We start from the raw sequence: 144,179 nt of genomic DNA, 5'->3' as shown, positions 1-144,179 counted from the left end.
ACATGCAAATACACATGGCTTCATTTTGCTCTGGCTCATCTAATGTCACAATAGTCCAATTTAGCATTTGGACTAAATTGCTCAGAAAGGGAAAGGAGGTAAAGAAAAAAGGGAGAGGGAAGGGTAGCAGAATTAGAAAATTGTGAATTTCTCATTTGGGAATTTTCTTCCCTGAAGATTCTCATCAGACTTTGAAATTATTGTAGAGGAATCATCGGTTACAATATTGTGCTTTTAATGGTAATTTTATTGCAGTCCTTGAGAAATTTAAATTGGTGGTCAACTTTTGGTTTTTGATACTCATTTCTATCAAGAACCTGTGAAGATTAGGAGTTAGTTTAAAAATCAGGTGATCTTCAGTATATAGTATTAGTGATATGCTAGAGATCAATATCACTATGTCTATATATTGATGTATTTATATCAATTTCTATCTCTATTTATCCATAAAATTCACACATACGGCAAAAAGATAACAGAGTTGCATGCTTATAGAGACAGAATATACAATGAAAAATAACTGGGAGGGGGACAAACAAATTTCTTTATAAAAGATACCTCGCAAAGGACTGAGGACTGAAGTGACCAGGGTGTTAACCTTCTTGTTTTACTTATTTCCTCCCTGTTTTATGTTAATGTTCATTTATGTTAACTCTGTATTATTTTGTAATCTGAAAAGTAACTGAAATTAAATATTTAAAAATATGCAGACAACATTCATTGAAAGTGATTCATACACAAAAAGATATAATCATACAGGAATATGGAAGAATATTCAAATCTTCTGTTGAGTTTAAAAGAAAAATATTTTCAAAACGGTTCATATGTGTTAATGGAACAAATATTTAGAAGTATATATATAAATGTTAATCCAAAACAGCTGATGGCATTGATAATGATAGATAGTTCCTTCTTGGTGAGTTTCAACATGTTTTTAGATTGTTCCCATGAGTATTCTTATACTTCAAAAGTAATTGAACTTAAAGCAGAATATTCCATTTCGTGGCCCCTTCCATTATCTTCCAGACAACACACACACACACACACACACACACACACACACACACACACACACAGTGCAAACATACACACAGAGCCTTATCTTCAGGTGAAAGTTGAATTTTCTATGGGATGGAAAGTGCTGTCTATGTACCTTGTGTCTCTAATTACCTGTATGCTGAGAGTGTGTTTCTCTTCTTTGATTTTTAGACCACAGACAATGTCTAGTTATGAGATGTAACAAATATGCATTTTCCCAGTTTCTCAGAAAAGAGAGTGAGAATACACTAAAATTATTTTTAATAGACTATGATATACTGCATGGTATTATTTTCATATATGCATTCAATGGAATACTAATTGAACTATTATAAAGGAGATAGAATTAAATGTACTGACATCGAAAGATGTCATGCAATGTGAAAAAGGCAAATTGCAGAATGGCAATGTTATGTTAATGATCCAATTTCTAGGGAAAAACATACAGTGAATGTTAGAACATTATGTTATGATCCTATTTAGTTACATAAGCACCCCCTCCCCCTGGTCTTCAGCTGAGAGTGGTAGGAAGTTCTTTGTGTCCATAAAGCCTAAATATGCACATGTTGGCAGTATGACTTACTTCCCTATGTCGGCCATCTTGCCCCTATCTATGCAGGCTTCTCTGGCTTTGATACTTATCTGTATATTCTACTTTTTGAAAGAAATTGGGAAGGAGAGAGGGAGGGTGGGAGGGAGAAAAAGAAAAAGAGAGAGAGAACTTGAGCTTAGATTATAACACAGTCTAAATTCCAAGTCCAGGAGGGAGTGATGAATGTTGGAGAGAGCACACCTGCCTGCTGTGGAGACAGAAAGACCTGAAATTCTATTTTGGTCACCTCATTCCAAGCTGTTTGATCTTTGGCATGTGCCCAACAGTGCCTGACTTCTCAATCCCTGTCCAACACTGTACTTTGTCATTCTTTGCTTCTTTGCCTATTAAATGGTGAGTGGGTGGAGGTATTGGAATACAATCTAATTGCTGTTCATCTTTGCATTTGACTGAGTATTCAGCAGTGTGGCTACCTTTTTACATATTTACATATTTTACATATTTATTGGATATTTTTATGTCTTTGCTTTCCCTTTGCAATTTGTGTCTTCCCCACATGCACATATATATATATATATATATATGTATACACATATATATTCACGCATTGCTTAACAATGGGGATATGTTCTGAGAAATGCACTGTTTGGTAATTTTATCATTGTGCCAACATCATAGAATGTACTTGCAACAACCTAGATGGTATACTTACTACACATCTAGGCTATTGCCCCTAGGTTAAAAACCCAAATGTTACTGTAGCTAGTACTGTAGGCAACTGTAAGTATTTGTGTATTTAAACATAGGCAAGTTACAGTGAAAATAAAGTATTTATAATTTTATAGGACCACTGTACATCATTGATCAAAACATCATCATGTAACACATAACTGTACATATGTCTGTATGTGTACGTGCATAATAAAATTCAAGCAATAGTAGAGACCCATACCTCTAGTCTGAAACTGAATGCATCAAGGACCTGTATGCAGTTCCCTGGGATAACTTGGGCTTCTTTGATCTTATCTTCCAACCTTCCTGTTTCTTCATAATGCCACTTGCTAAAAACTCATGTTAGTACCAACATTTTGAAATAATTGTAGCTCTATAAAATATTTGTATATGATATATTTGATTTGCCTTCATGATATTTCTGTTATGGGATATTTGTTAGTATGAATCTGTCTATTTTTCCAGATGAATTAGCATGCTGTTTTGTGTTCTTTCATCAACTCCTTAAAGCAGGTGTTAATATTTTTAGCATTTAGAGGAGATTGATTTCAGGCATCATAGCATAAAGAGCTCCACTGACCCATTTCTTAGTGAAAATGGTGAAGAGAAAACAATCATTTATATCCTGTGGAATTTATAGTATGCAGCTAAAGCAAGGCTTAGATGGAAATTTACAGCTGTAAATGCCTTTATTAAAACAAAGAAAAAGTCTTCAAATTAATAATCTGTCTAAACAAGAACAAAACTAAACCTAAAGCAAGCAGAAGGAAGGAAATAATAAAGATTGTAGTAGGAATTAACAAAATAGAGAACAGAAAAATAGGAAAACAATCAATTAAACCAAAACTCAATTATTTGAAAAGATTCACAAAATTGACAAACCTTTAGCTAGTCTGACTGAGAAAAAACAGTAAAGACTCAATTTACTAGAATCAGAAATGAAAGTGGGCATATGACTTTACAAAATAAAAAGAATTAAAGTAAAATGTTATGAGAAATTGTATGCCAACAAATCAGGTAGCCTAGCTAAAATGGACAAACTCCTAGAAATATACAAACTACCAAAAAAGACATAAGAAGAAATAGACAATCTAAATATACCTGAAACAAGTAATGAGATTAAATCAGTAAACAAAATGAAACAAAACAACTACCCACAAGGAAGTGTTCAAGCCCAGATACTTTCACTGCTGAATTCTACCAAACATTCAAAAATGAATATCAATTCTTCACAAACTCTCCCCAAAAAGAACAGAACAACTCAGGTGTCCATCAATACATGGATAATTAAAATGTGGTATATTCATACAATATTATTTGGTGATAAAAAGCAATGAAGTACTGGTGTATGTTATGATATTAATGAATCTTGAAACTATACTGCTAAGTGAAAGAAGCCAGTTTTTTTTAAAGCAATCCCAATTCTGTATGATGCCATTCATATTAAAGTCCAGAATATGGAAATCTGTAAAGACAAAAAATAGATAAGTCGTTGTTTAGGGCTGGATGATGGGACCGGGGATATGTGGAGGATAGCTAAATGATATGGGGTTTCTTTTTGAGTTGGTATAAATGTTCTAAAATTGAATTTCATGATGGCTGAACACTATCTGTAAATAAACTAAAAACCAGTGAAATTTACACTTCAAATGGGTGAATTTTATGTTATATGAATTATATCTCAGTAAAGCTGTTAAAACCATCATATGGCAGATAAGGAAACTACAATTATGACAGTCTCAACGGCCTCTGCTCTTCAATTTCGTATAATAGAGGTAGAGCTGCAAATCAAACCCACATCTGTCCTTTGGAGTGGCACTCATTTGAAAAACTCAACCTTAAAACAACCCTACAATGTTGCCTTTCTGGAAAATCACAGAGGTTAGAATGTGGTCTTGATATTGTTCTCTTTATTAAGAGACTGTTGAATATCTTCAGTTAGTTTGGCTACAGGTATAAATCTGGCCCATACTGGCCCTTCTGTTGTTAATCCAGTGGGGAATGTAGTGACTTCTTTTTTTAGATTCCCTAGAACCGTTCATAGAAGAGTCCTCTTGCTTTGCTTATTAATCCCAGCAAGAAATGTGTCATATGGCATCTCTGTCTCCTAAACCAATTGACCGCAGTGTGACAGGAGCTATTTTTACCTGTGTACTGTGATAATGTGTCTGTCAAGTTCTTCCTCCCTGAGATTTTATTTTATTTTTAATCTTAACATGATATATATTTAAGATACTTAACTCATAGCCTCATTATCAATTAGCAGTGTGGAGGTTTTAGTATTGCCTGAGGAATGCAAATCCCCAAATGTGACAGGCTCAAATTTATCTTCTTGTGGAGATTAGAGTACAGAGCACATTATTCAAATTTGTTTCTATTGTGAGGAAGCATTTTCCTCTCCTGCCATCTTCATGTGAATTTCTTTAAATATTGATCTGCATTCTTTCGTCCTGACAGTGCCTTAGTATCTGGTTTGCCTTCCCCTAAACCTGGGAGACTCATCTTCACTAAGTTATCATCTCCTAATGTTATTCCAATTTGACCATGAATTATTGAGCTTCCCACCTATGCAGACTTACCTTGCCTCATGACAGACCTTGGGATAGTTGTGACTACACCATCTCTACATGGGATGCTGTATAAGAGGAAAATAGACATAAATTTCTGAGCTTCTGTTTTCTTTTTTAATTTCATCTTCTAACAGCTTAATTGACATTTCATTCAATTATTCATGCAACCATTCATACACAGTATTGTGAGGCACGTAAGAAACAGGGATATGGTTTGAGGTTCTGCCTCTGAAGAAGTACAGTTGGGAGAAGTATCATAAAAATATGTTAATCTTGTGAACCAGCTGAAAATCTTTCCCTGATGACTGGATTCATTGTTTTGTCTTAGAAGGAAATTTTTTTAGCTGAAGCAAGAATTAATGGGAATCACTGAATGCTAGCATCAGAAATCAGGAGTCCCAAGTGACACCATTTTTATGAGTTTATGGTTTTGTCTTCCTGGTATGGAATTCAGAACCTGACAAACACTTTATTATAGTACACAGGGTTTACAAAAGGTATACACAAATGTGTCACATATGAATTTATTCTCTCGTTACTTAATTATTGGTTTCACAAAATGGCACCTGGGGAGTGGATATGGATTTGGAGTGTGTGGCCTATGAGATCACTTTTAGCACCAGCATGTGTTATTGCCAGTTCTAAGGTTTTCATGGGATGGGAAAGCAAACAATGTCTATGTTGGATAGAATTTTTTTTTTTACCACCATATACTGTATCTCTAGTCCACTGTTTAAAAAGCTTTGCCCTCTAGTGTATTTCCTTGGTTGCCTTCTCATATTCTTTCTGTGTGTCTCTCTTGAATTGGGCTAGGGTATATGTAGCTGAGTTAGTACTTATGGCTCTGATTCTGTGAATGAATTTTCACTTCCTAGTTGCTATAGTAGGCTGACATCAGCCAGAAGAACTTGTTTCTATGGCAACTAAGACCACTTGTTCTGGGATGACTCTTTTATATTTGCAAGGAAGCAGATACATTTAGCAGGTATGTTCACAGGCAAACTGTGTGGGATACTTGCATCAACATCAAACTTATTTGTTTTCTATCATTGATGGTGTGTTGAGGGAAGGGGAGTTTGTTAGGCATAAATTGGCTTAATTTCTCCTGTTGTATGAGATTATGGCAATCCATGCTGAGGAAAGACTGCTGTCTGATTCACTAGCCTTTACTTCCACTTCCTAGTTTCTATGTCATAAAATAACTACTATAGTGGGAGGGCCATATGGTGAATGAGTTCTTTAAAAAAGAGGTTTGCAAACATTCTAATCATCCACCACTGTGAAGGAAAATGTGCTTGAAGTTAACTTCAAATAATGTATCCATATTTATAACATAGGAAAATAGCCCCTGCAATCATCAATCATGTATTCAAATTCCTTATAATAAATACTTTGTGTATATATGTTTGTGTCTATACATACATTATAAGGAAATAATATTGTACAATATGAAACAAAAATTTGAATAAGAAATGAGATATACATGAATATCAGTGAAAGTTATATTATTTTATTTGTGGACCCCCCCCCAACAGATCATATTGTGAATTTCCTGAGTTAGCCCACATTCTATTTTAGAAACCACTGCTCTAAAGAACATATTTGGCTGGGCGCAGTGGCTCATGCCTGTAATCCCAGCATTTTGGAAGGCCGAGGCCAGCAGATCACTTGAGCCCAGGAGTTCAAGACCAGCCTGGGTAATATAGTGAAACCCCATTTCTACAAAAAATACAAAAAAAAATTGGCTGGGCATGGCGGCACATGCCTGTAGTCTCAGCTATTCAGGAGGCTGATGTGGGAGGATCACTTGAGCCCAGGAGGTTGAGGCTACAATGAGTTGTGATCACACCACTGCATTACTGCCTGGGCAACAGAGTGAGATCTTGTCTCAAAAAAAAAAAAAAGAGCATAATGGGTTTAGTTACACCACTATCTAAGTCTGTAAATGACCGCCTTAGCATAAAATAATAAGCCCTTAATTATGTATGTGATTTGTGTGGTTTCATTTTTGGTAGTGGATATTGTTGATGTCACAGTTGTTTCATTTTTATTATGTTTCAAAAGTATGATAGTTTTCTAATGTATCAACTTCAACTTGGCTAGGATAAACTATGGTGATAGAATAGAGGGCAGTGGCTGTCTTGTAGCCCACAAACACCTTTTCCCAGTTATTCAATCAAGCACTAATGTGGGTGCTGCTCTGAAGGGATTTTGCAGATACAATTAAAGTCTCTTAATCAGTTGACTACAAGTAAGGTAGATTCACCTGGCAGTCCTGACTTAATCAGTGGAAGGCCTTAAAAGAAGATTTAGCCATTTCCTGAGTCAGACTCCAAAGAACAGCTGAGTCTACAAGTGTTCAACCATCACTGCATATTCCTTTCCTGATACCCTGTTAACAACTACGTCAGCCCATGCCCATGGAATTCTTTTCTGCATGTGATCTTCCCTTCCTGCCACTTGTTCTATGAATTTCAGATTTGCTTAGCCAGCCCTCATAATCACATATTCCATTTCTTTTTAATAAATACTCCTTATGTTTGCCTGTCTCTATCATTTATTTATTGTACTGGTTCTGCATCTATGACTGAAACTTGAGAGAAAGAATGGCATAGTATCTGAAGCACATATTGAGGTTTTTCTTTGAAATATACATGCTTTAGGAAGAATCAGGTGGTAGGAATATTTGAAACTCTCATCTCCACATTCCATATTCTGCTTTGGTAGAGTAAACCAACAAGTATCTGAGACAGATCTCAATCAATATAGAAGTTTATTTTGCCAAGGTTAAGGACATGCACCCAGGAGACAGGTCTGTGCCTTTCTCCAAAGATGATTTTGCGGGCTTCAATATTTAGAAGAGAAAAGCAAGCTAGAGGGAAAACAGGAAGAGTATGGTCACATTACTGAATCCACGTGTTACAAGAGAAAAGGAACAGGAAAGGGAATAGTCAATTATATATTGGTCTCATGCTCAGTAAGTCAGCATTTTATATAAGATTAACATAGAGTAGCTACCTGTAGAGATATTTAAGTTTTTGCTCATAGCTATCTGTTTAGGAACAAAAGGAAAGGAGGCTTCCTGCATGACTCGGCTTTCAGCTTAATTTTTTTTTTCTTTTGGCATAGTGAAATTAGAGTCCCAACTTTTTATTTTCCTTTCACATTTCTCTCTCTTTTCTTTTTTTAAATTTTTCAGAGAAAGCATTTTAGAAGAAAATGAGTCTCTGGTCTTGGGTTTTGTCTGATCTCTTGTAGCTAGGACAGTTTATTCCTAGATGACTAGTTCCCACATTGTTAGGAAAACTCATTTTTAGATGGTTGTGAAGTCACATGACCTATGAAGAAAAAATAGGGGGAGGAAGAGAGAAAGAAAATAACACACAAACAAAAAACAAGAGAACACTCCTGCAAAACAGATATAGGTCATATTACTCTGAATTTCATACATCAGTATACACGTATGAAAGTAGTTCATGTATGTAAATAGGTTGCTGTTATTTTCTTCTGAAGTTTAAGTTGCCTAGCTTCAGTTCACAGGGCTTTAAGAAAGCACAGCTTAATTTTTAGTAATTTTAAATCTAGAAAACTGGGAAAAAAGAAGAGAAAAAATTGAAAATATTATTTTGAAGACATAGAAAATATTTTAGAATTCAGTCCAAATTTTAGAAGATAATAAAAATTGAAAAACATTTGGCAAGGCTACAATCTAGTAAGAGATTTACTCTAGTTTATTTTGAAATATATGTTTTTTCTCTTTCTAGTCTCCAAGTTTTACCAAAGACAAATCATGGAAGGAACAATTTGTTTGCAAAATAAGTTTTAGTTTTATTGTATTTGGCCTGATTACTTGCATAAAGTGCAGCAAGAATAATTATTTGCCATATAGGCTCTTTTTAAAAATTGGCTTTGATGGCACTTTGTTCCATAAAGAATCTTAGATTAGACCTTTAAAATCCTTGACCCCAGCCACGGATTTAAATGCACCTGTAAATACTTGTATGAGTTGGGTGAATTCCTCACCTTTGTAGGTCCCGAGATAACTTGAGGTTTCTGGGCTTGTCAGAAAATGATGTTCTTTACTTACCACAGGTCAGGAACCCTGTGTATGGACTGAGTAGACAAGGTCTGAGGCCAGTTTTTCCAAAGGGCTTTAGTTAGCTCCATAAATCAACTTTGATTCTTTAAAGCAGTCTGTTTATATTTGAGAGCATGCCATTCCAGTCAAAGCCTTGGTAAAATAATCAGTGTTTTCAATGGTGTCCTGTTATACAAGAAAAACAGATTCTCATTGCACTTACACAAATAACTATATTGCCATAATTTAAGAATACTCACAAATATTTTCCAAATCCTGGAGAAATCAGGTAGAAAGAAATTTGCCCCAAGTTTTCCTCAGAGGAGTAAACTTTACTCCATTACTAAAAGCTGTAAATAGATCAAAAGAAAAAAAAATTGACTCTGAAAAACAAAACAGAAAGAATCAACATTTTAAGCAAAACAAATTATAGAAAGTTTATTTTTCTTTTATTAGTTCAGTCCATGCTATTAACTCTTGTTTTGCCTGATATTGGGTCAGCAATCCTCATGAATACATCAGCTCTCCGTGAGAGCCCTGGAAATTTTTATTTCTATTCCACTGGCACAATCTCTAAAGTTATCAAAGCCTATATTTAAGAGTACTCCTCAGAGTTCTATTGCTGATTATAAATTGCTCTATAAAAGAGTCAAAGTAAAATAACAATTGTGGATGACAAAAGTCTTAGAATAGCCATGGTTAAAGACACAATTAACGAGGAAATTTGGTTACTTCTGTGGCATACAACAATTTTACGTAATAATAATTACTACTGATAACATATACTAAGACATATCAGAATCACAGGACTCTCATACAATTTTGGAATGCATATAATAATGCCTTTTATAAATATAATCCAAAGAAGGTTAAACACCATTCCATATTTGACAATACTTCCTATATGATTTTATTATACCAAATAAGTTGAATATGTCTCTTTTGGACTTCAGGGGACCTAACATCAAACAACTAATGAGGACTGAATTTACAATTTTATTTGAGAAAGTTTCTCAAATATAAAAAGCTTAAAACACTTGATATCATAAAATAGGCTCACAGTTAATTGTAAACTAAGTCATTTATTTAGCCAAAGTGATAACTCAAAGATTTTTTTTAAAGGCAAAAAAACCTTCATTCTTTGAGAGAGGAGACTTAACCTCCCAAATAATAAGCCCCAATAAAGACAGCATGAGGTCAATTAAATCTGTCTCTCAAATCTTATTAACAAATCTATTACATTTTATTTATCCTGACCACAAGACATAATTTCCCTAAACCTTTTCATAATCTTATAAATTTTTTTTTATTAAAGACTAGGTTAATGCTCCAAGAAAAGCTTGTTAATTTGACATAGGGGCCCAGACACTGGTCTTGGATCAGTGTGCCTTTGATATTAATGGTTAACTCATAGAGAAACTGAACTAAATGTATCTCTCAAAATTGGCTCTTACAATCTCACACGATAGTCCCTGGGCTTAGAGGAGTTGGAATAATTTTAATTTCTGGCCCTGTGTCTCACGAATTCAGTTTATTTTGATTGTCATCTTCTACCAGGTCTGAAGACGAGGCTTTAACTGCTGTCAATGTTTATGATTTAGCAGGACTTGGTGTCCCTTTTAGACCCGGGAGTCAAAGCCCTGCAACTTAATGGCACAAGGACTTTGAAAGCAATGCAGAAAGTTATATAGATGTAATAACCTTAATTTTAAAAAGTAATCTCAGTTTTTCTATGTAAATCAAAACTTAATAACAATGGCACAGGAATTATTTCAATAAAACTTAAAGTCTGTTTGTTAGGCCAGTTACCAAAAGTCAAAAGAAAAGACCTTCTGCAGTGTGACTGCTTTTCCCTAGCGGGAGTTTATTTAGATAATCTGCAGGTTAAAACTAATGAAAAGAGTACTTGAATTGAATTAATTAGACACAGGAAGAGTTTTTTTTTTTTTTTAACTGAGGTGGGGTCAGGCTCTGTCACCCAGGCTGGAGTGCAGTGGCATAATCTCAGGTCACTGCAACCTCTGCCTCCTGGGCTTAAGCTATCCTCCCACCTCAGCCTCCTGGGTAGCTGGGACTTCAGATGCCTGTCACCACATTCGGCTAATTTTTGTATTTTTCGTAGAAATGGCATTTCGCTGTGTTGTCCAGGCTGGTCTCGAACTATTGAGCTCAAGTAATCCACCCTCCTCCGCCTCCCAAAGCGCTGGAATTACAGGCATGAGCCAGCCACTGCGCTCAGCCCAAGATTCTTTCTCAATTAAAATTATTTTCCTTTTAACCTTTCTCACCAAAAATACCTCTTTATACTTACACATTTCTTTACATTGCTCTTATTTACTGCTTCCTTTTACCCTGTTTCAGAAATCGCCTTTAAGTGTTCTTTGAATTAGACAAAAATTATTTTTCCTTAAATATAAACTTTTTTTAGAAAAATGTTTTCCTATAACAAAATCTTTAAAGATAAATTGGAAATAACCCAGACATTTAATGGATATCTATTATTTAATTTTATATGACTTTTGATTCTAACTTATATAGTACTTTTATTTACAACCATTTCTTCCATTGCCCTAATTAATTTTTTAAATAGCTTACCTAGATTACTTGTGAAAACTGTGATAGTCATCATTTAAAATTACTTCCCTGTTAACCATTTTTATAGCCTGTGAATTTCAGGTGTTTACCTAAGTAAGAACCTTATGGTTAAATAAATGTTATTTTTTTTGGCCAACAACTCAGGATTTAGCTGTTTTTGTTAAATGCACAATATTAAATGCCTTATTTATCAAAAAATTACACAACCAAAGGTAATTCTTTTGGGAGTTGCAAGCATTATAACCCTCATGCCAAATTTTGACACCTTATAATACCTAGCAGCGATAAATATTAAACCGCTTGACCAATAAATTTAAACAAAATGTATGTTGACGATTCTGAAGACATTTCTAATTTTATTTTACTAATAATTTTAAAACCAGCTTATTTATTAAGGGTTTACTTAACTCGTGAACTTGAATACACGCTCGAGCTTAAACTTTCTATTTTTATGATAAAGTATTTTATTTAAGCACTTTATTTTCCTTCAAGCCAATCAGTTAGAGCTCTTTTATATACTTTTGATAGTGAAACGTTATATACTTGACACATAAATTCATAGATGTATTAGACACACAGATAGTAGATCTTATAGATTCATAAGACCTCTTTTTTCCCTATTTTAGACTTCCGATTTCTTGATAACCTGTTTCATTACCCTAGGCAAGTGTCAGCTACATAGCCCTAAAATTGTATATCAAAGGAACAACTCAGGTGAAAATCAGATAGGGAAATTTACATCTCAAAGTGGCCAGGAGAGAGAGATAGAGACAGAGAGAGAGAGATTAAGATAGAGACAGAGAGGGATTAAGAGAGAGAGAGAGAGAGTCTGGTATGCTAGAGGGTGATTAAAAATGCATGCCATGTCAAACATAAAGTTATAGAAATCTATCACAGGATTTTATAAGGAGGTCAATTTTATTCAGACAGGTAGTTTTAAATTTAGTAGCTATCTTTTAACTGAATTTCTGAGCTCTGGGCAGAGCCTACACTGAATCCTGTGTCTCCAAAAAGAAAAAAATGTCATAGGACTTGGCCACATAATACTGTTACAATGCACTTAGTTACAAACATATTTCTCTAAGTATCTAAACCACACCCTTTTTTATCTTACACACTCGAGTAGCGTTTGTTCTAATAGCTATTTCAGTTAAAAAAAAATCAGGTAACACAATACACAAGTAAGCAGTTTAAGATCTGAGAGGAACTTGTCTCTACACTCTTGGGGTTCCGTAAGGAGAAACAGAAGTTTCTTACCAAAAAGGGAGCCTGGTGCCTTCTCTGTTTTCTTTAAGGAATCTCAGTCTGTTAGAAATTATTTTAGGTCTCTTATGCAGCAGAGGGTGGCAAGAGAAAGGAGAAACAGGCAAAAGTAAATGGAGAAAACTAAATTCAGTTGATGGAAAAGAAAGAAATCTTGTTCTCAGAAATCAAGATCCTGTGAGAGAAAAAAAAAACCAAAAAGACCTTACACATACACATACACACACACACACACACACACACCCCTTGGATATTAGCTTTTAATAAAGCTGACTTTTAACCATTGAGCTCTGAAAAAAATCCTTTTAAATCTCACCATATTTTAGCTGGGACAAATTGCTATTTCAAAAGTAACACAAATATTAAACTGGAAGGGACTTGATTTAGCAATCAAACCCAGGCTATTGTGGTGAACAAAAAAGGGGGCAGAACCTTAGCTACTGAACTACAGGGTGGATGACAACCATTGCTCTTTCATTTTGGCTTGGCTGGCAAAAAGTGCCAAGCTATGTAAATAAAACCCCTCAGGGTAGTCAAAAGTTTTTTTTTTTCCTTTTTCTTGTCATTTTATCTTTTTCCTTTTTTTTTTCCAGTTGCAGGAATTTAGCCAATTCAGAGTCCTTGTTCCCCATAATTTTGAACTTTAGATTTGATCAAGTCAGGTAGAATTGGTCAAAACCCAATGGGAGAAAGACTGAAACAGTAACAAAAACAGAAACAAACAAATAAGCAAAAAAAAAAAAAAAAAAAAAAGCCAGTTAAGCAAAACAAACAGCTACACATTTTATATAATTACTCAGCACTCTAATGGTAAGGAGAAATTAAGACCAGCTGGTTGTTAATCTTAACTTTAGTCATTAAAAAGAATTTCCAAGACAAAACCCCAATTTAGATACTTACCTAGGAACTGGGGCCCAGGCTGAAGATTTCTTTGTACCATCCTAGAAGAAGGAAAATACTCAAACTTGCCTTCCCTGTTGGAAGTGAGTAAAACTCTAGAAAAGGAGATGTACAGCAAAATAAACCTAGATCTCAGCCAAATTTTGGGATATCAGGGATTCTCTGGAGTGGGGAGCTCCCAGGCCTCAGCAAATCATCCTATTGGTTTGAGCAATAAAGACAGCTCAAGCTGTCTAGAGGTCAAGCCCAAGCTGTCAGGTCAGAAGCACTTCCACTCAGAATCCCTCCCTTTGTGGTTACCAATTTGTAAACCATAAAGTATCTGAGACAGATCTTAATCAATTTAGAAGTTTATTTTGCCAAGGTTAAGGACATGCACCTGGGAGACAGGTCTGTGCCTTTCCCCAAAGATGATTCTCAGGGCTTCAGTGTTTAAAGGGGAAAAGCAGGCTGGAGGGGAAAAAGGGAGAGTACGGTCACATTACTGAATCCACATGCTGCAAGAGAAAAGGAGCAAGTAAGGAAGGAGTCAATTATGTTCTGGTCTCATGCTCAGTAAACTGGCATTTTACATAAAATAAGGTGAACACAGAGTAGCTACCTGTGGAGATATTTAACTTTTTATTTGTAGCTATCTGCTTAGGAACAAAAGGAAAGGCGGCTTCTTGTATGACTCAGCTTTTAGCTTAATTCTTTTCTTTTGGCACAGTGAAATTAGGGTCCCAAGTTTTCATTTTCCTTTGACAGTATTCTGAGGCAGAGGTTCTACCAACCCTTTTTCTCCTTTACTTCCTGTTAGACTGACTAGGACAACAAAGGGAGACAGGAAATCTGAAGGAGGGAGAACAAAGTTGCTTCTTCTTCTCTCTGCTTCCTGTTTCTTTTTGTCACCCTCACAAAAGACGTCTACCTGGGCAGGGCCATGTGGATTTAGTAGGAACAGGAGGGCCAATTTCATAGTTTCTCTCTAAATATGAAGAACTATTGTTATTATGGTGGCTTTCACTTCAGAAGGACTCCTCCTTCAAGAACCTGAGACTTCAGTACCAGTTAAGCAACTCCCCTGATTTAAATGTAAATGTTCCAATTCGGTAGGGGCTCTTTCTCCAAGCTATTTCAGTGCCATCTCTAACTGGGCAGCCCATTTTATCAGAGGTCTGGGTCCAAGTCTTACCCAAATATCCTAATTGCTTTCCCAGGCCTTGGATTGGTAGTTATTTCTGGCACTCTGAACACCTATTTTAACCAATTTCCTGTTGTAAATTCTATTTAAATATCTTCTGTGGACTTGGTTTTTTAATATTTTCCTTTTTCAGTAATTCCATTGTAGTGCACCTATGTGTGATTTCTTTGCATGCATTCTGCTTGGGATTTGTAGCATGACTTGATGTATGGCTTTATATCTTTTATTATTTTTACAATATTCTTTGCTATTTTCGTGTTCACTATTTATTTTATCCATTCTTCGGCTTCTCTCCTTCTGGAACTGCAATTACGCATCTCATAGCCCTTTTCACCATGTCCCATCTCTCTTCATCTCTTGATCTCTCTCCTCTTTTTAAGACATAATTTACGTATCCTAAAATTAATTATCTTAGTTGTACAATGCTGTGATTTTTACTATATTCACATAGTTGTGCAAACATGACCACTATCTAATGTCAAAAATATTTTATCACTCCAAAACAAAGCCTTGTAATACATTTGAAGTCCCTTCCCTCTCCCATTCCTAGCCCCACAGTAATTACAACACTGTATGAGTTTACCCAGAATACTGGACATTTCATATAAACTGAATTACACAATATTTGGTATTTTGTAATTGGATTCTCTCACTTAGTATATTGTTTACAAGGTTCATCCATGTTTTATCATACATCAGTACTTTACTCTTTTTCATTGCTGAATAATATTCCATCATATGAATTGACCACATTTCGTTTAGCCATTCATCAGTTGGTGAACCTTTGAGAGGTTTCCAATATTGGACTATTATAAATAATGCTGCTATTTTCATTCCTGTACAGGTTTTTATGTGGACATATGTTCTTATTTCTCTGAGATATGTAACTAAAAGTTGAATTTCTGAGTCATAGGATAACTCAATGTTTAACTATTTGAGAAACTGCCAAAGAATTTCCAATATTTCTGCATAATTTTACAGTCTTATCTGTGATGTATGAAACTTTCATTTTCTTCACATCGTCACCAACACTTGTTATTGGCTATTTTTTTTATTATACCCAATCTAGTGGTTGTAAATTACTATCTCATTGCAGTTTGGGTTGTCATATACCTAATGACTAATGATGTTAGAAGTTATATCCTGTGCTTATCAGCCATTCATATATCTTCTTTGGATAAACGCCAATTCAAATATTTAGCCCATTTCAAAAATTAGCTTGTTTGTCTTCTTAGTATTTACGTTTTCTCTTGTCATTGTTATAACAGTTATAATTGAATTTGTGAAATTCAGTGGGAAAACAAGAACAAACTAAACATAAAGCAAGCAGAAAGGAAATAAAGATTCGAATGGGCATAAACAGAGAATAGAAGAAAAAGAGATAATCAATGAATCAAAATTTAGTTCTTTGAAAAGATCAACAAAATTGACAAAGCTTTAGGTATACTGACCAAGAAAAAGAGATATTAAATTCAAACCACTAAAATCATGAATAAGAAAGGGGGCACTACTAATAAAAAAAACCTACAGAAATAAAAATAATTACAAAGAAATTCTATAAACAATTTATGTCAATAAATTGGTTATCCTAGAGCAAATGAGAAATTTCCTAGAAAGACACAAAATACTAAAAACTACTCAATAATAAATAGAAAATCTGAGAATACTTGTAATAATTAAAGTGACTGAATTAGTAATTTTTAAATCCCTTTAAAAATAACCCAGCCCTTGATGGCTTCCTGGTGAACTCTCCAATATTTGAAAAACAAAATAATACAAATTCTTCACAAAATCTCTCAAAAAATACAAGAGGAAGGAATACTTCCCAACTCATTCTGTGAGGCCAGGATTATCCTAATACCAAAACCAGACAAAGATATCACACATAAGGAAAAGTACAGATTAATGTCTCTTAAGAAGACAGATGAAAGAAATCCTTAACAAAATGCTAGCAAACCTAACCCAACACATGAAAAGGATTTCATATCATGACTAAATTAGATTTATCCCAGGAATGCAAGGTTTGTTTAACACATGAATATCAATTACAGTCACACATCACTTAGCAGCAGGGATATGTTCTGAGAAACACATCATTAGGCGATTTTGTTGTGCCAACATCCTACACTGTACTTACACAAACCTAAATGGTATAGCCTACTACACACCTAGGCTATATGGTATAGCCTATTATTCCTAGGCTACAAACCAGTATAGCATGTTACTGTACTGAATGCTGTAGGCAATTAAAACACAATGGTAAGTATTTGTGTATTTAAACATGTCTAAACCTAGAAAAGATACAGTAAAAATATTATCTTAAAGATAAAAAATGGTACACCTATATAAGGAACTTGCCATGAATGGAGCTTGCAGGACTAGAAGTTGCTCTGGGTGAGTCAGTAAGTGAGTGGTGAATGAATGTGAAGTCCTAGGTCATTACTGTACATTATTGTAAACTTTATAAACACTGTATACTTAGGCTACACTAAGTATATTTAAAAATATTTGTCTTTCTTCAATGATAATTTAACCTTAGCTTATCATAACATTTTTTACTTTATGAGCTTTCAATTTTTAAAACTTTTGACTCTTTTGTAATAACACTTAGCTTAAAACACAGACATATTTTACAGTTGTACAAAAATATTTTCTTTCTTTATAGCCTTATTCTATAAGCTTTTTTTCTATGTTTAAGATTTTTAAAAAAGTTTTTAAACTTTTCTTTTAGAAACTAAGACGTAAACACACACATTAGCCTAGGCCTACACAGGGTCAGACTCATCAATATGATCGTCTTTTACCTGTACATCTTGTACCACTGGAAAGTCTTCAGGAGCAATACACATGGATCTGTCATGTCTTATGATAATGATACTTTCTTCTGGAATACCTCCTGAAGGACCTGTCTGAGGCTGTTTTACAGTTACCTATTTTCTTAAGTAGAAGGAGTATACTCTAAACAATAAAAAGTATAGTACAGTAAATATGTAAACCAATGACATATATTTATTGTAATTATCAAGTACTAAGTACTGTACCTAATTGTATGTGCTATACTTTTATACTGACTAGCAGTACAGTAGGTTTATTTGCACCAGCATCAACACAAACACATAAACAATGCATTTTTCTACAAAGTTATGACGGGTATGACATCCTAGTTTGACGGGTATGACATACTAGGTAATAGGAAATATTTTAGCTCCATTATAATCTTATGGAAACATTGTAATATCTGTAGTCTGACATTGAACAAAACATTGTTATGCAGCACATGACTGTAATGTAATACACCGTGTAAATAGAATAAAATACAAAAAATGCACATGAACTCAATAGACCAAGAAAAAGCATTTGAAAACTCCAACAGCCTTTTTTGATAAAAGCCCTCAAGAAACTAGGAATAAAAGAAAATGTTCTCAACCCTTACATTTGTAGTCACTGAATTGTTAATAGGAGTGCCAGGACAATTCAATGGGAGAAAAGGGTGGTCTTTTCAACAAGTAGTGTTGGCACAACTGGGTATCTGCATGTAAAACAATAGATTTAGAACTGTACCTGACAGCATATACGAATTAACTAAAACTGAATCACAGACATGAACATAACAGCTAAAACCATAACATCCTTAGAATAAAACCTATGAGTAAATCTTCACGACTGGGAGTGAGGCAATGCCTTCTTAGATATGACCCCAGAAGCATAATCAAAGAAAATGGATAAATTGGACTTCATCAAAATTAAAAACTTTTGTTGGCTAAATTACACCACCAAGAAAGTGAAAAGATAACTCACAAAAAATTTACATAGGAATAAATATTCATGACTGTGGGTGAGGCAAAGGCTTTTTAGATATGACACCAGAAGCCTCACTAAAGAAAAAAGATAAATTGGACTTCATCAAAATTAAAACTTTTGATTGTTAAATTACACCATCAAAAAATGAAAAGATAGTTTACTGAGAATGATGATTTCCAATTTCATCAAGAACAAAAAGCCAAACACCGCATATTCTCACTCATAGGTGGGAATTGAACAATGAGATCACATGGACACAGGAAGGGGAATATCACACTCTGGGGACTGTTGTGGGGTGGGGGGAGGGGGGGAGGGATAGCATTGGGAGATATACCTAATGCTAGATGACGAGTTAGTGGGTGCAGCGCACCAGCATGGCACATGTATACATATGTAACTAACCTGCACAATGTGCACGTGTACCCTAAAACTTAAAGTATAATAAAAAAAATTTAAAAAAAAATGAAAAGACAGCTCACAAACTGAGAAAATATTTTCTAAGTTTGTATCTGATATGGTGCTTCTGTCAGAATATAAGAAGAACTTTTGTAGTCCAACAATAAAGAGACCAATAACACAATGAAAAAAATGGGCAAATAATTTGAATGGATATTTCTTCAAAGAAGATATATAAATGGCCAATAAGCACATGAAAAGCAGCTCAACATCATTAGTCATTAGGAAATGCCAATTAATATCATAAGATACTACTTCAAACTTACGACAATAGCTAAAATAAATATGATAAACACTAAATGTGTTGTACAGGATGTGGAGAAAATTGAAGCTTCATGTGTTGTAGTTGGGATTGTAAAATTGTGCAGACTTGGAAACTCTTTGGCAGTTTCTCAGAAAGTTACACATTGAGTTACTCTATGACTCAAAAATTTAACTCCTAGTTACATATCCCAGAAAAATAAAAACATATGTCCTCATAAAACTTGTGCAGGAATGAAAAGAGCAGCATTATTTATAATAGCCCCAAATTGGAAACCTCCCAAAGGTCCACCAGTTGTTGAAATGGATAAATGTAATGTGGTCAATTCATATAATAGAATATTATTCAGCAATGGAAATGAATAAAGTACTGATATATGCTACAACATGAATGAACCTTGAAAACAATATACTATCTGAAAGAAGCTAGACACGGGACCATATATTGTATAATTCCATATATGTGAAATACCCATAAAAGGCAAATTTAGAAAGACAGGAAGTTAGTTATTTCCTGGCTGGGGACAAGGAGAATGGGGGCTAACAGAAAATATGCATGTGGAATCATATTGGAGTGATGAAAATATTCTAAAACTGATTTATGGTGATGTCTTGGTCCATTTTGTGTTGCTATAACAATACCTGAGATTGGGTAATTTATATAGAAAAGAGGCTTATTTAGCTCATGGTTTCACAGGCTGGAAAATTCAGGAAGCACAGTGCTGGCACCTGCTTGGCTTCTGATGAGGGCTTTTATGCTACATCACATCATGTTGGAGAAGATCAAAGGGGAAGTGGACAAACGTGAAGAGCTAAAACCCAAGGGGCATCCTGGCTTTACAACAACCCACTCTTATGCGAACTAATCTATTACCACAGGGACTAGTCCAGTGTCACCAGAGCAAGAACTCACTCACTACTGGAAGAATGGCACCAAGCCACCCATGAAGGTGGAGCCCCTGTGATCCAATCACTTCGCATTAGGCTCCACTTGCCAACACCATCACATTGGGGATCGCATTTCAAGCTGAGTTTTGGTGGGGACAAAAAACCAATTCTGAACCATAGCAGGTGAAGATCGTACAACTTGGTAAATTTACTACAAATTATTGAAATATACACTTTAAAATAGTGAATTACATAATAAACAAAACATGTATCAATAATAATAATACTTAAAAAGATCTCCATACATAGAAAACTCCCAATCCAGATGGCTTCACTGGTGAATTCAGTGGTATTCTGGTATGTGTTTAGCAAACTTTTCCTCTGGGTTGGTTGCAGGGGGTCGATGTTCAGAAGAAGCTCTATTTTTAGCATTTCTTAGCGTTTGTCAATTTCTGTGGTATAAAATCTCGCACTGTGGCTGATTTCAAGCTATCAACCTGATGTCACTGAAAGCAGAGTTGGGAAGGTATTCTAACACTATCTTTCAAGAGCTAGTATTATTAGCTGGCTCTCAGCCCACCACTTGGTAAATTCTACCAAATATTCTGGTTGAATTATCTTCCAATTTCCTTTGTCATATCTTCTTTTACGTGTGGGTTGTTTTGAATAGTGTTGCTCAGCTTACTTCCAAATATTTGGGAATTTTCTAGAGATCATGTTATCATTAACTTCTAATTTAATTATATTGTGATGGAAGAACATACTTTGTGTTTTGGATATTTGAAATTTATTAGGTCTTGTTTTATGGCTCAGCATATAAAAGTTTAAGTAAAAAGCCCATATGCACTTGAAAAAAAAGTGTTAGGCAGTGTTCTAGAGATATAAATTAGGTCAATTAATTTGATAGAGTCCTCCATTTCTTCAGCATTCTTACTGCTAATTCTAACACATGTCACCTAATGATTCGTTTCTATTGGGTTTTAATTTTCCTACTTATGAATTACACTTTTCTGTTTGGCATACCTAGAAAATTTTATTATATACTGGATATTCTGGTTAACACATTGTAGAAGACGGGGAACAGCCTCTTTTATGTTTCTTTTTCTTACTGTTTTTACCTTTTTTTACATTAGTTATACAGTATTAATCATACATAGCTCAGCTACTAACACCTGGGTCCAGGACTGTTCATAAGGATTGTAAGATTCATTACTGCAAGGACATTGGTCTCCCCAAGTTGATCTAAAGATTAAACCCAAACCAAATCCTTATCCCTGTAGGTTTTGTTTGTGAGTGTGTATATGTGTGAAAAGTGGCAAACATTTGAAATGTGTTAGTAACGTTGTACAACTTTCTGAGATAATGGACGTATTCTATATTTGTGCTGCTTATGACAGTAGTCAATATCTGGCTATTAAGCACTTGAAATGTGGCTAAAGTGGCTGAGAAACTGAATTCTAAAATTGGATTTATTTTTAATTATTTTAAATTTAAATTTAAATAGTGATTCATTGCTAGTCACCACCATATTGGACAGTGCATGTCTATGAAAATGCAGAATGGCAAACATACAGAAGTAATCTTGAAAAAGGAGGACATAGATTGCTGCCCTTCAAACTTATTTATGAAACTATAAGAATTAAAGTATGGAGTACATATATATGCATACACACACTGACTCATCACAAAGAGCATAAAATGTATGTGTATACAGTTATATACATAGGAGTCACATGATCCATGATAAATGTGACACTGAAGTATAATGTGGAAAGAATGGCCTTTTCAAGAACTGATGTTAGTCAGTTGAATATCTATTTGAAAAAGAAAGTTAATCTTGTGTGACTCCTTTTCAAACTATGAACAAAAATCAATTGGGGCCGGGCATGGTGGCTCATGCCTGTAATCCCAGCACTTTGGGAGGCCGAGGCGGGCGGATCACTTCAGCTCAGGAGTTCAAGACCAGCCTGGCCAACATGGTGAAACCCTGTCTCTACCAAAAATACAAAAATTAGCTGGGTGTGGTGGCATGTCTGTAGTACCAGCTACGTGGGAAGCTGAAGCAGGAGAATCACTTGAACCCAGAAGGCAGAGGCTGCTGTGAGCTGAGATCGCACCACTGCACTCCAGCCTGGGTGACAGAGTGAGACTCCATCTCAAAACAAAACAAAACAAAAATCAGTTGGAGAAGATTTCCGAATATAAATGTGAAAGTTAAAAAAAAGTTTAAAGAGAATGCAGGGAATATCTTCATGACTTTGTAGTAAGCAACAATTTTCTTATCAGGACACACCAAAAGAGAAAAAAGTACTAACAATAAAGACACAAGGGGGATCTCTCCAGGCAAATGACTGAATAGAAACAGCTGCGGTCTGCAGCTCCCAGTGAGATCTACACAGAAGTCGGGTGATTTCAGCATTTCCGACTGAGGTGCCCAGTTCATCTCACTGGGACTGGTTGGACAATGGGTGCAGCCCACGGAGGGCGAGACGAAGCAGGCTGGGGCATTGCTTCACCCAGGAAGTGCAAGGGGTTGGAGAATTTTCTCCCAACCCAATGGAAGCCCTTAGAGACTGAGCCTGAGGAACTGTGCACTCCAGTCCAGATACTGTGCTTTTCCCATGGTCTTCACAACCTGCAGACCAGGGGATCCCCTCTGGTGCCTACCCCACCAGGGCCCTGGGTTTCAAGCACAAACCTGAGCGGCCATTTGGGCAGACACTGAACTAGCTGCAAGACGTTTTTTTGTTTTTTTGTTTTTTTTATTCCGTACCCCAGTGGCTCCTGGAACGCCAGTGAGACTGAAGCATTCACTCCCCTGGAAAGGGGTGCTGAAGCCAGGGAGCCAAGTGGTCTGGTTTAGGCAGGTCCCACCCCCATGGAGTCCAGCAAACTAAGATCCACTGGCTTGAAATTCTCACTGCCAGCACAGCAGCAATCTGAGATCCACCTGGGATGCTCCAGCTTGGTGGGGGGAGGGGCGTCTGCCATTGCTGAAGCTTGATTAGGTGGTTTTACCCTCACAGAGTAAACGAAACCGCTGGGAAGTTTGAACTGGGCGGAGCCCACTGCAGCTAAGCAAGGCCTCCATGGCCAGACTGTCAGATTTCTTCTCTCTGGGCAAGGCATCTCTGAAAAAAAAGAAAAAGGCAACAGCCCCAGTCAGGGACTTACAGATAAAAACCCCATCTCCCTGGGACAGAGCACCTGGGGTAAGGGATGGCTGTGGGTGGAGCTTCAGCAGACTTAAACCTCCCTGCCTGACAGTTCTGAAGAGAGCAGTGGACCTCCCAGCACAGCTTCTGAGCTCTGCTAAGGGTCAGACTGCCTCCACTAGTTGGTCCCTGACCCCCATGTATCCTGACTGGGAGACACCTCCCAGTAGGGGCTGACAGACACCTTATACAGGAGAGCTCTGGCAGGTACCCCTGTGGGATGAAGCTTCCAGAGGAAAGAGCAGGCAGCAATTGGCAGCAATCTTTGCTGTCCTGCAGCCTCCACAGGTGATACTAAGGCCAGCGGTCTGGAGTGGACCTCCAGCAAACTCCAGCAGACCTGCAGCAGACGGGCCTGAATGTTAGAAGGAAAGCTAACAAACAGAAAGGAATAGCACATCCACTCAAAGACCCCATGCGAAGGTCATCAACATCAAAGACCAAAGGTAAATAGATCCACAAAGATGGAGAGAAACCAGCACAAAAATGCTGAAAATTCCAAAAACCAGAACACCTCTTCTCCTCCAAAGGATCACAACTTCTTGCCAGCAAGGGAGCAAAACTGGATGGAGAATGAGTTTGACGAATTGACAGAAGTAGACTTCAGAAGGTGGGTAATAACAAACTCCTCCGTGCTAAAGGAGCATGTTCTAACCCAATGCAAGGAAAGTAAGAACCTTGAAAAAAGGTTAGACGAATTGCTAACTGGAGTAACTGGTTTAGAGAAGAACATAAATGACCTTATGGAGCTGAAAAACTTAGCATGAGAACTTCATGAAGCATACACAAGTATTGATAGCTGAATCGATCAAGCAGAACAAATGCTATCAGATATTGAAGATCAACTTAATGAAATAAAGCAAGAAGACAAGATTACAGAAAAAAGAATAAAAAGGAATGAACAAACCTCCAAGAAATATGAGACTATCTGAAAAGACCAAATTTTTTTGATTTGATTGGTGTACCTGAAAGTGACGGGGAGAATGGAACCAAGATGGAAAACACTCTTCAGGATATTATCCAGGAGAACTTCTCCAACCTAGCAAAACAGGACAACATTCAAATTTAGGAAATGTAGAGAACACCACAAAGATACTCTTTGAGAAGAGCAACCCCAAGACACATGATCATCAGATTCACCAAGGTTGAAAAGAAGGAAAAAATGTTAAGGGCATCCAGAGAGAAAGGGTGGGTTACTCACAAAGGGAAGCCCATCAGACTAACAGCAGATCTCTCTGCAGAAACTCTACAAGCTAGAAGAGAGTGGGGGCCAATATTCAACATTCTTAAAGAAAAGAATTTTCAACCCAGAATTTCATATCCAGCCAAACTAAGTTTCATAAGCAAAGGAGAAATAAAATCCTTTACAAACAAGCAAATGCTGAGAGATTTTGTCACCACCAGGCCTGCCTTACAAGAGATCCTGAAGGAAGCACTAAACATGGAAAGGAACAACTGGTACCAGCCACTGCAAAAACATACCAAATTGTAAACACCATCGACATTATGAAGAAACTGCAACAACTAATGGGCAAAATAACCAGCTAGCATCATAATGACAGGATCACATTCACACATAACAATATTAACCTTAAGTGTAAATGGGCTAAATGCTCCAATTAAAAGACACAGACTGGCAAATTAGATAAAGAGTCAAGACCCATCAGTATGCTGTATTCAGGAGACCCATCTCATGTGCAAAGACACACATAGGCTTAAAATAAAGGGATGGAGGAATATTTACCGAGCAAATGGAAAGCAAAAAAAAAAAAAAAAAAAAAAAAAGCAGGAGTTGCAATCCTAATCTCTGATAAAACAGACTTTAAATCAACAAAGATCAAAAGAGACAAAGAAGACCATTACATAATGGTAAAGGGATCAATTCAACAAGAAGAGCTAACTATCCTAAATATATATGCACCCGACGCAGGAGCACCCAGATTCATAAAACAACTTCTTAGAGAACTACAAAGAGACTTAGACTCCCACACAATAATAATGGGAGACTTTAACACCCCACTGTCAATATTAGACAGATCAATGAGACAGAAAATTAAGAAGGATATTCAGGACTTGAACACAGCTCTGGACCAAGCCGACCTAATAGACATCTACAGAACTCTCCACCTAAAATCAACAGAATATGCATTCTTCTCAGCACCTCATTGCACTTATTCTAAAATTGACCACATAATTGGAAGTCAAACACTCCTCAGCAAATGCAAAAGAAGGGAAATCATAACAAACAGTCTCTCAGACCACAGTGCAATCAAATTAGAACTCAGGATTAAGAAACTCACTCAAAACCACACAACTACATGGAAACTGAACAACCTGCTCCTGAATAACTACTGGGTAAATAACAAAATGAAGGCAGAAATAAAGATGTTATTTGAAACCAATAAGAATGAAGACACAATGTACCAGAATCTCTGGGACACATTTAAAGCAGTTTGTAGAGGGAAATGTATAGCACTAAATGCCCACAAGAGAAAGCAGGAAAGATCTAAAATTGACACCCTAACATCACAATTAAAAGAACTAGAGAAGCAAGAGCAAACAAATTCAAAAGCTAGCAGAAGACAAGAAATAACTAAGATCAGAGCAGAACTGATGGAGATAGAGACACAAAAAACCCTTCAAAAAATCAGTGAATCCAGGAGCTGGCTTTTTGAAAAGATCAACAAAATAGATAGACAGCTAGCAAGAATAATAAAGAAAAAAAGAGAGAAGAATCAAATAGATGCTATAAAAAAAGATAAAGGGGATATCCCACCAATCCCACAGAAATACAAGCTACCGTAAGACAATACTATAAATGAGAAGTGAAGCCAGCTGGAGTTCCTGGGTCGAGTGACAACTTGGAGAACTTTTCTGTCTAGCTACAGGATTGTAAACACACCAATCAGCAATCTGTTTCTAGATAAAGGATTGTAAATGCAACAATCAGCACTCTGTAAAAACGCACCAATCAGTACTCTGTGTCTAGCTAAAGGATTGTAAATGCACCAATCAGCACTCTGTAAAAATGCTCCAATCAGTGCTCTGTGTCTAGCTAAATGATTGTAAATGCACCAATCAGCACTCTGTAAAATGGACCAATCAGCACTCTGTAAAATGGACCAATCAGCACTCTGCAAAATGGACCAATCAGCAGGACGTGGGCAGGGACAAATAAGGGAATAAAAGCTGGCCACTCCAGCCAGCAGCGGCAACCCACTCAGGTCCCCTTCCATGCTGTGGAAGCTTTGTTTCTTCATTCTTCACAATAAATCTTGCTGCTGCTCACTCTTTGGGTCCACACCACCTGGAAGAGCTGTGACACTCACTGCAAGGGTCTGCGGCTTCATTCCTGAAGTCAGTGAGAACACGAACGCACCAGGAGGAACAAACAACTCCAGACGCGCCACCTTTAAGAGCAGTAACACTCACTGCGAGGTCCATGGCTTCATTCTTGAAGTGAGACCAAGAACCCACTGGAAGGAATAAATTCTGGACACATAAACACCTCTATGCAAATAAACTAGAAAATCTAGAAGAAATGGATAAATTCCTCGACACACACACCCTCCCAAATCTAAACCAAGAAGAAGTCCAATCCCTGAATAGACCAATAACAAGTTCTGAAATTGAGGCAGCAATTAATAGCCTACCAACCAAAAAAAGTCCAGGACCAGATGGATTCACAGCTGAATTCTACCAGAGGTACAAAGAGGAGCTGGTACCATTCCTTCTGAAACTATTCCAAACAACAGAAAAAGAGGGAATCCTCCCTAACTCATTTTATGAGGCCAGCATCATGCTGATACCAAAACCTGGCAGAGACACAACAAAAAAAGAAAATTTCAGGCCAATATCCCTGATGAACATCAGTGCAAAAATCCTCAATAAAATACTGGCAAACTGAATCCAGCAGCACATCAAAAAGCTTATCCACCATGATCAAGTCGGCTTCATCCCTGGGATGCAAGGCTGGTTCAACATATGCAAATCAATAAATGTAATCCATCACATAAACAGAGCCAATGATAAAAACCACATGATTATCTCAATAGATGCATAAAGGGCCTTCAACAAAATTCAATACCGCTTCTGCTAAAAACTCTCAACAAACTAGGTATCGAAGGAACGTATCTAAAAATAATAAACGCTATTTATGACAAACCCACAGCCAATATCATACTGAATGGGCAAAAACTGGAAGCATTCCCTTTGCAAACAGGTAGAAGACAAGGATGCCCTCTCTCACTACTCCTGCTATTCAACATAGTATTGGAAGCTCTGGCCAGGGCAATCAGGCAAAAGAAAGAAACAAAGCATATTCAAATAGGAAGAGAGGAAGTCAAATTGTCTCTGCTTGCAGATGACATGATTCTACATTTAGAAAACCCCATCGTCTCAGCCCAAAATCTCTTAAGCTGATAAGCAACTTCAGCAAAATCTCAGGATACAAAATCAATGTGCAAAAATCACAAGCACTCCTATACACCAATAACAGACAAACAGCCAAATCATGAGTGAACTCCCATTCTCAATTGCTACTAAAGAGAATAAAATAGCTAGGAATACAACTTACAAGGGTTACGAAGGACCTCTTCAAGGAGAACTACAAACCACTGCTCAAGGAAATAAGAGAGGACACAAACAAATGGAAAAACATTCCATGCTCATGGATAGGAAGAATCAATATCATTAAAATGGCCTTACTGCCCAAAGTAATTTATAGATTCAATGTTATCCCCATCAAGCTACCACTGACTTTCTTCACAGAATTGGAAAAAACTACTTTAAACTTCATATGGAACCAAAAAAAGAGCCCACATAGCCAAGACAATCCTAAGCAAAAAGAACAAAGCTGGAGGCATCACACTACTTGATTTCAAACTATACTGCAAGGCTACAGTAGCCAAAACAGCATAGTACTGGTACCAAAACAGATATATAGACCAATGGAACAGAACGGAGGCCTCAGAAATAATACCACACATCTACAACCATCCGATCTTTGACAAACCTAACACACACAAGCAATGGGGAAAAGATTCCCTATTTAATAAATGGTGTTGGGAAAACTGACTAGCCATATGCAGAAAACTGAAACTGGACCCTTTCCGTACACCTTATACAAAAATCAACTCAAGATGGATTAAAGACTTAAATGTAAGACCTAAAACCATAAAAATCCTAGAAAAAATCCTAGGCAATACCATTCAGGACATAAGTGTGGGCAAAGACTTCATCTCTAAAACACCGAAAGCAATGGCAACAAAAGCCAAAATTGACAAATGGGATCTAATTAAACTAAAGAGCTTCTGCACAGCAAAAGAAACTATCATCAAAGTGAACAGACAACCTACAGAATGAGAGAAAATTTTTGCAATCTATCCATCTGATAAATGGCTAATATCCGGAATCTACAAAGAACTTAAACAAATTTACAAGAAAAAAACCAAACAACCACATTAAAAAGTGGGCAAAGGATATGAACAGACACTTCTCAAAAGAAGACATTTATGCAGCCAAAAAACACATGAAAAAATGCCCATCATCACTGGCCATCAGAGAAATGCAAATCGAAACCACAATGAGATACCATCTCACACCATTTATAATGGCAATCATTAAAAAGTCAGGAAACAACAGGTGCTGGAGAGGATGTGGAGAAATAGGAACACTTTTACACATTTGGTGGGACTGTAAACTAGTTCAACCATTGTGGAAGACAGTGTGGTGATTCCTCAAGGATCTAGAACCAGAAATACCATTTGACCCAGCCATCCCATTACTGGGTATATACCCAAAGGATTATAAATCATTCTACTATAAAGACACATGCACACATATGTTTATTGTGGCACTATTCACAATAGCAAAGACTTGGAACCAACCCAAATGCCCATCAATGGTAGATTGTATAAAGAAAATGTGGCACATATACACTATGGAATACTATGCAGCCATAAAAAGAATAAGTTCATGTCCTTTGCAGAGACATGGATGAAGCTGGAAACCATCATTCTCAGCAAACGATCACAAGAAAAGAAAACCAAACACCGCATGTTCTCACTCATAAGTGAGAGCTGAACAATGAGAACACATGGACACAGCGAGGGGAACATCACACACCGTGGCTTGTTGTGGGGTGGGGGGCTAGGGGAGGGATAGCATTAGGAGAAATACCTAATATAAGTGACGGGTTGATGGGTGCAGCAAACCACCATGGCACGTGTATACACATGTAACAAAACTGCATGCTCTGCACATGTACCCCAGAACTTAAAGTATAATAAAGAAAGAAAGAAAGAAAGAAAGAAAGAAAGAAAGAAAGAAAGAAAGAAAGAAAAGGGAGGGAGGGAGGGAAGGAGGGAGAAAGACATACAACTTAAGAACATTTGCTCATCAAAACGCACCATTAAGAAAGAGAAAAGGCAGTCCATTGATGAGAGTATTTATTTGAAATAAATGTACTTACCACAGAATTTGTATGCAGAATATATGAAGAATTTCTACAAATCCATAAGAAAAGGCAGGCAACCCAGTGGAAAATGGGAAAAGATAAACACGCCATTCAGAAAAAATGGCTAATATAAATGACTAATGAACAAAAAAAGGATTCTCAACTTCATTATTCATCAGGATCAGGGAAATGAAAATTAATGCCATATGGTAATACTTTTACTCTCACACCTGAATAGATAAAATGAAAAATGATAGAAATATCATTTCTTTCTGAAGACATGAGCAACTGGAATTGTCAAAAACTGCTAGTGGAAGTGGAAATTGATACAACTACCTTGGAAATTTACATGGCAATATCTAATATGTATGAATTTATGCATAACCTATAATACAGCAAATTTTACTTCTAGGTATTTATCCAACAGAAGTATATGCATATGTTCACCAGAACACATGTATAAGACTGTTCATAGCATTACTATTTATACTAGGCAACAATTTAAAAACTTCCCCATTTACAAAAAGTAAAATGATTAAATAAATTGTGTTGTATTCACATAATAAAATAGCACACAGCAATGAAAATGAACAGTCTATAACTACTCACAAAAACGGATGAATCTTACAAAAGAAATCAGTTACAAAATAGTATTATATGACTCTTTTTATATAAAGCTCAAAAATAGACAGAACTAATCTATGATGATACAAGTCAGGTAAGTGTTCATTCTCAGGAGGCTTAATAATTTGAAGCAGCCATCAGTGGGGAGTCTGGTATGTGGCAATGTTCTGTTTTTCATTCTGAGAGCTATTACATAGATGTGTTCACACTGCAAAAATTCATAGAATTTTATGCTTATGGCTTGTTCACTTTTTTCCTGTAGATTATACTTCAGTAAAAATTAATAAAACAGAAATGAAAATAACAGACTCATCGACCCTAGGCCCTTGTAAAATCCAGAAGTCTTCTATACAGCTGTGCTTAAAGAGAGCCTCATCTGCAGCAGCAAGGAAGACTGTGCTGAAAATCAGGGCTGGGAGCTAATTGTAAGGGGGGTAGAGATTCAAAATGGCACTGGATATATAACTTGAAGAGGTCTCCTATGTCAAAATCAGGGACCTCATGAAAAACAGTAACCGTAAGACTTGGATTAGGGAGATTTGCATGGAAGAGCCTGAGAATCTTGAACTACCAGATTCCCCTTAATCTTTCAGATCAGCAGCAGTTCCCCTACACCTGCCCCTCTGACTTGCTAGAGGAGAGCAACCTCCTCAGACTTGGAGACCCTGAAAATACATTACCAACACAGGAGATTTACATAAGGGCACATTCAACATCTGCACTCTCATTGCAACCAAACCAATTAGCATTATAGGCAGAGCTGGGAAGTAAAGTCCCTGCTCTTGGAGGAAAGATGTTACAACCAAAAGAAATGGAAAACCTGGCTCAAATATACTGGCACAAACCCTGGGAACATATGTGGGAGTAGATCTTGAGGCTTTGAATGGGAATCAGGGAGAATAAAGGAGCATTACTGACATGACATGACACCCAGCAGAACCATTATATGATTACTCACTCCTAGAAGAAAATGACTGGCTGGTTAACTGCTTGCTATAGAAAGGTGCTAAACCCTTGGCTCTGGTTGCTCAGCTGTGGTGCAACCCAGTGTTCATAGCCCACCTGCTCTTTCCAGGTTGCATAGTGGAAGTTGGAGACAGGTAAATTGGTGCTACCAGGCTGATATTCCTGCTGTTTGATGTGCTGTAAATAATAAATTGTTTTGCTCTGAGCCATTAAATGTTGTTGTCTTCTTTTGGCACTTGTGGAGTGTGGCAAACTGATATGCTTGCTTACTTAATCATTTCCTTTGGAGTCTAGCTACTCCATGCCATCCTATATGAATGAGTTTCTGCAAGGATTGGCATAGGAAGCAAGGTGCCAATATAGACAATGACTTTTTGAAAGAGAAAAGGCAGGGGACCTATGGGACAATTCAGGGATGTAAGGAAGCTCCCTGGGAGATAGGAGGGATTATGTCTGCCCAAATAGTAAATTAAGGGGAAGGTAAATGGTCTGCTTTTTGAACATGAGGTGAGTTGATGAATAGACACTGAGTGTAAGAGGTCAGATTACAATAAACTATTCAAAAGGCATCCTCTTCTACAGAGTAGGGGACAAAGGAAACACCTCTGATTCCTGTCAAAGAGAAAAGCACAACTTTCCCCCATTTGAAAACCACGATTACTATTCCTGTAACTGCAATATAACCCCATGCAGAGTAGTAAGATGCACCCAAGAGGCAAAGGAGGGAAACCTGATAAAACTTCTGTCCAAAGAGTGGGGTGCTGTTAGAGATTCAGTTGGTGCATCTCGTGCTGAAAGAAGAACGGTTATGCTTTACAGAGTGAATGGTAGCAAGCAGGCCTTCTCACATATGATTCATACAGACTCTTCAGTCAGGGCAGAATCATGTCACAAACCATGGCTTTGCTGGTTTCAATTTCTATTTCAATGACGATATTATGTTGAACCTGGGGAGAATACCAAGGAGGAAGTTGTTCAAAACATGATGGTTGTAGCTGCTCCAGAATGACTGTACCATGGGCAGAATGCTAATTTTGATAACGAGCCTTTCATCCAGAGAATGCCTGATAAGTGTTTATTCTCTGCCTCCCTAAAGTGAAAGTGGATGACTAACTTTGTTGTTAGTACCTCGAGACCCTGTGCAGGTGGCTATGATTGTAGGTTGAAAAATGCCTAAGAGAAAGACAGACCCATCCTCATCTAAGCAAAATTTCTGTAATCTGAGATAAAATAAAGAACGGTGAGAAAAAGAATAAATCCCCTACAAAGGAACCTAGCCATAAGTCAATATAGATTTGGCTGTAAAACAGAGTTTCTCAAAGAAGAGATTAATGGGTTGAGCACTGAAGCAACTGGGTCAAGATAGGAGCTATAGGCATAGGGAGAAGGGGCACAAACAGGCAGTTGTTTATCCGGTTGAAACTTAAAGTGCCTCAGTGGGGACAGATTTCTCCATGGAGATCAATATCTCTTTATAGGAGGAAGTAAGAAGCCATTTCTAGTTAGCTGGATAGAAATGTTGGTAGTCTGGGTACCCCATTTGTGGGTTCCGTCTTTATAGGAGGAAGTAAGAAGCCAGTTGGCTACCATAGAATGATAGTCAACTGGCTTCTCACTTCCTCATTATTATCCTATAGTAGCCAACTGGCTATCATTCCTTCAGCACTTCCACTGCTGGACCCTAAGCCCATGTATCGTGATCTGAAGAAGGGGGACTAAGCATGAGGTCAAGGTCTTTCTGTCCCCAGTGGGGCCCAGAGGTCATATGCCTCTGCAAGGGTACAATGTGGCATGGGGTAAAGGTAGGAGATGAGATATTTTGTGGCTTGTTTGGATACCAGTGCTTAAATAACTCTCTTATCAGATTCTGTTGAGGGACAAGTGCTACCAGTGAATTGGCTGAATTTGGCGATGTAGTGAAACAGAAAAGGGGATTAACTGTAACCATCTGGGTGTGGTCACTTAGACTCCCACTACTGCTGTTACTCTTACTGCTTGATGTATAATTGCTATTGCTGTTTTACATGCATTTACTGTGAGTACTCATAGAGTCTAAGAAGGGGGATTCTCCCACTTGTGAAAAAGAGCATCTTGCAATATGCTGATAGTGAGAAGATTACACCAAAACCACCAACTAGACTTCCAGTTCTCTCTTGTATTACACTACACAAATAATATAGAATTCCAGGAGATGAGAAAGTAATCAAGGCCTTAATGAAGGACTTAAAGACAGTAGGAGTGTTGAAAGCTTTTATATCTTGACAATGGCCCTGAGTGTCTAGTGAAACAGGTGAATGGGAGGTGGAGGCTTATTGCCAACTGAATTTAGCCATTGTCCCTGTAGCTCCCACACAATTACTATGCTATATCTGGAGAAGCTATATTTTCTTGATGTTTGCCATCAGTGAGCATGCAGATGTATGGAATAAGTTCTTTTTCCTTTCTTGGATAACTTGATTCCAATATATTGATGATATTGTGCTGGTAAGCCCCAGTAAAGAACAAGTGGTAATGGCTGTTTGCTGACTTGCATGAAAGCCAAGGGGTGGCTCATTACTCCTAATAAAATATAGAGACCAACCACCCAAGTCAAATTATTGAGAGCCATGTGGGCTAAGGCTCAAATATCAATCTCTAAGATATAAAAGGGAAAGTTACTTGCATTTTGACTCACCACTACCTAAAAAGAAGCCCAGAAGTTAATTTGACTGTTTGGATATTCGAGACATTATGTGCCTCATCCAGACAGTTTCTTACACCTTATGTATGTGTTGAGCAGAAAATCTAGAAAATTTAACTGGTTATGGTAATAACAGGTAGGCTAGGGCAGTGACATGGGCCTGTAAAACCCCAAGGGTCCCTTGTAACTACAAGTATCTGCTACTGATGACTATGCTGTGTTGAGCTTCTACCAAAGAGAGACTGCTTCCACCTGTATGTGCCCGTCGAGTTCCCTGACCAGGCCACCCATCACACTCCATTTGGGAAATAACTAACTGGCCTTCTAATGGGAAGTTGTGGAGAATGAGAACCTTATTCTGGAATGCCAGGTAACATTTTGCCCAGACACCTCCATCTTGGGTTTGTTCATTCAGATGCTTACAATAAAGTCAGAAAGGCCCAACAGTCTTCTTTTATTAAATGGAAATATTGTATTTAAGAGAGAGGCAGATCTGGTCCCACAACTGTGTCCTCCATATACAAAAAGGTTACATACCTTTAGAGGCTTTTGAACCTCCCCTTGCTCATTCACAAGGGAAGCCTTTTGCTATCTGGTGATCACACTTCCAAATCCCCAAGGATGATTGACCTTGGATTACTGATGGCTTAGCTGAAGTAAAAGCTAATGGTCTCACTGGGTATTGGCAGTAATTAAGCCCCAAGGACAGCCCTGGAAGACCTCCTGCAGTGAGGGCCAGTCAGCACAATCGGCTGATTTGAATACTGCCATCCTTGTCCTATATAATACTCATAGAGAAATGACATATTGTATTTTCACTGACACTTGGGTTAGTGTCAGTGAAAACAGCTCAGCTGTCTGTTTGAATTCATGGAGAATGACTACTGGTATATAAAAGGCACCCCTCTATTGGGCCAGGAACTCTGGAAAGCTATATCTGCAGCCAGACAGAACATTTATGTAATCCATGTGAATGCCAAAGGAAAGCATCCATACTCAGAAAAGCCTAAATCAAACAATGTGGCCAATTGCATGTGCATAGCAATGCTATCTGTATTCATCATAGGACTGGGCAAGTGACTATTCCACCATAATCCAATGGGCTTAAAAGAATTCCATCTGTGTCATCTGTCAGTAGGTGACACAACTTTGAGCCTTGACCATTCCTGAGGGTCTACTTCCGTTCTCTGCTGCCACCTTGTGGCTATTTCTGGTATCTAACAGCCATTGAAATCTATTCCAGTTGGAAGAGCCTGCTACGGAACTGAAATTGATTGGACATTTTATAGGAATTGATACAGATGTTGGTCCTCAAAAGCTACAAAGCAGTGGTCTGCAAAATAAAATGTGTTGGAAACCTCAAAAAAAAAAGAGAAATCTATTCCAGCTATGAAGTTGCCATTCCTGTATGAGTTGCAGATTCTGGGAATACCATGGTAATACTTGAGTCTGAGTTCTACTGTTTCTGCCACTTACAGTCTTCCAAAGCACAGTGTTCAAGCTTAAGGAGACCCAACAGTGCACTGATGGGGATGTCATTCGCCATGCATCCCATGCCCCTTTTCATGCTCAGGCTGCTGGCATCATCAAGAGGTGGAGTAAATTTTCAAAACCTTGACTGTAAAATATTTCTAGGCAAGCTATGTTGCCAGAATTGTGGACTACACATCATAGTCAGACTGTATGGTTATTATCTGAGGCTTCTCTCTGTAAGAAATATTTATCTTTGAATGGTTGTGTGAATGTCAAGAGAGAAGGGGTCAGAGAACAAGGAGACCAGCCTTCTAGATCAGGGATTCTACACTGACAATCTCCAACAATTCCTCTTTTTTTCACCTTAGACAACAAAGTGAGATAGACTCCAACCTATTGTTCCTGCTATCACCTAGCTTCTGTCATTGGGCATGGGATGTCACAGATCACAAGGATAATGATCCGTTGGTAGAATTGCTGAAGCTTGGATTTACCACTGCAGTGGCTCACTCAAGCAGCAATAGATGATACTAGATCATTGAATAGATAATAATATATCACTGAAATTCCTACTACTGTACCATAGCCCACATAACCCCTGGCACATCTGGATGGGTCTGGGAGCAAGTGGGAGATGGATGGGTGAATAGACAAGGTACTGACTACTGGATTAGGACCAACAGATTGTGTGGCCATGGAGGGAGAGCAACAACCTCATCGCCTGGGGGAAAGTAACAACCTCAGTATATGCGGTCTTTAGACCTTGGAAGGTATGGGAATGGGGGAAGCAATCAATGTTCTATGTCCCCTGGATTCAGTACTACTGCTTGGCAAACATCTCCATGGTCCATCTGAGTCAAGTGGTAGCCGCAGCTGACTAACTCACATTGAGGTCCATCTTTCTCATCCACATGCTAAAAAGCTGAAAATCTCCCATAGCCACGGCTATCAAACTTGGATCCCTTCATGCATGTACAAACACTCTGACTAGTGCAATCTTGTTTATGTGTGACCGGTACTAATCCACATGATTCTCCTGACACACCAATGGCCTATGCCATGTATTGCTATCAAAACTGTGTCTACTCAGTGACGTCACCCATGTGATTTTACCAAAACAATACAAAACCAAGTATAAGAAGCCTCTTCAGGTTATATGCTTGTATGTATTAGAGAGGGGGCCACAGAACCTTTCCACTGGGGGTAGTGGTGATTTTTTAGCTCATGTATGGCTCCCAGTAATCACTGAAGGTGATACCACCCATTTTATCCCTTGTTGGAACACTGGATAAAGAGGGCTGTCCTAGCTGGGGGGTACTTTTACTCCTGGTTCTACGCCCCGACATCAGTGTCCATGCCCCAGAGACAATGATCAGGTACCAATCATTATCTTTAGCAACCACAGCCAATGAGATGCCACAAACTCTATAACATCAGCTAATCAGTCTAAACTTTTTTGTATAGGTTTTAATGAATAATAGACTGGCCTTAGACTACATTCAGGCTCACCAGGGAGTAGTATTTATGTTCATCAGCATCTCCTTTGTGTTTGTCTTCATTCTATTATTCAGGTAAAGCAGCTCAGCTAATGTATCAGCTCAGGTGCAACACTTTGAGCAGCTAGGGCACTTTCCTCCAGGATCTGAAATAAAAACTGATATTTGATGCTGTGGCCTCCAAATCTAGAGTATGTGAATCTGGGAACCAAGGAGTAAACCATCAGACTGGCTCTTTATATATGTGTGTGTATATATATTACTTTAAGTTCTAGGGTACGTGTGCACAACGTGCAGGTTTGTTACATATGTATACATGTGCCATGTTGGTGTGCTGCACCCATTAACTCGTCATTTACATTAGGTATATCTCCTAATGCTATCCCTCCCCACTCCCCTCACCCCACAACAGGCCCTGGTGTGTGATGTTCCCCTTCCTGGGTCCAAGTGTTCTCATTGTTCAATTCCCACCTATGAGTGAGAACATGCGGTGTTTGGTTTTTTGTCCTTGCGATAGTTTGCTGAGAATGATGGTTTCCAGCTTCATCCATGTCCCTACAAAGGACATGAACTCATCATTTTTATGGCTGCGAAGCATTCCAGGGTGTATATGTACCACATTTTCTTAATCCAGTCTATCATTATTGGACATTTGGGTTGGTTCCAAGTCTTTGCTATTGTGAGTAGTGCCGCAATAAACATACGTGGGCATGTGTCTTTATAGCAGCATGATACAAAGGAGTCTGATTCCATTTTTGAATATTTGAATGCTGAGAGCTTTTAAACCTCAAACCCCCTTCTTCCCCTCCACCCCATATCTGGGCAAACTGATAAAAAGTCCTGGGTAATTTCTCCTTGGGCACTAGCAGGAGGTTCAAACCATGCAAGTCCATACTTGTGCAATTGGAACCCTCATCATGACCCCTTTCCCTAACCACAACAAAAACCTGAAGTCAGTCTTCTTTTTCCACTTTCTCAAGCCATTTTCAGATCATCGTGGGAAGCCTGCCCTTCTCTCCTCTGAAAGCATTTATTATGTAAGTAATAAATCATACCTTCTTGCTTTGTGTAAGATGTTATCAGTCTTGACATCTGAATTAAATTTTAGGTGGGGATTGTAGGGAGAATTCTTACCCAGCGTAATGCCTACGTGGTGTAGGTAAATTTCTACCTTGCCTTAAACTCTGCTTATCTTTAAGAAACAGAATGCCTGAGGTCAGAAGTTCCCTTTTGTGACCAAATGGGCTAAGACGGTGGGATCCAAGATGGAAGCTCAACCTCTGAAGAACCTCTAGGTTCATTATAGTCTAATTTCCATGCTAAATAACACACCCACCAACATCATGACCATTGACAGTCTTCATGACAACAACTGGAAGAAACCATAGAAGGACAAAACAGAAGGTGGTACTCCGGTTTTGAGAAGTTTTCTGCCCATTACCAGAAAAGACATGAATATTCCTCCCCTTGCTTTTAATGCCCAACCCATTCATTAAAGATATCCTATATCTGTGTTTTCCCAGCTCTCATGAGTGAACTGAGAAGTTGATTTGTGAGCCACACTCCTGCTTCTCAATTTCATGGCCATCAAACAAGACTGCACTGCTCGAGGCTTTCTTTTGGTTTTGCGTATTGGCTTCACAACACTTAATAGGAAAAGATCCAATTTTGGGGGGGACCAGCTTTATCAGTAACAAATTGGCTCACACAATCACAAAGGCAAAGTCCTGTGATAGGTTTTCTACAGGATGGAGTGTGAAAGATCCCACCAACCTGGGTCCTAGAGAAGACAGTAGTGTGGCTCAGTCCAAGTTTGAAAGCTCAAAACCAGGGAAGCTGACAGTGAAGACTTTAATCTGAGGCTGAAGGGCTGAAAGCCTCTAGGAGGCTGCTGGTGCAGGTCCCAAAGTCCAAAGGCCAAAGAACCTGAAGTCTGATATCCAAAGGCAGTAGAGGGGAAAGGACATCCTGCTGTAGAAGAGAGAGAGAGCATGAAAAAGAAAACTAAACAAGCTGAATATCTCCCTTCTTCTGGATACTTTGTTCTAGGTCTAACCCCAGATTAGTGCCCATCCACATTGAGAGCATGTCTTCCTCTCTCAGTTCACTGACTCACATGTCAATCTTTTCTGGAAACACCCTCATAGACACAACCAGAAACAATGCTTCACCAACCATCTAGACATCTCTCAATCTAATCAAGTTGACATCTAAAATTAACTGTTACAGGGGTCCATCCTTTCTTTGTAAGGAGGCTACAACAGCTCTTCTCACCATCATTCTCCACAGCACATTTGCACAATGTGTACTTCATATCCCTGAAACTTTAAGGTCTGCCATATTAGATATCCTGTATCCCAAGAGAGAGTGCTTCCAGTAAGAGACACAGGTTGGTTTCTATTAAACTTGAGGCTACAACCACTACCTGGTCACTTCAATTTCCTCATGGCAATGGATCAGCAGGCAAAGAAAGGAGTTTATATATCAATAGGGAAAATCAACCGTGATTATCACTGTTGGGGTTCAGAAACCGATACCCCAAAATACGGCACTTTGACATGCTGAACTGAAAAAGCATCTAGATCTCTCTGACCATCCTCCTCCCTACTGTCTCTCAATCTTCTGTCTCTCCCAAAGCACAGATAGAGTTCTCTGAAGTTCCTTTTCGTGCCTGAAGTGTGGACCCACGAAGGAGAACCACACCTGAACAAACCCTTTCACATGGTAATATCTGTCACACTCATTCAAATTCCCAAGAAAACTATTTACAAGTTAATCTCTGTCCCAAGATCTATTCATTCTCCCTAGTAATCATTTATTGCCCCTCAACAGAATCTCTCTTCTTCCCCCTCCTATAACCTGTTCTGCCACAATAACCTGTTTTGCCAGAATCCAAGCCCCCATTCTTTCTGCAATTTCATGATGGTATATAAGCTTCTACGCCCCATTGGGGTATGGGGCAATTACTCTGTGATTCTTCTTGTGTATGTGTTAATAAATGTGTATGCCTTTTCTCCAATTAATCTGCCTTAGAGGGCACAGAGGTAGATTTTCTTTTGGCCTCTGCACCATGCACAGATAAAGGTTGTTGCTGCATAATGGGGATAGAGAGGAATATGTCTGAAACCCAGAGGATTCATCTGGCATTCTGTTTACAGAAAAACCAAACTCTGTAAAATATTTTAAAGAGGTTTATTTTGAGCCAATATGAGTGATTGTGGTTCAGGGAAAACACTAACACAAAAAGCCTTGAGTAAGTGGTCCTGAGGAAGCCAGGCTACGGTTTGTTTATTATTTTTTTATTTTTTGGCTGATAGTAAATAGAATGCCATACAGTTTGGTTTTATACATTCCAGGGAGGCAGGAATTACAGGCAAAAACATAAATCAATACATGGAAGGTAGACATTGGTTCGACAAGATATCTTGAAGCACAGGGTTGAGGGAGAGTGGAGCTTACAGATTATAGGTGAATTTGGAGATTATTTAATTTCCAGTTGGTTAAAGGAGTAAGGCTCTGTCTAAAACTTGAGGTCAGAAGAAAGAAAAGTTCAAGTTAAGATAAGGATGCTATATCAGAGCCAATCACAATATACTGGGTCAAAATGACCTCTTTAGCAAGATTGATGGCCTGCAGGCATGACTTAACCCTTGCCTGGCATGGTCCTAGGTTTTGTTTATAATTTGGTGTCTTATTGCCACAAGGTTCTGTTTTGTCAGTCGTATTATCTCTATTTTAACATTCTGCAGGTTGGTTGCTGTCTAAACTACAAAAGGGAAGGGGCATCATGAGGCATGTTTGACCTCCCGTCTTGTCATGGCAGGGAACTCAGTTTTTAAGGTTTCCCTGGGTTCCCCCTGGCCAAGAGGGGGTCTGTTCAGTTAATGGGGTGGGCTTAGAATTTTATTTCTAGTTTACAATTCTTTTGGTGCTTCTGTGCTCACTGACAATGGTAAATGGAATCAGTATAAAATAGTTGTTGATTCCTTCATAATTTTAAGATCATTTACACTTGATGTATTAACTAAATGGGGCTAAATACGACAAAGTGTCCTGTACTATTGTCTCAGAAATCATTCTAGGAAGCTTGTCCTTTTACTCTTTGTCATGGTTAGTCCTGGTCCTTTAAAAACAGTATCTCTCTATCCTTATTCACTCTTTGGAGACTGCAGGTGGATTTAGCAACATTCATTCTTTAATCACCTTCCCTTTTTTTTTTTTTTTTTCGGAGTCTTGCTCTGCCACCCAGGCTTGAGTGCAGTGGTGTGATCTCTGCCTTCCAGGTTCAAGCAATTCTCCTGTCTCAGCCTCCCGAGTAGCTGGGATTACAGTGGCATACTGCCACGCCCGGCTATTTTCCTGTTTTTAACACTTCTTCAACTCCGTTCTGACCGCATCCATTTAAACTTTATGTATTCTTTTCTAAGTAGATTTAATAATGCTAAAATATCCAAATTCTCTCTCTGTACCATCACTAATATTTGATCTATATACTGATTTATTATTATTTTTTTATGACAGTGTCCCTACTGGCACAAGGTGTCTCCAGGTGGAAACTGGGAAACAAATTAAGGTTACATGCCCCAGGAGGCCCAGCATATCAGAACACTATAGTTTGTTGGCAACGGTAGGATTAAAAGGACCACACTTGTGTGAGCTCAGTGAGGGGCAGCAGGGGTGGGTAGCCCAGCGCCCTGAGGCCTCAAGGGAAACTGAGGACCTTGCTCACTCATTAGACACAGAGCATCTCCATTGTCACGTCTCAGCAAGTGAGTTTACAGCTTGTAAGAAGGGAAGTTGCCATTTGTTGACCCATCCAGGCTCTGCCCCTGTGGCTGACCTTGTCCGCAGCCATTTTAGTGGCAGCCTTGGCGGGTCCCACTTTGCCCCACCTTCGTGTTCCGGGGCTTCCACAGCCACTATCACAGACTGTTGTCTCCCATTTGGCCGCCTTCTCTGCCACCCCCACCACTTTGCAGCAGGCCTGACTGCCAGCGGACTCCCTCTCCTCAGCGGCAGTGATCTGGGTGGCCGCCATCTTTGCTGCCTTTGTCGCTGCAGCCCCATTTGTTGCTCCAGTTGAGGTCCTGACTGGTAAGTCCCTCCTGCCATGTCTACCTCTGAGAAGCGAGACCTGGCCCAATATAGCCAGAGTGGAGCTTGTGACGGGGCAGCCCTGGACCCTGGATTCATCGGGAGTGCCTTGGTGCCTGAAGAATGGGTGGCTGAAGCCGAGGCAAAGGTAGCCCCTGAGGATTTCCAGGAGGCAATTGAAGCTGTTTTGGAGGAGGAGGAAGATGAGGCCTGGGTCCCCATTGAGAACTGGTTTTTTTCAGCTAGTAGAAGAGGAGGAGGAGCTAGGAGAGGAGGAGGAAGAAGAATTTGAGGAGGAAAAGGAGGAGGAGGAATTTGAGGAGGAGGAGGAGGGTGAAGAGGGGGAGGAAGAAGAAGGAGAGGGGGAGGAAGAAGAAGGAGAGGAGGAGGATTATGAAGGAGAGGAGGAGGTTTATGAAAGAGGAGGATTATGAAAGAGAGGAGGAGGACTATGAAGGAGAGGAGGAGGACTATGAAGGAGAGGAGGAGGACTATGAAGGAGTGGAGGAGGGCTGTGAAGAAGAGGAAGAGGATGAAGACAAAGAGGAGGACGAGGAGGAGGCTGAGGATGAGGACAAGGAGGAGAAGGAAAAGGACAACAAAGAGGATGCAGAAATTGCTTGTGGCGCCTGTGAGTTCCCATGGTGACGTTTCAGTCCCTATTCCAGTATCTGGTCCATTTCTTTCTATACTGTATTTATTATTAATATAAAGACCATATCCTGGTCCGGCCCCATGCAGACTGCGTGCTGTTTCCAGGAACATGAGGAGCGGGGAGAGACACTTGCGCCAGGGGAGTGGGAGAATCCGGGAGTGGGAGGATCTGGGAGCAGGAGGACCCGGGAGCCGGAGGACCTGGGAACAGGAGCATCTGGGAGTGAGCGCACCCGGGAGCAGGAGGACCCAGGAGTGGGAGCCGAGGTCTGGCAGGGCGTGTACCTGGCAGAAGGAGCCTTGCCCGGGGAACCAGAGGAACCTGCAGAGGTCGCTGCATTCCTGCAGGCAGAGGAAACGGCAGGGGAGGTGGAGGCCTGGGAGAGTGAGGTGCTGGCTGATGCCTGCAAATCCTGGGAGACTGGGGCCTGTGCAACGTAGGGGGCTGAGGCCTGAGAGTGGCAGCAAAGTCCTGGGGGGGCCCTTGCAACTTCTGTTGGCACAGCTGGCTTAGTTGCTCAGAGCCTACCTGCCGTGGTTCAGCAGCGGGTCAATGCTGTCAGGAAACTTCAGGCAGCATATGCACAAGTAGAAGCTCAAGTCTATAAAGGTCTTTACGGTCTTGAAAAAAATGTGCTTCCTTTTACCAACCTCTGTTTGATAAAAGATCTGAGATTATCAGTGTAATGTATGAGCCCGTAGAAAGTGAATGTCAGTGGGAAGTAGGTGGTCAGGAAGGAAGGAGCTTGGGAGGAAATGGAAAGAGCATGAAAACAAAGGGCAAATAGATGGAATACCTCGCTTTAGGTTGACAGCTTTTAAAAGTGTAAGGATTTTTGGTAGGATGATCCCAGAAAATGATGAACTTGTACTAGAGCACTTGAAAGATGTGAAAATAAATCTTTCAGGGGTTGAGAAACCAATGAGCTTCACCACAAAATTTAAGTTATAGAAATATTTTTCAGTGAAGTTCTGACAAAAACATGTCAAATATTTTCAGACCCAGATGATTCCAATCTCTTCTCTCAAGGGCCAGGAACAATCAGCAGCACAGGGTGTGAGATCTGTTGGAAAGAGGGGAAAAATATTATGGTGAAAAATATCAAGAAGCAAAAATGTGAGGGTCATGGAAGTGTTGTACTTACCAGTAGGAACATTCTCAGCTATTCTTTTTCCCCTACATATTTCTATTCCCCAGGTTCTGCTGAGCATAGAGTATGGGATACGGCTACTGAGGATAAACTGGAATACCTTTTCCAAGAAAGTCTCCCAATGTCTGTATTATTCTTCTCTAAAGAAGCGGCTGAATATAAGTATGAAAATTCTGATGAGGAGGCTCAAGAAGCTGGAGGCAAGAAGGAGAGAGAAGAGGATGAAAATGAAGAACTGGAAGAAGGACTTGAAAAGGATCTGGACTCAGCAGAGCACAGCCCCTTCAAAAAATCCAGGTATTCATGTATAGTCTTGAGTATTAGCTAACCACTTCTGACATATACCTTTTACTAGCAGCGTTATGTTTTTAATTTTTCTCTGTAAGCTAAGTAAGCAAAATATTGGTAAAATTAAAACAGTTTAATGTTGATAATGTATTTTCATATTAGATAAACAGAAGGCAATATGTTCTGAAATGTACTTCAGTCATAGCTACGAGTCCTTTATCTTGTAGCTCTAAGATTGCTACAGATGGGAAATCTATTAGACTCAGTAGTGGAGATCAATATTTGTTTAGAGAAAGGTCACAAGAAGAAGGAGCAGCAAAGTGGCTGGGCCATGCACTAGTTTGGCCTTAATCGCTCTACCAGAGAAATGTAGTCTCTTGTATTAATAATGTCTTTGAGAAGGTTGACTACTGTACTTACAAGGTAGTAAAAAGTTAAGGATTTCAAGTGAGACCACACTTTGTGATTACTACATAAATATTAGTTCTGTTTATATCTTTTTATTTCATATGACATTCAAAAGAATAGAAATTAGTAAGTTATCATTTATCATTGAATTGGTAATTAAGTCTTAGCTTATATTTTCTTTATTGCCTTTCACTATCTTTCTGAATTTTCTTATCTGTGGATGTCTGATAACAGCCTCATTCTCACATGGAAACTGAGGGTCTGGAATATATATGGCTTGTGTAAAGAGAACAGACTTTTAAGGTGGAAAGATTTATGGAATTCATAAAGTGACCTCTCAAGAAAAAAACAAGCATTGCTAGTGGTGCACAAGAGGGCAACAAGGTTAATATGATCTGATCATTGAAATCATCGAATGTATGAGCATGCTAACATCCAAGGGTCTGTGTTACAAGAGGAAAATGTTTTGTTTTCTCCTTATTGAAACAACAGATGTATACAGGGTTGACTCATAGATTTAGAAAGTTATTAGTGCATGTTAATGGTGTACAAATGTTAATTGTTTCTTATTTCATCTTACAGCTTGGAGGCAGAGAAATAAATAGATGGAGAAAGAAGAAATTAATTTCCTCTTCATGGATGTTCTAGTTTTCAGTAGCTCAAACAACTGGTTTTGTTAAAGTTCATTACACAAAAATGATATCAACTGATATCTGACTTTACTCTTACATTTTACATATATATTTGACAGCATTTGTTCATGTTAAAAAAATAAAAGCTTGTTTGAAATGAGTACTTTGCAGATTATTTTTTACAAAAATAATACTGAATGAAATTTATCTTTGTTTCTTTTTGTTTTGGTTTAGCATATTATCATTAAGATAAATCTTTCGACTATTTGGTAAGCCTTTTAAAAATTCTGTTATTGCAGCCCAAAATAAAATACAAAGCTATAAACAATTTGTGTAATGACAGAGATAGAGGTCTAGTCTCTACTGACTTTTATTGAAAGAATCAGATGAATGACCCAGCTTATCTGGAGACCACATGGTACTAGTGGGCTGCTATTGACTGTCAGCATCAGCATCAGCATCAGCTGGAAAGTTGTTAGAAATGCAAATTATCAGGCCCTACTCCAGACCTACTGAATCAGAGATTCTGAAGGTAGACTGGCAATCACGGTTTTACAAGTCTTTCATGTCTTCAGGTGCTTCTGAACACACTGAAGTTTGAGAACCACTGGTTTAGAGCAATGGGGGAAAACAAACTTCACCTACAGTAGGACCAGCCTTAATTCTCTAACTTGGTATGGTTGCAGGTAAACTGAACAGCACAGTAAAGTATGGACTGGGAAGGAGACTAAAATTCTCAGGGGCCTGAGACACAAAGAGTGCCTGAAGGGATGTATTTATTTCCTAGGGCTGCCATAATGAATTGCCACAAACAGAGTGGCTTAAAACAACAGAAATTTATTGCCTCAGTTCTGTAGTTTAGAAGTTTGAAATCAAGGTGATGGCAGGGTTAGTTCCTTCTGGAGGCTCTGATGGAGAATCTATTCCATGCCTCTCTCCTAGCTTTTGCCATCAAGTTGTAGTATCTTTTGGCTTGCAAATACATCACTTTAACCTCTTCTTCTGTCTTCACAGACACAGTGTTTTCCCCTGTGTCTCTGTCTTTGTGTATCTTCTTTATAAGGACATCAGTCATGGATTAATGGCCCACCTAATCCAGTATGACCTCATCTTAAATTGATTACATCTGCAAATAAGATATTTTCAAATAAAGTCACATTCACAGGTTCTTGGGATTAGGACTTCAACATATCTTTTTGAAGGACCCAATTCAACTAAAAACAAGAAGCAAAGATTTGGTGGTGGCAGTGAAAAGTGGGTAAGGGAAAAAAAACAATTCCAGAAGGATATAAGCATTATACCATGCATATGAAGTCTAAAAACATGTAAAACAATCACTGTAATGACTGTGGTTACATACATTTATAGTAAAAGGCATACATGTCAGTGATGCATACACATGTAACATGCAGATAGGTATATATGAGAATGATAAGCACCTTAAGAGGGTGATTAGATCTTGTGGAGAAAGAGAGAGAATTTAATTGGGGAGAGGTACACAGTGGACTTCACCTCTATTTGTAATATGCTTCTAAAGTTGGGAGGTGGGTTCACAGATGTAGTATTCCTATACCTTTGTGTAAGTCTGAAATATTTCTTAACATAAAAGAACACTTAAAAGAGGAAATGGGCCTATTATCTGGAACCTGTTTAAGGAAAAAAATGAAGTTTGAGTTGGCCAGAGTAGAGGATCAGAGAAGGGGAGGGCCAGGGGTTTTAGGGTAGAAGGCCTTGTTTCTACATTTAGTTAAGACTGCCTGGATGCTTGCTAATTGGCATCAGTATCTTTATATACTATGGCAGCACATCTCATATCCTAGTGTATATTAACATTGCTTATATATGTGTATCTATTCTCCTCCACCCCTTAGAGGGTGGACATCTGAATGTTTGGGACTTTAAAGGATTTTATTTATCTATTTCTCCTAAAACACATAGCACTGTGTTTTCTTTTTAGTAGGTGTCTGAAGAGAGTCTGTTAAAACAAAGTTAACATAATGCATCCACAATCCATTTGTGTCACTACTGTTGACATTTAACAATGTATTATCACGTAGTAACACACAATGTTTCCTATGGCTATAACCAAAAAAGGTACAAGGCCTTTTGTCACCATTTTTTAAAATGAATGGGCAGTCCAAGTCAGAATTATCTATGCCGTGTCATTTGAAGGGCCTTAAATTGGCTCTGATTGGTCCATGGCATGTTGGTGAACTGTCTTTCTGTCTCTCTATCTATCTACAAAAGACATGATGTTCGAAAAATTTTATTGGATGCTATGGTTTGAATATGTCCCCTCCAAAATCAGGTGTTGCCAATGTAATGGTATTAAGAGGTGGAACCTTTATAATGTGATTAGACCATGAGGGTTCCTCCTTCATGAATGGGAGTAGGTGCCCTTATAAGGGGCTTAATGGACAGAGTTGGTTTTCTCTTGCCCTTCTGTCTTCTGCCATGTGAAGACATAGCAAGAAAGCCCTCACTAGGTGCTGGCATCTTGGTCTTGAACTTTGCAGCCTCCAGAACTATGAAAAAATACATTTCTGTTTTTTATAAATTACCCAGTTTCAGTTATTCTGTTATGACAGTGCAAAATGGACTAAGACATGGGAATTTACTCCATTAGACAAAAGGTATATACACAACTCTCTTAGATAAGCTCATTTGGCTTTGGACTTCTGCTAAGACTGCTTAGGGACAACACCCATAATCCTCTTAGATGGAATATTGTTTTTCTGAGGTACTTCTCCACTTCTTTTTAGGCCTTAATAATGGATTTTATAATTGCATCACTGACTTCATCTTTATATCATATTTTCCTGGAAGGGTTCTGGATTTGATCTTTGCTTAGATGCCCTTTCTTAACTTTAGCATTATTTTCCATCTGGAGACACTGGGGGTTTTGAAAGCAGCAAATTATGTCTCCATTTTGTTTAAGCTCAAGTCTGTCCCTTAACATTCTCTTCTCACATTTTGCTATAAACAGCACCCCCTTTCCCCCAAAAAAATCCAGGCAGCACCGTCAACATTCTTTTTGGAAATACCCTTTGGTATATTCACAATCCAAATTGTGAACATGTTTTCTACTCTCCACATCATTGCACTAAATTACAAGGGATCCCTTTCCTCCAGTTTCCAATAAAGTTTTCTTTACTTTCCCTTAAGCTCTCACAGGCAACCTTCATAAAGATGGTTAGGTTTCTGATAATGGTGTGTTCCAAGAATCTTAGACTTTCATTAATACTCTCTCCAAACTCCTTCCAGCTTCAGCCCTCTGCTGGTTTTAAAGTCATTTCACATGTTAGGTTTTGTTACTGCAGCACCCTACTCTTGGCACCAAACATCTGTTTTAATTATTATTATTATTATTTTTTGCCACATAACAAATAAGCCCTGAAATGGAGTGGCTTAAAACTACAAATAATTAATGTCTCACAGTTTCTGTAGGTCAGTTATTAAAGAGTGGTTTAGTTTTTCCTCCTGCTCCAGCCATGTAGAGCATGCCTGCTTCCCCTTCTCCTTCTGCCATGATTGTAAGTTTCCTCAGGCCTCCCTAGCCATGCTTCATGTATGACTTTGGAACCGTGAGCCAATTAAACCCCTTTTCTTTATCAACTTAAAAAATAGATAAATAAAATAATAAATAAAAAAGAGTGGTTTAGATGGATAATATCATCTTTGGGTATCTCATGAGGTTACAGTTCAGAAGTCAGTTGTGACTAAAGTCATTTGAAGGTTTGACTATATCCAGAAGGCTTGCTTCTAATCACATGGCTATGGACAGGATACCTTGATATATCATTGGCTATTGATAGTAAGTATCAGTTCTTTACCACATGGTTCTCTCTGTTGGGCTGCTTGAGTGTCCTCATGACATGTATTTTAGCCTGTTTGTGCTGCTAACAAAACACCTGAGACTGGGTAGTTTATAAACAATGGGAATTTATTTCTTATAGTTCTGGAGGCTGGGAAGTTCAAGATCAAGGTGTTGGGAGGTTTGGTGTCTGGTGAATGCCTCTTCCTAATAGATGGTGCTGTTTAGGTGTTCTTACATGACATAAGGGAAAGAAATGGCAAAAGGGAGCGAGCACTGTGTCCTCATACAACAGAAGAGTAGAAGAGTAAAAGGGATCTAAGTTAGTTCCCTCCAGCCCTTTTATAGGACACTCACTAATCCGTTTATGAAGGTGGAGCCCTCATTACTTAATCACTTCCCCAAATGCCCCACTTCTCACTATTACCACAAAGAGGATTAATTTTCAACATGAGTTTTGAAGGTGACAAATTCAAACCATATCAACATGACAGCTGGCTTCTGTAAAAGTGAACAATTCAAGAAAGAGTAAAATGGAAGCCACAATGTCTTTTATGTCCTAGCGTTAATGTCATACTTCATCACGTCCACAATATCTTACTATTGGTCACATAGGTCAGCTCTATGAAAGAGGGCACTACGCTAGGACATAAGCAGCAGGAGGCGGGGATCATTGGGGTGACCTTGGAGGCTGGCTATCCCAGTGCCTATGCCAACCAGTTGTTAAATATAGTACTGCTCTGAGACCTAGATTATAGAAAGCTTGTAATGGGCTTTACACTTTAGAGGCTTCATGCCTTCCCTCTTCCAGTCTTGCCTTTCTGCAAGTGGCCAAGAATTCAGTGTGTGGGGTCAAGGGGATGTACACACTCAGAGCCCATGCCTCCCAACCCCAAATATTCTCCAGTTACCTGGAGCCCTGAATTTGCTGCCCAATTGGCTCCAAGATCTCAGCCTAAAGAGGCCTTCAGACTCCACCTCACTGGGTCTGTGCTCCTGAGGGTTAAGTGCACTGTTAATGTATACTCTTAGCACTAAGTGGTGATCAAGAAGCAGTAGCTGTATGCAAGGAGCAGGGGAAAAATGAGCTTCAGTATCCATATATATGAATATTGAAGCCTTTTGAGGTAAGGAATGGAGCTCAGAGTATGCAGTGAAGTGCTAAGGAATGAGGGATGCTGGGGCCTGGGATGTATAACAGAGACCTGGGGTGGTGACTCTACTATCCCCACATCACTAGAACAGAACTTCAAAGAGTCCAAGTGTCGTGGACAGATCCTAAACTGACTCCCAATAATCTTAACCTTCCAACATTGACAGTCTTGTATAATTCCCTCCCCTTGAATTATATTGGGCAGGACCTGTGACTTCATTCTAACCAACAGAAAATATATGGCAAAGGTGATGGGATGTCACTCTTGTTATTATGTTGTGAGATTTTACATACGCACATGCACACACACACATACCCTCCTCCATGTGGTAATTTGTTATGCAGCAACAGAAAACCAATACAACAGGCCCAGAATTAGGTGGTTTTTGTTTGCTTGTTTATTTGTTTGTTTGCTGGAGGGGAGCCCTGGATATCGCAGATACCCAGCTGTGTAGTCTTGAACCTCATCCAACCATTCAGAAACCAGCTCCTGAATTTTTGTGGGTTTTATTTCCCATTCTAAGGCATACATGCATCCTACAAAGATGTCTAGGGTAGTTGCCACATCCTGTGCATCAGGTCTGATGAGCATAATATTATCAATGTAATGGGAGAGCATGATGTCTTGAGGAATGCAGAGGAGATCAAGCTCCCTGAGGACTAGATTATGACATAGGACTAGAGAGTTAATATATTCCTTCATACTGTCTGTGTGAGTAAGATTCCTATTATTACTGCTTCAGCTCTGCCCCTTATTACAGTAACTTCAGCCAACTTGTCTTTTTTCATTAAGTATTGCCACTTGGTCTCTTTCACCCTGGTATCACAATATCCCTATTGGATTCATAAAGACCAATTCAATGGCAACAATTCTGACTGCCATTTCCACCCTAAGGAGATTATCTACCACAGGGTACTTGCTAGAGAAAATCAATATATTCCTCAACAATTTATATGAGCCTTCTGTGTGGTGAACTTTTTTCTCTCTCTGATAGTAAAGGTCATATGAAGCAGTAATGTACTAGAGAGTGAGGGAATTCCATTACTATCGTATGTTACAACATATTAGAAGCAAGCAATAAAAGGTTTAGTACTAGAGAATTAATATAAAGAAAGGATGAGTAAAGATGTCAATGGAGTCCAAAGAAGGAGGTAAGGAAATTTGCAATTGAGGATGTCTTTGGGAAGAATGATCCAAGTAGAGGCACCAGCTGATGGCAAGGCCTCTGGATAGGAGCTGGCCTGGCACATTTGAGGAATGACAAAGAGGCCATATTGACTGGAGCTGAGTGAGCAAGGAGGAGAGTAGTGGGAAAAAGAAGTCAGAGAGGTGATGAGGAGGCCAGATCGTATAGGGCTTGACAAGGCCATTGTAAGAATTCTGGCTTTTACTTTGAGGAAAGAAATTCAAAACCATTGTGGGGCTTTCAGTAAAGAAGTGACACAACAATAGTAGCAAACACACTTGTAGACTCTATGTCAGACTCTATTGTAAACTTTAGAGATATTAGTGCATTTAATCCTCACAACATCCCTCTAGCAAGTAGGTGCCATTGCCATCCCCATTATTTAAATGAGTAAATTGAGACAAGAGAAGTTAGAAAAGTTGTCCAATGATATGCAGCTAGTATATGGAAGTGCCAGGCTGCAAAGCCAGGCAGTCTAGGCTCAATGCCCTTTCACTTAGCTGTTGTAGAGAGCTGCTTCTTCTAATAGGTCTTCAGTTTTAAAAAGCTCACTTTGACTTCTGCAATTAAATAGAATGTTCAGGCATACTATTTATCAGCTAAGTTTGTTGCCACCAGTGCTGCAAAGAATCAGTGTGTCATGTCAAGCACCAGATGAAGTCTGTGGCTTGGGTTTAAGGTCTATATACTGTTTGCAAAATGCCCACCTTTAGTCAGCAACAATGAGAGACTAAGAAGTTCCTAGGGCCTGTCCTTTCACAGAAACACCATTAAAATGAACAAAAATGGCCAGAATCAACATTATCGGAGCTCTGGAATATAGTTAGAGGATTATGGTAACCAAGGGAATGCTGAATACAGAAAAAGGAGACAAACATGGTAAGAGAGTTTTGTGGCATTTTAATAGCCTTCCTCCACTCCTCTTCCTGGTGTGGTGTCAATCTTGAAGTTGACAGCCTGTATTCCCTGTAGGGACACTGGGTTTCAAAAGGAGCAGAGCATAACTTGTTTCCAAGGAATTGTGTTTATATATTTTTACCTCTCTGGGGTTCCTTGAAGGATTGAAACAAGGCACTTGCCTTTGTTTTGTCTAACTTGGAACTCCCTCATGGCACAAAAATGTCTAAGCAGGAGGTGTTCTTTAAAAATATCGAAAAAAAAAAAAAAGAACAAGCCATTGGCACCTGGGGCAAAGATTACAGTTTGAGTAAATAATAAACACACTGAAATCCTGTGAGGAAAAGCTGGGACTGGAGTTATGATACTTTAGGGAATAAGGGCTTTGAAAAGCTCCCACATGTAATGGAGAATCTAGTAAGCCATGTACATGCCTGGGGCAGGATGCATGTTGAGTCTTGAGAAGGCCCTCAGCTGTCACCTCTGTCTGACTTTAGGCTGAGTGCAAGCAGAAGGGAAGGCTAGGGCAGAGTTGTAAATGGATCGACTGTCAAAAGAGTCCCCCAATACTGAGCCAATCTGTAAAGACCAGAGGGTACATTTTTTTCTATTTTTTTTTTAGTGGACTCCAGTCATTTGAGGACATTTCTGTCAAGCCACTAGCTGATCACAGGCTAAAGGAACAGAAACTTCTGAGACCTCACATGACAAAGTCTTTAAAAAATTACTTTAGAAATATCATAAAATAAACAAGCAACTAAAATATGCAGCAAGCAACATCAACAAACCATATGAGGGGAAAATATGATTTCCATGGTAATTACACTATCACATTCAAAATGTCCAGTGTTCATAAAAATTAGGAGGCATGCAAAGAAATAAGAAAATATTGCATTCACAGGAATAAATTATATTAACAATGAATGTCCTTTAGGGAGTAAGCCATTGGATTTACTGGACACAGACTTTAAACCAACTGTTTTGAGTATTCTCAAATAAATAAAGGAAACCAGAACAAAGTCTCAACAAATAGGGAATATGAATAAAACGATAGAAATTATGAAAATAAATCAAATAGAAGTTCTGGAACTGAAAAGTACAATAAAACTAAAATTCAAAATTCACTGGAGGGTTTCAACAACACATTTGAATAGGCAGAAGAATCAGAAAATTTGAAGATAGATCAACTGAAATTATGCAGTCTGAGCAGGAGACAGAAAAAAGAATTACAAAAACCTGAACAGAGTCAGAGAAGTATGGAACAACACCAAACACACCAAAATATGAATAATGGTAGTACTAGAAGGAAAAGAGGGAAAGGAGCAGAAAGAATACTTGCAGAATTAATGGCTGAAAACTTCAAAAATTTGATTAAAAAAAACTACACATCTGAAAGCTTAATGAATTCAAGATAAGATAAACATAAAGGGAACTTCCACTCTGAGACACATTATAATCAATTGTCGACAGCCCCAGAGAATCTTGAAAGCAGCAAGAAAGAAGTGAATTGTTCCGTATAAGTGATCCTCAATAAAATTAACAGCTGATTTCTCATCAAAATCATGGAGACTATGAGGCAGTGACATTTAAAAGGCTGAAATAACTTATTTATTTGACATATTCTTTTAATAGACAACTACTCAACAATACAGAGAAACAAACTGCGAATAGACTCAATAACATGAATACTTCTTCCAGACATTATGCTGTGAAAAAAAAAGCTAGACACAAAAGAGTACATGCTGTATGCTTTCATTTATATGAAATTCTAAGACTGACAAAATTATCCTATGATTAAAAAAAGTAAAACGGTGGCTGCCTGTTAGCAGAGTGGGAGGGTTTGACTTGGAAGAGATATGGCAAAACTTTCTGAGGTGATAGAAAATATTTTGTATCTTGCTATGGGTTACATTGGTGTCTGCATTGGTCAATACTGTAAAGTTAGGATTGGTGTATTTTAATATATGTAAATCTTACCTCAAAGAAGAACTAAAGAAAGAAATATTAATAAAGTGAGAGGAGATGGGAAGAGGGGAGACAGCTAGATGAAACAAGCACAGCTGTAATCCTGGCACTTTGGGAGGCCAAAGCGGGAGGATGGCTTGAGCAGGGGAGTTTGAAACCGGCCTGGACAACATAGTAAGACTTTGTCTCTACAAATAAGAAACATATATCAGCCGGGTGTGGTGGCATGGGCCTGTAGTCCCAGCTACTTGGAAGGCTGAGGTGGCAATATTGCTTGAGCTCAGGAGGTTGAGGCTGCAGTGAGCTGTGACTGCACCACCGCACTCTAGCCTGGGTGACAGAGAGAGACTCTGTCTAAAAAAATTTAAAAAAAAAGTAAAACATAAAATGACATTGATAAAACAAGCATAGCATTGATAGTTGATAACTATCAAGGCCAAGTGATAAGGACATGGGGAAACACTACACTGTTCAGTTTTTTATATTTGTTTTTTTCTTTCCAACTTTTATTTTAGATTCAAGGAATACATGTGAAAGTTTGTTACATGGGTAAGTTTCGGGTCACGAGGTTTTGGTGTACAGATAATTTTGTCACCCAGGTAATCAGCATAATACCTGATAGGCAGCTTTTCAACCTTTCTCCCACCTCGCACCCTCAAGTAGGCCCCTTGTTCCCTTCTTTGTGTCCACATGTACTCAGTGTCTAGCTCACACTTATAAGTGAGAACATGTGGTGTTTGGTTTTTTTGTTAATTCGCTTAGAATAATGGCCTCCAGCTCCATCCATGTTGCTCCAATGGATATTGTTTTGTACTGTTTTATGGTTGTATAGTATTCCATGGTATATATGTACCATCATTTTCTTTATCCAGGCCTCCATTGATGGGCATATAGGTTGATTCTGTGTCATTGCTATTTTTAATAGTGATACAATGAACATATGTGTACATGTATCTTTATGGTAGAATGATTTATATTCCTTTGAGTATATACCCAGAAATGGGATTGCTGGGTGGAATGGTAGTTCTATTTTAAGTTCTTTGAGAAAACTCCAGATTGATTTCCATAGTGGCTGAAGTAATTTACAGTCCTACCAGCAGTACATAACCATTTCCTTTTCTCCATAGCCTTGCCAGCATCTGTTATTTTTTCACTTTTTAGTAATAGCCATTCTGACTGATGTGAGATGGTATCTCATTGTGGTTTTGGTTTGCATTTCCCTAATGATTGGTGATATTGAGTCTTTTTTTTTTTCATATGCTTGTTGGCTGTGTGTATGTCTTCTTTTGAAAATCTCTGTTTATGTCCTTTGCCTGTTTGTTAAATGGGGTTGCTTGTTTTTTGCTTATGGATTTAAGTTCCTTACAGATTCTGGATATTAGACCTTTGTCAGACGCATAGTTGGCAAATGTTTTCTCCCATTTTGTAGACTGTTTACTCTGTTGATAGTTTCTTTTGCTGTGCAGAAGCTCTTTGGTTTAGTTAGGTCCCACTTGTCAATTTTTGTTTTTGTTGCAATTGCTTTTGGAGTCCTTGTCATGAAGACTTTGCCAGGTCATATGTCCAGAATTGTATTTCTTAGGTTAACTTATAGGATTTTAACAGTTTTAGGTTTTACATTTAAGTCTTTAACCCACTGTGAGTTGATTTTTGTATATGGTGAAAGGTAGGGGTCCAGTTTCAATCTTCTCCATATGGCTAGCTAGTTATCCCAGCATCATTTATTGAATAGGGAGTCCTTTCCCCATTGAAATTTTGGTTGACTTTGTCGAAGATCATATGATTGGTTGATTTTGTCAAAGATTATATGGTTGTAGATGTGCAAATTTATTTTGGGGTTCTCTATTCTGTTCAATTGGTTTATGTGTCTGTTTTTGTAGTATAGTTTGAAGTCAGGTAGTGTGATGCCTCCAGCTTTGTTCTTTTCACAACTTTGTTGTAAAAATTTAGGAATAGCATTGAATCTGCAAATGGTTTTGAGCAATATGACCATTTTAAGAATATTGATTCTTCCTATCCATGAGCATGGAATGTTTTTCCATTTGTTTGTGGGTTGTCTCAGATTTCTTTAAGCAGTAATTTTTAATTACCATTGCAGAGATCTTTCACTTCTCTGGTTAGCTGTATTCCTAGTTATTCTATTATTTCTGTGGTTATTGTGAACTGGATTGTGCTCTTGATTTGGCTTGGATGTTATTGGTGTATAGAAATGCTACTGATTTTTGTGCTTTGATTTTGTGTCCTGAAACTTTGCTGAGGTTGTTTATCAGATCTGGAAGACTTTGGGCACAGACTAGGGGATCTTCTAGGTGTAGAATCATATAATCAGCAAACAGAAATAGTCTGACTTCCTCTTTTCCTGTTTCGATGCCTTTTATTTCTTTCTCTTGCCTGATTGTTCTGCCTAGTACTGCCAGTACTATGTTGAATAGGAGTAGTCAAAGTGGCCATCCTTGTCTTGTTTTAGTTCTCAAAGGGCATGCCTTCAGCTTTTCCCCATTCATGAAACAACTTTAAATAACCAATAATTTTCAGTGAAACTGTCTTTCAGAAATGAAGGTTAACATTTTATTATGTGAATTTCACCTCAAAAAAATGTTAATACTCATCTTCAACCAATGGACCTCAAAAAAATGTTAATATTCATCTTCAACCACTGGAATCATGCTCAGAGTTCTCACAAGATTATGGGCTCTCAGGAATGAGAACAAACGAAGCAACATCTGGATCATGTCTCTGCTTCACACTCACCCTTGGCCATAAATTAATTAACAGGCATCATCAACCACTTTTCCTCTCTCCCATCTCATGCCCTTTGCTAATGGGCATATTTGAATGTGTGTAATTCAAGTTATAGAAACATTTCTATCAAACCTTTGGTGATCTGCTTGCTCTTCTCTCCCTTCCTTCCATTGCCAAACAAGACTCTGCTGATCAAGGCTTGTGATAATTGACTGCTTCTTCCCACCTTTACTTCTATTATAGATCTTGCAATATCCTTAGCTCACAGGAACTTGCTTCTCCCTTTTATTATTAGTTTATACCTGGCCTTGACCCATTGCACTCCAAAACTGGGGGTTTTTCCAAGTGCCTACTACTTCTTTAATCGCTGATGCTTGGTCTTTCCTATTTGTACCCATTTCTTAGTGTGCCACTATCTCCTTGGAATATCCTTTCCAATACACAGTCACTATTCTGGAAGATTCTTCGTTTGCCAGGGAATAAAACTCTTTATTGGTTAATTGTATTGGCTTTCATATTTTACATTTTCTAGATGCAAACAAACTGCTCTAGGTGGTAGTCTCATTTGTATATGTTTATATTTATTTATATATATAAATTTATATATTTATATAACATATAATGTATTATATAATATATAGTATAATATATAACATATAAAATATATAATATATATTATATAATATATAATACATAAAATATAAAATATATAATTATTATAATGATTACATAATATATAATTATGATGATACATGATATATTATATAATTACTGTAATAATTATACAATATATAATTATTATGATAATTATATAATATAAAATTATTATGATATATTATATAATTATTATAACAATTATATAAGATATAATTATTATGATATATTATATAATATATAATTATTATAATATATTATGTATTATATACTTATTATAATATGGGATATAATATATAATTATTATAATATATTATATATAACATATGTATTATATATAATATACATAATATAATATATATTATATTATGTATGTTATATATAACATATGTATGTTAAATATATAACATATTATATATAATATATATAACATATCTATAACATAACTATATATGTTATATATATTATATATTATATGTATAATTATTTATAATTATATATTATACGTATAATTATATGTGTATATATAATGTATAATATATATTATATATAATATATATTATACATAATACATATGTTATATATTACATATAATAAATATAATATATATTATATATAATATATATATTTTATATATAATACATATTATATAATATATGTTATATCTATTATATATTATATATAATATATATTATATATGTGATATATTATATATAATATATATTATATATGTGATACATATCATATATAATATATAATATATATTATATATGTTATATATATTATATATATGTTATATATTATGTTATATATATTCTATGATATGTATAACATATATTATATTATATATTACATATAATGTATATTATAGATGTTAGATATACTATATATTATATAATATATCACATATATAATATATATAACATATATATTATATATATCACATATATAATATATTATATATCATATATATTATATACAATATATGTTATGTACAATATATGTTATATATGTTATATAATATATAATACATATTATATAATATGTATAATATATAATATATAATATGTATAATATATAATACACAATATATATTACATAATGTATAATATATTATGTATTATATATGTATAATATATTATATATTATATAATATATGTAATATATTATGTATTATATAATATATGTAATATATTATATCTTACATATTATACATTATACATTATGTAATATATATTATATAATATATCATATATAATATATATGATACATTATATAATATGAATATATAATATATGATATATGATATAATATGTATATATATAATATATGTATATATATAACATAATATATAATATATGTATTTTATATAATATATGTATTATATATAATATATAATATATAATATGTGTATTTTATATAATATATATAATAGATGTATTATATATAATATGTATTATATATTATATAATACATATTATATATAATATATTATATAATACATATTAAAAGAATATATGATATATATAATATAATGTGTATTATATATAATATATATTATATATTATATCTCATACATATAATATATTATATCTCATACATATTATATATTATATTATATATTATATATTATATTATATATATTATATATTATATTATATATTATATATTATATTATATATTATATTATATATTATATATTATATTATATATTATATATTATATTATATAATATATAATATATATAATGTATGTTATATATGTATATATTATATATATACACATATTATATATGTACATATTATATATACATGTATTATATATAGATTTATATATACATATATTTCATATATAATATATACATATATTATATATGTATATATAATATATACATATATTATATATGTATATATAATATATACATATATAATATATGTATATATAATATATACATATATTATATGTATATATAATATATACATATATTATATGTATATATAATATATACATATATTATATATGTATATATAATACATACATATATTATATGTATATATAATACATACATATATTATATGTATATATAATATATACATATATTATATGTATATATAATATATACATATTATATATGTATATATAATATATACATATCTCATATATGTATATATTATATATACATATAATATATGTATATATTATATATACATATCTCATATATGTATATATAATATATATACATATATAAGATATGTATATATTATATATACATATCTTATATATGTATATATATTATATATATCATATGTATGTGTTTATGTTATATATATTATATATGTATATATATTATATCTATTTTATATATGCATATACATTATATATAATATATGTATATATTATATATGTATAATTATATAATATATGTATAATTATATATTATATGTATAATTATACATAATATATAATATATTACGTATAGTTATACATAATATATTATATATTATGTATAATTATATATTATACATAATATATTATATATAATGTATAATTATAGATAATATATTATATATAATGTATAATTATAGATAATATATTATATATAATGTATAATTATAGTTAATATATTATATATAATGTATAATTATACATAATATATAATATATAATGTATAATTATGCATAATATATTATATATTATGCATAATTATACATAATATATTATATATTATGTATAATTATGCATAATATATAATATATTATGTATAATTATACATAATATATTATATATTATGTGTGTAATTATATATAATATATAAAAATATACAAGAGGCAATCCTTGGTTAACATCCAGAGTGAATATACATATACATATATGTACGTGGCAAGAGAAGTCAGGCACTTCAGCTGTAGCATATCCTGCACACTTTGGTAGGTCAAACAGCATCTCCGAGCCTCAATAAGGTGGGGATAATAATTCCTGTTTTTTTAGTTCACACAGTTGTGAAAACAAGATGCAATATGCAAAGACCATTGTAAAGAACATTCAGGGATAATAGAAGTTTATCTTTCATAGTGAACATTCATAGAACCACTCAGTGGGAACCTGAGATTTCTCTTATGATTAGTTCCATCTTTACGACGCACTGGATTCTTAGAATTAAGGTTATGATTGAATCAACAGGTGTTCAATGAATGCTTATGCATTGAAGTGAATCAATAAAATTTAATGCTATGTGTTGCCTTCATTTCAAAGCATTTTGTACCTTGCTTAGCTAAGTGCAGGAGGGTGGGAGCCTGGAGGTAGGGACAGTGGTAATGATGATGGCTTGTTCTACTGCAATGAGCCCAAGTCAGTACTATAAGAAGCAATCCTTTGTTAACATCCTGAGTGAACCTCAGGACAGAGAGAGCTCATTCCTGTCTGCATTTTCTCCAGCACTGAGTAGTGTTTGGCATGTAGTAAGCATTCGGTGATTTTTTTTTAATGAAGGAAGGAATGAATGGCAAGATAAAATAAATCCTTCTGTCCGGCAATATGATTAATAAAGAGGTCCTGTGGGAATAGTACTGAACATGAAATCAGAATCCTTAGTTCCTAATCCTGATCTGTGGACTCCATGTGTAGCTTTGTGCAAATCTCTTCCCTCCTTTAATCCTCACACATATCTGGAAAACAATGGAGGTAGTGGTGGAGAGGGTGATCGATAAGGTGATTTCTAAGGGCATTCTTACTGCCTTGATGTTCTATGACAAGAGTTACCACATTGTGATGAACAGTGAATCATTCAATTACATGGAACTGGAATATGGCTGTGAGGTATGCCATCATGGGATGTAGGTTGCAGCCTCTGTCAACAAATATGAAAGAGATAGATGCCTGAGAATCTGCAGCCTCAGGGGGAAAGGCAACAGCCCTTGTCACTGTTAAAACCTTGTCTTTACCATATTTGGCAATGACACTGACTGAGGCTAGGAGACAATGTAGATGGAGAAATGTATCACCTTGATGTAGAATTTTGGCAGAAAAGAGAGAAATGCCAAAGACCAGTGAAATGGTTGTAAAAATCAAGAATAAGTCAAGACCTTTCTCAGTTCATTGAACTCTACGAAGTTAGGCCTGGCACTGTGGCTCATGCCTGTAATTGTAATCCCAGCACTTTGGGAGGCCGAGGTTGGAGGATCGCTTGAGTTTAGGAGTTTAACACCAGCCTGGGCAGTACAGTGAGACCCCATCTCTCTCTCTCTCTCTCTTAATGATAGTAAAAGAAACCTAGGAAGTTGGAAATAAAAAGGCCCTAGCACCCATCTTATTCAACCTCTTAATTTAAGGGATAACAAAACATGCCCCCAAAAGAAGAAGGAAACTAGACTAATGTCACACACACAGAATTTCATCAGTGCTGTGGCTATATCTTCAAATCAGAAGCCTCTCTGTCTCTCTCTCTCTGCCCCCCATCCTAATTTTCTTATAGCTTATTAGAAGATAAATCCATGAATAATTTGGAATTGGAAGAGAGGATACAAACTTGGCAGATCTTACAAAGGAAGGGAGTACATAATTTAGCCTGCAGCTTCAAGGGATGATCAGACTCCAGCTTAATTCTCAAAACTCAGAGAAGGGAAGGATTCTGTCATTGTGCCTACTTTTACTGAGCATCTCTGACAGCTCTGCTATTTGGCTATTTTCTCTATTAGCAAGTTTTTCTGATATTCTGATCACATCAGAATTACATTACTTGCGTTCAAAAGCCATTATAAAATACTCAGAGTAGAATAGATGTGACATCAGCTTTAAAATAAATTAGGAGGATTAAAATAGACCATATAAGAGTACATTACTAAGAGTAAGAGTGACTCATACTTTAAGATTGTGTTCATAAAAGGTGTCATCCAATTCATGTGTCTCTAGCCATTTTATATGCTGCATTTAAACCGGTTTTCACTTGGATTTCTGATGTCATAATTTTAAAATAGAACACTCTACAGGTTAGGCCTGCATTCGTTCTCTGTGATAGTTCACTTGATTATTTTTATGATGTTCTACTCCTAAAACTTGTACAATAATTCCAGATTCATAAAACCAGAGGGAAAAAATGTAAATGTGGAAGGACCTCCTACAGAGGCAGGATTACTGAGGTAGAAACACCAATCTGTACATCTTGGCAGTAGATTCATGGAAGTTACCCTGAGTTTGTAAAGGTAAGATAAAGTTAACGTTTGACACAAATTTGTAAGTTTCGACACAAATTTGTAAGTTTGTGTTCCAAGTAGGCAGCCTGTGGGACTCTATTTCTTAAATATATATATCTTTTAATAATTGGCTGGGCCCGGTGGCTCACGCCTGTAATCCCAGCACTTTGGGAGGCCGAGGCGGGTGGATCACAAGGTCAGGAGATCAAGACTATCCTGGCTAACACGGTGAAACACCATCTCTACTAAAAATACAAAAACAAAAAAAATTAGCCAGGCGTGGTGGCACCTGTAGTCCCAGCTACTCGGGAGGCTGAGGTAGGAGAATGGCGTGAACCTGGGAGGCGGAGCTTTCAGTGAGCTGAGATCGCGCCACTGCACTCCAGCCTGGGCGACAGAGCGAGACTCCATCTGCAAAAAAAAAAAAAAAAAAAAAAAAAAAAAGAATCAACTGTTCTGGACCCAGCCATCCCATTACTGGGTATATACCCAAAGGATTATAAATCATGCTGCTATAAAGACATATGCATACGTATGTTTATTGTGGCACTATTCACAATAGCAAAGACTTGGAACCAACTCAAATGTCCAACAATGATAGACTGGATTAAGAAAATGTGGCACATATACACCATGGAATACTATGCAGCCATAAAAAATGATGAGTTCATGTCCTTTGTAGGGACATGGATGAAGCTGGAAACCATCATTCTCAGCAAACTATCACAAGGACAAAAAACCAAACACTGCATGTTCTCACTCATAGGTGGGAATTGAACAATGAGAACACATGGGCAAAGGAAGGTGAACATCACACACTGGGGCTTGTTGTGGGGTGGGGGGAGGGGGGAGGGATAGCATTAGGAGATATACCTAATGCTAAATGATGAGTTAATGGGTGCAGCACACCAACAAGGCACATGTATACATGTGTAACAAACCTGCACGTTGTGCACATGTACCCTAAAACTTAAAGTATGAAAAACAAAAAAAAAAGAATCAACTGTCGTGGACAGGCACAGTGGCTCACACCTGTAATCCTAGCACTTTGGGAGACTGAGGCGGGTGGATCACCTGACGTCAGGAGTTTGAGACCAGTTTGGCCAACATTGTGAAACCTTGTCTCTAATAAAAATACAGAAAAATTAGCCAGGTGTGCGTGGTGGTGGGTGCCTGTAATCCCAGCTACTCGGGAGGCTGAGGCAGGGAGAATTGCTTGAACCCAGTAGGTGGAGGTTGGTGAGCCAAGATCATGCCATTGTGCTCCAGCCTGTGCAACAAGAGTGAAACTCTGTCTCAAAAACAAAACAAAACAAACAAACAAAAAGCAAGAATCAACTGTTCTTTAGTAGCTTCATTCAGGTATAGTTTACATACAATTAACTGTACATATTTGCATCTAATTGCTCAAACTGTACAATTTGACTTAAAATTTGACTTATGAACATAACTGTAAAACCATCACCACAATCAATATAGAGAATATATCTATCACTCCCAGAAGTTTCCTTGTTCCCTTTTGTAATCCCTCCCATCTCTCCTCACACTTTAATCCCCATACAACAATCAATTTGTTTTCTTTCACTGGAGACTAGCTTGCATCTTATAGAATTTTATATAAATGGAATTATACAGCATATACTCTTTTTGGTCTAGCTTCTTTCACTCAGCATAATTATTTTGAGCTTCATCTATGCTGTAGCATGTATCAATAGTTCATTTTTTTGTTGAGTAGTAATCCATTGCATGAACGTGCCACAGTTTGTTTACTCATTCCCCTGTTGATCAGCACTTACATTGTTTCTAGTTTTAGGCTATAACGAATAAAATTACTATAAACATTTGTTACAAGTTTTTAAATGTGCATGTGCATATGATTTAATTACTCAGGTAAATATCTAAGAGTGGTATGACTGGGCCATAAGGTAGGTGCATGTTTAACTTTTAAAGAAACTGCCTAAGTATTTTACAAAGTGGTTGTACATTTTTACATTTCCAGTGGCAGTGTATAATTATTCCAGTTGCTCCACATCATTGTCTATACTTGCTATAATTGGTCTTTTGAATGTCAGCCATTTTAGTGAATAGGTAGTGGCATCTCATTGTGGTTCTAACTTGCATTTCCATAATAACTAACGATATTGAAAATCTTTATGCATACTTATTTGGCATTGATAAATCTTCTTTGGTGAAGAGTCTATTTAAATCTTTTGTCCATTTTATTCATTAGATTGTTTGTCTTCTTATTATTGAACTGTAACAGTTCTTTATATATTCTGGTTGTAAGCCATTATCAGATATACGATTTCTGAATTTTTTTTCCCCAAGCCTATGGCTTGTCTTTTCATTCTCCTAATAGCGACTTTCAGGCTAGAAAATTTGAATTTTGATGAAATTCTATTAAAATTTTGTTTTATGGATTATGTTTTTTGTGCCCTATCAAAGCAACCTTTGCTTAACCTAAACTCTCAATTTTTTTTCTGTGTCTTCTCTTGAAGTTTTATAGTTAGGTTTTACATTTATGTCTACGATCCATTTTGAATTAATTTTCTATATGGAGCAAGGTATGGATCAAAGTTCTTTTCTTGCATATGGCCATCCAATTGTTCCAACACCATTTGTTTATCTTAATGCCAATGCCACAGTGTCTTGATTACAGTAGTTTAAGATATACCTTGAAATCAGCCAGGGTAAGTCCTCTGATTTGTTTCTTTTTCAAAGAGAATTTGGCTATTCCAGATTGTTTGCATTTCCACAGGGATTTTAGAATCAACTTTTCAATTTCTACAAAAAATGCTTGATTGGAATTGTTTTGAGTCTACAGGCCAAATTGGGGAAAAATGGCATCTGAACAATGTTGTGTTTTCAGCCCATGAACATTTTATATCTCTCCATTTATTTAGATCTTAATTTCTCTCAGCCATGTTTTCTAGTTTTTGTTGCACAGGTCATTCATATTATTTGTTAGAATTACCCCCTGAGTATTGCATATATTTTGTGTAATTGTAACTGGGAATGCATTTTTAACATTTCTATTTCCAACTGTTCATTGCTAGTATATAAAAATTTAGATGCTTTTTGTATATTGATCTTTATCCTACAAACTTACCAAATTCATTATTTCCAGTACCTTTTTGCAGAAACCGTAGGATTTTCTACATAGATAACCATGAAGTCTGCCAAGAAAGACAGTTTTAATTCTGCTTTCCAATATGGATACCTTTTAGTTCTTCTTCTTTCTCCTCCTCCTCCTCTTCTTTTGTTTGACTGATTTCACTGGATAGAATCTCCAGTTTAAGGTTGAATATAAATTGTGAAAGTAGACATCCTTGTCTTGTTCTTGATCTTAGGGGAAAGCATTCAGTCTTTCACCATTAAGTATGTTATTACTTGTCAGTTTTCATAAATGCTCTTTTATCATGTTGCAATCAACTTGTATTTCAGATTCAGGGGGTACATGTGCAGGTTTGTGTACGGGTATATTGCTTGATGGTGAGGTTTGGGGTAGAGATGATCCTGTCACCCTGGTAGTGAACATAGTACCAAAAAGGTAGTTTCTCAGCTCATGGCCTCTTCCCACCCTCCCCCCTCCAGTAGTCCCCAGTGTCTATTGTTCCCATATTTATGTCTCTGTGTACTCAATGCTTAGCTCTCACTTAGAAGTGAGAACGTGCTGTATTTGCTTTCCTGTTCCTGTGTTAGTTTGCTTAGGATAATGGCCTCCAGCTCCATCCATGTAGCTGCAAAGGACATGATTTCATTATTTTTATGGGTGCATAGTACTACATGGTATATATGTACCACATTTTCTTTATCCAATCCACCATTGATGGGCATCTAGGTTAATTCCATTTCTCTGCAATTGTGAATAGCACTGCGATGAACACACAAGTGCATGTGTCTGTTTCATAGAATTATTTATTTCCCTTTGGGTATATATCCAGTAATAGGATTGCTGAATTGAACTGTAGTCCTGTTTTAAGTTCTTTGTGAAACCTCCAAACTGCTTTCCGCTATGGCTGAACTAATTTATATTCCCACCCACAGTGTATAAACATTCCCTTTTCTCTGCAGCCTTGCCAGCATCTGTTGTTTTTTAGACTTTTTAATAATTGCCTTTCTGACTGGTGTGAGATGGTATCTCATTGTGGTTCTGATTTGCATTAGTCTGATGATTAGTGATGATGAGCATATTTTCATACATTTATTGGCCGCTTGTATGTCTTCTTTTGAGAAGTCTCTGTTCATGTTCTTTGCCCATTTTTTAATGGGGTTATTTGTTTTTCCCTTGTTGATTTGTTTAAGTTTCATGTAGATTCTGGACATTAGACCTTTGTCAGATGTACCTAGAACTGATAAACAACTTGAGTAAAGCTTCAGGATACAAAGTCAATGCACAAAAATCAGTAGCTTTCTATACACCGATAACATTCAACTTGAGAGCCAAATTAAGAACACAATCCCATTTACATAGCAACACAAAAATGAAATACCTAGTAATATAGCTAACCAAGGATGAAAGATCTCTACAAGGAAAACTACAAAACATGGCTGAAAGAAACTATAATTGGTACAAAGAAATGGAGAAGCATCCCATGCTCTTGGATCACAAGAATCAATATCATTAAAATGGCCATCCTGCCCAAAGCAACTTACAGATTCAACACTATTCCTATCAAACTTACCAACATTATTTTTCACAGAATTAGAAAAAACTATTCTAAAATTCATGTGGAACCCAAAAAGAAGCTGAACAGCCAAAACAATCCTAAGCAAAAAGAACAAAGCTGGAGGCATCACATTACCTCATTTAAAACTATATTACAAGGCTATGGTAACTAAAATAACATGATACTGGTACAAAAACAGATGCATAGACCAAGGTAACAGGATAGAGAACCAGAAATAAAGCCACACATCTACAGTCATCTGATGTTCAACAAAGTTAATCAAAATTTCAATGGGGAGAGGACTCCCTATTCAGTTAATGGTACTGGGATAGCTGGCTGTCTATATGCAGAAGAACAAAACTGGGTCCCTACCTTTCACCATATACAAAAATTAACACAAGGTGGATTAAAGATGTAAATGTAAGACCTCAAACTATAAAAATCCTATAAGAAAAACCTAGAAAATACCCTTCTTAAATGTCAGCCTTGGCAAATAATTTATGGCTAAGTCCCCAAAAGCAACTGCAACAAAGACAAAATTTGACAAGTGGGACCTACTTAAATAAAGAGTTTCTGCATGGCAAAAGAAACTCTCAACAGAGTATACAGGCAACTTACAGAATGGGAGAAAATATTTGTAATCCACTTTTTATTTTAGAAAGTAACACAGTGAATACTTCTGACAGCACAGTAGATTAGGTATTCTGAAGTACTTTCTTGCTCCACAAACCAAGTTGCTGAATAGATTACAGCAAATGTCTTTCTAAATGCATAGCTGATCTTGCAAGAAAGTAAAGGAATTCCCTTGAGGTTAAAACCAAAGTGCCAAAGGAACACAGAATGCACCTGGGATCATATGCCAATTTTGGAAACTTTATAGCTTTTGGGTTTTAACAGCTGACATCCTCTTTGCTCTATCTCAGTCTCCTTCAGAAGCTCTCTTCTTATCTTTGTTTCTTAAATATTGGTCTTCATCAGGGCCCTTTCCTAGGCTCTCTTCTTTTCTTGTTCTCTGGTCGATCTTGTCTGTTTACTGTTTTAATATCACCTCTATGCTTATGACATGGAAATCTATATATCCCAGGTTTCTTTCCTGAACTCCTATTTCTCCTGTCCAGCTTTCTAATGGGTACCATCTTGTCTTTGACATACTACAATTTCTTCAAACTCATGTCCAAACTGTACTCATTGCTTCCCTGCCTGCATGTATTTCTCCTTCTGCATTCACTACCTTAGTTATTGGCATCATCATTTGGGAGTCATCCATATCTCACTGACTCTTACTGGTTCAATCTTCTAAGTGTCTTTTGAGCCCATTTCTTCATTTCCATACTCATTGCTACTACCTTTGTTCAAGTCACCATTTTTCACCTGAATTACTGCAATAGTCTCCTAACCAGTTCTCTACAACCAGTCCAGCTTTCTTCAGTCTATCCTTCATAGTGCCACTAGAGTCATAAGTTACAAACGAATGCCATTTCCCATTGCACACATAATAATGTTTAATCCTCTCAAGCTGTCATGTAAGTGCTGCATCATCTGAGCCCTGACTACCTTTCCAGCTTCATCTCTCTCACTTTTATGTTTTACCTCCCAGTCATCTTGAATAACATACCATTTCCTGAAACCTCTATGCTCTCTTCTGCTTTTGTGCATTTACTCATGCTGCTCCCCCTGCTTACCTCTCTCTTGTTTCACCTGGCTAAATAAATTATGTTCATGTTTCAGAACTCAAGTCCAGTGTCACCTAAGTTTTCTGTCATTGTTTTTCTAATGAGGTGCTCCCATATCACTACAGTAGTTATCTTACCATACTGCAATAGATTGCCTATTTGACTTTTCTTATTACCTATAGACTTCCTGAAAGCAAAGTCCGTAGCACAGCAGTAAATAAAAATAAACATTTTAAATAAATTATTTAACTAATGAATTAATTGGTTAAGTTAATTAGTTGACCATTTCAAAGACAGAAATATTGTGGTGAGGTAGGAATAAGATAGCGTTCACTCAACAATAGTTTGTTGAACATTTACCACTGCTTTACGAGTTGACAAAGTGGAAATAAATAAGACACAGGATTTGTTCTCAAGGAACTCAAAGTCCAGTAGGAAATGAAATGAAGGGGGCTTGGGCAGGTCAAGTTGAAAGAAAAGCTCAAAGTGCTTGAGTATGAATACTCAAGGAATGTACACATTCAGTATTCCTTATTTCTGTTTCTGGCTCTTTTACTCAACTTAATCATGTTAACTCTATTTTGACAAACTTAAAATTACACTTTAATCTTTTTTGTGAAGGATTAGTCCACTGAAAACCAAAACCAGTTTTGACACTGATGTGGTGTCTGAGTTCCTGTGTAATGTAAAATGTAAAAATACTCTATTTGCCTTATTTTTCTACATAAACATAACTAAAATCATAGTAGATATGTGTAAAATACAAATAAACTGCAAGTAGCTTTGAGAATCCCATCATATCTGGTTGTGAGAGAATCTTGGCATGTGTTTCATACTCAAGGAAACACATACTCAAATATTCCTTGAGTATGGAAACACATACCAAGATTCTCTCACAACTGGATATGATGGGATACCATATATATCACATACTGAGAAAGTTTTCATATTCAACTACAATTCATACCTGCTGACTTCAGAAGGCCTAATTCAAAAGGTAGGCTGCATCTGAAAAGAGCAAAAACATTTATATTTGAATAACATCTAACTTATTTTCTGGTGTTCTTGTGGGTTCTGATTTTCTGAGTTCTGGACCATACTGGTTGACCAGCTGGGACCTGCTTGCTCCTTCTTGCATTTCTTAATTCTCCTAGACTTGACTCTTGGCTTGACTGGAACTGAAGTTTGCCGTAGTTTCATGCAGATGTAGGCTCCCAGTACTAAGGCCTTCCAAATACTCCTGTCTCACCACGTTTGCATGACATCCTTTCTAGGCCAAAGTAGAAAGTAAAATGACATTGCTTACCACAGTGTCCTTTGTAGTGCCTTTATGGGTTAAAGTATACATCATGGACAGTCCTTTACCTGAACCTACCACCACCATTCTCTGACTAGTTTGCCTGGTTCTCATGCCCACTTCCAGTTTCTAGAGCTGCCCAAATATCCTTCCACCCCAGTAGAGTCAGAATTGAGCTTCTAAATATAATAACTTCCACTTAAATTATTTACTCCTTGCCCGTTACTATTTCCTGCATCTTCTGAGAGGAAGATGCACTCCATAAGGCTGAGATGACTTGCAGACTCTGCATCTGAGGAAGCAGCCTGTATTACAGTGTAGTTATTAAGAGGATGTGTTCTGAGGCCAGATCTCTTGGGTATGCATCCTAGGTCTACTTCTTAGCAGACAGTATGAATTAGGGTAAGTTATTTAACCTCTGTGTCTTTGGTTTCTCATATGTTAAATGTGGATAACTGTGCATACCATACATGATAGTTGAAAGATTAAATGATAAAAATCATGTAAGGCTCTTAATACAGTACCTGGAAAATGATAAGTGCTCAATAATTATTAATTATCAGTAGTATTTTTATGTCAGTATACCAAAGAGTTCACTTGAACCTCTCATACACCAGATGAAATGAGTTGACCAAATGCTTCTATTCCAGGTTGTCAATTAGGCTATAAGAAATGAGCTCATGCAAATTAAAATCCCCTAGAATTAGAGGAGCTTAACACTAACACTAGTTGTGTTAAGCTGGCTGAGTAGGCAAAGGAGGAGTTTCCCCAGAAGTGTCTTTACTCCAAATATGTGCTACAGAGGCTGGTAACTCTACAACCGAATAGTAGAAGCAAAACTTCCCAGAAGCCTCTCAGATGGCCTTCCAAGGAGCTATATTATTATGAAGATTTTGCTCTGTACAGTTTTAGAGCCCCAAGGACTTAGTGTGTCCTGGGACAGACGGTTAGTATGAAAGCCTCCATGAAAATCCTTATATCCACCATGGATTTGAATCCTTACTCCGAGAAGACAGAATCTATATTGGCCTTGTGTGTCCCTGAGGTCCCAGTCAGTTCTGTAGATGTCAGGTTTATAGGACTGCATTTTGTGGCCCAGGTGCCTCCTTGTGGGTATGGGAGAGATTGTTTGGGGGTCTTCATCTCTGGACCCACCACTCTCCCGATATTTGGAGTGCTCTTCTCAGAGATATTCTAAACCCAGCATTCTCCTTGGTTCTTCAGACTCTTAGACACTGTCAACTATTTAGAGCAGAGGTCTTACTCTGTATGCATTACCCTTGCTACCAACTGACTCATCTAAGTCTTCATATCAAAGACTGCATAAGGAACTTGCTACTTACCTGAAAACTCAGGGTCCTATATATGTTATTCATGTTATTCAAAGACCACAGGGTCAAGTGTTTGTGAAATAAGGAAAATAGGAATACTTTTAGAATAAAAGAGTAAAGATATTTCTGCCATCAAACTCAATGTATCATTATGGCAGCCACAGAAGTTTGCTGTTTGGATCTCCCTTCAAGCAAGAACTTGCCATTCAGCAAAGAGTGAAGTGAGCTGACAGCCTCCAGCTACTAGTGCTTTTAAGATCACTCTCAGCTTTTAAGCTAAAACCACTCTTCCTGGTTCCTGGGCAGGACTTTTCCTGGGCAGGCCCCAGACAATGACTAACAAAGGCTTGGCCATTTCTTCCCAATGCAGAATTCATCTAATGGGAAATGTTTGCTCCAGAGCTCCTCATTTGATGGGCTGAGACTTTGTCAGATCTGCATTGAGGTCTGAGTCTCTCCTGCCCAATCCTTCTTCATTCCCTCTTTTTTTTTTTCAACAGTTGCCCTCTTGTACTCCTGCATCTCTCACTCAGTGTCTGCTTCCTGGAGGACCCAAAATGACACAATCACCTATTTGCGCTGTAAGCACATTTCAGAGGGTATTGATATACTTGTTCCTTTTATCCCCTCCCCTATTCCTCCTACACAGACACATGAATGTATCACCAACTGAGGCGTTTGTACAAAAAAAAAATATATGTTTTCCCATACTAATCACTATCCTTAGTGAATTTGCTGTTTCAAATGAGTAGGTCTTCCTATTCATCCCAGAATTATTCAAACATTTTTAATGGGCCAGATGTTTCACAAAATAAAAAATCTTTAGGGTGTTTTAATCAACTGTGGGTGAACAAAGCACATATATGGAAGATAGCATTTTTCCTGAGACATGAGCTCTGCATACGGTGCCTTGCTGTTCATGCTGTGTAATTCTCCAGGCTTTCCTAACAAAATCATGAAGGATTTCACAAAGTAGCTCATCGTTATCTGCCAGGGCAATATCCTGGTCTTTTTCATGATATTAGGTAAGCATGACTAGCAGCTGCAAACTCTATTAGAATATCTCTAGAATGGCCAGTTAGATGTTAGATGTGAAACCAGAAAAGTTAAAATGTGAAAACTTGAAATTGACTCAGTAAAGTGGAATCTCCAAGTCATATCATCTTGTCTAATATATTACAGATGAGTTCCCAAACAGTGTCCTCAATTACAAATGGGACCCTCCAACACATATGAAGAGTACAAAAATCCTTTGCCCTCCCCAACATTTTTCCATATTATTCTAGGTGAATAAAACAGCCCTCACTGTCTTTTCTTTTTTTTTTTTTTTTGAGACAGGGTCTTGCTCTGTCACCCAGGCTGGAGTGTAGTAGGACAGTCATGGCTCACTGCAGCTTCGACTTCTTGAGCTCAAGTGATCCTCCGATCTCAGCTTCTGGAGCAGCTAGGACCACAGGTATGCACCACCACACCTGGCTAATTTTTTAATTTTTATTTTTTGTAGAGACAAGGTCTCACTATGTTGCTCAGGCTGGTCTTGAACTTCTGGGCTCAAGCGATCCTCCTGCTTTGGCCTCCCAAGATGCTGGGATTACAGGTGTGAGTCACTATGCCCGGCCCTCTCACAGACTTTTTCTAAAAACCCTCCCAATTCACAGAAAGAGGGTGGAGGGACTTCTAATTCTCAAAGACTTTGGATGTTCCTGCCATCTATAGCCAGTGTGTAAGGTGGTCTCACCTCATTCCAGGAATTCTTGTGACAAGTAAAGGTGTTGGAACATACACCTATGCAGTTTCCTCTTCTATGCTTCATTGAATTTTACCTGAGACCCTCTCCAACTCCAGATAAAATGCTAGACATCACCCATGGATTTAAATAAGTTGTCAGAATGTAACCAGAGAACGAAGGCGTCAAAATTTTGCCTTTCGAGTTTTTCAAAATCCATAAACTCAGGGAAACCCTTAAGGGTTCCCTTAAACCCTGCCCACACATCAGTAAATAGTCTCTTTATGAAACCTTCCTCAAACTATCCCATTTGAGAGAGCTATGTTTTCTGCTGGGACTCTGTCTAATAAATGTAATCATATAAAATTAGAAGGTGGAGGCTAGAGATCAAAATTTGGAAGTTATTAAAAAATAGCAAGTATTTGAGTAGGTGTAGCCAAGGTGTAGGGTAAGACAGAGAAGATTTGGAAACATTTGTAACCTAGTTTTCTTTTCTTATCCTGCCCCAGATTCCACAGATTGGGGAGGGAAGAGGGGAGAAGGGAATGGAGTCAAAAGGGTAAAACCATCAAGTTTCATTCGGGAAAAACCCAATCAGTGATCCACATATGAGAGCCATGTTTCAAGGATCCCATTGCTCACTAATGGAGGGTTCAGCAGGAACACCTGGGCAAGATGGGATGATAAAGAACTGTCGAGATCGCCCATTGAATCAAGACTGGTGAAACACCCATTGCTAAAAGGTTTGCACTTGCTCTCAAGTGGTCATTGCTGTAGAGATAAATACCATCAGGTAATCCATCAGAACTGTGTGTCAGAGTTAGGAACTCTCAAATAGTTCTGCTTTTTCCATTATTATCAATGAATCCTGATGAAGTCACTGAAGACAGAATATTATGGCCATTAAAGCTGAGTTTTAAAAATGGCTACACCTACTCAAATACTTGCTATTTGTGAATAACTTCCAAATTTCCATATCTAGCCTCGATCTTCTAATTTTATATGATCACCTTTATAGTAAGGGTATATACCAGCAGAAAACATATAGCTCTCTCAAACTGGATAATTTGAGGTAGGTTTAATAAACAGACTGTTTACTGATGTGTGGGCAGGGTTTAAGGGAACCAACAAGTTTCCCTGGGGCTATTAATTGCCATAACCCTTACTTTCCCTAGGTCTGAAAGAATACAAGGAGAGCAGTTACCAGAACCTGAAGGGAGATGGCGGACATAAAGAGAACGCTTCCTGCCAGAAGTCGTGATGTTCAATAGGGGAGCACCACAAACCCATGGTGGGCTAGCAGGGCAGTAGCCAAGGAAATAAATACTCTGTTCTGTTTCTCTTATAACCTCTCCCATTGATCTCCTGGAGATGCCTCCTGGTAGCTGAAGCCAACTTGAAACCACTGGGCAAGGGGGCCCATTGAAGCAGTCCATGCATGTCAGAGCAGGGTGGAGGAGTGGAAAGACGGGTTATGAGCAGGAGGCAACGAGAAACATTCAGCACAGACAATTTGATAAGAGTTGGAAGAACTTCCTGGAAAGCCTTTCTTCCTTGGAGAATTTGATAAAAGCTATGAACCTTCACACAACCAGCAATAAAAAGAACAAATAAATATACATATATGATTTTTACATGACTTTTCAAAAGGTGGTTTCAGCCTCTGTGGTTTCTCAATAGTGTACCTAGGAGTTCCACACATAGCAAGTTAAGAACCTCCTTCTCTGGAGAGCAGTATGTAGGAGTACATACCATCCTGTAATACTTTTTTTTTTTTTCCTTAGCTTTTCCCTCTATTGTATTTTCAGCAACTTAGATATCATGGAGTGAAGCTGAAAAACCTTTGGCCAACTATAAGTGAGCCAACCAGACCTGTTCTTTCCTCAGGTGTACTGAATCTGAGCTATAATATGGAGCCTGAATAGCAAAGCTTTGAAGGAGCAGCAGACAGAAAATGTGGGGGCGGCCATGAGATAATGGGTTGCCTAGCAACAATGGCTGGAAGGCTGTCTTTTCTGGAATTTCTCAGCAGAGAGAATTCGTTTTTAAAATGTGTGTATGTGAGAGAGGGAGAGAGAGAGAAAGAGAGAGAGAGAGAGAGTCGGGGGCAGAGAAAGAGAGAGACAGAGAGGGAGGGGGCAAGAGAGACAGAGTGAAAAGCAGAGATAGTCAGACAAACACAGGCAAAAAGGGGACTTCAGTAAACAAAGACATAACAGAAGTAAGAAAGAATGGGAGCAAGTTTAGGGGAAAGGAGAAATGGAGATAAGTTCAAGGGGTGGGCTGTGAGATGAACTCAGTTGAAGAAAAGGGAAAAAGGAGAGGAACAAAGGTTTAAAAGAGAAACGTCCAAAAGAATTAGTGAGGGAATGATGGAATGAGTGGGAGCAACTTCTTCCCAGGCCTCACTGAAGGCTGTAGTGTTAACTTTACCTCACAATGAAAGTTACCCAGTCTTTCTTCTAATTAAATGTTTTCCTTGTAAGTCAAAAACCTTTAGTTGTAGCAGCAGAAAGAACCGGGAATTATTTATTAAGCACTACTGGGGCTATAGCATTTCTCAGGCTAGTAAAGATTCCTTTACAATAACCACGAGGGCTTGTCTCCTTAGTACAGCTTTTAAAATTTTACCGATTACTGTCACAGCTGTCATCTCAGGGGACCCTTACTGCAGCTGTCAGGCAATGAAGGGATTGTCATTACTTCAATTACACACATGAAGAAACTAAGGCCCTGAGAGGAAGGGTGGTTGCCTAGGGTGCCACGTTTAGTAAGCTTAAATCAAGGACTCAGTACTTGTGGCCCTGACTTCAAGTTCCAGGTCCAGGGCTGGCATGCATCTCTGCTCGGACTTTCCAATTGCACACTAAGTGTGGTAGACCTGACACTGAAGCATTTGCTCTCTACCACCTGCTGAAATTTGAACTGAAGAGCTATTGCAAAGTCTCAAGCCAGTAGGGGTCTTATGCTTTCTTCTTTCCCTATAATGTGCAAATGTGTACATTTGTGCCTCCAAGAACAGTGCTTAATTGGCCCAAGTATGCAGCCAGTATCCAATAGCTCCATGAGATATTCCTTGGCACTGATCCTCTCAGAAAAACCTTGTATCTCTTGTTGTCACACCAATCATCGATTATTGCAAAAGACCTCTTGGGCACAGTGAGGGGTATTTGAGAGATAGAGAGAAATTTGTTACTAGAACTAAGGGGCTGAAGGATCACACAGAGCACAAGAGCTAGCAACTGAATGCCATGGAGCAGTTGAGTGGCTCCTGTGCCCTTTCATGCCTCTCCAATGCTTGAGAACTAGGATGGGGCAAAAATGAGGCCAAGTCCTCTGTTTGGCAGCAAGCTTATCTCCTGCCTTAGTCCTTCCCTCCTCTGTTCAATCGTGTACCTACTTGACAGATTAAATTTCCAAAAATGGCATTCACCTGCTTAGCAACTTTTAATATTTTCTCCATTCAACATGGCATTAGTTTTGTCATCTAGCATTCAAGAATTGCTTTGTTTTACTCCAAACTTTATTTTAGTTTCATATATTCTATTCCTACAGTCCAAATGTCTGAAAAACTAGGCTAGTTATTGATTCTCAAACATACCCCATACCTCACATCTGTGCCCTTGCTCAACATATCTCCTCTTCCTGTAACCCTATCTGTCTTCCAATGAGAAAGTAGTTCCTACCAATTGTCTCCACTTAACACTTGGGTTTGTAATGTATCCAACTGGCTAAGCCAAGTTATGTTTCCAAGAATTTCCTTTTCTACAGGTTATGGTGGGTCACAAGAGAGATTCTTGTGAGAGTTTTACAAGACAGAAGGGAAGCAGCTGTCATTTTACAGCTCATAAACATTGCCACATATCTCCTGGCTCATCTTGGTGGTATAATGCAGCAGCCAGGCCTGCAATTGCTACACCTTTCTCTGAATTCTATTTTAGCTTCTCTAACTTCTGGACCAGATTGTTTATTTAGTTCAATAACAAAGGGCCCCAAATTCTCCAGGACACTCACACAACCAAGATCAGAGCCATCAAGAACAGACATGAGTCTCAGTTTATCTTGTGAGCTCTAGCGTACGCCAGTGGGTCCCATCTTGTTTTTGCTCTCCCCCATCTTACATTTGTCTTTCCTTCCCTGCTGCCTGACCTGTGGACTTTAAGATTCAAAATCAGATGCAAGGACAACAGCCCTACAGATTCTGTTTAACCAGCCCCGCAGTTGTCAAATTCCTATAACAAATTCAGATATTTAAAAAAATCTATCTTTGTGGTTTCGCTTCTCTGATTCAACTTGCATGTGAGCTTCTTGAAGGCAGATACAACGTCTTTGATAAATTCTGACAAACTTTACAGCTTACAAAATGCTTTCACATTCATCATTTCATTGAATTCTCACAACCAGGGCCACTGCAAAAAGTTATGTATTGACCAGCATTAGTTTCATCATCCTGGCATTCAGGTTGTAATAGGACTGCCACTCTTCCCCTCCCCAGAGGTGAGCAATATGGCACCCTTGGTCATCACAGCCCTTTGCAGTGGATTGCACTAAGATTCTTATCCTTGTTGTTCTAATGAGAAAATGTGAATTGGGGAGAGGTTACTCCATCTGAATGATGAAGTATCATTCCTGGTGTCATGCAATAATATGAGATAGAATCACTGACTGCACATCTATTTATTTATTTGTTGTTTATTAACTAAGAGACCCAGTCTTTTATTCTTGATCTATGAGGTTAAAGCATAGATAATGCCCCTTGTTCTCCTACCTTTCCCATCTATCATTTACTTTTGCCTTCAAAGTCGGTTATGAATGGGGTGAAAATAATGTCTACTTTACCAAGGGGAATACCCATCCCACAATGAATTGGCATTTTCCCTTTTCATGGCAAGAGCATAATGGAAGTGAAATGGTGAAAGCCACCCTAACTGAGGAAGTGTCGATGCAATGACATACGATCCACACAAGGGTTTATCAGAGCCCTTTTCTGAAAGAGATATAAAGTCCTTGAGAGTTATTGTTATTGTTCTACTGGAGTTGTTAAAGTTGTTCCATGTAAGTCTTATCTCTCTATATAAAATCCCATCTAGTATAGGAGAGAAAAGGCCTAAGAAAAGCAGAACTGAAAAGTGAAGGGGGAGAGGAAAAGTGAACTAATATCGTTTGAACTACTGGATATACCCTTGAAATTCCCAGTTAGGTCAGCTAATAATTTCCTTTTGGCTTAAGTCAGTTTCAGAGGCTTTTCTGTTACTTGTAACTAAAAATCCCTGATCATTAGATACATTGGTACAAAAACTGAAAATTTTGAGTTAAAAACCTAAAGATTTGGCTAAGTGCAGTATTTATAGTGTGCAGACTAAGTTCTAGCTCCAGAATGATGAGTTTTGCAAGTCATTCCTCTTCTCTGGGTCTAAGTTATCCCATCAGTATAAACAGAGAATTTTACCAAATGATTTCTAAGGGCACTTCTAGCTCTAACATTCAGAATAACAATATCCATGGCTCATTCTTAGCCTCTGGAACAACAAAGAGCCAAGAGTAGGATATAAGGATTCTAGCCTTAGCTCTGCCTCTGGTTAGCTGGAGGACCTTGGTCAAGCACCTTCTCCTCTCTGGGATCCACTTCGCCTCCCCACATTCTTATGCAGAAGTTAGACTTGCTATTCTCAAGGGTTTGCTATGGCTCTGGTGTATCAGGCTTCTTTGAGTCTTTGAGAGCTTGTTCCTAATCATATCAGAATATTTCCTTTATTTCTGTTTCTCTGGATGTTTGTGGGGTTTTCTATTTTCACATATGTAAAAGTTCTCATTGAGTCCTTCAAAGTTGAACACCTTGTGCTTCTTTTAGGGAAAGGCCTGTCTTGTTCCCCTTTGCCATGTCCAGGAAAATATTTTAATATTTTATTTAGTTTATAGCTCAGTCTTTTGAAAGAGTATGATCACAACTTTTCCTTTTATTTCACTATCTGGGGGGTAACCATTGGGGAAAAAGGAGTGGGGTGAAGGGGTTTGGAGTTGGAACCAGCTTTCTGTACAGTTAGAAATACTCTAATGAAACTAGTGTTAGAGATGAAGAATGACTCTTATTCTAAGCCCCCTATTTTCAGATGCTTATGACTTTAAGTGATACTAATGAGTACATGTTTTAGAAGTCTAATGGAGCAGAATTCTGAGGCAATGAAGTTTTATTAAATATGCCATTATCAAGTTCTTTGAATCACATTATGTAGTGGGATTGGTTTTAAGGCATGAAACTTGTATTCCTCAGAAGTCTAAGAAATGGATCATGTATGTTTACTTAGAATATAAGGAATCATTAATTTCATCACCAAATCTATGAAGAAAATGAGCTTAAAACTCTTGTGTCCACTCAAGAAGCACCTGAAAGTTGTTTCTCCTCTCCTTCATGCAATTATTTACTCTGGTGCCCTCCTTTCCATTCTAGTTGCCTCTAGTTGCCATTCCGTTTAGACCTCATTACTTCCTTACAAATTATGGACTATTTCATGTGTACAGAAAAGAACATAGCATATATGTAAGGTATGTAACGGAATAAAATGAAAATCCTGTGCCCATCACCAACCTTAAGAATCGGAACATGGTCAATGACTTTGAAAACCACATGTGCCCTCTCTGATTCATCCCCTCATTCTTTCCCAGAGGTAGCCACTATCCTGAATTTTGCTAATAATTCACTTATTTTCTTTACATGTTCGCTGCACAAGTAACTGTGATTTTGTCCATTTTTTGGACTTTATATAAGTGTAATTATACTATATGCATTTTTTTGCTTATTCTTCCCTCCCACCAACTTTGTGATTTGTGAGATTTATCCATGTTGATGTTTGTAGCTGTAGTAATCAGTTTTCACTTCTGTATGGTTATCTATCCCATGAAAATTGTATGCCTTTACAAATTATGATGCTCCAAATCTTTTTAGCATATACCCTGATGCCCATGTACAAGATTTTTTCTAGAGCAATGGTTCTCAACTGGGGGCAATTTTACTCCCTAGGGACATTTACTTCTGTCTGGGAACATTTTTGGTTACAACAACTGAGGGTGTGCTATTGTCATCTAGTGGATAGAGGCCAGGGATGCTGCTAAACACCCTAAAATACACAAGATAGCTCTCCACAATCAAGAATTACCTGACCCAAAATCTTGATAGTGCTAAGTTTGAGAAATCCTGACCTATAGTATATGCCTAGACCTAGAATATTTGAAATATCTGGGTAATAGGATCTTCCTAAATTCAACTTTTTCTAGGTAACACCAATTATCTTCCAAAGTGGTTATACCAGTTTATACTCCCAACAACAGAATATGAGAGTTCTACATGCCTCACATTCTCACCAACTCTTCGTATCATTAGCTTCATTACTACTTGCCTGAACTTTTGCCATACTCATCCAACTTTCTCCTACATTCACCTCTTTCCCCACAGATTCATTCTTAATATTATTGCCAAATTAATCTTCTAAAACCTAACTCTGATCATTCAAAATCTTATAACAATGTTTCTGCCTCTACTGCCTACAGATAAGCCTTGTCTTCAACAGCTATACAAAAACACTCCATTAGCTCTGTACACCTAATCATACTAGCCTATTAGTTGATCCTCAAATAAGCTCTGCCCTTTCTCTGCCCTCTATGCTATCTTTGTCTTTGAAGACTTACCCTTTCTTACAGTCATTTGCTCTTTCATTATGTGCCCATGCAGTCATTTAGTCAATAATTATTTACTTTGCTGTGCTCATACTATGTGCCAGGCACCATTGTTAATGCTGGAGATGTACCAGTAAACAGTACATTCAAGACTCTGACTGCTCCTCTCTAAGCTTTCCCTACCACAAAACCATCTGAGCTCAGAAGCACTTCCCATTTTTGATTCCAGGAATTCCTAGCTCTTGGAACCTAATGTTTTTCAGATTTCAATCCTGATCCCTATCCATCAGGTCTGCTCCTTCCATCCAGGCTTGAGATATGGGCATCTGAAGGGGCTGGAGGAGGAAGGGGCCCTTGGGAAGTGGAGAGATCGGCTTTTTTCTGACTGTCCTGCCAGAGTTGGCCTTAGCTAACTAGTTTCTGGGCAGGTTCTCCCTTTGGGTCTTCACTGGATTCTCTGGTCTTCTCCTGTTGCTGTCCTGCCCTGCTGTCCTCAGTGTCCATCAGGATGAACTGGAGGAGGCTATGGTGAGGGAGCAGAACAGAAGCTATTTACTCCACATTCTATGGCCTTGGTCTTAGACCCAGCAGAGCTGCCCAGAGATCTGCGAGGTTTTAAGTAGGGAGTCTCCAGCCTGAACTGGGTTTGAATTGAGAGCAAAAGGCAGGAAGAGGCTTCTTAAAGTGTCTTCTTTCAGATATTATTTGCACTCCATACAAAAGGAGCTACTGCCTCTAACTCAATAATTTGGGGGAAAGACTGAAAAAAACATTTGGAAAAAAGGCCCTAAGGAAAGGTTGCCACCTTTTGCCATAGTCTCTCTTTGCTCTGTATTCTGGGTCTATGTAAATAAAAGTAATGACCACAGGTGACTGCACTTCTTTAAAACACTTTTCCCTGACATTTAAACTTATAAATTGCCTCGCAAGTCTCCTTGCAGATGCACTAGGGCTAACAACTTTGTCTTTCAGTAGGGCTGGGCTTTGGGATACTTCCTTCTATAGCTGAAGAAAGTCAATGATATTGATGCTACTTTGTCTATGTATTATTCAGTGTTATACTCTAAATCTCAGGGGAGTTGACTTGCTTAGATCCCAAACAGAACAAGTTCCCCTAAAACTTGTCATCATGTATCCTAACTTGTCATACTTTCAAGAGTAATTTTCATGTTAGATTCAGATTTGCTCTATGTGCCCTGAAGACTCATTGATGACTTAAGGATTCATTCTGAGGTAGTCTCTTGCCCAGCTATATCTAGCTGATAGATCTGTTGGCAGCATTTGCAGCAATCTAGTCAACTCACAACTAATTTGAAGTATAAAATAAGAGTATTTTACACTGCATTTAGGTTTGTCTTGCTAAATAAATTATCTATATGTTGGAAAACAATTTATTATTCTTCCTGAGGTATCATTAGAACCATGAAGTTCAAGAGAGGTGAGAAATTTGTTCATTTCTTCACTCAACTAATAAGTTTCCTAAGAGGGCACCTACCCTGTACCTGGTTTTGATCTTGCAGCCAGCTATGCAAAGAAAATGACGTGGTCTCTGACCTCAAAGATGCTTAAGGTCTAGTGGCTATCAAAAAGTCTAGTGACTAATTCAAAGTCTATTGGCTAGCAAAGCAATGACCACAGTTCAGGTGGATAAGTGCAATAATATTGCAAAGTAAGCACACAGGAGTTTTAGGTAAGCTGGATTTTGAAAGACAAGGAGATACTTAGAGAGAGAGAAATAATGACATGGAAGAGGGACCGCTAGGCAGAAGGAAGAGTACGTTCAAAGAAAGTCGTAAAGGCATGAAAGAGTATTTCTGGAGTACTGCCAATGTTTTGGTGTGACTGCAGCAAAGGATTTTATGAGGCAGAGTAGTGGGAGTTAAGGGTAAAGAGGCAGGCAGGGGCCTCAGCTGCAGGAGATCAACTGGAAACTGAGTAGTTTAGCCTTCACCCTCAAGGTTACAAGAAGGCATTAAATGGCTCCAATTTTGGAATTGAGTTGTGTTTTAGCAATGCCACTCTGGAAGCAATGTGGAGAAAGAATCAGAGAGGGGAAAGAATGAAATACAGATTATAGCTGTAATTTAAGTGAGACGCTGAAGGCCTAAACTAAGGTAGTGATAGAAGACATATTGAGAAGTATATAGAATTGAGAATTAGCAATTGGACGTGAGCCATCACTGGATATGGGAACACAGGAGGTGTTAAAGCTATAGAGGAATAAGTGGTAGCAGATGTCTTGACAGTTTAGTAAGCCTGAATGTGAAAAGGAAAAGAAGGTAAAGATGAAAATGCCCTCAAACCAAACAATGGTGAGAGAAGGGAGAGGGAGAAGAGAGAGCAAATGGGAAGAAAATAGAGAGGTCAAGGAACAGGAGGTCTCAATGAGATTTTTAAAAATCACATATGTAGGACGAATAAAGAATGAGAGAGGAGCATGGCTAGGAGACTGGTTCACGACAGGGTTATTTTAATTTAGAGTAGTTTAGGATGAAGAATAAATTGAGAGTATGTCTGTGGGAAGGTGTGGCTAATATTGTTTCACTGGAAATGAGAAGATCAAATTGTTGAGCAGTTGATGGGGATGTTGGAATCATCTGGAGGATGGTAAGATGTGTAAGACAGGAAGACCAGTGGATGGCTATGATCAGTGGAAAATAACATAATGGAGTATGGTATAAGCCTCATAATGACAGGAGTTATTTAAAAGAATAACGAGGAAAGGTCTGGAAGCAAAATGGGAGTGACAAAAACCCTTATCTCTTTTGGCCTTAAGGTACATGTTGTATGAGAGAACAAAGTCTCCACTGAAGAGGACTTCAGTGTAAGTTATATTCTCAGTGAATAGCCAGGTTGTGGTTATGACCTGAAGATGAAGGGAATAATCAGAGAAAAAGTTGGAATGGAGATGTTTCTCGGTTCCCTATCCTGTTCTGTTGATGTATTTATTTTAATTTGTCTTAATTACTATAGTCTTATAATGAGAAAATTTTTGGTAGAGTAAATCTTTCCACCATCTTCTTCTTTAGGAGTATCTTGACTGTTTATGATCCTTTGATTTTCCAGATAAATTTTAGAGTTAGATTGACAAATTCCACAAAATAAGACCTGTTAGAATTTGATTGCGGTTACATAGAATTACTAATAAATTGCAGGAGTGTTAACATATTTAAGATATTGAGTTTTTCAAACTATGAATCTGGCATATCCTCATTTATTTCTGTCATGTTTTATAAAGTTATATAATTTTCTTTGTGGCGGTCTTGTACATTTTATATGAGATTTACTTCCATGTACTTTATATTTTTAATGCCACTGTAAATTTAGTTGTAATAGTATTTTTTAATTATTTTCTTGAGTCACTATTGTTGTTCTTTTTCTAACTACTTGGGAAGAATAATTAACTTTCAGGTTTTCATCTCTTTCTTCTGATTTCTACTTTAATTGAATCTCACAAATTTTGTTATTTGGTATTTTCATTATTTTGCAGTTCAAACTGTTTTCAAATCCCCATTATGATTCCCTCTTTACCCATGAAGTCTTTTAAATTGACTCTTTATTTACAAAATAAGATTTTTTCTAGTTAATATTTTGCTGTCAATTCTTAGCTTAATTTGCTTATGGTCAGAGAATATGATCAGGGTGGTTTCAATCTTTTGCAATTTTTGACTGAACATGATACAGTCAATTTTTATAAATGTTATATATGTGTCTGGAAAAAATTGTACTTTCCATTTGTTTGGTATATGCTGATGTAGATAGATATAGATATATAAGTACATAAAGGTATAGCTGCACATAGATCCATATGTCCATTAGGTCAAGTTCATTAATCATTTTTTCAATAATGCTATATACTTACTGATTTTTTTTCCCTGCTTGTTCTATCAATTTCTGACAGAGGTATGTTATTCAACTATGATTGTTTATTTGTCTTCATGGTTATGCCAACTTTCAGGCCTGCATTTTTAAACTATGTTATTAGGTAACAACAAATGTTAAGACTGTAGGAAGTAATAGACACATTAACATTTGTAGCTGATTATTTTGACCCACCACTCTCAGAACCTGAAAGTTCAAGCAAACAAAAATAAGCAGCAATATAAAAGGCTTAAACACAATAATAAAATTGGGCCATTAGATAATATAAAACTCTACACCCAAAAAACAGAATACAAATTCTTTTGAGCACCATTTACAGAAATATGCTATGAATTAGGAAAACAGAGGCCACAATAATCTCTGAATGATTGATATTGTAAAATCTAGGCTCTCTCATCATAATGCTTATCCACAGTTAACACAAAGATGGCTCTGAAACCCAAATGTTTGGGAACAAAATAGCATATTACTGACTAACCTCTGAGTTGAAGGAAACTAAGAAATATTTAGAATTGAATAAAAACACTATATGCCAGTGTTCTTTAAAGTTTAAAATATATTTACCCTGAGACCTAGCAACACCACTGCTAAGCACTTAGCCTAGAAAACCCAATGCACACATAAGCCAGAAGACCTGGCCAAGAGGTGAATTGCTTATAGTAGTCTCAAACTGGACACAACCAAAATTTCAACACTAGTTGAATATTTATATAAATAGTGATATATCCATAAATGGAATATCATACAGAAAATAAAATGAACAAACTTGGCTATATACAGGTTGGATGCATCTTGTTAACATAACATCAAAGAAAAACAAACCCCAGACACACAAGAATATATACTATATAAGGCCATTTTTATAAAGTTGAAAAACTTTATAAATAAATAAATAAATAGATGATAAAATATACAAAACAACCAGGAATGTGTAAGGAAAGAGCATCGGGGGGGGGGGACTTTTGGGGGGACTGGTCATGCTTTATTTGACTCAAGTAGTGGTTACTGGAATGCTCACATTATAATTTATTCCTTATAATATATTCTTTTTATGTACTTTTCTATAGATGTGTTATATTCCACAACCAGCTTAAATATCACTCAATAATGTCATACTCCCACAATGGAACCCCGTCATCATGTTGGTGTTAGAGACTAACACTTCCCTTCATACATTAGAGCATGTATGTATGTTTTGGTGGGGATAGGAATATTGGAGTACAGAAAAGGATGTTGCATACCATGTTTAAATCTGTCTGAAGAGAAGATAGTTTGACAGGATTCTCCTGTTTTGCAATGGACTCTAACTTTTATTTTTTATTTTTATTTTTTAAGGCCAATCAAGTGAAGCAGTGGGAGTGGAGAAGGAATAAGGAAATCTGTAGCTGGTTCTGACCAATTAGTTGTAAACACCACTGCACTCGAATCAGCTTGATTCTGCATTTTAAAGAATGAGAAGGTATGCTTTCATTTGTGACAGCAGACCCGTTCCAGAATTTTTTCACTTGACAAATTATCTATGGTCAATACTAGTGTCTCTCAAATCTTTGCATCCTAAAAATTATTTCAAAGGAATATTTTAAATTGCAGAATCTTTGGAGTTATCCCAAGGAGAGGATGTGGCAGGTGGAGGAAGTCTTATTTTTGAAAAAGTATACCTGGAGATTTTGAGGAAGGTGATCCAGGGACATGGGAAATCAACACTGCAGTGCCTAATACTTCCTTTGGCTTTGGCTTTATGAATAAAAATGTCTGATCAATTCAAACCCAAACTAGATTTGAATTATCTCCTAGTTCCAAAGCACCTCAAGGTCTCCTGTTCACTGATGTCATGGTTTCTAATTCTCTGTTCTTCTTCTCTCTTCCATCTCCAGAGCATCCATCCCAACCGATTCCTACAGGATGGTCCTTTCTTAGTCAGCTCCCTGACCCTATTGCTGAGTATTTCATCTTTCCTCCCTCTTTGCAGGTAGTAGTTGAATCTTTCTCTTTTTACTCCCACCCCAGAATGCATAGTTTTAGGCTGAATACCCAGGAGAGCCTTGCAAAGTGCAGTTTTGTCCCCTCAAGTGATCTGAACGTCAACATCCTGTTTTATTACTCCCCAAATGACCAGACTGCACCAAGCACATGATTTTGTGGAAGAAAAATCTCAACTAGGCTGCAGTACAGATCATAAACTAGCTTTCTAGTTGGATGCCAATGAAATAATAACACCCACTGCAGACAAGTCTGGATGTTCTTCACATTGCTTGCATATATCATCTCTATCCCATAATTGCAAGACCGTTCTTTAAAAGTACTACCTTTCTTGGGAAATTGGAATTTTCAGTCTTTGGTGCTTTGCTTTCCCAAATACCCTGAACACCCCAGCAGCACTCAAAAATCACTAGGATCTTCTATTTCTTCCTCCTCCTGAAGTCCTAAGTATTTTCTCAATTTGTATGTGGTGCTGCTTTTTTCCCATAAATCCACTAAAAATTACAGCAAGGTCCATACCCTTTGATAGCTAATATTCTACCAGAGAGAGGCAGATGATGTACCAAATAAAGGACATAAACATGATGGTCTCAGAATGATGGATGCTCTGCAGAAAATAAACAGGGTACTGTCACAGAGAGTGATGTTGGGCTACTTTAGATTAGAAGGAGATGACTAGAATTAAGTGAAAATTTGAACCATGCAACATCTAGAGGAAGAGTATTCCAGGTGATGGGAACAGTATGAACACCTGAGGCAGAAGTGTCCTTGGTGTGTTTGAGAAACAGCAAGAAGGCAAGTAGAGCTTCAGTGAAGTGAGCCAGGGTAGAGTGGAAGGAAATTATCAGTTTGGCTTTTATTATTAGTAGCAGGGAGAAGCCATTGGAATGTTTCAAGCAAAGAGGTTATAGTATCAGGTATTCATTTTTAAAGATTTCCTTTACCTTCGGTGTCAACAGTAGCATGCAGAGTACTGGTACAGATAGCAGAAACCACTTTAATACATTTAAGCAGGAAGGGGGAATTAGGTACTTACAAAGATGTTTTTAAAAGCCAGAATAAAAGACTAGGTTGAATTTCCAGAACTATTCTCTGAACAACACCAGAAGACTGGTATAATCAGGAGGGTGGAGAGTGAAAAAGCCATTACTCCAAATAGCAGGCTCTAGGACCACACTGCTTCTGCAGAAATCATTACAAACTGCAGCTCCAAGACCACAGTGCCTCATCCTCGATCTATATAAACAAACTGGGTGTTTCATGCCATGCTTTTTGATACCCACAAAACCGGGAACAAATACCTTTATTATTGCTGCTGCAGAAGAAAGCTTCTAAGAAGTCTTCCAAGATCATGCTCTTTAGCAAAACCCAGAAACCACAGAAGAAGCATGAACTTTCATTCACTTCCCCTTCCAAATTTCATGCAGGTGTGTCCACTTGACAGAGGCCAAGTCATCTGTGAAATCCAGGCCATGAAGATAAAAGTTCAGGAAGTGTAGTCGCTTTTCAACCTCTATCGTGCAGTAAGCCATGCAATAAATGGGGCTGGAATGGAGTCAAGTGAGCTAATCTGTGATATTTGCTATGAGAAAAAAAATGTGTGGGAAGGCCAGTTAAGAGGCTATTGTAGTAGTCCACCTGACAGACGATGGTGGTCTGGACTAGCGTGAAAAAGGCAAAGATGCTGAGAATTGGTTAGATTTATATTTTGCCTTAAAATAGGACTTGCTTATAGATTTGGGCAGGGTTGAGGAAAATATATAGAAGCCTAATTAGTACTTTTTCCAACCCTGCTCCAATCACCCAATTTTATTTGCAAACTGTCAAGTCTGGTTTAGGAATCTCTCTTATGTATATCACAGGACCATACTGTATTGGAATCACTTATTTCATTGTATTTGTACCAAATTATCACATCCCTAGAGGGCAGAATGTGTATATGGCTGTGCATGGCAAAGTGCCTAGCAAATCATGCTCTTTCAATAAATATTGTTTACAAGAATGAGTGAAAGAATATTGGATTGCCTTGAGTCTACCTGCTCAGAGGCCTGGCCAGTTTCTCTGTACTAAGGATCCTTATGGTTCCTTGCTTATTGCCAGTGTTGCTGGATGGAGCCACATATTCAAGCATGCAATTGTGAAATCCTTCAGGCGGTCAGAAACTGGAATCCAATTTTAAATGAGAAGTATAAGATTGAGCCTTACTCAAACCAACGCACATTATGTTCAGCTAAATTTCTCCTTTATTCACCATGGGGGTGATTGTTGTAAGTGCACTTATCCTTCATTATAGAAAATTGGAAACATGAAGAAATTCTGTATTTTGTTCTGTGCTCCATTGTGAATCAGCCTGTGACCACATGAATATCTGAAAAAAGTTGCTGACAGGAAGGTACAAATGCTGAAGCTGGGGCTATAGAAACTACCCGAGAGAGTGACTGAATAATAAAGGGGAGACACCAGTTAGTTCAATATGGATTGAGAGCTTTGAACTATATTTGAAACATTTAAATTAAGTGACAGTAAAACATCAAGTACAATCAGAAATTACGAGGTAAGATTACAAGGTGATCCCATGTGACTCAGATTTTTGACTCCCCTACTAAGTTAGCTATCAACTGTGCTTCAGGTTTCCCAAGGAAAAACTATGATGAGCAGTTAGTCGCTTTGTAAATTGTCACTTCTAAATTAAGAGGGTAAAGTAGTAGTTTAAAATTAAATTCATTGTGATTAATTGAGCTTAGCAGTTTATATATTCCTTGGAGTTCAAGAATCTTCCTAGGGACTTGTTGTATAGGGAAAGGCCTTTTCTCATCTCCTGGACTCCAGGAGATTGGGGCTCAGTCAGAAACATTTGGGACACATTCCAGACACTAACTCTCTCTAGATTGCATTCTCCAATCCTTCTGTACAACTGCCCGTGCTCCCTCATGCCCCAGTCAGAAACACATAGCTCATCTCAGGAACTATGGATAAGGTTCCACATTTTTCCTTTCCACTTGTCCTGCTGACATGCCAGCAAAAGGTCACCTAATTCCAGAAGAAGAAAAAGAAGGTCTTCCATTTTTTTGAGGACTGACCATATGCTTGGCAATAGTTTTAGGTGTTTCTCCATATTAACTCATTTTGCCATATAAGGAAGTTCTATTATTATCTCAATTTAGTGATGAGGAAACTGAGGCATATAGAAGTTAGGTACTTGCTTAAGATTATACAACTAGTGAGTGACAGAACTGAGATTCAAACCCAGGCAGTCTGACTTCAGACCTCTGGGTCTAACCTCTGACCTCTACTACAGTCTCTCCCCTTCTGGATGAAGAATGGGAAGAATAATAGTACCTACCTTACAGGGTTGCTGTGAGGATTAAATTATTGTTATGCGTCATCTGGAGTAGGATGATCATTTTCTGACCAGTGAGCTCTTGTAGAGAGTACCTTTCGCAAATTAAGTTTCTTTCCGACATGATCCTCAAGCTGAAAAAAGCATTTCTATTTATTTTAATAAATCTGAAGTGAAGTTATGCATAAACAGAGTGCCACAATATTGCATTTTGGTGAAAAGAAGCTCTCTTAATGTGTTTACATTTAATGGAACACAAGAAGGGTCACTCTGACTTCATTTCCATAAGCGACTCCTAAATACGATCTATAGGTTAATAGCAAAGCTTTCCTGCACCTAATGGCTTTTGGGGTAGGTTTATGCTCTTGAATATGTGTGCACACAGTTCCAAATGCCCAATGCCTTTTCCCCACTTTCGTCATGTCAGTGTTAGCAAACATAGCCATAGTCACTGTTTGTCATTAAGGCATATTGACCCTTTATACTCCATCTCAACCCAATAGGCTCCATGTAAGAGAAAACAAGTCTAAGGAAACCAATTCACTGTAATAAGCAATGTTTTCATAAACAGCATCAGGAACACGGGAGCTGTCAGAGGAGCTAAGATGAGTTTCTGTCATCTCATTTTGTGGAAATTGATAGTGCTTAAATAAATGTTTTATACCCACCTCTGGTTTCTATGCAAGCCCATCCTATACATTCAAGGGTTAAATAGATGCAGTATGCCCACATGCTGAAGAGCAAACTAGAGAATGGCTAATTTCTTTAAAAAAAAAAAAAACAACCATAATGCCTAAGTACAAGCCTAAAGCTTAAGTTATTCACACTCACAAGCTAATAAATGAGTCAAATAAATAGTTTAAGCGACCCTCCCCACTGGGTTCGACATTTCTGAAAAAGGAAAAGGGACACCAGGGGAGCACATGCTGCTCCTTGTTAATTAGGAACACCTAGGCAACATTCAGTGGAATTGATCAATTGTAGTCTGATTTTTTTTTCATTCAAACTTCTGCATTGTCAGTTAGTACCTAAGATGGCTTCTGTAACTTGTGCTTTCAGGATGTCAGGCATTAAGTTACTTTTCATTATAACTGACATACAACCTGATTGGATTTCTTTGTTTATTTGTGAAATGAGGGTAAGGATTCAAGGGATAAATTACAGTGAGCAAAAATAGTTTGTCTTTCAAACGAGAAAGAATATGGAGAGAATGCAGCTACTGATGAGAGAAATTAAGCTTCCAAGCTTTTAGAGGAAATGAGACATAAATACACAGAACTCTAATGAAAGGTAGTATGTGATGCAGGCACAAAGAGAACCACACAGTGCACGTTCAGTTACAGCCCTCACAGGTGGGTTTGGGGAGAGAGGTATATGGTCTTGGCTTTAAAAGAAAGATGCGATTTTGTCAGAAGAATGAAAAGTGAATAACTGTAAGAAGGGGTTGCTCAGAGAAAGGCCAGTGGCTCCATTATGTTGAAGCTGAGTGTGTATGACAGGAAGGGCATTGAGGAGAGAGCTAGAAGTGTAGGTAGGAGTCAGTTAGTAAATGGCTTGGACAAAGACAGGATTAAAGAGGGAGTGAACATCAGAGGAGAAAACAAAAGCAATTAGAAGACTATTGGAAAAGTCTAGGTCAGGGATGAAGGCTTGAACTAGGATCAGGAGCAGTGGTGTAATAAAGGCATAGTGGGAAGTAGCATCATGAAGGCAGACCTGGAGGACAAACTGAAAAAGATTTTGTAAGCCATGCATGAAAGCTTAGATAATTAATAAACACTCTTTCTCACTGCATCAACTTCTAAAGTCTTCTCCCCAAGTGGGAGTCAATTATGATAAAACCATGAAAGAGTAAATGAGAAATTAGTATGGGAAGCCCCAGTTGGCTGAGTCAAGGAGTAAAGTGAACATACAGTCTCTTTGGGTGTTTATTTGATTATGGGAAGAACATGTAGTGCTGAGGCAGGGTGCCACGTGTGGCAGAAGCAGACAGCACAGCTGGCAGTGTGCTCTTGAACCTGAGATAGTACACATGTTCCTTCCTCCCCACCCCACACACATAGTCCCCTGAAGAGCATGTACACTCACCCTTAGACCAGTTGCTCCCAAAAGACCTTATTTGAGCATGAGGTCTCCATTATTAGCAGAGACAACTTTTATGTCTGCATTGCTATTTCTTGGGATTCTCAGCACTATAAAATTGAAGATTAGAAAGAACTTCAACGTTCAGCTGGTAAAGCCATTAGAATCCTCTCTATAAAGTTCCCACCAAGTAGTCATGTAGTCTGTTCTTGAGCATTTCCATTGATGGGGACCTCATTCCATCTTTGGCTTGTCCTGAGTGTTATTTCTCTTTTATCATCAACCCTTTCTTAACAATTACTATGCCAGGAACTACTCTGGTTGCTTTACTAAGTTTATCTCACTTAATATTCACAACATTGAATTTAACAGATGAGGAAACTAAGGATCAGGGAATGTGACTTGTCCAAGGTCACACAACTGGTGGAAGGCAGAACTCCTAAACCTATCTGACTCTGATGCTCCCTTGATTAAAACTTAGTCTAAGTCAAAATCTGTCTGTAAAACCCACTCACTGCCAGAGTTATAACATCCTTTCCTGGGAAGAGGGTGGTCTCCTTGAGGTACAGTTGGAGACACAAATCTTCTCGATCATTTTTATCACCAAAACACTTGACAGATGCTTGAGAATTTGATAGACAAGACTATCAAAATAAAAGGCAAAGAAGGCCACATAGTAAATCCTTTAGAGAGAGTGCCTGTCTTTACCCTCTTTTCACTCCTCAATATGGGACACTCAGCTTTCTACTCTTTCAGTGCTCAACAATGAGCTTTCTAATCAACAAATCTGATCGCCACTTCCAAGTCTTTATCTTCTATGAGCTCCACCTTCTGGAATTTTTCTCCTCTCTTAGTTTCAGAGATGATTCATAACAGCTAGGCTCTCATAGGGAGACTAGGAATGTTCTGATCAGAAAAGAAAGATATCATATATTCAAATTCCTGTCTAACATCAACACTTAAATGTCTAATAATCAAAACTAATGTAAAATGTCCAAAACTAAATTCTTACATTACACCATATTAAAAATGGATCAAATACCTAAATGCAATAAGACTTATAGAAAAAAGTAAGGGAAAAATTTTATGACATTTGAATTAACAATGATTTCTTAGATATGGCACCAAAAACACTGCCAATAAACGAAAAAATAGATAAATTAGAGTTCATCAAAATTTAAAACTTTCATGCATCAAAGGGCACTATGAAAAGTGAAAAGGCAAAAAACAAAGAATGGAAGAAAATATTTGCAAATCATATGTCTGATAAGGGGTTAATATCTGGATTGTACCCATAGCTGAGTATATACCCAAAGGAAAACAGATCATTACATCAAAGACACATGCACTCATATGTTCATCACCATGCTATTCACAATAACTAAGATATGGAATAAACCTAGGTCCTCATCAGGAAATGTGGGACACGTACACTATGGAATACTATGCAGCCATAAAAAAGAGTGAAATTATGTCCTTTGCAGCAACATGGATGGAACTGGAGGACATAATTCTAAGCAAATTAATGCAGGAACAGAAAACCAAATATTTCATGTTTTCACTTGTAAGTGGGAGCTAAACCTTAAGCCCAAGTGGACATAAATATGGGAAAAATAGACACTGGGAACTACTAAAGGGGAAAGGAAGGGAGTGGGGCATGGGTCAAAAAACTACCTATTGGGTACTATGCTCCCTACCCAAGTGCAACATATTCATGTAGCAACCCTGCACGTGTACCCCTTATATCTAAAATAAAAGTTGAAGAAAAAAATTCCAGATTACATAAGTACTCCTACAACACAAAACAACAACAACAACAACAATAACAATTAAAAACTGGGCAAAGGATTTTGATAGACATTTCTCCCAAGGAGATACAGAAATGGTCAATAAGCACATGAAAAGATACTCAGCATCACTAATAATTAGGGACATTAAAGTCAAAACCACAATGAAATATCATTCTACACCCATCGGGATGGCTATTATCAACAAAACAGAACAGAAAAAAAAACAAAGAGAAAATAACAAGTGCTGGTGAGCATAGGGAGAAATTAGAACCTTTGTACATTCGTGGTGTGAATGTAAAATGGTGCAGCTACTGTGGAAAACTGTATGTCTTTTTCTCAAAAAAATTAAACATAGAATAAACATGTAATCCAACAACTCCACTTCTGGGTATGTACTCAAAATAATTGAAAGCAGGGACTCAAACAGATATTTGTATATCAATGTTTATAGTAGCACTTATATATGTGTATATATGTGTGTGTGTGTGTATATATATATATACACACACACACACATATATATATAGTGTGTGTGTGAATATTATCCAGCCTTTAAAAAGGAGTGAAATTCTGACACATGCTACAACATGGATGAACCTTGAAGACATTATGCTAAGTGAAATAAGCCAGACACAAAAAACAAATATTGTATGATTTCACTTATATGATGTACCTAAAATAGTCAAATTCTTAGAGACATTAAGTAGAATGGGGGTTACCAGGGGCTGGGAGAGAGGAGAATAAGTGCATTAAACAATGTGACTATATGTAATGCCACTTAACTATATACTTATAAATGGGTAAAATGGTAAGTTTTATGCTACGTGTATTTTACCACAATAAAAAACAAAACACCAAGTCCTTGGCTTTACGCCCACCTTAACTTCTTTATTCCAGAGTCTTCCCCAACTCAGTAAATGGCAAGTCCATTATCACACCTAATCAAACCTAAAGTCCTGGAGTCTTTTCTTTTGTTTTGCCTCCTCTCTTTTTTTTACATCCTACATCTAATCTGTCAGGGAGTCCTTTGGCTTTATCTTAAAAATATTACCAAAATCTGACCACTTTGTTTACCACTTCCACTGCTACAACTCTGGTCTGAGCCCATCGTCTGTCATTTGAGTTATTGCAGTAGCTTCCTAACTGGTCTTCCTACTTCTGTCCTTGCCCCTTGCAGTGGTCAGAGTGAACGCTCTAAAGCATAAGTGTGACCATGTCACTCCTCTGTCTAAAACCTGCCGTTGGCTTACATCTCACTTCATGTGAAAGTCACCATTCCAGTTCCATTCTGATATCATCTCCTATTCTTCCTGCCTCACTCATTCTGTTCTAGCCTCACGGGCCTTCTTGCTCTTTTTTGAACACAGCAAGCACACTTCCACCTTCAGGGCTTTCCCTTTGCTGTCCCCTCTCCTAGAATGCTTTTCCCCCAGATGTCTACATGACTGGCATCTTCATCTCTTTCAAGTCTCTGCTCAAATGCTATCTTCATATTGAGGTCTTCTCTGATCACTTTATTCAAATAGCATCTTCACCCTCCAATCAGCCCCCCATGCAGTGTTCTCTATCCTCCTTCTATACTTTATTTTTCTCTGTTGCATTTATCATTAACTAATAGACTAGGTATTTTACTTATTTTGCTTGTGTGTTGTCTACCTTCCCTTCCTAGAATGTAAGTTCCATTATGACAAAGATTTTTGACTGTTTCTTGTTTTTTTTCCATTATTATGTCCCAGTTTTCCTAAAAGTATCTTGTACGTAATAGACATTCAATATCCATTTGATGAATGAATGAATGAATGATGACTTCCTGGATAGGAGAGTGGAGAGATAAAAGGAAATGACATAGATGACTTCTAGGTCACCAATCAGGTCACAACTGAATATCCATTCACTAAGATTGAGAACAGCCTAAAAGAAGAGATATTTGGGGACTAGGGTAAGACTGGGACATATTTTTATATGTCTAATTTTTAAATTTTTTGGTAGAGATGGGGTCTCAATATGTTATGCAGGATGGTCTTGAACTCCTGGCCCCAAGCAATCCTTCTGCCTCAGCCTCTCAAAGTGCTGGGATTACAGACACAAGCCACTGCACCTGGCCCAAGACTGGGTTATTTTGGATTCAAGCTACCTATAAAACATGAAGGAAGAGTTGTTCATAGACTTTTCTAATAATGGTACAGGTGTTGACAGGAGTGCAAGAGAGAGAGTGTCTTTGTTAAGACAGGGTAGGCTTTGATAAAATAATAAATAAATCTTCAAATCTAAACAGCTTAACATACATATACAAAGCTTGATTTCCAGCTCACATGAGTTCAAATGCCTGTCTGCAGCTCTCTTTTTTATCTGAGGGCTCAGGGATCTAGGTTCCCTCCATCTTTGATGTTATCATCTCAACATCTGGCAAAGAGTTACAAGAGCAAAAAAGAGAGATCTTATGATCATGCACTGGGTCTCAAATATCTCATCCTGGAAATGGTATATGTCATTTATGTTTGCATTTCATTGTCTATAACTAGTCACATGATCCCAATTAATTGAAAGGGGACTGCGGAATATGAGGTGCATCTGGAATACATTATGAGCACTACTCACAGTGAGAGATAATGGAGTAAAGGGATGTTTTGGAGCAGTGTTGAGAAGTAGAGACTAGAGTTACTGACAGGATTAAGTGCCTTGTTATGAATTATTTCTATTACCACAAATGTACACTATATTGATACAATAAGTCTATATAAGAGGAAAGCCTTTGGTCAAAATTTAACATGAGCAGAGAGAACTTGGCTAAGAATGCAAGGGTATAATAATTAGGAACTGAGGGGCCTGACGTGGATCCTATAACAATTGAGGGCTGGTGCAAGACTAATGCAGGTCTCTGACACTCAGAAGAGAGTCACGTTAGAAAGGAGATCTTCTCACCAAAGGCAACACATATGGCCACACAGACTGCACCCTGCAAAACTGCAGGGGCTACTATTCACCTTTTGTATAGGACTCTTGTTTCTCATCCTCTGGTGCAGGAGCAGGGGCAGGGGTGCCCAGAGGGCAGCCATCAACAGCCCCACTGAAGGGCAGAGTAGCTGGTGGCAGCTAAGACCCAAATGTAGAAGCACAAAGCCATCTATTTGTGCACTAAAATCTCCTTGCTCACAAGGGTCTCTGTTCCTTGTGCTTATCCCTGAGCTTCTGAAGAAGGTTCCTTTTGAAAATATCAGCCTGGCTTACCCAGATTCAGGAAAACAATTAGATAAATAAAAAGGCTCATTTCACGATTAGATCAGGATTGCTGAGGACCCCTGGTGGCTATAAGTGATAGTGACAGCAACTCTTCCAGATGGAGATTATGAGAAACCTGACCAGGATGAGGGAAGTGAAATCACAGAGCTCAGAAGCTTTGACAGATAGGGATTCCCTACTGTTAGGGCTGCTCTGTTAACAAACAGGCATTATTATCACCTCCATATTTCAGATAAGAAAACAGATTCAGAAGCTATCTCTGATCTTCATATTTGTAGTCAAATGCCCTTTTTAGTATATTATGCTACAGCAAGTCCCTGGGATAAATCTTAGAGTAATGGAACATTTTCCCTGATCCTGCTCTTCCGTAGTAATGGAGGAACACACTTCTAAAAGATGCTACAGATACTAAAATGTAGGCTTTCACAGGCTTTGGGAGAGAGCTGTGGCCTACACAAATTGTGAATGCCTGGCAAAAGTAAAGAGAAACGCTGCAAAATCAGAATTAAAACCCAGCTATCCCTCCCTTTGTGACACTTGATCAAAATTGTTGGTGACATATTGCATACCACAGATGAAAGCAGGTTAATGCCTTCACTGTTGAACTTCTTTCTGGTTGGGTTGGCACTAGGCAACAGAGAAGGCTTTCCTGCCCTCCCAATATCTTTTCTTGAAGAAACAGTTTTCTGTGATGGTGATGGGGGTCTTTATGGCTATATAAGATATTTGTCTCTCAAATAGAATAAATGCTGGACATATTTTGAGCAAAAACAGTTTAAATTCTTCTTAGAAGGCTTCACAGACAGCTGCTTTTGGCTTAAATTGTCAGAAATTTTTAGACATTCAGGGGACCACAGAATCTCTGAAATAACATCCCATATGGAGCACAGTTTTCTTTATCATATCCCTAACAAGTGACCATTCAATCTCTGTATGAACAGCTCTATTAACAAGTAAAAATCTGACTCCTTCCAAAGACAGGCCTTTGCATTTTTAGATCTATTACAAATATGAACCCCCCTGCAGGAATTCTATGCCAGCCAAGCTTAGATAGCCCAATAAGTGAGTACACATGGTCCACCTTGAAGGTTGTAATAAGACTCCCTGGAAACTATAAAATTGTTCATTTTACATACTTTTCCTTAGAAACAGAGTGGAAGTTGCACAGTAAGCAGGTAAGCAGAAGGAAGAATTCCTATAAAGATTCACTTTTGGCCAGGCCCGGTGGCTCACACCTTTAATCCCAGCGCGGTGGGAGGTCGAGGCGGGAGGATTCCTTGGGCTCAGGAGTTCAAGACCAGCCTGGGCAATGTGGTGAAACTCCGTCTCTACAATTTTTTTTTTAATAGCTGGGTATAGTAGCATGCACCTGTAGTCTCAGTTACTCCAGAGGCTGAGGTGGTAGGATTGCTTTGAGCCTGGGAAGCTGAGGTTGCAGTGATCCGAGATCGCACCACTGCACTCTAGTCAGGGCAACAGAATGAGACCCTGTCTCAAAAACAAACAAATAAATTCACTTTTATTCTCCTTTCTGTTAGAAAGTCACGTGAAAGCACATTTCTCTAGCCTTAAAGTTCAGCTGCCACTAGCATTTTATTCCTGTGGAAAATATTTCTTTCAGGTCCCATGGGATAAGGGACATATAAAACCATAGCCTTCCATGTATGACAAAGACAATTGGAAATGGCTTCCAGGTATCAGGTTGCTCCAATAAATTCATTTGTTAACAAATGTATTTTTATTTATTAGGAATGAAATGGGTAACATCTTTATAAAATAGTCTTTCATGGAAAGTTTGAGCAAAAGGCATTCTACAGGCTAGAGTCTAAAGGCCCATCCCCTTGTCTCAATTTATTTTGCTCCTGCCCAGGGTTAAGACTCCATTACCTCTAATTTTGATCATTATAATAGCCTTCTTCCTCTCTGATATTCTGCATTTTCACTATGATGTATGTAGGTACAGATTTCTTTTTATTTATCCTGTCTAGGATTCATTGGGTTTGCAGAATCTGTAGATTAGTTAATGCTTTTCATCTGTTCTGGAAAATGTTTGACTATCATCTTCCTCATTTCCTCAGAAAAGAGTCTTTACTTTCTGGGACTTAAATGTATGTAAGATCTTCTCATTCTATTCATTACGTTTCTTACCCTATCTTTTCTTTTTTTCACATAATTTGTTTCTCTAGGCAGAATTCTGGATGATTTATTCTAACCTATCTTCCATTTCAGTAATTCTCTCTTAAGTTAATATTTCTCCATTGCACTTATCATCATCTAACAGTTGTGTTTAGCCATCTATTAAATGCATCCTTTAAACTCTCTATTTTATGGTTATATGTTTTAGTTCTAGAAATCCTATTTGATTATTTTTCAAACTGCAATGCCACTTTTTTTTATTATACTTTAAGTTCTAGGGTGCATGTGCACAACGTGCAGGTTTGTTACATATGTATACATGTGCCATGTTGGTGTGCTGCACTCATTAACTCATCATTTACATTAGGTATATCTCCTAATGCTATCCCTCCCCCCGCCCCCCACCCCATGACAGGCCCTGGTGTGTGATGTTCCCCACCCTGTGTCCAAGTGTTCTCATTGTTCAATTCCCACCTATGAGTGAGAACATGCAGTGTTTGGTTTTCTGTCCTTGCGATGGTTTGCTCAGAATGATGGTTTCCAGCTTCATCCATGTCCCTACAAAGGACATGAACTCCATCCTTTTTTCATGGCTGCATAGTATTCCATGGTGTATATGTGCCACATTTTCTTTATCCGGTCTATCATTGATGGATATTTGGGTTGGTTCCAAGTCTTTGCTATTGTGAATACTGCCGCAATAAGCATACATATGCATGTGTCTTTATAGCAGCATGATTTATAATCCTTTGGGTATATACCCAGTAATGGGATGGCTGGGTCAAATGGTATTTCTAGTTCTAGATCCTTGAGGAATTGCCACACTGTCTTTCACAATGGTTGAACTAGTTTGCACTCCCACCAACAGTGTAAAAGTGTTCCTATCTCTCCACATCCTCTCCAGCACCTGTTGTTTCCTGAGTTTTTAATGATAACCATTCTAACCGGTGTGAGATAGTATCTCATTGTGGTTTTGATTTGCATTTCTCTGATGGCCAGTGATGATGGGCATTTTTTCATGTGTCTGTTGGCTGCATAAATGTCTTCTTTTGAGAAGTGTCTGTTCATATGCTTCGCCCACTTGTTAATGGGGTTGTTTGATGTTTTCTTGTAAATTTGTTTAAGTTCTTTGTAGATTCTGGATATTAGCCCTTTGTCAGATGGGTAGATTGTAAAAATTTTCTCCCATTGTGTAGGTTGCCTTTTCACTCTGATGGTAGTCTCTTTTGCTCTGCAGAAGCTCTTTAGTTTAATTAGATCCCATTTGTCAATTTTGGCTTTTGTTGCCATTGCTTTTGATGTTTTAGTCATGAAGTCCTTGCCCATGCCTGTGTCCTGAATGGTACTGCCTAGGTTTTCTTCTAGGGTTTTTATGGTTTTAGGTCTAATAGTTAAGTCTTTAATTCATCGTGAATTAATTATTGTATAAGGTGTAAGGAAGGGATCCAGTTTCAGCTTTCTACATATGGCTAGCCAGTTTTCCCAGCACCATTTATTAAATAGGGAATCCTTTCCCCATTGCTTGTTTGTGTCAGGTTTGTCAAAGATCAGATGGTTGTAGATGTGTGGCATTATTTCTGAGGGCTCTGTTCTGTTCCATTTGTCTACATCTCTGTTTTGGTACCAGTACTATGCCGTTTTTGGTTACTGTAGCCTTGTAGTATAGTTTGAAGTCAGGTAGTGTGATGCCTCCAGCTTTGTTCTTTTGGCTTAAGATTGTCTTGGCAATGCGGGCTCTGTTTTTGGTTCCATATGAATTTTAAAGTAGTTTTTTTCCAATTCTGTGAAGAAAGTCATTGGTAGCTTGATGGGGATGGCATTGAATGTATAAATTACCTTGGGCAGTATGACCATTTTCATGATAGTGATTCTTCCTATCCATGAGCACGGAATGTTCTTCCATTTGTTTGTGTCCTCTTTTATTTTGTTGAGCAGTGGTTGGTAGATCTCCTTAAAGAGGTCTTCACATCCCTTTTAAGTTGGATTCCTAGGTATTTTATTCTCTTTGAAGCAATTGTGAATGGGAGTTCACTCATGATTTGGCTCTCTGCCTGTTATTGGTGTATAGGAATGCTTGTGATTTTTGCACGTTGATTTTGTAACCTGAGAGTTTGCTGAAGTTGCTTATCAGCTTAAGGAGATTTTGGGCTGAGATGATGGGGTTTTCTAAATATGCAATCATGTCATCTGCAAACAGGGACGATTTGACTTCCTCTTTTCCTAATTGAATATCCTTTATTTCTTTCTCCTTCCTGATTGACCTGGCCAGAACTTCCAATACTATGTTGAATAGGAGTGGTGAGAGAGGGCATCCCTGTCTTGTGCCAGTTTTCAAAGGGAATGCTTCCCGTTTTTGCCCATTCAGTATGATATTGGCTGTGGGTTTGTCATAAATAGCTCTTATTATTTTGAGATACGTCCCATCAATACCTAGTTTATTGAGAGTTTTTAGCATGAAGGGCTGTTGAGTTTTCTCGCAGGCCTTTTCTGCATCTATTGAGATAATCATGTGGTTTTTATCTTTGGTTCTGTTTATATGATGGATTACATTTATTGATTTGCATATGTTGAACCAGCCTTGCATCCCAGGGATGAAGCCCACTTGATCATGGTGGATAAGCTTTTTGATGTGCTGCTGGATTTGGTTTGCCAATATTTTATTGAGGATTTTTGCATCAATGTTCATCAGGGATATTGGTCTAAAATTCTCTGTTTTTGTTGTGTCTCTGCCAGACTTTGGTATCAGGATAATGCTGGCCTCAAAAAATGAGTTAGGGAGGATTCCCTCTTTTTCTATTGATTGGAATAGTTTCAGAAGGAATGGTACCAGCTCCTCTTTGTACCTCTGGTAGAATTTGGCTGTGAATCCTTCTGGTCCTGGACGTTTTTTGGTTGGTGGGCTATTAATTATTGCCTCAATTTCAGAGCCTGTTATTTGTCTATTCAGGAATTCAACTTCTTCCTGGTTTAGTCTTGGGAGGGTGCATGTGTCCAGGAATTTATCCATTTCTTCTAGATTTTCTAGTTTATTTGCATAGAGGTGTTTATAGTATTCTCTGATGGTAGTTTGTATTTCTGTGGGATTGGTGGTGATATCCCCTTTATCATTTTTTATTGTGTCTATTTGTTTCTTCTCTCTTTTCTTCTTTATTTGCCTTGCTAGTGGTCTATCAATTTTGTTGATCTTTTCAAAAAACCAGTTCCTGGATTCATTGAGCTTTTGAAAGGTTTTTTTGTGTCTCTATCTCCTTCAGTTCTGCTCTGATCTTAGTTTTTTCTTGCCTTCTGTCAGCTTTTGAAAGTGTTTGCTCTTGCTTCTCTAGTTCTTTTAATTGTGATGTTAGGGTGTCAATTTTAGATCTTTCCTGCTTTCTCTTGTGGGCATTTAGTGCTATAAATTTCCCTCTACACACTGCTTTAAATGTCTCCCAGAGATTCTGGTAGGTTGTATCTTTGTTCTAATTGGTTTCAAAGAACATCTTTATTTCTGCCATCAATTCATTATGTACCCTGTAGTCATTCAGGAGGAGGTTGTTCAGTTTCCACGTAGTTGTGTGGTTTTGAGTGAGTTTCTTAATCCTGAGTTCTAGTTTGATTGCACTGCGGTCTGAGAGACAGTTTTTTATAATTTTTGTTCTTTTACATTTGTTTAGGAATATTTTACTTCCAACTATGTGGTCAATTTTGGAATAAGTGCGATGTGGTGCTGAGAAGAAAGTATATTCTGTTGATTTGGGGTGGAGAGTTCTGTAGATGTCTATTAGGTCTGCTTGGTGCAGAGCTGAGTTCAGTTCCTGGATATCCTTGTTAACTTTCTGTCTCATTGATCTGTCTAATGTTGACAGTGGGGTGTTGAAATCTCCCATTATTATTGAGTGGGAGTCTAAGTCTCTTTGTAGGTCTCTAAGGACTTGCTTTATGAATTTGGGTGTTCCTGTATTGGGTGCATATATATTTAGGATAGTTAGCTCTTCCTGTTGAATTGATCCCTTTACCATTATGTAGTGGCCTTCTTTGTCTCTTTTGATCTTTGTTGGTTTAAAGTCTGTTTTGTCAGAGACTAGGATTGCAACCCCTGCCTTTTTTTGTTTTCCATTTGCTTGGTAGATCTTCCTCCATCCCTTTATTTTGAGCCTATGTGTGTCTCTGCATGTGAGATGGGTCTCCTGAATTCAGCACACTGTTGGATCTTGACTCTTTATCCAATTTGTCAGTCTGTGTCTTTTAATTGGAGCATTTAGCCCATTTACATTTAAGGTTAATATTGTTATGTGTGAATTTGATCCTGTCATTATGATGTTAGCTGGTTAGTTTGCCCGTCAGTTGATGCAGTTTCTTCCTAGTATCAATGGTCTTTACAATTTGGCATGTTTTTGCAGTGGCTGGTACCGGTTATTCCTTTCCATGTTTAGTGCTTCCTTCAGGAGCTCTTGTAAGGCAGGCCTGGTGGTGACAAAATCCCTCAGCATTTGCTAGTATGTAAAGTATTTTATTTCTCCTTCACTTATGAAGCTTAGTTCGGCTAGATACGAAATTCTGGGTTGAAAATTCTTTTAAGAATATTGAATATTGGCCCCCACTCTCTTTTGGCTTGTAGAGTCTCTGCCAAAAGATCTGCTGTTAATCTGATGGGCTTCCCCTTGTGGGTAACTGGACCTTTCTCTCTGGCTGCCCTTAATATTTTTTCCTTCATTTCAACTTTGGTGAATCTGACAATTATTTGTCTTGGAGTTTCTCTTCTCAAGGAGTATCTTTGTGGCATTCTCTGTATTTCCTGAATGTGAATGTTGGCCTGCCTTGGTAGGTTGGGGAAGTTCTCCTGGTTAATATCCTGAAGAGTGTTTTCCAACTTGGTTCCATTTTCCCCGTCATTTTCAGGTACACCAATCAGACGTAGATTTGGTCTTTTCACATAGTCCCATATTTCTTGGAGGCTTTGTTCATTTCTTTTTACTCTAAACTTCTCTTCTCACTTCATTTCATTCATTTGATCTTCAATCACTAATACCCTTTCTTCCAGTTGATCGAATCGGCTACTGAAGCTTCTGCATGCGTCACGTAGTTCTCATGCCATGGTTTTCAGCTTCATCAGGTCATTTAAGGACTTCTCTACACTGTTTATTCTAGTTAGCCATTCGTCTAATCTTTTTTCATGGTTTTTAGCTTCCTTGTGATGGGTTCGAACATCCTCCTTTAGCTTGGAGAAGTTTGTTATTACCAATCGTCTGAAGCCTTCTTTTCTCAACTAGTCAAAGACATTTCTCCATCCAGCTTTCTTCCGTTGCTGGCGAGGAGCTGCATTCCTTTGGAGGAGAAGAGGCGCTCTGATTTTTAGAATTTTCAGCTTTTCTGCTCTGGTTTCTCCCCGTTTTTGTGGTTTTATCTACCTTTGGTATTTGATAATGGTGAAGTACAGACGGGGTTTTGGTGTGGATGTCCTTTCTGTTTGTTAGTTTTCCTTCTAACAGTCAGGAACCTCAGCTGCAGGTCTGTTGGAGTTTGCTGGAGGTCCACTCCAGACTCTGTTTGCCTGGGTATCAGCAGTGGAGGCTGCAGAACAGCAAATATTGCAGAACGGCAAATGTTGCTGCCTGATCCTTCCTCTGGAAGTTTCGTCTTAGAAGGGCACCCTGCTGTATGAGGTGTCAGTCAGCCCCTACTGGGAGGTAGGGTCTCCCATTTAGGCTACTGAGGGGTCAGGGACCCACTTGAGGAGGCAGTCTGTCCGTTCTCAGATCTCAAACTCCATGCTGGGAGAAGCACTACTCTCTTCAAAGCTGTCAGGGGCATTTAAGTCTGCAGAAATTTCTGCTGCCTCTTGTTCAGCTATGCCCTGCCCCCAGAGGTGGAGTCTACAGAGGCAGGCAGGCCTCCTTGAGCTGTGGTGGGCTCCATCCAGTTCAAGCTTCCCAGCCACTTTGTTTACCTACTCAAGCCTCAGCAATGGCAGACACCCCTCCCCCAGCCTCGCTGCCACCTTGCCGTTCGATTTCAGACTGCAGGGCTAGCAGTGAGAGAGGCTCCATGGGCATGGGACCCTCTGAGCCAGGCGTGGGATATAATCTCCTGATGTGCAGTTTGCTAAGATCCTTGGAAAAGTGCAGTATTAAGGTGGGAGTGTCTTGATTTTCCAGGTACCACCTGTCACAGCTTCCCTTGGCTAGGAAAGGGAATTCCCCAACCCCTTATGCTTCCCAGGTGAGGTGATGCCCTGTCCTGCTTCGGCTCACACTCTGTGGGCTGCACCCACTGTCTGACAAGTCCCAGTGAGATGAACCCAGTACTTCAGTTGGAAATGCAGAAATCTCCCGTCTTCTGTGTTGCTCACGCTGGGAGCTGTAGACTTGAGCTGTTCCTATTCAGTCATCTTGGAACTGGAACCTTAAAATACAATTGCAATGTCATTTTTTGGTTTTCTTTCCCTGAAGATATTCTGAAGCTTATCTTTTTTTTTTTTTTTAATGGAGTCTTGCTCTGTCACCCAGGCTGGAGCACAGTGGCGCCATCTCGGCTCACTGCAAGCTCCACCTGCCAGGCTCACGCCATTCCCCTGCCTCAGTCTCCCGAGTAGCTTGGACAAAGGCGCCCACCACCACGCACGGCTAATTTTTTTGAATTTTTAATAGAGACAGGGTTTCACCATGTTAGCCAGGATGGTCTCAATGTCCTGACCTCGTGATCTGCCTGCCTCAGCCTCCCAAAGTGCTAGGATTACAGGCGTGAGCCACCGTGCCCGGCCTGAAGCTTATCTTTTATTTCAACTATGGGAAACCATAATGATTGGAGCCTTTGTCTCATAATTCTAATACCTGAAGTCTTTGTGAACTTGTGTTGCCTATTTTTTTCTTCTGGCTGTCACTTAAAATGTATTTTTTTCCTTGTGTGCCTACTTATCTTTGATTATGTACTAATATGTTATTGAAAAAACATTTTTAAAACTGATTTCAGGCCTAGGAAGACAAAACCTTCTGTGGAAAGTATTTTCATTTGCTTTTAACAAATGCCTTGGGACAGTACATGTCAAGGACCACTGTAAACCCTGTCCAAGTTCTGGGCTTGAGGTTCTTTGGACTACTCAGGTCGTGAGTAGCTAGTTTGCAAGTTCATGCAAGAGCTGGTTACTTCTGGTTCACCATTAGTCTCTTTTTGTTTTTTTTTGATTCAGCAAATGCCCTCAGGCAAAAGTAGCTTTGGGTGCTGGGTTTTCCTAACTTGGTTCTTGTTTTCTAGATTTTAGCTTCATCACTCCTTAGCTCTTAATAAATATAATTTATTTTTATATTTCATCTATCTTTTTAGTTGTCCTTATTGGAACAGTTAGTCTAAATTATCTAGCCTGTCACTACCAGAAGCAGAGGTGTGCAACGCCTCCTAACTGCTCACTTTGTTCCTAGTCTCTCTTCCTTCTGGTCTCTCCTTCACAAAGTAATGGAAAGTTTCTCCTTAATGCACCACTCTGTGACACTCCGCTGAACATATCCTTCAAAAGCTTACTGTTCACTCTAAAATGGAAATCAAGTTCCTTAGTTTTGACAATCAGGTCCCAAACTCTTTTTCTTGCTTCATTTATTCATTCAACAAGTATTTTTTGTGCACTGAATATGTGGCCCTCACTAGGCAGATGCTGCCTATTCTTTTGCCTGTTAACTAATTTAACCTCTTGTCATACCTCCCAAATCACCTTATGCTCCAGAGAAACTTGTGTATGGTCACGTACCACATAATGATGCTTTGGTCAGCTACAGACAGTGATCCAGTAAGATTACCATGGAGCTGAAAAATTCCAATGGCCTAGTATTTACTGTGCTTTTAATTATTATTTTGGAATGTACTCCTTTTACTTATAAAAAACTTAGCTGTAAAACAGCCTCAGTCATTTTCTTCATGAGGTATTTCAGAAAATGGCATTGCTATCATAGGAGATGACAGATTCATGCATTTTATTGCCCCTGAAGACTTTCCAGTGGGACAAGATGTGGAGGTGGAAGACAGTGATATTGATGATCCTGACCCTGCGTAAATCTAGCTTAATATGTGTGTTTGTCTTAGTTTCTAACAAAAAAAGTTTCAATAGTTATAAAAAATAGAAAAAAATGCTTATAAAATAAGGATATAAGAAAGATATTTTGTACAACTGTACGATATGTTTATGTTTTAAGCCAAGTGTTATTACAAAATAGTCAAAAAGAAAAAACTTAAAATTTATAAAGTAAAAATGTTACTGTAAGCTAAGGTTGATTATTGAAAAAATAAACTTTAAAAAATTAATTTAATGTAGCCTAAGTATACAGTATTTATAAAGTCTATAGTAGTATACACTAATGTCCTAGGCCTTCACAGTCACTCATTACTCACTCATTGATCCACTCAGAGCAACTTCCAGTCGTGCAAAGTGCATTTACTGTGAGTGCCCTATACAGGTGTACCATTGTTTATCATTTATACAATATTTTTATTGTATTTTTTTAGGCTTATATAGGTTTAGATACACAAACACTTACCATTATGTTATAATTACCTATAGCATTCAGTACAGTAAGATGCTGTACTGATTTGTAGTTTGGGAACACCAGGCTGTTCCATATAGCCTAGGTGTGTAGTAGGCTATACCGTCCAGGTGTGTGTAGGTATACTCAGATGTTTGCTCAACAACAAAATTGCCTAATGACACATTTCTCAGAATATATCTCCATCCTGAAGCAAACAGGTCTACTCCCATCTGCTGGTGGTTGCCTGAAATACCAATGGAAGCTGACTTTCACAGAAAACACACTGTTAAAGAAGTAGGCCAATCTGGAATTAGAATTCTAGTTTCAGTCTCTGCCACTATAAAACTTTAGGCCAATCCCTTTTCCTTCTCTAGACCTCAGTTTCCTCACATGCACCTTTCAGATGCTTGGACAAAATGACCTGAAATGGTCCTTTCATTTTTGACAAGCCAGGATTATCTCTTAAAGAATGCCTGCATGACCAGGGACCAGGAGTGCAGGATGAATAGCAGGAGGGCTGGTTTCATTTGACCTATTCCTGTATGTGACGGTCAATGATATATGGTTCCCTTCAACTTTTTTTCCTTCTCTCGCACCCATTTGGGAAGGAAGAATTTGCTGCAATGTAAGACGAAGAGGGGAGAAAAGGAGAAGGGGAAAGAAGGTATGAGGGTACTCTACTGGTTAAAATAAGACAGGAAACTGTCTTGGATACAATTTTTTAAAACGTGTAATTCTAACATGCTTAAAAAAGGGTGGGATGCTGTGGTTTGGATGTTTGTCCCCTCCAAATCTCATGTTGAAATTTGATCCCCAGTGTTGGAGGTGGGGCCTAATGGGAGCTGTTTGGGTCATGGGCAGATTCCTCATGAATGGCTGGACATTGTCTTCGCGGTAATGAGTGAGTTATTGCTCTATTAGCTCCCACAAGAACTGGTTGTTTAAAAAGTCTGGCATTTACCTCTTCTCTCTTGCCTCCACTCTTGCTATGTGATCTTTGCACATGCCAGCTTCCCTTTGACTTCAGCTATGAGTGGGAGCACCCTGAAACCCTCACCAGAAGAAGATGCTGGCACCATGCTTCTTGTACAGCCTGTAGAACTGTGAGCCAAATAAACCACTTTTGTTTATACATTATCCAGCCTCAGGATATTCCTTTATAACAACACAGACTAAGACAGGGGGTGTCAATAGAGTTAAAATTCTTTGTGCAACATACTGAGCCACTCCTGGGACTTTCAGGTAACTGAAACTTTGCAATATGCTGGGTATACACCATCTCAACTCATTTCATCAAATGCTAAGGGAAATGGGAAGGAGAGCATGTTTCTGTTTGAATGTTCTAGTTAAGCAAGTATGTAATTGAAGTCCATTTTGCTTTCACCACTTCTAAATGGCATACCTTATGAGGTTCAGTGCTGGTGAACATGATTGATCTCTATTTGTTGATTGCTCATTTGGCTATGGGCTCCGGAGAGACTTTTTCTGAGCTCACTTTGTCATGGACCTGAGATAGGAAGGATGGAAGGGATTGAGTGGAAGCATTTCCTTATCCTCTGACATACTTCTGTTCCACAGCATGATGTTCAAGGTAGTGGAAAGAATAGGAGCCCTCTAGTAAAATTGCCAGGCTTTTCCACATGATAGGGCAAGAATATTGCAGCATTGGAGTGGGCTGCTTGTCAGGGGCTAACTTCCTTGAAGATGAGATACAATGACCTCTGCCTTCTTTTCCCCCTCTGTGGTGTAAGCCAAGAACTTTCCTTCAGCACTGCATCTCCTGGCTATGGGACAAGGTCACATCTTAGGGGGTGATCCCAGTTGGTGAAGCTGTCCTTCCAGTTCTCTGAGCTGTGTCTTGGGGACCCAAACTTGAAGCAAAGGGCACTCTGGGTAATTCAAATTTTCAGGCAACTCTTGGGCTCCTGGAGTCCAATTTCTGTTCTGATGGAGCAGTACACCTCTTGGGGCCAAAGTCCTGTCATAAAATCCATTAGTGATCTTTCTTCGCCCCATCCAGAGGGGAGCCAATCAGGTTACCAGAGGCTCAAGAATCTGAGAATGAACAGCAGTGAAGTACCTCCTGATCCTCAAAGGTGTCCAGTCTTTCGGAACGCAGATTCAACCACGGCAGTCAAGTCACTGCATTCTCTTCCCTGCAAGAAGCAAACTCTGGGGCATATGTTGTTCCAAGAGAAAAGCACATTTTGTATTTTTACAGAGGGACAGGACAGGGTAACCCTAGCTGCAGATCCCCGGCCCAGCCCTCTAGCAGCCCAGGAGCTGCAAGGGGAGATGGAGTTAGCCCTAAGGGGACTGCAGAGAGCCAGGGAGTGGGCATACTGAGGGTGGAGGTTGGATCACGCACCTTTTTGTGTGACTCCTGATACCTGCCAGATTGGCTAGGCTGGCTGTGATCTGGATGTGTGGAGTCAGCCAAATGTCTTGCTTAGTGCCCACCCAGCTGCAGCAAGAAGTGGCTGTGTATGTCAGCATATAAAACTCCAAGTCAGAAGGTCAAACTGTGCACTTGATCTCTCAAGTTGCCTGCTTGGCCCTCTTCCAAGTGTACTTTACTCCCTTTCATTCCTGCTGTAAAGCTTTTTAATAAACTTTTACCACTGCTAAAAAAAAAAAAAAAAAAAAAAAAAGAGAGAGAGAGAGAGAGAGAGAGAAGTGGCTGCAGACTAAGCGGACTTCGAAGTGGCCTGATGCATCCTAAGGGTGCTGTATGGAGTAGAGCTGCTGCTCGACTGTTCCTGCCGCCGCTCCTGGGCTCTAGGCTCCTGACGGATGCCTGGCCTTCCCACTCCCGTTGACCACAAAGCTCTCTCCTTTGAGGTGACTCTGCGAAATACCTAGTGTCCCTCACCTAGTTCCCCCTTGCCCTGTGCTGCCCTGTTCACCCCACCTCCGTCCTCTTTCCAGTCCTCAGCCATCCTCCATGCCCTCTGTCCTTCTGGGGTCCAAGGCCACAGGCATCTGAGGCATACTTTGAGCCTCTGTGTTCTACTACTCATCAGGACCTGGCTCCTGGAGGGCAGCAACCCCAGTACTATTTCGAAATTCCACTTTGGCCTCTAACCTCTCCCTTGATGATCCACTGTTTTCCTGGACCTCTTTTATTTGTAGGCACAACCCCCAGGCTTCCACAAATGGAGAGGGCAGGCAACCCCTTGGAAGGAGTTGGCTGATGGAGACATGGACCTGCACTTCTGAGCCCCAGCTTGCTTACCCTGTCTGCTGGCCCCAAGAGAGCATTGAGGTGGGAAAGGGGGTGTCCAGTTGAGACGGAACCCTGTGCTTCAGCCCACCTGTTACTGCAAGGCTAGGTGCTTGAATGCCTTCATTCCATGGTCCACTCATCTATCTTCGCAGACTAAGGTCTTGGGCAGATCTCCACAGTCACTTACTCTGGCCTCTGATTATGTGTTGAGGAGATGTGGTACAAGAACTATTGTCTTAATTCTCCATGATTAAAATACCATTGCCCAAAAATATCCCATAGTGGGCATGGATGCTTGGACCCAATAAGTTATAAATTACAATTAAATTAAGTCTTTGCATTTAAAAATTGGTTTGACAAAATGAGACTCTAAGGACTGCCTAATTAAAATAGTTAATATGAGCCAGGTATGGTGGCTCATGCCTGTAATCACAGAACTTTGGGAGGCTGAGGCAGGTGGATCACTTGAGGTCAGGAGTTCAAGACCAGCCAGGCTAACAGGGTGAAACCCCATCTCTACAAAAAATACAAAATTAGGTAGGTGTGGTGGTGCCTGTAATCCCAGCTACTCAGAAGGCCGAAGCAAGAGAATTGCTTGAACCCAGGAGGCGGAGTTTGCAGTGAGCTGAGATCGTGCCATTGTATTCCAGCCCAGCGACTGAGTGAGATTCTGTCTCAAAAACAAACAAACAAAAAACAAAACAAACAAAAACAGTTAATATGGCACAATGTAAATTCAAAATAGGGCCTTCAAGTATGAAACTTATTACATAAGACCTAATGAATGAAGGGGTAATTATCCCCACTCCTTCTCCATTTAACAGCCCAGTTTAGCCTGTTCTTAAACCTGGAATAATTGAATGGTACTTCATAGTGTATTACTGCAATCTTAATCCTATGGTCCTGTCCATTAAGGCCCCATATCCAATCTTATTGAAATTACTGACTCCGTTGAATCTGCACCAGCAAACATTTTGCCATTTTACATTTGACTAATATTTTCTGTTTTGTGTCTGTATCAACAGCCATTCAGCTTCAGTTTGCCTTCACCTCTGAAGAGACATGATACACATTTACCAGGCTACCCACGGGGTATGTCAGCAACCTTGCCATTGCAAATAGTCTTTGCAGGAAAGTTCTTAACTGTATCCACCATTCTCCAGGAGCACAGGTATGATGTTACATAAGAGACACCCTCCTCCAAAGAGATTTATTTGACACACTCATTAAGTATACTCATAAAGGAGCTCATAAAGAGGGGATGGGCCATTGCCCCACAGTTATTGTAAGGTTTCAACACCTTTGTTAAGTTCCTAAAATTTATTTGGTAAGCCCAGGACTGCTCCATCCTTGACACTGTCAAAAACCAACTACTGACAGTCTCATCACCCACAATGTTAATGTAAGTTCAACATCTTTTACCCATTTCTGAGTTCTGAGGGCAACATAGTCCTCATTTACGATTTTGTCTTAATCTCACTGTTGCTATTACTTGCAAATCAGCACAGCTCGAATGGGCCTCTTCCAACAAAAAGCTCTAGAATCTGTCTTAATCTAAACCAATGGGCACTCCTGTTAGTGCTATGAGAGTTTCCTTTATTGTAGAGGCTTTAGTAACCTCCTGACATGCCCTCACTGTGGTCAATGGACCAGCCATAAAGGTTATAAGTTGATTGAAGGCTTCTGATGCAAGAAACTGCCCTACTAAGCCTTGCACTACATACCATTAGAGTGAGAATAACTGGCCATATGCTGGATGTCCCCAAAATAGAGGCTCTCATAGACCCTGAGCCTTTGGTTCTCTACCTCTGTAGTTGTCCAATATGCTTTGGGTCATGGAACCAGCACCCTGTGAAGTCATGATGGTTACTTAAGCCTCTTTGATACAGGGTGGAACCAAATCTGGGCACTTGGCAGATCATACATGTAAGAAGGAATGACCTCTGCTATCCTCAGTCCCTTGCCAATTGCCATGGTGCTGGAGGAGGAGGTCACCCCATATCCCTTAGCTATGTGGGGAGCCCTTTGGGATCAAATTAGTGAACAGCAATGGGAGTTTATCCTATAGACAATATTGTCACCATCATACGTGTTACTGCTATCCATTTCTTAACCAGGATGTCTGTGATAAAGGGCAGGAAACAAAGAGTCAGCACAATTGGCCAAACTTCCACCATCATCTTAGCACTGGGTGCCATGACCAACAAATGGCCCAGTAAGTACAGTTTTATGAACTCTTAGGCCATTGCCTCAGAGTTGCCCCCAAAGTAAGGAACTTTGGGAATCTATTCCCTTGCAGATACCCAAAATATAAATCAGGGTGTTACAGACTGAATTGTGTCTTCCCAAATCCCTATATTGAAGCCCCAACTCCCAATGTGACTGAATTTGGAGATAGGACCCTTGAGGCGGTAATTATGGTTAAATGAGGTCGTAAGGGTAGGGCCCTTATCAGATAGAACTTGTGTCCTTATAAGGAGAGAAAGAGACCAGAGAGCTCTTTCTCTCTGCACATGCACAAAGGAAAGGCTGTGTGAGGACACAGCGAGAAGACGGCCATCAGTAAGTCAAGGAGAGAGGCCTCACCATTAATCAATACTGCTGGCACCTTGATCTGGGACTTCAAATCTCCAGAACTGTGGGAAAATAAATTTGAATTGTCTAAGTTACTCGGTCTGTAGTATTTTGTTATGGCAGCCCTAGCAGTCTGACACACAAGATAACAGATGTTCCTACATGTACAGTTGATTCTCATTATTTCTGGTAGTTATGTTCTATAAAGTCACTGTGAGCACTGAATTAGTGAATATTAAACCATGGTTCCTAGAGTAAATCCAGGCTCACTTTCTGTGAGCCTCTGGTTACAACATTTTCATTAGCCAGTCAGTATATAACCTTGTTTTATATGTGTTTTTGTTTAAAGACACTTTATTTCATGTATATTATTGATTTGTTTACATTGCTATTTAATATATATTGTTTATTCATTTGCATTGAACTTATGGACAACAGCACTATGCTCATGCTTAGCACATGTATTTTCTCCATAAGGCACATCACAGCCTCTTGTGCTTAGGAACACTAGACAACACTTTAGCACTATGCTTGGGGGCAATTTTAAACAGTGAAATTATTAATAAAAAGCATAAAAGTTTGAACAATGTGGTATTAAATATACTGCAAAAAGGATACTTGTTTATGGTATGAGAGCTGAGACAAGAAGGCAGAGCATCACCTTATCCAACCTCAGCTGGGAACACATGCACCAGGTAATTCAATTTTTTTGCTGATCTATGCATGTTTATGAATGACCACAGAAGCACTGCAAGAATTGATTTGGGGTTTATAAATAAGTTTCAGTGAGTAGGTAAATCCTTAAATATGGAATTTGCAAACAATGAGGAAGGACTATACTAAGGCCCAGTACAAGGCCTCAACAGGATACTCCTTATCCCCTTTGGAGTTCCAGACATTACTGCTATGACCAAAGCACTCACCTCACTTCTCAGAATACACAATCTAGGCTCTTGAATAAGACAGTAAATGGAGCTTCCACTACCCTTATAGACCCCAGGCAGCTGGTTTAATTGACAGGCATAATAGGCTCCTCAAAGAACTCCTATTTAAGTTACAAAGTGATATCCCTCTAGGTGTCACTATTACCACAGGCATTGATTAATCTAAATTAATGCCTTCTAGGACATGGATTCACTATACCAGTGCCACTCAGGTCCCTCAGTTGCCTTTATTGGCCATAAAGGGGGACACCTCTGAAGTTCATGCTTTTGATGACCACCTCACCAGGTGGCCCTGTCCCTGCCTGTCTCCCTAGGAAGTGAAGTAGACACTTTTCTTTCTCACCAATAGGGTTGAACAAGTGATCAAAACAGGGTGCAGGATAATGGGCAAGACACAAAACAGACATGAGAGACACCCGTTTGAGTCCAGATTTTAGCCCATTCCCAGGGCATGTGTATTAGTCTGTTCTCACACTGCTATAAAGAAATACCTGAGTCTGGGTAATTTATAAAGAAAAGAGGTTTAATTGGTCCATGGTTCTGCAGGCTGTACCGGAAGTATGATGACATCTCCTTGGCTTCTGGGGAGGGCTCAGGAAACTTGAAATCATGGTAGAAGGTGAAAGCGGAGCAGGCACTTTCACGTGGCCGGAGCAGGAGCAAAAGAGAGATGAGGGAGGGTGCCACACACTTTTAAACAGTCAGATTTTGCGAGAGCTCACTCACTATTGTGAGGACAGTATCAAGAAGATGGTACTAAACCGTTCACAAGAAACTGCCGCATGATCCAATCACCTCCCACAATGTCTCACCTCCAACGTGGGGGATTACAATTCAACATAAGATTTGAGTGGGGATATAGATCCAAACTGTATCAGCATGTGTGTTTGTATGTTTGTGTATGTGTGTAGACACTTCACTTCTTAAAGAGGCACTTCTATTCCCTAGAAGTCTCAGTCATCACCAGAATTTATATTGATGTGAAGGCATCAAGGAGTCAATTATGGTGCAAGGCCTAAATTAATATTATGCGCTGCCTGGACATCTGGTAAAATTAGGAGGACCTTGAATGTCCTAACTGCAAATTCCCCTCCCCACTCGGTGCCTGCAGGTAAGGTCCCTTAACAAAACAAGTCTCCTTATTAAATGAGCCAGTGCAGTTCCTGCTTATCTTTAACTAGAGAGTTTCAATTCCTTGCCAGTCTGTGTAATTATTCGAAGAAGCCAGTCACATTCTCCCCCAGGAATCAGGGACACTCCATTCTTTTGATACTACAAAGTTTGCCTCCTACAAACCCTGGTTGTTTATTGTGTTTCTGAATGTAACCCCAAGTGGCCCTGTGTGGTGTATTATGTACTCTCCAGGGCTTTAAGTGTATGTGACTAATAAAACTGCTAGTGATTTCATCTGTCCAGTGTTGACTGTCATGTGTTTGGCCATCCCCATATCCCTAGGACAGGAATCCCTCCCTTACCAATGGAGTGAAGAAAAGGCCACCAAAATGGTTATAGGGTGATGGACAAGACACACAACATTGACCTGAGAGACACCTGTTTGAGCCCACATTTTAGCCCATCTAAAGCATGTGTGTGTCTTTCTCTCGCTTTCTGCATGTGTGTGTATTAAAGGGCTAGGGGATCTTTTTTGATGCAACAGAGAGAAATTATTGATTCAGCTCTATTGGAGGGAGATAAGACTGTGCAATCTATGGTTGTATAATTGTGTGGCCTGGAGTGGGTGTATTTTGTACTTACTTGTGTGAAATGTTTGAAGATACAGGGTTCTTTTCTACGTTTACTTTAAATTTATTTGGGTCTCATAATATCTGAAGATGTTTGCCAGTCATCCATTTATTTATGTAGATCACACATAAATATGTATTTGTAGTGTCTATAGATCCTGAGTGCTGGCACATGGGTAAAGCATGGTTGGAAACAGGTTGGAGTACATTGCTTTAATTCAGGAATAATTCATGCACACATTGGAATGCTGCTAAATGAAATTTCATGATTAAAGATAATTGAGAATAAGTTTTTACATGGCAAACCAGAAATGAACATGTACCCAGTGGAATAAAAAGGTAGTTGGGCAAGGTTCTAGCAGATAGCACTGCAGTTTCCACATTACCACATGAGACTATTAGTGCACACACACACACACACACACACACATACACACACACACATGCTGAGATTTGCGGGGAGTTCATTTGTTAATTTGAGAAAGATCCTAAGAGTCTCATTAATGCCCAGGGCCCAGGGCCTGTTCTCATTCAGAAGCTACTTGTGGGGGAAACAGCCCTGCTAATGATCTCAGTTGTCTTGAGTGAGCACATCAGAGACCTCTGAAAAGCCAGCTCTCTGCAGGGCTACAGCTGGGTACTTACATGTACTCACCCAAGACACTTCTAGGCTGGAAGCACATGATTAATGAGAGTAATGCCAGCTTCCAGAATGGATGTCTCTGTGAAGCCAGCCCTGAGCCTCAAGAATCTGAAATGGCTTCATTGGGTGAGGGTCACAAATCTCTGCTACATGAACAAGGCTGTCTGTCTGTGTCACATGCCGTATGTCCAGCCCTGAGAACAGGTGTACAAGAGCAAAGTTGACATGGATGTGACAACAAAATGCCCAGTCCCAGGCCACATAGAGGAAATGTGACTTTGAGCTGGAGAATGTATACTGGTTGGCTCAGCTCAGGAGGGCACTGAGGGTGGAAGATTACTTTTCTTTAGTCAATCAGATGCCCCTGGAAGGAGGATTCCCTGTAATCGCAAGAGCCATGTCCATGCTGATTGCAAGGTGGGGCTCTTTCAGAGGTTGAAGTAATGCATTTTTTGAAGGCTCCCACTTGCCTGCTTCCTCCCCTCTCCACTTCTCAGAAAGCCTTCCCCATACCCCGATATCCTGCCTGGTAACATGGACAGTCTTTGTGCCTCACTCTCTGAAAAAAAGCTGGGGCGGGAAGGATGAGTCTTCCTCGCTGCTATGTTTCTGGCTGACTCGCTATGGGAAGAGAAGAGGGGTGTGAAGAGTGCATATACTTATGACTGGACATGACTGTATGTGTGCAGGAGAAAGGAATTCCTAGGAAAGTTAGGGGCTGGGGTGTTCTCTGCTGTTTGTTCTCTGAGAAGCAATGTGGCATTTACTGATAACCAGTTACTTCTCTGTTTCAGGAAAAAGTGTGCAAATAAGGCTGTGGTTCAACAGGTTTTGGACAGGATGCTGATGGGACACAATGCCCATCTGAGACCAAATTTTGGAAGTAGGCCACTTCCAGACACTTGAGACCTTTGTGTTAGGTCAAATAGAGCTGAGACACAGCAAACCAACCCAACTGGTAAGCCTACCAGTGGCACTCCGCAGGCTCTACACCTCTGCCTCTCTAGATCCCACCTTCCTGACCCTGAAGAGACATGCAGCTGAACACTCCCAGGCCTCCAATCTCCAGGCCTTTAGCTCTATCCCTGGAATTTCTCCCACTTCTTTGCTTGTATATACAAGAGATCTTCTGCTCTTTCCACAGTCCCTTGTGAGGGCACCAAGCCTAAATATGCACCCCCTGTTGTGGCTGAAGAGGCAATGGGTATGCAGGCTTCAGGGTGCTGTGCTTCTCAAGCTGGAGCTTTCTGCTCCATCTATTACACTCTATGGGTAAGGCACTTGAGCACACATTCTTTGCACCCTGGGCACTCTCCCTGTTCATTTTATTCAAAACTGTGTGCATATTCTTCACCATGCAGTCTACTTCACAAATCTCTGTTCAGTCTACTTTGACTACCCAGGCCTCAGGGGCTTCCCCCATTGTCCCCAAGCCTTCAGTTCCCACTGATTTTTATTGGCTCTACCTCTGGAAAACATCCTAACTCTGTTCTTATCCCTCCATTGATGATAAGGCCCCTAGCTTAGGCCTTGGTCATCTTGCTCCTGAATTACTGCACCTTGCAAGTTGCTTTCCCTTTGCTTCATTGCTCTTCCCAGAGTGTGAGGGCATAAGATGCAGCCCACAGTGTATGAGATGATTGTGCACCTAGGGACTGGGATGCTAGGGTGTAGAGGGCAGAAGGCAGGCTCTTTCAATAACCTTACCCTATAAGGATAGCAAAGCCTCTTCTTTGTGGGCCCCCTAAGGGAGAGGCCAAGACTTTTAAGGGGAGAGAAGTCTAGGTATATTGGAATTCAGGTGTTAGGTCACAGCCAGATCCCCACTGCATTACACCAGAGCTTGTGTCAATTGAGCCAAATACTGGTGGGTGTCAAAGAAGTAGCTACTTCATGTACTCCTTTCTTTGTTCCCATGTTTTTCAGCAAAGGCTAACCAACAACCAATTAAGTACACCAAACCAAGCACATTCTCCCTACTCTTTTATGGTCAGGTTGTCATCTCAGCATGCATCCAAGACCAGGGAAAGGGAGGAGGGGCAAGGACCAACCTCTGGAGATTATCAGGTGTGGATAGTCCCAAGGTTCCTCACCACCATTTTTCACACAGACTCTGATTTGTTTATGCTTGTTGTCTCAGGTGGAAGAGGAGGGGGTTGCATTAAGCTTTCTTAGCATGCAGACTTGGGGCAAATGAGAAAAGATGGGTTCCTGCATTGATCTGGCCTAGCAGTAGATAAAGGTAGGAGGGCAAGACAACTGAGGACCTTTTTTAGACATAAGGGGGCACTACAGGCTCTATGTTTGGGGTGTGTGTGTGTGTGTGTGTGTGTGTGTGTGTAGGGAGGCCAATAGATGAAACAGCTGCACTCTGAATGGGTGGGTGGAAGGGGTGGAGGGAGTAGAGAACAAAGCAAAACACCCAGAACACTGTGTTTGTCCTTGGAGATAGCCTCGCCACCTGGTCAGCAATTGCAGCATGCTCCAGAGGGGAAGCCCAGCCAGGGGAGCAGGAGAAAAGGCTGGGGGTGTTTAGCTGGCAGGAAAGGGGGCCTGGGTAGAGATTTACAACTTGATTCTGGAAGAGAGCAAGACTCTAGGAATCAATAAATTAATAGGCTAAATTACATATTGGATTGCATTTAATTGATGGAGGCAAGATGCCAGCGGGAGAATGAGAGCTGACACTGGACAGAAATACACAAAGAAGCCATGACGGAAAAGAAAAGGGATGAGAGTAAAGAATAAGGAAGATAGGAAGGAAAATACTGCTTAGATAGGTAGTACTTGGTACATTAACAATACTTAAAATTCATTTGAACCACTGCCTGCTTCCCAGGCAGGTTGAGTCAGCCCATCTCCAGGTCTGTCAGGTCAGCAGTGACAATCAGGATCCAGGCAGTGACACCTATTCCATTAAAGAGTCAAAAGCCCCCATCCCAATCCCTTTTTTCATGCAGGGCTTCAGGGAAACCAAGCCAAGGACTTCAGGGTTTAGGGACCCCCGGAATTACCTGTGAGGCCTCCCACAAGAATAAGCGTCAGATTTCTCTCTGTTTCTGAGGTGAAATAGAGTTTCAAGGCTTAACCTGTTCCTTCCACTCCTTTTCAAATTCACAAACAGAGGCCTTAGTGACTGTACCCTGGTCAGGTTCATACAGGAGCTTTATTACTTCCTTGAGAAGTAGGGTAGGGTGGTGAGGTGAGGAGGAGGAGGAAGAGGGAGGGAAAGCTAGCAAAGCTTCTTCTCTGTGGGCAAGAGAACTGGGTTGCCACAGTGCTGTGAAAAACAGTTCCCTGGGGGCTTCACTTAGCACAGTACCTGGCATGACATAAGCATCCCAATATTGTAGCGTGAAGGAAAGAATGAAACATTTTCCTCCATTCCTTCGTTCACCTGTTTTTTGATCACTGACACTGTGATGGATGCTGGGGAGGGAAGTAGTTAACCCCACCACTTTTCTTGCCTTTCTGAACTCATCAGGAAGCACAGTGATACAGGGCTAAGGCTATCACTCCAAAGATGGCATTTAGGCATCTTATCTGGAGGCTTCTTTTTTGATTATGCTTTTAGAGATATAGGTATACCTTAGCTAAGTTCTCATCCTGATCACAGCTAGCACGTAAAGTGGCTCATCTGGGCAGATAAAGTAGAAGTATTCTTTCCTCTGGTCTGCATCTCTGTGCCAGAGCACAGGGCTTAGTGAAGGTAATGTGGCCTGTGTTTCTGCTCCCACTTGCTCCTTCTGCTGGGAACCTTTAGATAGGGCTCTGTGCTGGCCCTTTAGGGTACCAGGATTCCACTGAAAGGGAGGAGTTGCTTGAGTGGCACTGAATGGTCTAGGATAAGAAGTCTGATCCTGGGATTGGAGGAGGGGAGGGGGCTGCCTGGCCTCGCTGGGATTTATTAACTGTATAACACAGCCTCTATCCTCTAAAGGCATGTGGGGAGCCTGAAAAGCTATAATCAAGAACTGTGTTTCTAGAAACCTGTCACTGCATAGCGCTTTGCTAGGGGTTGTTCACAATAGCCCTGAATGCTGGAGTCTGGGCTGCGCCCTAACACAGACACCCAATTACTTCTCAGTTGTCATTCAGACACTTAATCCCAATAGCACTTAGCTTTTTGAAGCACTGGGGTTGGAGTACACATTTCTCTCTTTGCAGCTCAGCTTCTGGGCAGTAAGCCTGCAAAGAAGCCAGCAGGCTGAATGATGAGGGTCACACATATTTTCATAGCAGGAGTGTGAAGTAATACACAGAGAACAATGGCCTTGCTATAGAGCTGGTTATAGGCAGCTTTGAACCCATAGGGAATAATAAAAATTTATTTGTGCACACCACCTTAACAGTTTACTATACACTTTAAAATCCATGGTCATATGTACATTTTGCCAGTGGACAGTGATAGCACAGAGGCCCAAAGAAAAACCTCAAGATGAAGAAACATACTCAGATACATGCTCACACATTCAGTCACATTTGCACACTAAAACAATTACACTCCCATGTGTGTTCACATAACTCACACATGAATACAGTCTTAGATTCACATGTATGCCTGAACATACACACAATAACATGCTCACACACACATTTTCACTTGCAAGTGAACACATTCAAACATATGAACTTACACACATATTGAGACACTCACATATGCTTACATGCTCACATCTTCGCTCACACATGTATATACTCACATATTCACTTAATTAACTTATTAACATTTTAACATGCTCACACAAAAAATTATCATGAATCAACTCACAAAAAGGAAAATATTCCCATAATTGCACAACTGACATTCATTCACACACACAGACGTTCTCAGGCACTCATGACCACAATAAGATATAACGTGCTCACAAATTAACTGACAAACCTATACACACACCCTATACACACTCACAGACGTACACATACTTACATCACCTCAAGCTGTACATGATCACACTCCCACAATGAACTTCCTTATGCCTTTACATACCCATGAACATGCTCACACACACATCATTTACTCAGACATGAATGAATTTCACATATTCACTCACACAAATGAGCTTACAAATGTATTCACACAGACACATTCACTCACACACATTACATGCTCAAAACATCAACTGCAAACACTTTTATCTGCACATGCTTATGCTCACGCAAATGAACATACTTATACATTGACTCACACATGAACTTACTCAAGCATTAATATAACAAGACACATGAACATGCTTATGCATTCTCTCACTCAAGCACACATTCCTACTTTGACTAATATTCATGCATAAACACACTTACACAAAGACATACTCGTGTTTACTCACTCATGTACATGCTTGCATGCTCACATACACACTCTTACATGCATCATTCACTCACACTCAGATATGAAAACACTTAGATATAGACATGCTGCCACGTTCACTCAAAAACAAGAATGTACACTTACACAATCACTCATGCATGAACAAGTTTACACTTGGAAAAAATTTCACATATTCACAAGACTACATGCTCATAAATAGACATGTACACACATTAAAAGTTTCACACACACCAGTGCACAATAGCTTAGAAACATGAATATGATCACATATTCACACACAGATAGGATCATATTCATTCATACAGTCACACACATGGACAAACTCACGTCTACTTATGTCCTCACACATTCACTCATACTTGCACATGAACACAGACATACATCATCACTCTTACACAAACATGTTCATACAGTTATTAACACCCTCACACACACATGCTCCCACATCCACTCACACTTATATTTTAACATGCACATGCATAGACATGCTCATGCATTTATCCAGACATAAACATCTTTGCACATTCACTCATACACGAATATACTCATTTACATGCACACATGTAATACTCACACTCACATATGAACACACACAAATATGGTTACACATTCATTCAGACACATAAACATGTTCACACACAAATGTATGTACTCACACAATCACTTGCACACAGACATGAAAACATTCACATATTCACACAATGAACCTGCTCACAAACTTACACATATAACCATTAACACACTCACACACTCACACAATCAACATTCACAGACACTCACATGCACACAATCATTTTGACACTTATGCGAATGAACATGCTTATACATTCACTCACAAATGAAGATGCTAACATGTATGCACATGCTCACAAATTGACACACATGAACGCACACATTCACTTAAGCACACAAGTAAACTCTAACACTTTCACACATGTACAGGTTCAATTCATTCTCACACAGACATATTCACATACATGCACATAGTTACAATTCACTCATATAAACATGCTCACAGATTTATTCTTACTCATAGACACACTCACATATACTTGCACAAACACACAAATATACTCAACATACTATGTATTCACTCATGCACTCAAATATGCCTCATATACACAATGTTACTCACACTTTAACTCATTTGCATGTACGCACTCAACCTGAAGATGCTCATACACTTATGCAATCCATCACACACAAAAAACATGGCCACACATTCACACGTAGAATGTGAGTGAATTTGTGTGTGCAAATGACTATATGTGATTATATATATTCACACATATAGTCATTTGCCTAAATGCTTACATACACACACATATAGACAAATTCACCTACATGCTTACATACACAAACATGGTAACTACTCACTCACATGCATATTCACTAACATCAACATACTCAAAAATTTACTGACACACAAAAAATGGTTAAATATATGCACACTCAAAAATTCATTGACATCAAAAAATTCACTGACACAAATGAATATGCTCAAAAATTTATTCAAACACAACACACAGACCCACACCCACATGCTTTCACATTTACTCATGAAACATGCTTACACATTTACTCACATATATGAGTATGATCATAAACTGACTCACACAGAGGCACATTCATATGATTACATTCATGCTCATACATCCACTCGCACAAAAATGCTCACATATTCACTCACATGCATATGCTTACAAATTCACTTACACTCATGTATGATCATAAGTACACACTCACAATTCACTTATGTATGCACATTAACATGTACCCAAATGGTAACATGCTCACACATTCACTTGAACACAGATTTGCTCACACTCATCACAAAGTTCACATATACAGTCACACACACACTCACATAAATTCACACATACTTTCTCAAATACAAAAATGCAGTCATACACTAACAAGCTCACACAAATGAACATGCTTACACATTCACTTACACACAAACATGCTGACATCCATTCACACGATTATAAATTTATCCACAAATATGGACACATGAGCATTTACTTCATCATACAAATACACTCGCATTAACATAGTCTCACACATGAACTGGCTCAGATGGACATGAGCATTTACTTAATCATACAAATATACTCACATTAATATAGTCTCACACATGAACTGGCTCAGATATTCACTCACACAAAGATGAGACAGACATTTACACACCCATACATTTACTCAACACATGCTCACAAATTTACTCACACTTTTTTTTTTTTTTTGAGACGGAGTCTCGTTCTGTCACCCAGGCTAGAGTGCAATGGTGTGATCTCGGCCCAATACAGTCTCCGTCTCCTGGGTTCAAGTGATTCTCCTGCCTCAGCCTCCCGAGTAGCTGGGATTACAGGCGCCTGCCACCACACCCGGCTAATTTTGTATTTTTAGTAGAGACAGGGTTTCGCCATGTTGGCCAGGCTGCTCTCAAACGCCTGACCCTGTGATCTGCCAGCCTCGGCTTCCCAAAGTGCTGGGATTACAGGAGTGAGCCACCGTGCCCAGCCATTTACTCATACTTATAGACACACTCACATATACTCATGTACACAGTGACATTCACCAAAACACAGGTATACTCATATTTACATACTCATATATATAACAATATTAATTCACTCACATACCCAAATATTTTCACATACATAAAATCATTTACACATTTACTCACACACATCAGCACACTCACATGATCACTCAAACATGTTAGTATACTTGACTTTATCGTGCTCACACATTCACACACATACATAAACATGCTTACAAGTATACTTACATACATCAACCTCCTTACATAAATCATTTGCATAACTCACAATCCAGTAACACTCATACATTAACATGCTCATATATTACACATGTACTCAAATTCACTGATAAATACTTGCTTACTCACATGAAGATGTTCAGATTCCCTCAAACATAAAATATGCTCACATACATGCACATGCTCACACATTCACTGACTCACACAACACACATGTTCATATACTCACACAAACATATTCACAGATTTACTCGCACACATAGACATATTGACATTCACTTGCAGCCATACACTTACACATTCACTCACCCATGCAAACACACTTATGTATACGTTCACTAAAATTTGCTCACTTATTCACTCACATTAACCTGCTCATAAACTCACACATACTCATATGTGCTTACATGCAAATACTCACATATTTACTTACCCATACACATTAACACACTCACAAACAACATATATTACCTATTCTCAGCATACTCACATATTCTCACAAATGAATATGTTCTTACCATGAAACTCACACATTCACTCACACACACATTCATTCATTCACATATACTTACATGCCCATGCTTACACATTCACTTACACTGATATATTCATATTCAACAAGATCACACAAGCACATTTACACATTCATTCACACACATGAATATGCTAAAATCCATGTCCATGATTATGAATTGACTCACAACACACACACTCACACTCTTGCACATATGCTACACATTCTCTCAAATGTACTCATACATTAAAAATATCACACAAATAAAACATTTACAAATTCACTGACACGTACATGCTAATATCCACATTTGGTCACACATTCACTCATACATAGGAACATGCACAAACACTTAATTGCACAACTATACTCAAATTAACACACTCATACTTGAACAAACTCATATGTTCACTCTCCAACATGGGCACTGTTACATAAATTAGCCAAAGAAGGCCTCTATATTACTGGCCCTTTGTTGTTTACCTCTTCAAAGCAGGCTAGGATCCATTAGCTTGAAAGCCGGCTGGCACAAAACTCAAATTTTACATATTCTGTTATTTTAAAAATAGCCCAAATAAGCAGAATTGTAGCCATTGGAGATCCTGCCTGTTTTGCATACTCCACAAAACAGCACCCAGCATCTGCTATCCATAGCTAAGATAAAGCCTATAGCTATAAGAGACCCCCCAAGTCACCGCTGTTCTTTGGCACTCTCTGACCCAGAGACTCTGTCATCATGCTGCTGAGTGACATCACCTAGACACACAGGTCCCCTCTCTGATTCCACTCTTTCCTGGAAATTATCTTGCCCTCTTCCATACCCTTTTCTGGGTGGTACCTCTGGAAGGTCTCCTGTTGTGAGGGTTGTCTCTCTCACGCAAACCTGTGAAAGTGTCATCCAAATAAAGCTCGCTGTGTGCTAATGCCACATTTGGGTCATATCTTTTTCCCTGATCAGCCCCTAAATTCCTCGAACTCACTACAAGTGGTTATGAGGGAAAGGAAGAATTTTGGTGATGATCAGGAAATCAATACAGGGTCCACCTAGTTAGTAGTAAAATCAATTGACAAAATTATTTCAGACAGTCTTTAAGTAGTTCAGACTCAAAATTTGGAAGGCCTCCAGTTTGGCATGGCTTTACTCTGTGCTATATTATACTCTGTATTTGTTGTGCCCCCTCCCTCAGGACTTATTAGCCTAACCAAGCACCAGCACCCGCATTTGAGCAAACCCATGACATTGCAATGGAGGTTGGGGGTCAAAGGCACTGAGCTCCCTGAGGAAGGAGGTCTGCCTGCCCACTTGGGTCCCTCACTGGGCAGGTGCTGGAGATTTTAAGACCTGTGGGCCTGAATAGAAAAAGGGGAGGAGTGCATACCTGTAGACCAAAGGTAGGTTACCCTTGATTTGGGGTACTCTGAGACGAGAGGACATCTTTGTCCCTGGGGACTGTTATGACAGAGATGTCAGGCCTAGGCTGCTCTCTTAAGCACAACTGGGGGAGACACCTTCATAAACAGCAAGCATGACTCTACTGCTGTTTGATTTGTATCTGTTATTGCAGAAGGCTTTATTCTAGTTCCTCTTCCGCAGGAAATCGAGACCTAAATCCTTGGACTGAGCTGGCTAAAGCATTACTTGTAGTGACTAAATACAAGGATGTTTATATTCCTGCCCCTCCCAGAACTCTGAGGGAAGTGGCTATCCTACTGAACAGGAAGAATGCTAGGCCTTACTCATGGCAGCTTCTGACTAGGACACTGCTGGAAAGGAGGTAGGTGCCCAAACTCCTGAGGGAGACAAGACAGACGGGAGGATCCTGGAGAAGACGATTTATGTCCTCTAGAAGAAAAAGCAGCACAGTACCACCATGACACTGATAAGGACAATTTGCCTTCTGCTTTCTAGGTAAGCACTCACAGAGTGGTAAAGATGAAGAAGACAAAAAGGGAGGGTCAAGGAAGTGAGGCCGTTTTTTAGTTAGAGGAGGAAACACATCCTCTCTCTTGTCCTGAGATCCAGTCTCTCCTTAAGGACCTAGCGCAAGAGCCAAATGAAAAAAGGGGTTGCATGGCTATATAGAACATATATGCTGGGAGCGAACTCCACCTCATGGGAGCTGAAATTAAACAACTGATTACCATCATATGGTATTGAAAATGATGTCTCTACTAAAAGATCCTACACAATTAGTGGGGAAGGTAGGAATAATCCCAGAGGAGGCATTGGACTCAAGTCTACATATACCTTGTTGATGTGGACCTTAATGGCTCGAGAGGATTCCCACCCTACATTAGGCCTCCTACCAGCCCTGGGCAGACTGTCAATGGAAAACATTCACCCCCTATTAGCTGGGGATGTTGAAATGGGCTTATCAGGCAACAGATGGCATGCAGCATAGTGACTTGGCAAGTCTGGAGGAGGCTGAATTGAATCTTGAATCCACCCAATTGTTTCTCAGGGGGGCTCCTGACAAGTATACATCCACATTACTTGATCATGGTGGATAAGCTTTTTGATGATGCAAGGCTGGATCAACATATGCAAATCAATAAATGTAATCCAGCATATAAACAGAACCAAAGACAAAAACCACATGATTATCTCAATAGATGCAGAAAAGGCCTTTGACAAAATTCAACAACCCTTCATGCTAAAAACTCTCAATAAATTAGGTATTGATGGGACGTATTTCAAAATAATAAGAGCTATCTATGACAGACCCACAGCCAATATCATACTGAATGGGCAAAAACTGGAAGCATTCCCTTTGAAAACTGGCACAAGACAGGGATGCCCTCTCTCACCACTCCTATTCAACATAGTGTTGGAAGTTCTGGCCAGGGCAATCAGGCAGGAGAAGGCAATAAAGGGTATTCAATTAGAAAAAAAGGAAGTCAAATTGTCCCTGTTTGCAGATGACATGACTGTATATCTAGAAAACCCCATCATCTCAGCCCAAAATCTCCTTAAGCTGATAGGCAACTTCAGCAAACTCTCAGGATACAAAATCAATGTACAAAAATCACAAGCATTCTTATACACCAACAACAGACAAACAGAGAGCCAAATCATGAGTGAACTCCCATTCACAATTGCTTCAAAGAGAATAAAATACCTAGGAATCCAACTTACAAGGGATGTGAAGGACCTCTTCAAGGAGAACTACAAACCACTTCTCAATGAAATAAAAGAGGACACAAACAAATGGAAGAACATTCCATGCTCATGGGTAGGAAGAATCAATATCGTGAAAATGGCCATACTGCCCAAGGTAATTTACAGATTCAATGCTATCCCCATCAAGCTACCAATGCCTTTACTCACAGAACTGGAAAAAACTACTTTAAAGTTCATATGGAACCAAAAAAGAGCCCGCATCACCAAGTCAATCCTAAGCCAAAAGAACAAAGCTGGAGGCATCACGCTACCTGACTTCAAACTATACTACAAGGCTACAGTAACCAAAACAGCATGGTACTGGTACGAAAACAGAGATATAGATCAATGGAACAGAACAGAGCCCTCAGAAATAACGCCGTATATCTACAACTATCTGATCTTTGACAAACCTGAGAAAAACAAGCAATGGGGAAAGGATTCCCTATTTAATAAATGGCGCTGGGAAAATTGGCTAGCCATATGTAGAAAGCTGAAACTGGATCCCTTCCTTACACCTTATACAAAAATCAATTCAAGATGGATTAAAGACCTAAATGTTAGACCTAAAACCATAAAAATCCTAGAAGAGAACCTAGGCATTACCATTCAGGACATAGGAATGGGCAAGCACTTCATGTCTAAAACACCAAAAGCAATGGCAACAAAAGCCAAAATTGACAAATGGGATCTAATTCAACTAAAGAGCTTCTGCACAGCAAAAGAAACTACCATCAGAGTGAAGAGGCAACCTACAAAATGGGAGAAAATTTTCACAACCTACTCATCTGACAAAGGGCTAATATCCAGAATCTACAATGAACTCAAACAAATTTACAAGAAAAAAACAAACAACCCCATCAAAAAGTGGGCGAAGGACATGAACAGACACTTCTCAAAAGAAGACATTTATGCAGCCAAAAAACACATGAAAAAATGCCCATCATCACTGGCCATCAGAGAAATGCAAATCAAAACCACAATGAGATACCATCTCACACCAGTTAGAATGGCAATCATTAAAAAGTCAGGAAACAACAGCTGCTGGAGAGGATGTGGAGAAATAGGAACACTTTTACACTGTTGGTGGGACTGTAAACTAGTTCAACCATTGTGGAAGTCAGTGTGGCGATTCCTCAGGGATCTAGAACTAGAAATACCATTTGACCCAGCCATCCCATTACTGGGTATATACCCAAAGGACTATAAATCATGCTGCTATAAAGACACATGCACATGTATGTTTATTGCGGCATTATTCACAATAGCAAAGACTTGGAACCAACCCAGATGTCCAACAATGATAGATTGGATTAAGAAAATGTGGCACATATACACCATGGAATACTATGCAGCCATAAAAATGATGAGTTCATGTCCTTTGTAGGCACATGGATGAAATTGGAAATCATCATTCTCAGTAAACTATCGCAAGAACAAAAAACCAAACACCGCATATTCTTACTCATAGGTGGGAATTGAACAATGAGATCACATGGACACAGGAAGGGGAACATCACACTCTGGGGACTGTTGTGGGGTGGGGGGAGTGGGGAGGGATAGCATTGGGAGATATACCTAATGCTAGATGACAAGTTAGTGGGTGCAGCGCACCAGCATGGCCCATGTATACATATGTAACTAACCTGCACAATGCGCACATGTACCCTAAAACTTAAAGTATAATAATAAAAGAAAAAAAACTTAAAAAAAAATAGGTCCACATTACTGGCAATGATGGCTAATGCTAAAACAATTCAAGAGGACACAGCTGCCCTGGATTTAATAGAAATGCATGAAAGACAAACAGATCAAGTGTTGCCTATTAATTCTACAAAAAATATCCTACCTGGCCAAAACTAAAATTACTATTAAATGAGAGGCTGCCCCTTTCTTAGGCCAAACAAACCACCTGTAGCCAGGACCCCTGCTTAAGCATGAACCCTTAGATAAATAAGAGAGATTATATTGGACCCAAAGGAAAAAGGGGTTCCCAAATTATATGATCTCTGGTAAATCTATGGAGTAATTACAATACTTACTAGGGTTAGATTACCATCTGGGAGGGCTTTTCCTTCAGAGACAGCCCTACCTTCCACACCTGCTCCTGATCTCTGCCAGTGACAGGGATCCACACATATGTAGGGATCCGATAGGCTTGAAGTAAGCACCTTTTGACAGACAAGCACCCTTTTACAACATTAACTGCAGTTTGAGCTCCAAAAAATAAATACTGGCTGGATCTGGTAAATACAAGTGCCCAAATATCTCGAATCCCAGGAATCACTCATGCTTTAAAGGAATCCACTCCCACCCCCAGGAGGTGAAGTTTGGGAGGAGGATTAATTAAAGGAATAATTACCTGCTTAACTGTAAAAATTCGTCCAATTTTGCTAACAAATTATTCTGTCCTGGTTGTTCTCCCTGGGAACGTCCCTTTTCCCATTATTGGAATGAATCTCCTCAGTTAGCAGATAACATGGAATGAGCCTAAGGCTTTTATGTTACCGGTGGGCTCCAGCCAGTGGCAGCCAGTTTATCATTCTTTATGGTGCAGGAGGCAAATATACCATAGTACTGGCTAAGGCAAAGCACTGAGGAATTATGACCTATCACAGCTGACTTAGTTAAAAATGGGGTACTGATTCCCACCTTTCAATTCTCCAGCATGGTCTGTGCCACTACTAATGAGTGGAGGCTAACTATAGACTAAAGAGAGTTAAACAAGGCTGTTCCCTCTATTAGAGCATCTCTACCAGATATCATAATCTTAATGAATCAAATGAAAATTAGCATAGGTAAATTGTTCAGAGTTATAGACTTAGTTAATGTGTTCCAGCCAGTGAAAATTTCATAGGAAAGTCAACCATGAATCGCCTTCACCTTTGTGGATCAACAATAAACCTTTTCCCAGTGGCCTATGGGGTACTTAAATTGTGCATGGAATTTTCATACAGCATCTAGACACCTGTCCTAAATGGTCCCCAGAAACTAGGCCTTGGCATTATATTGATGACATCCTCCTCACAGGACCTGACTAAGAATCTGTCTAAAGTCAATCACAACAGTGAGTAAACACCTCACTAAGGGGATAGGCAATTGTCCCACATAAGGTACAGGCTCTTCCTAGTTTGTTAAATTTGGGAGCTACATTGAAAATTCAGAAGAATGAACTGTTCTCAATTCAGTAAAAAACAAGCTCTTAGTGCTCCAACCTCTGACATCAGTAAAGGAGGTCCAGCATTCGGTAAAGATATTTGGATTCTGGTGCCAACACATTCCTCAACTCGTGTTTGCTGGCCTCCATCTCTGGAGTCACCCATAATTCTTCCATTTTTTAATGGGGACTTACACAACAACATACACTACATAAACTGAAGGACACCATCACTTTAAGTCTCCCAATAATGTACAGAAAGCAGGACTTAAAATTAGTTCTGCCACCCCAAATTTACTTCCTGGAGCCTCTGGACCAAATGGATGGATAAAGGCCTTACCCATGAGTTTTTGGTGTAAGCAGCTCCCAGACTCAGCCCAAAGGTTTTTGCTGCCAGAGAGGCAACCCCTGGAGATGTACTGGGCAGTTATTGAAACTGAAGCCCTTACTGGGGCAGAGCCAGTTACCCCATGGACCAAGATTCCTATTATGCCCTGGGTCATGGATAAAGTTCCTCATAAATTAGATTGAAAACAGAGGCCTCTTTATTAAAATGGAAATGGTATCTACTGGGTTGAGTTAAACCCAGCCCTACTGGAGTGTCACAACTCCATGAGGAAATAGCCACATACCCTGGCACTGAGGTTACTTTGGCAAAACATCCAGAAATGCCTCTACCTCTTACTCAATGGGGACTGGAAGGATGATGGACATCACTCTCAAAAAAGAATAGTAATGGTCTCTCTTTACTTATGGAGTAAGTACAGGGTATGAAGGAGCTAACAATGGATAGCCTCAGACCATCACTTCTATTCAAACACTCCAGTTTTGTGGGGGGTGGACCAAAGGGCTCAATGAGATGAGCTGTGGGCAATATTTGTAGCAATCAAGTATGTCCTTAATAATTTTTATAAGATTCATACTTTTACTGACTCCTGGTTTGTGGCTAATTACTTAGTTGAGGCTTTGGCAAAATCATTGTTAAAAAATCAGGGTAAAGAGATGTGGGAAAAATTCACCACACTGGCTCCTGCTCCACCCATCTTGGTGCACTATACCTTAATTTGTACCAAGCAAGGCAAAGAGGAGGCATGATACACAATGCCAAAGCCAACAAAATAACCAAACCACAAAGGTAGGCTAGTCTGTTAAAGGAGGGGGAGTCTCCGGAACTTAGGGATGAGCTATCTCACCCCTTCTATTGGTAGGCACATGAGGGGTCAGGGAATTCGGGCATTGTTGGGTTAAGAAAGTGGATTGTTACTAGAGGAGTCAACCTGGCAGAGAGATGTGTACATAAAACTATTAATATTAGAAACTGTATCACATTGACAGAAATCTAGATACTGGGCCTACTTCATGGAAGGAGAAATTTACAGAAAAGGACCACATGACAACTGGCAAATTGATTTCATTGGGCTTCTCCTTGCTGTGGCTGGAGCCATTAAAATATGCCTTAACAATGGTGAATACCTACACAGGCCTTCTATTTATTTACCCATGCAAGACACCAACCTCTGCTAGTGTTATTGAGGGATTAACAAAAACAGCTTTCACAGCCTTTGGAAGTGTTACAAGTTATGTTATCAGATCAAGGGTCCCTCCACAAAGCACAAAACAAACACAACAATGGGCATTACAAGATAACATTGTCTGGGTTTTTTACCTACCCTATTATTCTATAGCAGGCATCATAGAAATATATAATAGTCTTTTTTAAACCAGAGCTATTGAGAGTTCTTAGAGGACAGTGGTCTCTGAAGTGATCAAAAACATTGCCCATAGTCCTGATGATCATGTACCTATGTATGGCATAACAATACCATATGTAAATTCATAAATGATGAGACTACCAACAGAGATGTTGTGGCATCTGCTGGTGTGCACACCCACACCAAACACAACCCAATTACCAGTTTTTACAGACATGAGAACCCAGATGTTGCCACCCACCGAAAAGGAACATTAGTCTAGTACTTTCACTTTTCCTTTTGCCTTCATAGAGAACTCAGAGCTAGCACTTCCCTCTTGATCCTGACAAGGACCTGATGTGGACCAATGACTGTGGAACTGACCTCAGACTGTGTCCACTCAAAAATAAGCATAAGCCAAGCTCTTTCTCACTACCATCTGGAGATAAAGCTGCTTTCATCTGCTACCCACGTACTTTGCTCTATTAAAGGCACTGTGGAATAAACCTGGACCTGCCTCCTGGCAACCAGGGGATGGATCTAAACCATTAACAGACGAGGTAACACCATTTGGGTGCCACCCAGTGGGCAATCAGTGCTGGCCTTCTCACTGCTGGCCATAGATGACCTCTGACTTCAACCCCTACCCTGTTGCTGTGTCCCTTCCTTACTTGAAAAGTTTCTATTGTTGTCACATCTACTAGATGTCTACTGCATGTCCACTGGTGGATCACCCTAGCCCTGGTAATCTACACACTACTGTTGACTATATATATATATATATATATATATATATATATACTTACATAACATTGTATGGAAGCAGGCTCTTTAACAACTGCATTGCTGGCTGCCAACAGTAAACAATCATAGTCTTTTGATGTTTCAATAAAGACAATTCCTACAAAAACATATTTGATTCCATGGAGACATCTATTCACTCACTAAATGGCAGTTTCTCTATTGAAATTGATAACTACTTGCTTATAGCTGTTACAAAATTTTCCAGGGCTAAAAAGAACACCATTAATAAGGACTTGGGGAATATTTAAGGGAAATTGCCCAATTTTACTCTTCTGCGGGGTCCTTAAAACACATACACACTCCATCTTATAGAAGATAGAGACAATAACGAGAAGCCTGGTAGCAAAACTAATTCAGGAGGACATTTATTGGTATTAGGCCAGCCTAAGGCTATTAATGCTGCCCTAGAAAAGTTTTCCGTAGAGTGGAAGCATTGAAACAGGTGATCCCCCATTGAAACATGGCAACATTGTGATAAACAGGGACAAAAATGGGACAATTGATGTCTAATTTTGAAATAACTTGGCACACCTGTGAGGATCCCATATGTAAGTGCCCCTTACTTCAGTATCTAATTTATTGCATTGCTACATAAACAACCTTTATTCAAGCTGCTGAGAGTACCTGAGAAATTATCCCTCACCTATGGGAACATACCAATGCTATTTGCTGTTGGCAATTGGCAGGAAAAACAAGCCACAATGCACACCAATTTGAAGAAGGAGGAACATACACTTGCCCACCAAAAGAAAAAAAGCATGAAACTTTAGCCACAATACTACCTAAGATGCAAATTAAACCACATACTGAGCTTGCCTCCACCGTCATCGCTTTGGTACACATAGCATACTTCTCCCTGGCCAAGCTACTCCATAAATCTCATTTATCAAGATAAGTCTATTACTCTAACCATTGACATTCACCAACAATATCCAGAGGCTAATCTCATGAAGATATGTGGGCAATGGTGAGCAGAGCTCATAACCAATTTAGTTGATCCAGGTGCTAAATGCAAGGCAGATAACATGCAAGCTCATTTGACTACGACATAATATGCTCCTCTTAATACCGCCTGGAATTGCACTAAGCGACACAAGATTACTTTCATAGGAGCAAGAGGTAGCAGAGGGAGCCTGGTGGGCCTGCAAAAGAATCAAATGGATTCCTCTGTCACAAGATTCCTTTTTTTAATTTTCAAAATTTTATAACTTTAGAAAACATACATATGGTGGGTTGGTCACTGTGCAAGGGAATATGTACTTGGCAATACTTTCAAACGATGAAACATGGCCATTCCTTTAGTTGAATATTTCTTTTTTGTTATTATTTTTTAACTTTTAAGTTCAGGGGTACACGTGTAGGTTTGTTTCATATGTAAACCCCGTGTCATGGTGGTTTGCTGTACACATTATTTCATCACCCAGGTCTTAAAACTAGTACCCATTCGTTATTTTTCCTAATACTCTTCCTCCTCCCACCATTCACCCTCTGGTAGGCCTCAGTGTCTTCTGCTCCCCTCTACGTGTCCATATGTTTTCATCATTTACTTCCAACTTACAAGTGAGAACATACAATATTTATTTTTCTGTTCCTGTGTTAGTTTGCTAAGGATAATGGCCTCTAGCTCCATCCATGTTCCTGCAAAGAACATGATCTCATTCTTTTTTTATATCTCCATAATATTCCATGGTGTATATGTACCATATTTTCTTTATTCAGTCTGTCATTAATGGGCATTTAGGTTGATTCCATGTCTTTGTTATTAGGAATAGTGCTGCAATGAACATATACGTGCATGTGTCTTTATGATAGAATGATTTATATTCCGTTGGGTATATACCCAGTAATGGGATTGCTGGGTTGAATGGTAGTTCTGCTTTTAGCTCTTTGAGGAATCTCCACACTGATTTCCACAATGACTGAACTAACTTACATTCCCACCAACTTATAAGTGTTCCTTTTTCTCTGCAACCTGGCCAGCATTTGTTACTTTTTGACTTTTTAATAATAGCTATTCTGACTGGTGTGAGATGGTATCTTGTTGTGGTTTTGATTAGCATTTCTCTAATCATCAGTGATGTTGATATGGTCTGGCTCTGTGTCCCCAACCCAAATCTCATACTGAATTGTAATCCAAATTGTAATCCCCACATACTGGGGGAGGGAACTCTTGGGGGGTGATTAGATCATGCGGGCAGTTCCCCCATGCTGTTCTCATGATAGTGAGTGAGTTCTCACAAGGTCTGATGGTTTTATAAGGGGCTTTTTCCTGCTTTGCTCTGCACTTTTTCTTCTTGCTTCCATGTAAAGAAGACGTGTTTGCGTTCCCTTCCACCATGATTGTAAGTTTCTGGAGGCCTCCCCAGCCCTGCAGAACTGTGACTCAATTAAATCTTTTCTCTTTACATATTACCCAGTCTTGGGTATTTCTTCATAGCAGCGTGAGAATGGACTAATAACAGATGATGAGTTTTTTTTCATATGCTTGTTTGTGGCATATATGTCTTCTTTTGAAAAGTGTCTGTTCATGTCCTTTGCCCTTTTAAAAATTACTTTAAAAATGAGTTGTTTCTTTCTTGTAAATTTGTTTAAATACCTTATAGATGCTGAATACTAGAACTTTGTCAGATGCATAGTTCACAAAATATTTATCCCATTCTATAGGTTGTCTGTTCACTCTGTTGATAGTTTCTTTTGCTGTCCAGAAGCTCTTTAATGAAATCCCATTTGTCGATTTTTGGTTTTGTAGCAATTGCTTTTGGCATCTTTGTCATGAAATCTTTGCCTGTTCCTATGTCAAGAACATTATTGCCTAGGTTGTCTTCCAGGATTTTTATCATTTTGGGTTTTACATTTAAGGCTTTGAATCCATCTTGAGATAATTTCTGTATACGGTGTAAGGAAGTGGTCCAGTTTCAGTCTTCTGCATATGGCTAGGCAGTTATCCCAGCACTACTTATTGAATAAGGAGTCCTTTCTCTCTTCTTTATTTTTGTCCACTTTGTCGAAGATCAGATGGTTGTAGATGTGTGACCTTATTTCTGGGCTCTCTGTTTCATTGATCTGTGTGTCTGCTTTTGTACCAGGACCATGCTGTTTTGGTTACTATAGCCCTGCAGTATAGTTTGAAGACAGCTAATATGATGCCTCCAGCTTTTTTATTTTTGCTTAGGATTGCCTTGGCTATTTGGGCTCTTTTTTGGTTCCATATGAATTTTAAAATAGCATTTTTCTAGTTCTGTGAAGAATGTCATTAGTAGTTTGACAGAAATAGCATTGAATCTATAACTGGCTTTGGGCAGTATGACCATTTTAATGATATTGATTCTTCCTATCCATGAGTATTGAATATTTTCACATTTGTTTGTGTCATCTCTGATTTCTCTGAGCAGTTTTGTATTTCTCATTGTAGAGATCTTTCCCTTCCCTGATTAGCTGTATTCTTAGGTATTTTATTCTTTTTGTGGCAATTGTGAATGCTATTGCATTCCTGATATGGCTCTCGGCTTGACTGTTGTTGGTATATAGGAATGCTACTGATTTTTTTACATTGATTTTGTATCCTGAGACTTTGCTGAAGTTGTTTATGAGCTTAAGGAGCTTTTGGGCTGAGACTACGGGGTTTTGTAGATATCATGTTGTCTACAAATAGGGATAGTTTGACTTCCTCTCTTCCTATTTGGATGTCCCTTATTTCCTTCTCTTGCCTGATTCCTCTGGCTAGGAATTCCAATACTATGTTGAATAGTAGTAGTGAGAGAGGGCATTTTTGCCTGGTGTTGGTTTTCAAAGGGAATGCTTCCAGCTTTTACCCATTCAGTATGATATTTGTTGTGGGTTTGTCATAGATGGCTCTTACTATTTTGAGACGTGTTCCTTCACTACCTAGTTTATTGAGAGTTTTTAACATGAAGGGGTATTGAATCTTATTGAAAGCCTTTTCTGCATCTATTGAGATGATCATGTGTTTTTTGTATTTAGTTCTGTTTATGTGATGAGTCACATTGACTGATTTGTGTATGCTGAACCAACCTTGCATCCCAGGGATAAAGCCTACTTGATTGTGGTGGGTAAGCTTTTTGATGTGCTGTTGGATTCAATTTGCCAGTATTTTTTTTTTTTTTGAGATGGAGTCTCACTGTCTCCCAGGCTGGAGTTCAGTGGCACAGTCTTGGCTCACTGCAACCTCCACCTCCTGGGTTCAAGTGATTATCCTGCCTCAGCCTCCCAAGAAGCTGTACTACAGGCATGTGCTACCACATCCAGCTAATTTTTTTTTTGTTTTGTATTTTTTTAGTAGAGACGGGATTTCACCATGTTGGTCAGGCTGGTCTTGAACCCTTCACCTCAAATGATCCACCTACCCTGGCCTCCCAAAATGTTGGGATTACAGGCGTGAGCCACTGCGCCCAGCCTCCAGTATTTTCTTAGGGATTTTTGCATGATGTTCATCAAGGATAGTGGCATGAAGTTTTCCTTTTTTGTTGTGTGTCTCCAAGGTTTTGTTATCAGCATGATGCTGGCCTCCTAACTTTTTGGGGGATAGTTTCAGTAGGAATGGTACCAGCACTTCTTTGTACATCTGGTAGAATTCAGCTGTGAATCCATCTGGTCCTGGGCTTTTTCTTGTTGGTAGGCTATTTATTACTGATTCAATTTCAGAGCTATTATTGATCTGTTCAGGTATTCCATTTCTTCCTGTTTCAGTCTTGGAAAGGTTTATGTGTCCAGGAATTTATCCAATTCTTCTAGATTTTCCAGTTGGTGTGCATAGAGGTGTTCATAATATTCTCTGATGGTTGTTTGTGTTTCTGTGGAGTCGGTGATAGTATCTCCTTTGTCATTTCTAATTGTTTTTATTTGGATCCTATGTTCCCTTTTTTTCTTTATTAGTCTGGTTAGCAGTCTATCTGTTTTATTAACATTTTCAACAAACCAAACACTGGTTTCATTGATCTTTTGAATTTTTTTTGTGTGTGTGTCTCAATCTTCTTCAGTTCAGCTTTGATTTTGGTTATTTCTTGTTTTCTGATAGCTTTGGGGTTGGTTTGCTTTTACTTCTCTACTTCTTTTAATTGTGATGTTAGGTTGTTAAATTGAGATCTTTCTAACTTTTTGATGTGGGTGTTTAGTGCTATAAATTTCCTTCTTAACACTGCCTTAGCTGTGTCCCAGAGATTCTGATATGTTGTATCTTTGTTTTCATTAGTTTCAAAGAACTTCTTGATTTCTGCCTTGATTTCATTACTTACCTAAAAATCACTCAGGAATAGGTTATTTAGTTTCCATGTAATCATATAGTTCTGAGCTATTTTCTTAGTCATAAATTTTATTTTAATTGCCTGTGGTCTGTGAGAGTGGTTTTTATGTTTTCAGTTCTTTTGCATTAGCTGAGGAGTGTTTTATGTCTGATTATGTGATTGATTTTAGAGTATGTGCCATGTGACAATGAGCTGAATGGATATCCTGTTGTTTTTGGGTGAAGACTTCTACAGATGTCTATCAGGTCCATTTGACTAGTGCTGAGTTTATGTTTCCTGAATGTCTTTGTTAATTTTCTGCCTTTATTACCTGTCTAATACTGTCAGTGGCATATTAAAGTCTCTTACTACTTTTATGTGGCAGTCTAAGTCTCTTTGAAGTTCTCTAAGAACTCACTTCATGAATGTGAGTGCTACTGAATTGGGTGCACATATATATATTTAGGATAGTTAGAGCTTCTTATTGAATTGAATGCTTTACCATTACATAATGCCCTTCTTAATCTTTTTTGATATTTTTTTCCTTAAAGTCTGTTTTGTCTGAAATTAAGATTTTCCCACTTTCTTGGTAGATTTTTCTTCATCCCTTTATTTTGAGCCTATGAGTGTCATTGCATGTGAGATAGGTCACTTAAAGACAGCCTACCATCATGTCTTGATTCTTTATGCAGCTTGCCACTCTGTGCCTTTTAATTGGGGCATTTATCTCATTTACATTTAAGGTTAATGTTGAAATGTATGGATTTGATCCTGTCATCATGATGTTAGCTGGTTATTATGCAGACTTGTTTATGTGGTTGTTTTTTAGTGTCATTGGTCAGTGTATTTCAGTGTGTTTTCGTAGCAGCTGATAATGGTCTTTCCTGCCCATATTTAGTGCTTCCTTCAGGAGCTCTTAAAAGGCAGGTCTGGCGATAACAAATTCCCTCAGCCCTTGTTTGTCTGAAAAAGAATCTTATTTCTCCTTTGCTTATGAAACTTTGTTTGGCCAGATATGAAATTTTTGTTTGGAATTTCTTTTCTTTAAGAATGTTGAATATTGGCCCTCAATCTCTTCTGACTTGTAGGGTTCCTGCTGAGAGGTCCACTGTTAGTCTGATGGGCTTCCCTTTGTAGGTGACCTGACCTTTCTCTCTAGCTACTTTTAACATTTTTTCTTTCATTTTGATCTTGGAGAATCTGATGATTATGTGTCTTGGGGATGAACTTCTTGTGAAGTATTTGTGGGTGTTGTCTGCATTTCCTGAATTTGAATGTTGGCCTCTATAGCTAGGTTGGCGAAATTTTCATGGGTTACTCCTTGCCAGTTCAACTCATCCATTTCCCTGGAAGTCATTGGGGGCCAAGAACAAGCCCCAGTGTGTGATAGCCCCACGCAGGGTTTCCAGATTCTTCCCCTTTCAGCCTAGCTTATTTGTCTTCCCTTCATCCACTCTCAGTGCCTTCCCCTGGAAGATCTGTTAGGAGTGTGCCAGTTGTCCCAGTCCCTTGGTGGCAGCTGTTCCACCTGGCTGCATCTAGTCCAAGATTCCTCTTGTCTAACCCTGAAAAATACTACTTGCACTTGGGTTTTACACAACTTTCCAGATATTTATTCAGCAGCTGAACTCTCAAGTACTTTCCTTCACAAACTGTACAACTCTCTAATGCTGCAAACAGGCTCACATACATGCACTCTCTCTCATGTTTACTCACAAACCTTGCTCACACACTCACATGATTATGCTCACATTTACTCTCACACACAAATATGCTCATATATTCACTCACACATGAGCTAACTTACAAATTTATTTCCACACATACTCATGTTCACATGCACACACTCATTCACTTATGCATGCATATTAATACACTCACAGAAACATGCTCACATATTCACTCAAACATGCTTATGTATAGCAAGAAGCTCACACATTCATATACTCACATGCACACCCTCATCACCCCTCACACAAATACACTCACACAAATGACCATGATTACACATGAACTTACACAAATGTGCTAACATTGATGCACGGTCATAAATTTTGCTTATAAACATAAACACTCAGGCCGGGCATGGTGGCTCACGCCTGTAATCCCAGCACTTTGGGAGGCCGAGGCGGGTGGATCACCTGAGGTCAGGAGTTCAAGACCAGCCTGACCAACATGGAAAAACCCTGTCTCTACTAAAAATACAAAATTAGCTGGTCGTGCTGGCTCATGCTTGTAATCCCAGCTAATTGGGAGGCTGAGGCAGGGGAATCCCTTGAACCTGGGAGGTGGAGGTTGCAGTGAGCCGAGATCGTGCCATTGCACTCCAGTCTGGGCAACAAGAGTGAAACTCCATCAAAAATATAAACAAAAACAAAACAAAACAAAAAACAAGAACACACAAGCATTTACCTGATCACACAAATGTAATAAACACTGACATATGAACTAGCTTGCATTTTCACTCATATACAAGGCGATGCTCAAATATTCACTGACACCAACATGCTTATGCTCATGAACACACATATTTACTCACACACATGCTCACAAATTCACAGAAACGTAAGTATACTTGTTATTGTTTGGATATTTGTCCCTGCCCAAACCTCATGTTGAAATGTAGTCCCCAATTCTGGAGATAGGGTGTGGTGGGAGGTGTTTGGGTCATGGAGGTGGATACCTCCATGGAACCCCATACGTTGGTGCTGTTCTCACCACAGTGAGTGAGTTCTTATAAGATCTGGTCATTTTAAAGTGTGTGACACCTCCTCTCTTCTCTCTTGTTCCTGCTTTGACCGTGTGACATGTCTGCTCCCACTTCACCTTCTGCCATGAGTAAAAGCTTTCTGAGGCCGGCCCAGAAGTGAAGCAAATGTTGGCATCATACTTTCTGTAAAGCCTGAAAAACCATAAGCCAATTAAGCCTCTTTATAGATTACCCACCCTCACGTATTTCTTTATAGCAATGCAAGAATGGCATAATACAATAATGAAATGTACATGCTAAATATGATAATGCTAAATACATATATGAAATGCTAAATCACTCACATGCCAAGTATGCTCATATACATGAAGTCATTCATACACATTCTGTCACACACATCAACACACAATTTTTCACACACTCACATTTATGATCACACAATTTTCATACACACATTCGCTCTCCCATTAACATGCTCACATATACAAACATGTTCACTATTCACTCACACATGTACTAACACATATGAAGATGCTAAAGAATTCACTCAGACATAAACAGGCTCATATACATGCACATGCTCACACATTCACTGACACACATGAATATGCTTACAATTTTATTGACACATAACACTCATATTTGCTTCTGTGCACATACTCATATTCACTTATACACACACATTAACCTGCTCATAGAAACATATTAATGTGTTTATTCACACATGCATTTACTCATATATTATCATGCTATTACATGTGTTTGATCACCCATCAACTCACACATGAACATCTTTGCACATCTACTCACACAGGCACACTTAATTCCTCACATACATGAATATGCTCATACATTCACCCACGTATTGACACTCTCAAATAAGGACATGCTAACACATTTATTCACTCTTAACATTACACAAATTTGCTCACTCACATAGATACACTCACATGCTGGTGCTCACATTCACATAGTCATACATTAGCACACACATATGAACTTGCTCACACATACAATTATATTCACATATACAAACATACTCATTCACTCACTGGAGAACCTGATCCTACACATGAATGTGCTCACACATTCACTCACAGAAATAACCTTCACATATTACACACTCACACTTTTACTTTCACACAGGTAAGTTCACTCATACAGTCAAACATACCCAAAAACTAACTCCCTTACAGACACGATATGTTCATATGTTCACTTATAGTATGAACATGCTTACACACACATGCATACTCAGTGATGTTCATATAAGAGATGCTCACACATTTATTCACT

The sequence above is a fragment of the Pan paniscus genome, chromosome X (assembly GCF_029289425.2).
Source record: "Pan paniscus chromosome X, NHGRI_mPanPan1-v2.0_pri, whole genome shotgun sequence".
In the NCBI taxonomy this organism is placed as follows: domain Eukaryota; kingdom Metazoa; phylum Chordata; class Mammalia; order Primates; family Hominidae; genus Pan; species Pan paniscus.
Note: the sequence above shows the minus strand (reverse complement) of the source record.